Source organism: Lactuca virosa, chromosome 9 (assembly GCF_052849685.1).
Source record: "Lactuca virosa cultivar CGN04683 chromosome 9, Lactuca_virosa_CGN04683_v6, whole genome shotgun sequence".
Lineage (NCBI taxonomy): Eukaryota > Viridiplantae > Streptophyta > Magnoliopsida > Asterales > Asteraceae > Lactuca > Lactuca virosa.
Genome location: NC_136434.1, coordinates 7,900,482 through 8,044,660, shown reverse-complemented (window position 1 = coordinate 8,044,660; position 144,179 = coordinate 7,900,482). Strand labels below are relative to the sequence as shown.

At 37.6% G+C, this 144,179-nt stretch overlaps 1 long non-coding RNA gene across 2 annotated transcripts; it reads left to right on the top strand.

Moving 5' to 3' along the window:
• The first annotated feature begins 74,196 nt into the window (after nucleotides 1-74,196).
• On the top strand, nucleotides 74,197-76,057 carry LOC145135993 (uncharacterized). Of its 2 annotated transcripts, XR_013720158.1 has the most exons (3): nucleotides 74,261-74,639; nucleotides 75,307-75,517; nucleotides 75,837-76,057. It is a non-coding gene; the product is annotated as an uncharacterized LOC145135993 (long non-coding RNA). The 2 variants fall into 2 exon arrangements; XR_013720157.1 differs by lacking the exon at nucleotides 75,837-76,057 and having other exon boundaries at nucleotides 74,197-74,639; nucleotides 75,307-75,736.
• Nucleotides 76,058-144,179: the final 68,122 nt, after the last annotated feature.

Below are 144,179 nucleotides of genomic sequence, written 5' to 3'. Positions count from 1 at the left end.
TGTAAAATGGGTTGTTTACAAAACAGTGCAAAGTACACGAGTCATGTATTTGTATACGGGTATAGGGTGTTTTGAGGAGATTTAATGAGGTTGGAGTGGGTATTTGGAGGGTGTTAGGAGGTGGAATAAGGTTGTAATTTTGGTGGTGTAAGGCAGCAAAGATGGTGAAGTTGAAGGAGCTTTGGGTGGTGATGGATGTAGATTTTCGGAGTAAATCTCTCTGGATAGCCAATTCTCTCTCGCGTCTCTTTGGGGTTTCCCGTGGTCAAAATCGTCCACGAAAATTTCTAGATGTAGGTAAGGTTCTGAAGTATTGATGGTGAAAATCTCCCTAGTAGAATTTTGGCTGTGTTGTGCCCAATTTTTTGTTTTCTGACATGAAGATTCTGAACTCGAAAACAGAAATCTCTCTGGATAGGCAATTCTCTCTCGCGTCTCTCTGGGGTTTCCCGTGGTCAAAATCGTCCACGAAAATTCCTAGATGTAGGTAAGGTTCTGAAGAATTTGTGGTGAAAATCTCCCTAGTCTTTTTGTGCTTGTACTGAGCCTAGTTTGCTTCGTTTCTGACTTGAAGATTCTGATGTCGTGAAAAACAGCAAGGTGGTGATGGTTGTGGTGATTTGAAAGGGTTTTTGGAGGAGGCTTAAGGAGGGTATTTGGAGGGTGTTTGGAGAGTATTTTGAGGGTGTTTGGAAGGTATTTGGAGGTTGTTTTAGTTGTTCTTGAAGGTTGAAGTTGCAAGAGTTGTTCTTGAAGAGGGAGGTGGTCTTCTTGGTTGGGAGAGTTTTTTGTGTATGGAGATGTAGCTGGAGGTATTACAAAGAAAAAGAACACACACTCCTCACATTACATACATACGTACATATACATACATGAAACAAATATCTTCTTCTACTTGAGTTTTTGGGAAAGAGTAATGGCTGCAAGTTGTAGTAGGGGCTAGGCTAAAAACGTGGGTCTTCATTTGCTTCTCATTTCCATGCATTGTTGACTTTTCTTTTGTTTGACTATTCAACACACAACATACATATATACATATATATATACATAGTACATATATATGTACACATATATATGTGTGTGTATATATATATATATATATATATATATATATATATATATATATATATATATATATATGTATATATATATATATATATGTATATTGTTGAAACTGTTTAGTCGCACAACTAAATTTTCTCGTCTATGTATTTTCTGTCATTCACGTGTTTTCGTATTTTCCGTTTTGATCACGCATTTATGCAACCTGAAATAACTGATAATATTTGTTAGATAATACAAAAATAGTTCGTCTTATTTCAGTGATGGTCACATACAAAGTCACATACAAAAACATTTTTCAACAATTTCCCCCTATGTGATCATTGCTGAAATAAGGACAGGTATGATATAATCATATTGACAGTTTTGAACTTTTGAAGATTCGAGATAAAAGATTTGTCAATAGATAAGATATATAAAACATAGTGATTGTTTTGAAAGTTTGTGACTTTGTTTAACATATCTTATGTAAAAGATTTTCAGAAATTTGTTTTCGAATCAAAGTCTCGGGTTCGGTTATCAAAGGGTAGCCATATATGTATCTAAAGAAATTTCCTAAGATTTTATAGCATTATTAATGACGACAATTGGTCTAACAGGTCGATTCAGATGAACGCTCATAGGTATAGCTCACACTTCACTTGGGTGTTTGGTTGTTCTGGCAGCAGAACAAGTTAATGATCACTAAAAATGAGTGATATTTCTCTCTGACGAATCACACTCATATTTGAGGTGTTCAGCTATGCTTTTCCTGAAAGGTCACTTAGTCTCATTATTAGATAATCAATCACATAAGACTGGTTTCGACATTACTCAGCGGGTTTCTTCATTTATGCCATTAACTTTCACTCTCTCTCCGTCGGGAAATACATGTAGAGGGGTTTAGCAATTTTCACAGTGCAGTTTGCAACTAAGAATCTTCAGTGATGAAGGCTACAATATCCCGGGAAATTCAATGTTGTTGTAGCTTCTTCTTCGACGGTATTTTGTTTATTGATCAATATCGATTTTTGTAAAAAGATATTTTGTTTTAGCATCGAGAATTTGCTATATTTGAGAAAATTGGGTTTTTGAGAGTATCTGTCTTGCAGGATTTAGATATCTTCTTTTGTGAAAAATGGTTAAAAACAGATCACGGGATCTTATGATGTTTCTTTTGAAATAACCATTTGGTTGAAAAGTTTGTTTGAAAATACCAAATGTAGAATATTTTTGTTTTCTTTGGTATTTCTTCGGTGAATGATATGGCCTTTTTGTTGATTTGTCTTTATCTTGATTCGTTTTTGAAGATTGGATGTGGATAGATTTTTTTTCTTTGATAAGTGATTGGTGAAATCCTTTTTGTTTCGTCTTTTCTTGTTGATGGATCACGGGATCTCAAGAGTTCATTTTTGGTTGGCTTATATCTAGGTGGGGATTGGTGGCATAAAAGACAGTTTGTCTAGTATGTAAGAAATGAATGTATCGTCCCAGGTCATTTTGATATCTAAGCAAAAATGAGACCGTGACAAGGTATAATCGGATATACCTTATAAGCAATAGTGACACACCGAAGCTCACAAGAAATGAATTCCACAGTGATATAGATTGACGAGGCACAAATTCTGACATGGGTTTTTGTTTTTATCTGAACCTCCTAACCTTATGTCCCTTGATTGTTTAAAATCGTCAATAATAAAATAAAATCGAAGGAAATAAAGTTATATACATTATGAAAAGTATGAGATTTGAACCTTCACTCCAATTGAGAATCAATATGACTTAAAATCTTCATCGAGCATAAGCATCTGAAAATTAAGTCAAGAGACGATTAATCACAAGGTTCTATAAAAGCTTATTATGGTAAGTCTTTTATTTTCTTTTTGAAGATTTGTTTATCTGAATGTTTTTAGAAATATTGGTTATTTGAATGTTTTTGGTTTTTTTTTAAAGAAAGCAATTTTTAATTGTTTTTGAATTTTCTTTTTGAATGAAAGTAAACACACTTTTGTACAAACAAAAAGTAAAAGTTTAAGGATGGATGTTATCTGGATTTAACATTCCTAGACGGCCTAGGAAGTATTGAAACTTTGTTTCATCGAGACCCTTAGTGAAGACATCGGCAATTTGATCTTCGGAGTTGATGAAATGTAGTTCGATATGACCCTTTTGAATGTTGTCTTTGATAAAGTGATATCGAGTGTCGATGTGCTTTGTCATGGAATGGTGAACGGGATTGTGAGAAATGGCAATTGCACTGGTTGAGTCACAAAATATGGGAATTTGTGAGATTTTGAAGCCATAGTCACGCAGTTGAGTTTGCATCCATACGTCGTTTCTTTCAAATTCTGCTAGCTCTTCTTGCATAGCTTTTACCCAGTCTGGATCTTTTATAGCAGAATGTATGGTTTTGGGTTCAGTCATGGATAAGAAGGCTCCAAATAAACATTCATTTGTGGATGCGGCTCTAGTCTGAATGCCTGAGTTGGGATCTCCGATGATTTGGTCTGTAGGATGATTTCTGGTCCACTTTATTAAGTGATTCTCTCCCGCTATAATAATTGGAGTTTCAGTATCCCATTGTTCTTCTCCGGGTGTTTCATCTTGGAATAGGTTTGAAGGTTCCTCCATAAATGATGCATCGGGATTGTTTTGGCTATTTGGGGATTGGGTGATCAAAGGGGGATTGGGTGATCAAAGGAGGATTTGGTGTTTGTTCCAAAGAGGAAGTATGTGTTGGTGGTTCCCCCTCAAATTGATCTGCATCATTTTGGTTTGTTTGTGTAATAACTTCACTGGGTGTTCCTGTAGGGTCAATTGAAGTAGTTAGAAGTTTAGAATTGTAAGCGGTTTTTGGTTGTTCAAAAAGTAAATCAAGATCGATTTCAATGTCTATGTCAGGAGAAGGTGTTTGTTGAATTGGATTTTGAAAAATATTATCAATCATTTTAGAACCAAAATGTTCACGATCCAATTTCCTGACATAAAATTCATCGAAATGAACATCGGTACTTTCTTCAATTACTCTAGTACGTTTGTTCAGTACTCGATAAGCAGCTGAAGAAAACGAGTAACCAAGGAAAATTCCTTCGTCCGACCTTGATTCAAATTTTGAAAGGTGATCTTTATTGTTTTTTAGGAAGCATCGACAACCAAAAATATGAAAAAATTTAATGTTTGGTTTTCGGTTGTTAATGACTTCATATGGTGTTTTATGAAGATGTTTATGGATTAAGGAACGATTTTGAGTGTAGCAAGTTGTGGCTATTGCTTCTGCCCAGAAGTATTGTGGCAGATCAGCGAAGATAAGCATTGATCTTGCAGCTTCACATAAAGTTCGGTTCCTTCTTTCGACAACACCGTTCTGTTGTGGAGTGTATGGGGCTAAGAAGTTATGTTCAATTCCTTTGTCTTTGAGAAATGAATCTAGAGTCTTGTTTTTGAACTCTAAACCATTATCACTTCGGATTCTTCGAACAGGTCTTTTGAGCTTCAGTTCGATTTGTTTGATGAAGTTGATCATCTCTTCAGGTGCTTCTGATTTTAGTCTTAAGAAAAAGACCCAAGTAAAGCGCGAGAAACCATCAACGACAACAAGAATGTACTTCTTCCCTTGTATGGTTTGGGTTTTGGCAGGGCCACAAAGGTCTATGTGCAACAATTCTAGTGGTTCGGATACACTAGATTCTGAGATGCTTTTGTGAGTTGATTTGGAAAGTTTTCCTTTTTCACATGCGGCACAAAGAGTTTCGTTATCGAGCTTCAGAAGTGGTAGCCCTCGAACAAGATCATCGCCGATCAATTTGTTGATGTACCCAAAGTTTAGATGGGAAAGGCGGCGGTGCCATAACCAACTAATATCTGCTGGGGCTTTAGATAGCAGACATATATCGGGTTTACCATAGATAAGATCCATGTCAAGTGGATACATATTTCCGGCACGGTCAGAATCAACTATAACATCTTTGGTTTTGGCGTCCATGATCAAGCTTCGTTGTTTGGTGAATAGAACTTCAAGATTGTTATCACACAGTTGAGAAACACTGATGAGGTTGTGTTTCAGGTCATCGACGAAGGCAACTTTCTTTATGGTGAAATTACCATTTGTTATGTTTCCATAACCCTTGATTTTTGCTGTCATGTTGTTGCCGAAGGTAACATCTTGATTGGTTTGTATAGGTTTGAAGTCACGTAATTAGTTCCGGTTTCCTGTCATATGCTTGGATCAGCCACTATCAATATACCATGTATCATCATTGGGTTCTCCAGCATTAAGTACCTGCAATCAGACAGAAAGTTTAGGTACCCAAATCTGAATGGGTCCTGGTTTGTCAGTTGTTATTTTGGGTTCTTTTCTTAATGAATTTCTAGCATTTAACTTCGCGTTGTTGTAAGAGTTTGGTTTACGAGGATGGAATGGTTGAGGTTTGATTTGATTTATCAAGTTTACCCAAAATGTGATTTGTTTTTGAAAATCTGTGGGTTGATAAGATTTGTGATTTGGTGAAAGATATCCTAGATGTGAAGGTTTGTTTGAAAAGTTTTCTTCATATATGGGATGTGAAGGGCGGTTTTGAAAAGCTTTTTGATGATGATGGTTTGGAACTTTCTGATGTGATTGTTTTTGAAAGTTCCTTGAATGATTAAAAGTGATATCTTGAAAGCGGTTTTCAAAAGGTTTTGGTTTTTGTTTGGAAACCTGTTTTTGAGGTATGACGTAGGGTTGAACTGGTTTCTTTGGTTTGTTTTCAAAAGCTTTTGGTTTGAAAAGTGGGGGTTTGTTGACTTGAATGGATTTTTTGCTTGTTTGTTGTTTCTTGGAGTATTTTTGTCCCGAACTAGTTTTTCCAACAATTGATGAACTCATTGTAGGAAAAGTAGTTGGTACAGAAGTACTACCATCCTCATAAGAGGAATTTTCTCCATTCAAAAAGTTTTTGAGTTTGGTGGTTCCGTCGGTATGTTTGATTTGGTGAGTTAAAGAACTAGCAGAGTCTGTTTCAGAATTTACAACTCTTTTGAAAGACTTTTTGGAAACAGTGAAAGCAGTATCATCTAGGCTACAGTTGATAACTGTTTCGTCATCTGAATCTTCCTCATTAACAGATGTGAAAAGATCTGGTAGAGTGGATTAAGAGTTTTCACAATTCGTCATGTTTTCCTGTTTTGCTTGTTCAATTTCAAAGGATTCTCTTCCAATTCCTGGTCTGTAATTCGTATCAATTTTGCTAGTTCCTAAGGTGTTTGCCTTGGTGAAAATATCATCACTTAGTTTTCTAGCAACTTTGATAGAATCCATATTCCATATCAGTCTTTTATTCTCAGTTTCAAGAGAATTGATTTGTTTTAAAGAATCAGTCAGTTTTTCATTTAAAATATTGTATTTGTCAGTTGATTCTTGAAAGTCTTGTTTCAACTGAAGGATTTCCATTTCTAAAACATCTTTTATTTCAGAAGAAATGACTGACTGATTTTTTTGTTCCAAATCCCTTTTCTGAATTAGGGTCTGATTTAATTGTTCCAAGACGTGATTGTAATCTTCTGCTTTTCTTTCAACGTCTCTTTCCAATTTGCTTTTTGTTCTTGTTGATTCTCCAAATTTGAGTTGCAAGGTTTGTAACTCAGATTTGCAGATATCATAATTGACCATTGTGTCATGATATGTTTTGAGATCAGCTTCCAGACTAGTCTCAATTTTGGTTATGTGGGACTCAAAAATTGTTTTGGAAAAACCAAGTTCAGAGATCATAGACCATACCTGTTCTATGACGTTGGGAGCTCTTGAAGGTATATCAACACCAGCTACGAAGCAGAAGTTTGATTGTGCATGTTCATTGTCAGCTTCGTCATCAGAAGTTGGCCAGTATTCCACGTTTGGTTCATGGATTGCCATCAATGCTCTTTGTTTTTCTTGGTTTTCGAGTTTCTTCAGTTCATCGGCTCTTTGAGCATAGTATGCTGAGTCTTTGATTTTGGTTTTGTTTTTGGCTCGGCATTCTTTGTCATAGTGATTTGTTCCTTTGCAGTTGTGACAAATGATCACTTCTTCATCACTTTCATCCTTTTGACTCTTAACCGGAAGTCTTTCAGGTGCTTGAGTTTGGGTTTGTTGGGAAGGTTGAAAATGGTTTTGTTGGAATCCAAATTTTTGGTTGTTTTGAAAACCATTGTTTTGATTGTTGTAACCTTGATTTTGGAAACCTCTGTTTTGATTTTGAAAACTGTTGTTTGGATTGTGATTATGACCTGAGTTGGGATCGTTTTGAAATCCCTGGTTTTGAAAACTTTGGTTTGAGTTATTATGGAAAGAAGGTCTTTGAGAATTTTGTCTAAAGTAGGGTCTTGGTTGAAAACCTGAGTTGTTTTGTCCAAAGGATGGTCTTGGTTGAAAACCTGAGTTATTTTGTCCAAAAGATGGTCTGTTTTGAAAGTTTGGTCTAAAAATTGATTGACCTTGATTTGGGATAAATCTCTGGAGATTTGTGTTTGCAACCAACGCACACAATTGTTGATAATCTGCTTCATCATTCGAATCAGACTGGAAGGTTTGGTTTTGAAAAGATGTAGCCTGATTAAAATGATTAAAGTTTTGATCATTGAAAGGTGTTTGGTTTTGTGAAGTTGTGGACACAAGAGCATGTTGGGTTTTGGTATACTACAACATCCTATGGTGCACATACAACCCTAAATACCTTGGATCTATGTTTTCACTAATTATACACGCAAATGGTTTCCAAGGTATTAATCTTACAACTAGCATGCATTTAACATAAAATTATAATATACTAGTTAGCATGACATACCTTTTGATGGAGCTTGAATTCTTGGTGTATTTGGCCTTAAAGAGCTTAGCCCCAATAGTGTGGAAGCCTCAAATGGAATCACAACACACCATGGACAAAGGATGAACTTGAGAGAGAATTCCATGCACACAAAAGACACCATGAACTCTAAAAAGATACAAGTGGCGATTTTGGGCAATGAAGTATCTATTTATATGTGGGATTTCTAGGGTCATGGATATAACCCAAATCCATACCCATGGGTTTTATGATCCATGGTTCATGTGGCCCAACTCTTTATGTATCCATACATAAACTTGGTCCAACATGGATCATAAGCCCAACACATATAAATATAACTAATTATCATAATTAGTCCCCATAGATTTAATTAGTCTCTTTCGACTACTAAATTAATTCCAAATTAATTCTTGATCACTACTAATTAAAACATATGATTTCATATTAATGTATTATTACTTATAATATATTAATAAACCATAAATAACCTTCTCTCAAAAGTCCATCCTAACAAATTGTCCTGATGATATGCAACCCAAATGGACCATGCTAATCTCGGGTCGAATACATACCAATAATAGTTATGGGCTTAGACACCTAATCTACAGTCTCCCACTTGGATAAGTCTAAAACTATTATTCAAGTATGACTCCAAGATCCCGACTAGCAATCATAGCTCTTAAAACCGCTGTCAAACTCTGAACAAATCAAATGACATGTCCATTAGATAAGGGATCATATATTCCTCCATTCTAGATATCATATGGACTGAGACATGGATTATAATTATTCTCTCTGTCCATTTGTTGTTTCCCGATTTCCGATTTATCACGACTGACTAATTGAACAAATCAAATCAGTCCAGGCCCGACCGAGCACTTACGTTTGTCATCACCAAATCATCGAGGGGCCCACAGATATCGCTTTTATCCCGAAGGTAAAAGGAATGGATAAACTTCGACTCATATGGCTTGTTCTACTACTTGTTGAATCATACACAAAGGCACGTTTTATAACATCGAGTTACCAATGCGTTTTCGTGCAATCAATGTATAACCAACTCATAGTAACAACTCATATCTCTAGGTTTGAAGAATATAAGATATTATCGTCTCATGATCACTCGTGATAAAATCCATGAAGTGATTCCAATGAGCGCGGGTTGAATCCAATACTCAGAACTTATGAGCACTCATGAGTGTTGTAGCCCTTTGTCCAACATCTTAGACCTCTACAAGCCAACCCATGACAGTCTTAATTCATATCTACTTCCAACATATGACCGACTGTGGATGGTTTGAATAACTTAGTCATCCAGAACAATGACCTAGTTTATTCTGCAAGTCAAAACATGCAAAATGAAACACAAGAATAATTGAATCGAATATGGTATCAAAACCTATGAACATAAATAAAACACCTTTTATTTATCACCATATGATTACACATTATTCATTGTATACTGTTTCAGCTATCGACTTTATTCTTGAATTTAAAACAATAATTGTCCCATGCTCCAAGCATGTACACTATGTTTTCTAAACACTAGTCATGCCATACACCAAGTATGCATACTATGTTTGTCTATGATCTTTACTTTGTGGAATAGATCAATTGAACATAACTCCAATGATCCTCTTTTCATAGTCCCAAATCCTTACTGCAAATGCAAGAATTCCAAATTCATGCCCTTTACTGAAATCTGTTAGATTCTAAACTTATATGCATTGATCCTCTTGTAATGATTATGCACAAAGTCAGATAGACTTGACAACAAATATTACAGAGCATTCCAAAGGAGATCAACTCCTTGGAAACATCCTTCTTGCATTAAGTTTCCTAATCTTACACAGATTGAATAATTTCTAACTTTGAAACATTTCCATATTCCATTTTGACTATCACTTCTGAACAAGAGTTTCCTCCTTACAGATTATGTCAATATGGTCCTTCCAGAATTATCATTATACTTCCAACTGTCCTTGAGCAACCAATCTTTGGTAAACCTTAGATTGTCCTCGACAATTGTTTAATCCTTTTAGTCATATCCAATTCTAGACCTTTTCCCTTCTTAATGCCCCAGGCATTTGGAAAATTTTAGAAAGTATGAATATAGCACATGCAATCGATCCTATATCCGAAGCATATGGGACACGATTCATGATGTATCACATAAAGACTAAACCAGTCTTTTGCTATAATATTTCCATTTCAATTTGCCAAGTTCTCATAATTCAGATTATGAAAAGGGATGTCGTAATCATAATCGAATTTTAGAACGCAAATAATGGACCCTATATTAGAATTTTCTTATGGTGAGCCATTCCAACATAACATTCATATATATACTTGACTAAATACGATTAAAACCTCAATCTAAGCTTTTAGATTTGAGATGAAGTATAATTTCCTCTCCCTTAATTATAGCAAAACAACTTTTTCCCAATTGAAACCTTTTGTTTTCTATAATTAACATTGCTAACTTGCAACCTTTATCATAATTATCATGCTCCCACTAACATGATGATTATTAGCATAACACTTATGGTCCCACTAGCTTTGACATGTACTCAGAAATCAGTTGAACTTCTAGAAAAAACAATACTTTATTGACTTTCTTACCAAAGTTCAGATTTCTGATACTAGATTGCTTTGATAAAACTTTATCAATATCATACACCTTATCTTAGATAGCTCACAGGTGTGTCTAAACAATTTCAGAACTATGAAAAGGGATGCCGTAATCATAGTCTCAATTGTTTAAACCTTTGCCACTTCTCACAAGTCCATGTTAGTGTGCCGGTTAACCACACAGCTCCACTAACAACTTTGAGAATGCAAATATCACAATTGCTATCTACTTCAAATCTACTTGGTGGAAGTGTTTCCTCACCATCATTTTCATGAATCGGAGAGAAACCTTATGACCCTTAGATTTAATGGTGTATGTGTTCTTATCCATGTGAATTGTCAAAACCATAGTCACAAGACAAGGATAATGACAAATCCAAACTCATATGGACTGAACTCAATCTTAAATTCTTGCCATTTGGCAGCTCAAGGGCCTGCCATTGCTTCCAAGTAGCTGTGCAACCAATTGAGAACTCTCAGAACTCCTATGCAAAGCCAACTTGAATAGGCACAGACATGTCGACACGATAGGTTATAAACCTCAAGTCGTGTGCTAGTGAAGAACTTCAGGTTTTATTCTTGATTAGTTCTTGAGACTTTCAAGACCTTTAAGACTCCCACTGTCCTCTTGACATATAAGACTTTCTTGTCAGATATTCAAGAGATAGTGTGGATTCTAATCAAGACAAACACTTCACACAATTGGCCTTAGTTGGTCTTTGTTTTATCCAAAACATCACAACTTACCAATTTCAAATGTACAAGAGTAGAAAACTTTTACTCTTACATTTGATAAGTGTTTTAAACCTTCTTTAAGACATGTCACTCAAGTTACAATCTTAGAGTATAACTCTAAGAATTGTTTTTGGAACGAAGTATGAATCATCTTCTTGATTTAACCACTTCAATAATTCATAACTCCTCTTCGTAACTATCAGAATGCACGTAGAGGATGAATTGTGATAAGGTCTCAAAATCATTAAGATGGTCTTAAAACATGATACTAAAGTACTCTCCCATCTTTTCAGATTTGAGAAACTTTTATCTTTCTGCCTAAATTGATTCTTCTTATTCGCTCTGCCATACATTGGAACCTTTTCCAATGTCTCAGAATTACACTTAAGCTTGTAAGTATAACCATATTTACTGAGCTATAGTAAATTATGACGAATAGTCTTATCGATCTTTTGTGGTGGACTCTGACCAGTGCACAAGAATGTGTACCCGATCCCTTAGTCCTTCACTTGACTCACACACCCATGTGAACAAGTAGTTAGTCTTAATTTTTCCAATGCTCGAAAGTTCTCATTCATCATGATATACAACTTGCATGATTCCAAGTTTCTATCCAACTGAAACTTGGGTGATGAGAATCTTTCCTTATTTGGTAAATTTAGACACTACCACAAATGAAAGAATCAAATTCATATTTCCACTCTTGCTCTTAATGGAATCTTATAAGCAACACAGATTTTCACAAATGCCATTGTAAGGATATTTTAAAATAAATAAAATCAAAAGATTTACCTTTTATTTTAAAACTTTGCGGAAAAACTTATCCTTACAATCCATATGAAAACTTGTTGTTATCTATTCCTAAGCAAAATATCATAACTCCTAAGAAGTAGCTCAAGAATTCGATCTTCAAACTATGCGATAGAAATCCATCTACGCGATCAGATTCAGCATATTCTTTCTTTAAGTTTCTTCACTTTTCTTTGATTCTTAAAACATCAACATGTGACCCAGTCACATCATGTATCAAGAATCTCATAATAGAAACTTAGCAGAGTTAGATAGTGGACTTTACCTGAAGTAGAGTCAAACTTATTGACTTTAACATCCTTAGGTAAATTTGGCAGCTTCGCAACCAATGCCCCTTTCTTTGGCAATATAAACATATGGACCCTTTGGTAATGGGACTATCTCAGACTTAGATTTTCTCTTTACCATTTGGTCAACCGAGTTGACTATGGCCGATCCATTTCCATTGGGAAGAGAATGCTTTTTTGGATTCCCAGTGTCATCATTGTCAATGTCCATAAAGTTTTTAGGAAGTTGATCTTAGCAAATATATAAGATCATTAAGGGTCTTGTCATAGTCTGTTTCATAGGTGTTCCAAAAGAACTCACTATGTGACTTAGAAAGTAGTTGAGCCACCAACTTTCTCAAGACTTTGACACCCAACTCTCCCGGCTTGTCAATATGTGACTACATCTCCAAGATGTGATCACACATAGACCTTTGCTTGCCAATAGGGCTTGAGTGACCTTAAACTTTTCAGGAACTTGTGGGTTAGGGAGAATAATTGGAGGAGGTGAAAGAAGTATGATTTCCATGGGACATCATCTTCATTTAGGAAAGCTTGTTTCAAGAGATTTGGGAAGATCATAAATGTCTAAACCAGACATCTTTTGGGAGATACTCAAGATAGCTGATTTAAAGTCCTTAATACAACACCCAATATGAAATATTAAGGCTAGGACCCAACACAATACTTTTATAACTTGGAAGAGGGATGCCGTAATCCAAGCTATAAAATATTTGAAGGTAGGCGAATGACGATTCACCAATTTCCACCATGAAAACGAAATATATATTATTAGGTTTTAATTGGTTTTTGAAACTCCTGGATCTTTGAGATTCATTGAACTGTTCAATGGCATGTTTCAATCTCGAGTGTGCCCTTCAGGTTTTGTGACTGGGATGCCGAGGATCACAAAACAAGGTGTGAAGTAACCATGCAAATTACTTGGTACCCTTAAGTGTTTACCCCTCAATCGATGTGTCGGTTAACCACACACGCTCCATCGATACTATGATAAACATTAGGTTACCCTTTGCCTACCTTGTTAAATACGAGTTAGTGTGCCGGTTAACCACACACGCTCCACTAACCGACTTAAACAAAGTGCAAAGTGTAATTTCATGGATTAGCACCTTATTCACTTTTTCCTAAGTAACTAAGATTGGGTATTTATAAAAGGTTTAGTTACTTAGTATTTATCATTAATACTTTTAATGAAGGGAGAATTATAGTCCTTGTCCTACCCGTTCGGCTAACGACCCTCCACCGGTCAAGGAAGCGGTGGGTGAGAGTGGACATCCATTAAACTGCCATTTTATAGGTAGTAACCTTATACCCCCCTTATAGACTGGCTTCGTGAATGAGGCCTACTAACGGTAAGACTGACTTTGTTCTTATACATATATATATATATATATATATATATATATATATATATATATATATATATATATATATATATATATATACATATATATATATATATATATATATATATAAGTATTAACTATTAATATTATAATAGTATAAGGGTGTATTTTAAACATTTAAAATACTTGGTGGTTTAATCTATTAATTAAACTATACTCTTAATTTAATTAAACTTAAACCATGTCTTTATGGAATTATTAACTCTTTTAATTAGACACTTTAATTAATTTAATGAAGTCCATAAAGTTTGAACTTTAACTTTTAAAATTCTTGGGTTTGGAATTAAAGTGTATATGGGGTTTGACTTTACAAATTCCAAAACTTGAGGACAAGTTTTGAACAATTCAAAAAACTTATGGCTTCCATAACTTATGAATTTTAAAGTGGTTTAATGGAAAAAACCCTTCAAGTTCCATAACTTGTAGACAAGTTATGGAAGACTTTAAAAGCATTAAAAATGTGACTCTTCATTTTTTCATAACTTATGGAATTTTTATGGGTTTTAAAATTCATAAATGTGACTTTTCATGTAACTTGAGGACAAGTTACAAAAATACATATTATGAACAACTTCAAGATTAATTTGGATTGAAAACAACTATCTCATAATTTTTCCTATTAATCTAAACAAACTCATAAACATGAACATTCATAATCAACATTTTTCAAGCATCATATAAACATGTATAAAACTTGAAACTTTGATTATTATCCTTTATTTGGATGAGAATAAACATTACCATAGTATCAAAAAACAAATTTTATGAACAAAAACACTTTGCGGTAATGATTCTAATCCAAAACAGGCCAAAAAACTCGAAGATAAGCTGTCAGGGGGTCCAACTCGTCGAGTGCATGAACCAACTCGACGAGTTGGATGAATTTGTTCATGGACTCGTCGAGTCCATCCCTGGACTCGTCGAGTCTGCTGTCCCGACAGCAAAAAATTCGATTTTTTTTTAGTTTTTTTTTCAGCAACTTGCATCAAGTATAATTGAAAACAACCCATGGCTCTGATACCACTGTTGGGTTTTGGTATACTACAACATCCTATGGTGCACATACAACCCTAAATACCTTGGATCTATGTTTTCACTAATTATACATGCAAATGGTTTCCAAGGTATTAATCTTACAACTAGCATGCATTTAACATAAAATTATAATATACTAGTTAGCATGACATACCTTTTGATGGAGCTTGAATTCTTGGTGTATTTGGCCTTAAAGAGCTTAGCCCCAATAGTGTGGAAGCCTCAAATGGAATCACAACACACCATGGACAAAGGATGAACTTGAGAGAGAATTCCATGCACACAAAAGACACCATGAACTCTAAAAATATACAAGTGGCGATTTTGGGCAATGAAGTATCTATTTATATGTGGGATTTCTAGGGTCATGGATATAACCCAAATCCATACCCATGGGTTTTATGATCCATGGTTCATGTAGCCCAACTCTTTATGTATCCATACATAAACTTGGTCCAACATGGATCATAAGCCCAACACATATAAATATAACTAATTATCATAATTAGTCCCCATAGATTTAATTAGTCTTTTTCGACCACTAAATTAATTCCAAATTAATTCTTGATCACTACTAATTAAAACATATGATTTCATATTAATATATTATTACTTATAATATATTAATAAACCATAAATAACTTTCTCTCAAAAGTCCATCCTAACAAATTGTCCTGATGATATGCAACCCAAATGGACCATGCTACTCTCGGGTCGAATACATACCAATAATAGTTATGGGCTTAGACACCTAATCCAACAGAGCAAGTGGTCCTCCAAAAGTTGTAGTGGTTGGTGGGTCAATCGAGGATTCATACGATTGAAGTTCTCCATACAAATTGTACAGAGTTTCTGTATGAATGGCTGGATTTCCCTGAATAATGAGTTTAACCATTTTCCAGCTTTCGAAAAGATTGTTTAAAAACTTGAGATTTATCTCGTGTTGTGTCTTTTTGATACCCAAATTGTTCATTTTGACCATAATAAGATTGAACCTATCGTGAGCATCATGGATGGTTTCTGATGAAAGCATTTTGAAATTATCGAATTCATTCAAAACAAATGTTCTTTTGTTTCCGATAATTCTTTTATTTCCACAAAAACGATTTTTCAAATTTTCCCAAATTTGATTTGCGGTTAACAGTATAATGTCATCCATTTGACTTAGAATACTGTGAGGTATTCCAGACACAAGTTCCTTTTTGGCTTGGAGTTCCAACTTTCTTATGATTTCAGCTTGAGTGGCTTGATTTGTAGCAAGAGTAGCCATATTTTCTGGAGTAATATATGTTCCTTCTACACACTTCCAGACATCTTCATTTATAGCGTTAAGATGAAGATTCATACGGCCAACCCACGAATTATACTCTTCAGGAATAAGTATGGGTGCCCGTGAACCAGATCCTAAGCTATTTGCAATGGAGACAGAGTTCATGTTGGAGTAATTTGCCAAAGACATTTTTTTGAAAGGATTTTGAACAAGTGATATTAAAATGAAATATTTAAAGAAAAGCTTATGGAAGGTTTATAAACGCTATAACCAAAAGTTTTTCGACAAAAATTTCAAGGTAAATCACACAAGCTCTGATACCAATTGTTGTAAAATATTCTTTTATATCAGCTCAGATACCGATTGTTGGAAATATAAAAATCTGATCACCATAACAAAAGGCTCGGTTACCAGTTACTGTGTGACAGATATATGAGTTAAAGGTATAAGATATAGATATATATAAAGAATAATAATTGTGGAATAAGTATAAATATGAAAGCTATAAATGACTGAAAGCTATAATAATATAAATTACTGTATTTAAATGACGTAAAGCTATAAATAATATAAATGACTGTATTTTAATGACGTAAAGCTATAAATAATATAAATGACTATATTTAAATGACATAAAGCTATAATAAAGTATATAAGTATATAAATATATATCAAGTAGGTTCGTCAATAAATTGACTGAACTGGACTGATGGAACGACTGGTCGGTATTTGTTCTCTTGGAATGACTGGTGGATATTGGGACTCTTGGAACGACTGGTCGATATTTGTTCTTGAAATGACTGGTCGATATTGGGACTCTTGGAACGACTGGTCGATATTTGTTCTTGGAATGACTGGTCGATATTGGGACTCTTGGAACGACTGGTCGATATTTGTTCAAAGATCAATCTGGTATTTGATAAGTAATAAAAGGTTCATTTTCATGTAAAATGGGTTGTTTACAAAACAGTGCAAAGTACACGAGTCATGTATTTGTATACGGGTATAGGGTGTTTTGAGGAGATTTGATGAGGTTGGAGTGGGTATTTGGAGGGTCTTAGGAGGTGGAATAAGGTTGTAATTTTGGTGGTGTAAGGCAGCAAAGATGGTGAAGTTGAAGGAGCTTTGGGTGGTGATGGATGTAGATTTTCGGAGTAAATCTCTCTGGATAGCCAATTCTCTCTCGCGTCTCTTTGGGGTTTCCCATGGTCAAAATCGTCCACGAAAATTTCTAGATGTAGGTAAGGTTCTGAAGTATTGATGGTGAAAATCTCCCTAGTAGAATTTTGGCTGTGTTGTGCCCAGTTTTTTGTTTTCTGACATGAAGATTCTAAACTCGAAAACAGAAATCTCTCTGGATAGCCAATTCTCTCTCGCGTCTCTCTCGGGTTTCCCGTGGTCAAAATCGTCCACGAAAATTCCTATATGTAGGTAAGGTTCTGAAGAATTTGTGGTGAAAACCTCCCTAGTCTTTTTGTGCTTGTACTGAGCCTAGTTTGCTTCGTTTCTGACTTGAAGATTCTGATGTCGTGAAAAACAGCAAGGTGGTGATGGTTGTGGTGTTTTGAAAGGGTTTTTGGAGGAGGTTTAAGGAGGGTATTTGGAGGGTGTTTGGAGAGTATTTTGAGGGTGTTTGGAAGGTATTTGGAGGTTGTTTTAGTTGTTCTTGAAGGTTGAAGTTGCAAGAGTTGTTCTTGAAGAGGGGGGTGGTGTTCTTGGTTGGGAGAGTTTTTTGTGTATGGAGATATAGCTGGAGGTATTACAAAGAAAAAGAACACACACTCCTCACATTACATACATACGTACATATACATACATGAAACAAATATCTTCTTCTACTTGAGTTGTTGTGAAAGAGTAATGGCTGCAAGTTGTAGTAGGGGCTAGGATAAAAACGTGGGTCTTCATTTGCTTCTCATTTCCATGCATTGTTGACTTTTCTTTTGTTTGACTATTCAACACACAACATACATATATACATATATATATACATAGTACATATATATGTACATATATGTGTGTGTATATATATATATATATATGTATATTGTTGAAACTGTTTAGTCACACAGCTAAATTTTCTCGTCTATGCATTTTCTGTCATTCGCGTGTTTTCGTATTTTCCGTTTTGTTCACGCATTTATGCAACCTGAAATAACTGATAATATTTGTTAGATAATACAAAAATAGTTCGTCTTATTTCAGTGATGGTCACATACAAGGTCACATACAAAAACATTTTTCAACACAAAGAAATTGCATCGCAAGATGGTCGAATTAGTGCTCGTGTGTAACATACACGTTCAATTATCGTGTTTTGTTAGTTTAAAAATGAATATTATTAAATATTATATGGTTTTGAGTAATGAGTTCTAACAAGGTAGTTTTATGAGATTTGAAGTAAAACTATGCTTAGAATCACTCGGGAAGTATTGGAAGTCTTATGAGATTCCGATCAAAAGTCAAATATTGAAATTAACGAAAATATAAAGTTGGAAATAAGTAAAAATAATGTTATTGAAAGTTGTAAATTATCTCGTTAGAAACATTTAGGTGAAAACCTCACCGAAATCTGAGTTATAACGAAGAAGTTATGACTTATTGAAGTTTCGCGACAGAACCGGCACGACGCCATATGACGTAAAAAGCGAGTTTTCAATAAACTACTTTTTATCTTTAGTTATCTAAATGAAATTCGTAGTATTTGTTAAACCGAGAATTTTCATAAAAAGAACATCCAAATCTGACTTCGTATGATGAAGTTATGATTTTTCTAAGATTCGACACAGCAGTACACAGCCCGAAACTCGAAATAAAGATCGAGTGATTTTTAGGCGACACAACCTAAACGAGAATCGAAGATCTTGTCAATAGTAGTACAACGGTAAAAAGACAGACGAAAACGGACGTTGGATGAAGAAGTTATGAATTTTTAACGGACTTTTCTTGTCCCGGCCTGTTAAAAATATAACTTTAAAAATAAATTCAAAATTAGACGACGGAGTCTAAACAAAAGTTGTAGAGCATAATTTCACCTACGCGTGGATATAAAGAACGTCAAAAACGGAGTTCGTATGCGAAAGTTACGGATTTTTGAAGTTTTAGGCACAAACTTCGAGGATGGTCCGAAGGCGTACGCTCAGCGTACACGAGACTACGCCTAGCGTACTTCGGACGTACCCGATCCGGAGTCATCCACGTCGCCCTTTCCTTCGCATGAAGACACATATCACCCATTGATGACACGTCCGAGACCCGGGAACCGAGCAGGTGACACGCCTCGTACGCCCAACGTACCGAAGTACGCCCAACGTACTCCGAGGCTTCGGCCACCTATAAAAGGGGTGCGAGATCTCCGAATTTAGTTTACATTTTTAACTTCTCTTTCACTCTTTATTCTCTTTCTCGCCTATCCCAACCCCCCCCCCCCCCCAGGAAACATCCCCGACACCTGAAGCAAGTCTCGACGCACCGAAGACCCGAGAAAATAATATTTTCAAGTTGAAACTCTGCCCGCGCAAGGCCCGGTTTTCAACAAAAATCCCCGGTTTCGTCAAAGAAAGTCGTTTTTAGAGACGAAGTGCTGCCCAAATCAGCATTTTATCATTCGGTTATTTCACGGTGAGTTCAATATAGGGACAATTGTATGTTATGTGTTATATGTGCAATGTGCTTTCCCGTGTTATTATGATAATGAGCTATACCTTTGACCACGAAGTGAATGACTAAGCATCACTTGTGTATTGGTATGTAGCCTTTGACCATGAAGTGAATGATTAAGCATCACTTTGGCATTGGCAGAAGGCTAGGTAGGGCTGAAAGCCTGTAAATTGCTAGCCAAAATGTTAATTCAAAAATCGTTTATTTTCTATGCCACTTGGGCTAAAGTCTTATTGATGTATATCATGTTAAAATTGTCGTATTTCATTGATTGTAAATCTTTGAATCAGATTATTCGTTGATATGGAAAGCATGCCATATGATACTCATCTGCCTTTGTTGTTCTTTGTTCCCCATTTGCTTCTGTCATATTGATATATATATATATATATATATATATATATATATATATATATATATATATATGACATAATGTTATATTGTAACTGTTATTGAACTCACTAAGCGTCATCGCTTATCCCTCTCAGTATTTAATTATTGCAGGTGATAAGCATCCAGTATACTTATGTATTGTTAGAAGATGTAGAATAGATAATATTATAGCTTTTATATTTTGTGTATAAATTCCTGGGAAATTATGTAATATATAAAACTATGTAAAAACCTCGTTAGTCGGTTTGTATCCAGTCTTTTGTAATAAGACCATATATGTAAAATATGTTTATGAATATGCATGTAGCATGTTTTTGGAGTAATAATATTGTAAAGTTTAGAGAAAGGGGCTCTTTCATTGTGCGATGGAAACATATGACTGGGCCGAACCTCACCTGGGAAATAGAGAGTGACATGATGAGTCACTATCCACATCTGTTTGCTGATGCGTGATTCCGGGACGGAATCATCCTAAGGAGGAGAGAATTGTAACGCCCATGTTTCTAGGCTAAGCATTATCATAATGATGTAATAGTTAGGCTCGACAATTGTAACCTATTCTGAAGTAATAAAGAAGAATTATTTGAGTATTATGTGATTTATGTGATTTTATGTGCATTATACTTATTTATAACGATGTAATAAAATAGTAATAAAAATAAGCGTAAAAAATAAACTAATAGATAGACCCAATATCTATGAAGAAAGTTGAAGTAGTCATAACAAGGATTTCGGGGATATAAGGAAGGCTGAAATCCGACTTATAACGAACAAGTTATGACATGTCGAAGTTTTACGACTAAACAGGCACGGAACCACGTATCGTAAAAAGTAAATTTTTGATAAACTACTTTTTTGCCTTAGAAATCTAAACGAAAGTCGTAGCATACGTTAAATCGAGAACGTACATAAAAAGAACGTCCAAATCTGACTTCGTTTGAGGAAGTTATGATTTTTCTAAGATTTAACGTAACAGTACACAGCCCAGAAATCGAATTTTAGATTGGTCGATTTTTAGCCAAAACAATCTAAATGAGAATTATAGATCTCGTTAATAGGAGCTCAACGATAAAAAGACAGTCGAAAACGGAGATCGTATGCGAAATCTGACTACCATACATTTTTTCTTTCACCACATTATTTGAAACTCCCATGACTTTTCAATATTCTTGAACCACATTCATTTGAAACCCCAACTTTTGAACTTCTTTTTAAATTAATACATTAAACCCAATATAATTGTAATTTCAATATTAATTATCTATTCTTAATATAATATACGTAGTTTGTTAATCTAAATATGATATTAAATTTAAAACATAGTTTTTATAATATATTCAAAGCTTATTTTTTAAAATAATTAAAAAATTTTAATGGAAAATTTAAATCAAAATGTCAAATTAAAAATAATTAATTAAAAATTACTTTTTATAATATTGATATTTTCCTCAAAAATGACAGTCTAAAACAAATTAAAATATTAAAAGTTTAAATAAAATATTGAATATAAAACATATACCAAAAAATAGTTTTAAAATTCATTAAAAATAAAATATGTCTATCCAAATTGAGTTTATTTTTATTTTCATGGGTAGGGCTATTAATATGATGCGATTTTAAATAGAATAATATGAGATCTATTATTTGATACTCATAAATCCATTACAAAAGTAATTTCATACACTTATTTTTTATAATGCTTATCATTTATTAAAATACTTAGAATATTTTATAATAAATTAGTTTAAGAATTATTATTTTAAACTTACTAACAAGTCTATATTTATTTTAATAACATATATCGATTAATATTTGAATTACTACTGTAAAAAAAGTGGAATATCGTCTAATCTGTATCTATCTATCTATATCTATATCATACATACTTATAAAGCTAGCATTTTTTCTTGAAGCTCATGCATTTGAAACCCCCATAAAAATTTGTCAACACCTCATGCATTTGAAACCCCCACACCCTTTCACCTTCAAAGTAATTAATCACACATAATCACATTCCAAGAAAATCACACACTCTATAAGTTCAACATCTCATGCATTTGAAACCCCCACACCCTTTCACCTTCATTATATATGTAGTTATATTAGTACATTTTTCTTACAAAAAATCGTCATTTGGTTGAAGATATTATGATTCAAAAGTTTTCATATAGTTGAAGCATTCACGATCCAAATATGATGATTTAAAGAAATGGGTTATGTCGCATCGATGGTAATTGTAATATGATTTTTTTTCAACCAAAACAAATGAAACTTTTCTATTCTTTCTTTATATTCAATTTCTCATTTGATCTTTATATGTGATTTGTATGTATTACTCAATCTTGAATGTGACTCTCCAAACATCAATGTTTTGCTTGGAATATCTTTATCATTCTTCTTTTTCAAGAAAAAACATTCGGATTGCAGGTTAGTGAAGAATTGTCATCAAGTTTCTATTGTTGAATAGTGTTAAATAAAGAAAGAAGATTCAGAAAACGGATATAGTTTTTTTTGTTTGAGCAAAGTAGACGAATGTTAGTTTTTTCTTTTGATTTAAACGTATATTTATGTAACATTTTTATTTATATATTCAACCACCCAATGTTCTTATTTATTTTATTATAGTTTTTCTATTTTAATTATGTTTAGTTTCTATTATTTTTTTGTTGGATTATCCTACACAACATATTTACAAGACAATATTTAAAAGATAACATAATTTTTAACATTTGATATGTAATTATGATGACTTATCATGATATGTTCTTCATATGAAAGTAATTTATCCATATTACCACGACAAGAATTACATATGACATTTACGAAAATATATATTATATGTGATTTGTTTAACATATATATGCACCTATGTATGTTATAAATTTATAATTAAATATCTTTATGTTTAATAATTGAAGGGATTAAAATGATGCATCAAAACCAATTATTTAGACGAATAAAATAATAATAATAATAATAATAATAATAATAATAATAAATACACATTTCCAAGTACCGTATTCATTTGAAACTCACACTACAACTCAAGAGTTTTCTAACTTATGTATATTTATTAGTTACAACTCAAGAGTTTTTAACTTATGATTATTAATTAGTAATCACTAATAACTTTTTATTTTCCTTTCTTTTATAAGGTTGTAAAGTTTTGTTTATTAAAAACATTAATGTATTTGAAGAGATTTGTGATTTAAATATGAAAAGTTAATATAAATGTTATAATAAATGTTTTAGTATTTTTATGTTATTAAAAGTTGTAGTGTTTATTTTTCATATTTTTTATTATTCGTTGTATATATATATTTTTTAATACAAATGTTATAATAAATGTTTTTGTATTTTTATGTTACTAAAAGTTGTAGTTCATATTTTTGTTCATACATTTTGTTACCCCATTATATATAGATTATCATACGTTTGATATATAATTTACACAATTTTAAACGGTTTATAAAATTATCAAATAATTGTATATATCACAATGACTTAAAAATTAAAACTATAATCATCATATCATACTATATTATAAATGAAGCATTTTTTCTTTCACCACATTCATTTGAAACTCCCAACTTTTCATATTTACATACAATATACTTAATTTATTAACTTAAATATGCTTTTAGTTGTAAACATTATCATAAATGGAAGAATTTGTGACTTATCAATATGATATACTTAATTTGTTAACTTCAATATATAATTAAATAAATAACCTACATTAATATATCAAATAAGCTTAAAAATTTAGTGTAAAATTTAAAACCTAAAGTAAAATATCAAACAATGTTTAAAAAAAAATCAATATATATTTTTTAACATAGTTAAAATGAAAACATTAAATATAATAATAATAAAAGAACCTAAATTGATTAATCGAATTAACTAAAATGTGTCTGAAAACTATATTCAAGCAATATATTTTTAACATGCGTCGCGCAACGCACGGGAATTCGTCTAGTCATACATCATACATACTTATGAAGCTAGCATTTTTTCTTGAATCTCATGCATTTAAAACCCTCTTTTTTAACTTCCTCAAACCACATTCATTTGAAACCCCCTTTTTTTAACTAATGCAACTCAAAAGTTTTCTTAATTATGATTTAACACTCAAAAGTTTTATAACTTATATTATGTTTAATTAGCATTAAGTGAAAAGTTTACTATAAAAGGCCAATCTTTTGGGAAGACATGCATATAAATCATATACAAATTTCAGTAAGAAAACAAACTTAAAGGTTTTTGTGTTTGTTATACTAATTCGTTTTTATATTTTCTTCGTTTTTGGATTATTGTAATACAGTCGTTGTATATTGTGGTTTAATCGTTAATATATTGATCATATGTTATATAGGGTGATGTCGAAAATATTTAATTAAATATTTTAAATATGTTTTTTTTGTTTTGTAATTGTACCATTTCAAAAAGATAATTAATTAAAACTCATATATATGTTATACTTTCCATCTCTCTCTCTCTCTCTCTCTCTCTCCTTCTCTCTCACTCTTTCTCTCTCTCTCTCTCTCTATATATATATATATATATATATATATATATATATATATATATATTATAATAGATGTCAAAACACTTCAACCAAAATTCACTTAAAATATAATATTTCAAATGCTTTTTAATAATGATTGTAAAATTTTCAACATGTGTTACTTAATTGATTGATTAATAAAAATATTAATGTTTTGAAACTCCTAACTCTTAAACTTATAGTATTTAATTTGTTAGTTAATTTAAATTTTTTTTCCTACATAAAGATAACATTTTTATGTTTGGTTACTCATATTTGTTTATGTAATTAGAAAACAAGGTGTACATAGAATGACTACTTCAATTTCATATAGGAATCGATACCACTAGAGAGGTATGTTGTCTTTAACCGGTGGTAGGAGATCCACATACCCTTTTTAATTATTTATATCAATGCTTAGTAATATCTATTTTATATTTCTATTCACCTTAATTTTTTAGGTACAAATTAAGGAAGATGATTCATGGAGCACCAACATAAAGTCAAACGTACGCCTTGCAAAATGTGTAATTAAAATTAAATATCATATCTACTAATCGACTTATTTTAAAACTCTTGATGACATTTATGTATAATGATATATTTTGTATGACTTCATTCTTAATTTCAATGTTTAATATTTGAAAGTTCATATATGAAACCTTGGATGTTTTGGTGTAATATAAATAGTATAATACAAAGTTTATTAGTTCAATATTGTTTATTAATAGCTCATTCAAAACAACTTATTTCTTATTTTATCCAAAAAATATTATCGGACATAAGAAAAGTAGATTATATTAATGTTATACAAAAAACTTATAATATATATTGGATATTATAAAAGTAAAAGTAAACTTTATAAGGTATGAACTATATTAGATAGTATCAAAATATAAATTGATGGATTTTTATGTTATTTGATAATTCGGTTAATGCCGAAAACATGACTAAAAACGTAAATTTCAACATATTTATATTTTTTCCCATAATTATTTTAACCACTTAAATGCATTCTTGCGAAACGCGCGAGGTTACGCCTAGTATACTTATAAAGGAGACATTTTTACTTGCACCACACGCATTTGAAACGTCGATGACTTTTCAATTTCTTTCTAATAATTATTATAAATTGGTTAATAATGTTAAATTGATGCAAAAACTAAATTCTAATCATAAATTAACTAAACTACAATATTAAAATATTATATTTTACTTCTATTTATAAAATTATTACTTTAACTTTTTAAAATATTAAAGTTAACTTACTAGTTTAGATATGTTGCGGTATGTGAGCAATTGTCATTTTAAAATCACAACTTTTGTATAATTTATGATTTTATGCAAAATAGTTAAATTATTAAATTCAATATTATGTTAAATGGTTAATTTAAAACAAAATTTTAGTTAAACTTCAAAAAAATCGAGAGACTATTCTATAAATAGTTAAAAGTTATAAATTATAGTGTTAAACCTAAATTGTAATATTAAATTAACAAAAAAAAAACATGAAACTATTTTTTATAATCATGAAAATTTTTCAAATAAGTAGCTTAAAAATAACTTACAATAAGAATAGTAAAAGTAATAATATATAAAAAATTATAATGTTATCTTTAAAAACAAAAACAATGTGTGTTGTTTTAAATAATTACAATCAAAGAAACTAATAATATTCATCAAATAAATTTTAAAAAAGTTAAGTTTCAGAAACCAAATTAAAATAATTAAGAGATTGCAAATACTTTATTATAAATAACTTACAACAACAATAGTTAAAAGTAACATTATATACAAAAAATATATTGTTACCTTTAAAAACAAAAACAATATTTGATGTTTTAAATAATTACAATGATAGAAATCAAAATTTTAAGCAACTTTTTAAAATTAATTAATCATAACAACAACTATAATATCATTAAATCATATATTATATTTAATTTTATTCATGAGTAACCTACAGTAGAGACTATTGAGATAATTGAGATTATAGAACTTTAAAAGATGTCTACATTATCATATAATTCAAAACAAGCAATGTTTATATCAAATTATTATAAGATTTATTATATAAGAACTAACAACAATGACATCGGTATATTTAAAAAACATATATTTATAAAGATTTCAAATATGTTGTTGTATTCCGCGCAACACACGGGTATTCGCCTAGTCTATATCTATATCTATATATACTTATAAAGGAAACATTTTTCCTTTCACCACATTCATTTGAAACTCCCATGGCTTTTCAATTTATTTCTAATAATAATTATAAGTTGGTTAATAAGATTAAATCCTTGTAGCAGACTTTGACTGTGTATTTGGTTGCATCAAATCCTTTCCTAAAGGAACTTCTTGCGGGAGAGATGGCTTGAGAGCTCAACACTTACTAGATGCCCTTTGTGGAGAAGGGTCTGCTATTGCCACATATCTCATACATGCTATCACTTCAGTGGTTAATTTATGGTTAGCGGGAAGATGTCCAACCATTTTGGCATAGTTTGTTGCGTCTGCTCCTCTCACGCCTCTACTTAAACCTGACAATGGGATCCGTCCAATTGCATTAGGCACTATATGGAGATGTTTGGTTTCCAAGGTTGCCATGAAAGGTGTGGGTAAAGAAATGGCCAAGTACCTTAATGATTTTCAGTTCGGGGTTGGTGTATCCGGCGGGGCTGAGGATGTGTTACACAGTGCCAATAGGGTGTTGAGTGAACACCATGCTGATGGGTCTCTTATAATGCTGACTGTGGATTTCTCGAATGCCTTTAACCTGGTGGATCGATCAGCATTGCTCTACGAGGTTACGAAGATATGCCCTTCCATTTCTTTGTGGGTGAATTTCTTGTACGGGCAAGCAGCGAGACTTTATATCGGAGACCAACATATATGGTCTGCCACTGGGGTGCAGCAAGGTGACCCCTTGGGCCCTCTTCTTTTTACCCTCGTTTTGCACCCGCTTGTGCACAAGATTAGAGACAATTGTAAGCTCCTTCTCCATGCTTGGTATCTAGATGATGGGACTGTCATTGGGGATTCAGAGGAGGTGGCTAGAGTGTTGAACATTATTCGGTTGCATGGACCAGGGTTCGTTCTTGAGTTGAACATCAAGAAAACGGAGATTTTTTGGCCCTCCTGTGATGGTAGGAAGCTTCGTGCCGATTTATTCCCAACGTATATAGGGAGACCTTCTTTGGGGGTGAAGCTCCTTGGGGGGCTGTTAGCAGAGACGCAGGGTTTATTAGCGGACTGGCCATGAAGAGAGCGGTCAATGCTGTTGATTTGATGGGCCTTCTTCAACAAATATGTGACCCGTAGAGTGAGCTCCTTTTGCTCCGATCATGTATGGGCATTGCAAAACTTTTCTTTGGTTTAAGGACATGCCAGCCGGTACACATAGAAGAGACAGTTTTGTTCTTTGACAAAGGATTGTGCAGGTCTATTGAGGATATGGTGGTATGTGGAGGCCCCTTCTTTGGAGACATTCAGTGGCGCCTGGCTTCCTTACCTATTCGTTTCGGTGGTTTGGGTTTGTACTCGGCATACGATGTTTCCTCCTACGCATTTGTAGCCTCGAGGGCCCAATCTTGGGCATTACAAGACCACATTTTATGTGACAGTGGCATATTTGGTATGGACTCGGATTACCTATGTGCTATGACTCGTCTTCGCGATACGATTCCGGGATTTGACTGTAGCGGTTTCACTAATAAGGACACCGCCCCCCCTAAATCCCAAAAAGCTTTGGCGTGTGCCCTTTTTAGCAAAGTCGTCCAAGATATGGAAGTCGACTTCGACATGATTGTCGACAGAAAGCAATCTTTGAGTGTCTGCGGGCACCTCATGCTCAGGATTTTCTGCTAACTATCCCTATTGATGGTATTGGCCAACATATGTCTCCTGTGAAGTACCGAACTATCCTTCGCTACCGCCTCATGATTCCCCTATTCCCAATTGACGAGATATGCCCAGTTTGCCGCAAGGCATGTTTGGATACCTTCGGGGAACACGCGGTTCATTGTATAGAGCTCCCTGGTTTCAAGTACAGACATGATATGGTTCGGGATGTTCTCTTTGATGCTTGTCGGCGTGCTGGTATTTCTGTGAAGAAAGAAGCGTCAGTGAACTTTTTGACGGACCCGCAGGATGGTAGGTCCACACTTAGACCGGCTGACATTTTGGTCTTTGGATGGATATGAGGGAAGCATGCGTGCGTGGATCTTACTGGGGTCTCTCCTCTCGTTGGTTTGGGGAGCGGGGGTTTCACAGCAGGGCATGCCGCTTTGAAAGCCGCTGCGTGCAAAGTGGTAAAGCACAAGAATGCATGTATAGAAAATCAACATGTGTTTGTACCTTTTGCATTCGCTACATTTGGCTTTCTCGCACCATAGGCGGTGGAGCTCCTCAATAGAGTCCAACGGGTCATGCATTCTAATGTCATATCTCCTAGATCCACAAATGTTGTTTTCAAAAGAATTGGTTTTGCCATCCAGAAAGGGCTAGCGGCGCAGCTTGTTGCCCGTTTGCCTTCCATCGATATGTATTAAACTATCTTCATTATATTCACTATATATAATTGTACCACATATGTATTAAATAAATATCAAACCTAAAGTGTAATCATATATAAACTAAATTTCAATATTAAAAGAATATTTTTACTTCTACTTATAAAGTTATGTTTTTTAATTTTTAACATATTATACTTAATTTATTAGTTTTAATATATTGTTGAATGTAAACCATTATCATTTTAAAGTTACAACTTTTGAACAATTTGTATAAAATACTTAAATTATAAATTTAAATATAACATTAAAGGATCAACTTAAATATACATTTTAGTTTAAGTTAAACAACCCAAAGAATATTTTGTAAATAGTTAAAAGTGATAAACTGTAATGTCCTTCTAATAATGATTATAAGTTGATAATAAGGTTAAATAAATATCAAACTTAAAGTGTAATCATAAATAAACTAAATTTCACTATTAAAATAGTATATTTATTTCTACTTATAAAGTTATGTCTTTAACTTTTAACATATTATATTTAATTTATTAGATTTAATATGTTGTTGTATGTAACCATTATCAGTTTAAAGCTACAACTTTTGAACAGTTTGGACAAAATACTTAAATTATTAATTTAAATATAACATTATAGTGACAACTTAAATATAAATTTCAGTTTCACTTAAAAAATCCAATGAATATTTCGTGAATACTTGAAAAAGATAAATTGTAATGCTAAATGCAAAAACTAAATGATAATCTCAATTTAACTAAAATATTCCCTAAAAATATTTTTATACTCGTTAAAAGTTTTCAAATAAGTAGCTTAAAATAACTTACAATAACAATAGTTAAAAATAACTCTATATAAATGATTATATGGTTACCTTTAAAATCAAAAAACAATGTTTGATGTTTTAAATAATTATAATGATAGAAATTAGAACACTAAGCAAATAAGTTTTAAAAAATTAATTAAGAATAACAACAATTATAAATAATTTTAAACCATATATTATATTTAATTTTATTCATGAGTAACTCACGGGTAGAAGTCATTCAAACGGTTGACATTATGCAGTTATAATAGGTGTATATATTATCATATACTTCAAAATAAACAATATATTATATACATTTAGTATACGAATTATTATATCAAATTTAACAACAACGTTATTGTTATATTTAATAAAACATATATTTGTAAATATTTCAACTATATAGGTGTTTCTGCGCAACGCGCGGACATTCACCTATCTTCTATACTTATAAAGCTTGCATTTTCTCTTGAATGTCATGCATTTGAAACCCCCACAATAATTTGCTAAAACCTCATGCATTTGAAACCCCCACACCTTTTCACCTTCTAAATAATTAATCACACGTAATCAATGATAATTCATATGAGATAATGATAATCACATTAAAAATTTAAGCCACTCCACAATAATTTGCTAAAACCTCATGCATTTGAACCCCCTTTTTTTAACTTCCTCAAACCACATTCATTTGAAACCCCTTTTTTTAACTAATGCAACTCAAAAGTTTTCTTAATTATGATTTAACACTCAAAAGTTTTATAACTTATATTATGTTTAATTAGCATTTAGTGAAAAGTTTACTATAAAAGGCCAATATTTTGTGTCTTTTGTGTTATATAAAATCTTACATGTAAGAAGGATTTGAAGATATTGTGATTCAAAAGTTTTCATATAGTTGAAGCATTCATGATCCAAATATGATGATTTGAAGAAATGGGTTATGTCGCATCGATGGTAATTGTAACATGATTTTTTCTTTCAACCAAAACAAATGAAGCTTTTCTATTCTTTCTTTATATTCAGTTTCTCATTTAATCTTTATACGTGATTTGTGTGTATTACTCAATCTTGAATGTGACTCTCCAAACATCAATGTTTTGCTTGGAATATCTTTCTGATTCTTCTTTTTCAAGAAAAATATTTTGATTGCAGGTTAGTGAAGAATTGTCATCAAGTTTCTATGGTTGAATGGTGTTAAATGAAGAAAGAAGATTCATAAAATGGATATATGTTTTTTTGTTTGAGCAAATTTGACGAATGTTAGTTTTTTCTTTTGATTTAAATGTATGTTTATGTAACATCTTTATTTATATATTCAACCACCCAATGCTCTTATTTATTTGATTGTAGTTTTTCTATTTTTATTATGTTTATTTTCTATTATTTTTTTGTTGGGTTATCATACACAACATATTTAAAAGACAATATTTAAAAGATAACATAATTTTGAACATTTAATATGTAATTATGATATACTTATCATGATATGTTCTTTATATGAAAGTAATTTATCCATATTACTACGACAAGAATTACATATGACATTTATATATATATATATATATATATATATATATATATATATATAATATGTGATTTGTTTAACATGTATATGCACCTATGTATGGTATAAATTTATAATTAAATATTTTTATGTTTAATAATTGAAGAGATTAAAATGATGCATCAAAACCAATTATTTAGACGAATATAATAATAATAATAATAATAATAATAATAATAATAATAATAATAATAATACATTTCCAAGTACCGCATTAATTTGAAACTCACACTACAACTCAAGAGTTTTCTAATTTATGTATATTTATTAGTTACAACTCAAGAGTTTTTAACTTATGATTATTAATTAGTAATCGCTAATAACTTTTTATTTTCCTTTCTTTTATAAGGTTGTAAAGTTTTGCTCATTAAAAACATTAATGTATTTGAAGAGATTTGTGATTTAAATATGAAGAGTTAATATAAATGTTATAATAGATGTTTTAGTGTTTTTATGTTATTAAAAGTTATAGTGTTTATTTTTCATATTTTATATTATTCGTTGTATATATATCTTTTTCAATACAAATGTTATAATAGATGTTTTTCTATTTTTATGTTACTAAAAGTTGCAGTTCATATTTTTGTTTATACGTTTTGTTACCCGTTATATTATCATTCATTTGATATATAATTTACACAATTTTAAACGGTTTATAAAATTATCAAATAATTGTATATATCACAATGACTTAAAAATTAAACTATAATGTTTAATAAAACTAATATGTTAACTATATGTTTGTTTTACTACTAACATTTTGTTTCAAAGTAGAAATATTAAATAATAATTTGGTAAAAGTTATTATTTTAACTATATAATCATATTTTCGTGCAACGCGCGGGGATTCGCCTAGTATACTTATAAATGAGACATTTTTACTTGCACCACATGCATTTGAAACATGTATGACTTTTCAATTTGTTTATAATAATTATTATAAATTGGTTAATAATGTTAACTTAATGCAAACACTAAATTCTAATCCCAAATTAACTAAACTACAATATTAAAATATCATATTTTAATTCTATTTATTATATCATGAATTTACTTTTTTAACATATTATAGTTAAATTATTAGTTTAGATATGTTGTCATAGGTAATGAGTTGTCATTTTAAAGTCACAACTTTTGTATAATTTCTGATTTTCTATAAAATTGTTAAATTATTAATTTCAATATAATGTTAAACGGTTAACTTAAATTAAAATTTCAGTTAAACTTGGAAAAAATCGAAAGACTATTTTATAAATAGTAAAAAGTTATGAATTATAGTGTTAAACCGAAATTGTAATCCTAAATTAACAAACAAGCCACGAAACTATTTTTTTTATAATCATTAAGAATTTTCAAATAATTAGCTTAAATATAACTTACAATAAGAATAGTTTAAAGTAATATGATATAAAAAGTTATAATGATATCTTTAAAAACAAAAATAATATTTGTTATTTTAAATAATTACAATCAAAGAAACTAACAATATTCATCAAATAAATTTTAAAAAAAAGTTAAATTTCTGAAACAAAATTAAAGTAATTAAGAGTTTACAAATACGTTATTTTAAATAACTTACAACAACAATAGTTAAAAATAACATTTTATACAAAAATTATATTGTTATCTTTAAAAACAAAAACAATGTTTGATGTTTTAAATAATTATAATGATAGAAATTAAAATCTTAAGTAGATAAACTTTTTAAAATTAATTAATCATAACAACAACTACAAATATCATTAAACCCTATATTATATTTAATTTTATTCATGAGTAACCCGTAGCTAGAGGTCATGGAGACAATTGGGATTATCGAATTTTAAAATATATCTACATTATCATATAATTCAAAACAAACAATGTTTATACCAATTTATTTTAAGATTTAGTATATAAGAGCTAATAAGAACGACAATGAAACTCCCATGACTTTTCAAATTCTTTACAATAATATTATAAATAAGTTAAATAATGTTCTATAAACAAGAAAGGGTGTTTTATTACAATGCCTTCATCCCACATCGATGGTGAGAGTAAACAAGAGAACGTTTACTCTTCTATAAATAGGAAAGGTTGTGAAATGTTGTAAATGGACCAAACCATGTGAAGTTCTTTATGCCTACCTTTGTAGGATTTTGAGGGTATTATTTGGTGAGATTGTCTATATTGGCAAGTGTCCAGTTAAGTTTTAGAATTCCAAAAATGGTTTTGAACCGGATTTTTTCACGTTCAAACTGTGTTTCAGTAGAAAAAAAGTTATGTAGTTGGGTATATTGAGTTGAATCGAAGATGGATCAATTTGGATCGATAAAGGAATCATTTTCCTTTCACCACATACATTTGAAACTTCCATGATTTTTCAAATTATTTCTAATAATATTATAAATAAGTTACATAATGTTATATAAATATAAAAAAACATCTACGTAAACCTAAAATTATAACTGTTTGAAAAATCACTTTGATTTAAAAGCATGAAATATATACAAACTGGATTTTACTAGAAAAAAGTTATGTAGTTTGGTATATTGAGTTGAATCGGTCCGATTTTGATCAATTTGGACCGATAAATGAAGCATTTTCTTTTCACCACATACATTTGAAACTCCCATATTTTTCAAATTGTTTCCAATGATATTATAAATAAGTTACATAATGTTATATAAATATAAAAAAAAACATCTACCTAAACATAAAATTATAATTGTTTGAAAAATCGCTCTGATTCAAAAGCACGAAATATATACTCAATTATATTTTATAAATTAATTCATTTTATAATGAACTTTTGAATCATGAAAATACATATAAAAAACTTTCTATATTAAGTACCTAACTAAATTTATGATTTTAGAATTTAACAAAAAGTTATTCAATAAAAACTTACTTTTTTGGATAGCAACTTACAATATTATAGAAAAATGGAACTATTGAACAATAAAGAAATGATGTTTTATTAAATAAGTTAAATAATGTTTTATAAACAAGAAAGTGTGTTTTATTATAATGTCTTCACCCACATCGATGGTGAGAGTAAACAAGAAAACATTCCCTCTTCTATAAATAGGAAAGGTTGTGAAATGTTTCAAAGGGACCAAACCATGTGAACTTCCTTACGCCTATCTTTTTAGGATGTTGAAGGTATTATTTGGTGAGATTGTTTTTAATGGCAACTGCCCAGTTAAGTTTTAGAAGTCTAAAAATGGTTTTGAACATGATTTTTTCAGGTTCAAACCGAGTTTCAGTTGAAAAACCGTTATGTAGTTGGGTATATTGAGTTGAATCGGTCTGAGTTTGATCAATTTGGACCGATAAATGAAGCATTTTCCTTTCACCACATACATTTGAAACTCCCATGATTTTTCAAATTGTTTATAATAATATTATAAATAAGTTACCTAAACAAAAAATTATAATTGTTTGAAAAATGAATTTGAGTCAAAAACATAAAATCTTTACAAATCGGGTTTTAGTAGAAAAAACATTATGTAGTTTGGTATATTGAGTTGAATTAGTCCAAGTTTGATCAATTTGGACCGATAAAGGAAGCATTTTTCTTTCACCACATACATTTGAAGCTCCCATGATTAGTCCAAGTTCAATTTCAACTAACACATAACATGCTTATCGCCATATCAACCGATTCCAAGGCATAACCATACACAAGATGCAAAACAACATATTTTCAAACACTTATCATAAGCATTTTTAATTCTGGCATGATTCCTAATTTGCATCAACAATCCACTTATGATATGTAGTATTCGGTTATGCACTAAAGTCAAGAAAATTTTCGACTCACCTTTTGTTTTGATGCAAATTATACTTTTACTTAAAGTCTTGGACGTTTTTGAAGGGGTAACAGTTTCACCAATTATCCACACGTACCAAACAATTATCAAAATGGGTCCAAGTTTCAATATTACACTTAAATTCTTAATGAGTTATATATTTTTTAAGTTTCACAGCTTGACCGTTGTTCAATGTTTTGGGCATAAAACGGAATTTGTAACTCCGATCGAGCTGAGACTTTCGGGAAACTAGACTTGATTTCCTATAACTTTGTTCTTTTGGTCATTTTATCTAATTCGGACCAGAATCTGATTTGGACAAGAATGACCTCTACAGATCTTGCAAGACAGATGAATGAATATGTCCATATTTGCAAATCTTTACCAACATCACCATAAACTTCAAGATTAAGGAAGATGTCTTAGAATTATTCCATTTTCACCAACTAATCCTAATTGGTGGTAATAAGACATACTTTGAGTGATAATGAAAATACCAAAGAATTGGTTAATGGATGGTTGAAAGTACGATGACATTACACACCAAACACAAAATTCTAAATTCACTAATAAAGACTTCTTTTAGTCCCAAATCAAGACACATGTAGGGATGGAACTTGGGTATACTTTTGGACATGATTTGAATGACGTTAAGGATTATTATTTCAGCCCCACAACATGGTTTTGAGGTAGAAAATATAAGACATAACAACCCGTATTTCGACAATTTTTCAAACTAGATGTTGACATCATTTTGCTAAAAAAAACAGCCATACATTAAAAAAAAACATATCAAGACACTTCTTGGGGCTCTTTTGAGGGCCTTTTGAATGGTCCAAAACAAATTCTTGTATGCAGGAAATTATTACACAAGCATTCGAATTGGTAGTAAAAGAAATATGAATTATGACATCAAAGAGAAGCATTTGACATAACCACTACAACTAAATTACTAGTGATTGCAACACAAACCTAAGAGTATGGACACTCAAGAATTAATCAAGTAGGTTGATCAATATTTCAGGCGTGATTAAACTTACATGAATCATAAGAAATTACAAGGATTGAAGGTGGAGTGAAAGAGGTTAACGGAACAAAGATACAAAACCTAAGCTTCATATTTTCAACCAATTGAACCACGAATACGTGAGGAAGGAAATTAAAATCTTACCGAAGGGATTAACCAACTCCTAACTCGATTGGAAGCCAAAATCAGAGCCCATAGCCCTTCTCCCGCCGATTGACACACCACACACACAAAAAACCGACCCGAGCTTGCTTGCTTGTCGTTCGTTTCTTTCTCCTTCCTTCATCACTTATCTTTTTTTTTCTATCGACGATTGCATCCCAAGAGGAAAGGGTGTGCGATCGTTTTAAGCCTCAAAAAGTTGACCGCCACAATCTTTTCCCGTCTCTCTCGTTCGTATCCCTCCTTGACGTCTCACTGATGCTAGTTTCATTCTTTTTTTCCTTTTGATCGACGTTGTGACAAACATAAACAATTGAAATGGCAATTTGATCGCACTTATACCCCGAGAAGGAAAAATACGATCGGACGTAGCCTCTTCAATCCATCGATCCAGTTCCTTGAGATTTAATTGTGATTTTCTTCCAATTATCCGAAACACTTTTAGCCTTAGCCCCTATAAACCCCAACCCTAGGTAACATAACATTTTACGTTTTTCTCAATTACATTTTAACACCTCTACATCATTTATGAATTTTAATGAATTATATAAATACCCTTTTTTTCCAAAAGCATTTAACTAAATTATATACCTGCTGAATTCGTCGATCAATTATTTTAGGTGTTCATCGACATCATTTTTATTTAATTTGTCTCAGTTTATAAACATAAAAAAATAATTTACAAGAATAATTATTCAATAAACGGAAGATAACATCGTTAATAGACGAATTTTCTGGTCGTTACACGCGTTTTGGCCAAGTTCGGACAAATCATTTGAGTTGCAGTACACCACCACGTCGTGTACTTCCTTTGACACGTCGTGGTTTCTGCCGAAACTATCTTTTCTTCATTAAGAGATTAATCCATTAAAACAACTCCTAATACTTTCTAGAAGGATTTTTGCATCACACATGACCATAAAAATCATAACTTTATGGACATGCATGTCCAATGCATGTCCTTCTGTAAACCTAGGTTAAAATGGTAAGAATGGAGTCAAAACTCCATGCATGGCATCAATCAAATGAACCACTTTAGATCTGAAATATATGATGTACTAGGGACCTCAAAGAGTGATATATGTAACACCCCGTTTATTATATAAATAAATAGACAAATTAATGAATGAATAGTAGCTCTAAAATCAATAATTATATAGCAAGGTGTTGGTTTCGAGGAGTTAACTGTCATAATTTAGAAGTTGGGGGTTAAAAATGTAAGTTCCGGATTGGTTTTGTAAATATTTATGAAGGCAGGGACTACTTGGTAAATTATTGGGACTTAATTTGAAGAGATTTTGGAGGCTAAGGTGTTGTTTGGTAACTGTTGGACTTAATATGAAAGGAATTATGGGAGCAGGGGTAGGAAGAGTAAATTATGGACCTTGTTTGAAAAGATCCATATGGGGAGGGACCATTCCTGTCATTATGGAGTGAAGTTTCAAGTGTCGGGTATATAACCCTACGTAACCCTAACCCTAAAGGATACCTTAGTCGCCACCTTCACCTCTCACTCCCACAGGCCGCAGCCACCATGCCACCTTTAGTTTGCCGTCGAAACACCACCGTCACTGTCTTCGCCGGACGTCGTGTGTAGCCGGGGAAAAACCACCGAGACCGGTCAAATGAAGCTGCACCGGTTGGAGATCGGCGAAGCTGTCGTCGTAGTTGCCACCATCTCCGGCGCCACAACTGTTGGAGTCGGAAAACCACCGCCATGTCTCCCGTGGTTGTTGAAGATGAAGACTGAAGTGGACGGTCGTTGTTCAGACGGAAATGAAGGGGAACAAATCGACACGCCACTGCCGTTGCTATCTCCGGCCGATGGCGTCGCCGCTGCCCGTCTCCGTTGAAGACAATGTGTCGCCGGTTTCTCGTGGATAGCTCAATCGGAGGTGCTGTCGTGTTCCTGTGTGGCTGTCCCACCGTGAGCTGCTGCCAAATGCCATGACCGCTGGTGGTGCCGCTGCTGTTGCCGCCAATCATGCTGCTGCTGCCGCCGTACGCTACCAGGTGGGTGGCTGTGTTCCTGGTCCGGGCAAGCGTGTATGTGTGTGTTTACTTTAATGTAGTGGTGTTTGGGTGCCTTGTTAGGCCGAAATTCCCAGAAAAGCCACCACCACCATCGTGAGGTGGTGGTTGCCACCTTGTACCACCGCCGGCCACCACAAGGATGGTTGTGTGTGTGTGTGTTTATCTTTGTGTGTGTGTGTGTGTGTGTGTTATTTGGGATTTTGTGTTGTATGATTGTAATGGGTGACAAAATATTCAAAGAAAACTCATAACCACCATCGTAAGGTGGTGGCTGCTGCCTTCCGCCGCCACCAGCCGCCGTGTTGGGTGGCGGTGTGCTTTTGCTTGTGATTAGGTTGCTTTTGGGATGCTTGGACATAATTGGACTAGAACCATAACCACCACCGTGAGGTGGTGGCCTCCGTCGTGAGCCGTCGTTGACCACCATTACCCGAGGTGGTAGTGGGTGGTGCCCGACTTGTTTTACCCTAGTTTACCTAATGAAACCCTAGTTGACCTAATGAAACCCTAATTGATCTAAAGACTTAGCTTTTGGGCCTAATTGGGTTGTGATTGGGTTGGAAATCCTAATTAGGGTTTAGAAAACCCTAATTTTGGATATATGGGTTTTGGAGTGTCGGGACTCCCATTTTGGATGACCGGATTGGGATTATGTATTAAGCCGACCACACTACATGATTGACCCAATAAATTGATGGATTTAATGGATTAAGTCCTTAATGGGTTAAGTAGGAAACACTTAACCCTAATCCTCATTTTTGAAAAACCTAATCTTACTTGGGCCTTAAGTTGGGCCTTTCTATTGGGCTTTGGTGATTGAGCTATTGATGGTCCATCCAGGAACAATCATATGGACTAAGAATATATGGATGGGCCTTAGGGTAAGGCCCATGTGAGGGTTTGGGCCCAATTTGGAAACTTGGGTCATAACTGGGCCTTGAGGATTATGAGAGGTTGGACCATTGGAATGCCAAATGTTTTGAGTGGACTAAATGGTTGGGGCTTAGGGTAAGACCATGTAGAGGTTTGGGCCCAATTTGGAAAATTGGGTCATATGTTGGGTTTTGATTCATAGTTTGACTTTTGGGCCTTGGATTGGGCTTTGAGCTTGAATCAAGCTAAGATGGGGGGGGGGGGGGTAAAGTAGCCTTTTACCCCAAGCATGGACTTATGGATATATGTTGGAACGCAATTACTGATTGGGTGTTATTTTGATGTTGACAGTTCGGGAATCTCTCATCCAGCAGCTTGAGTTTTGTCCGCGGGACTTCAGCAGTGCGATGTGAGTTACCTTCCAGTAGAGGTGGGTCTAAGGCACCAATACCGGCCCACCAGTAGGTGATTATGTTTGAGATGATTGTCTTTGTGATAATTGTCTGGTTTGCCACTATCTGTTATGCTTTATGTGCTAGTATGCTATGTTATTATGTGGTAGTGGTAGGGGTGAAATAGTCCCCGGTTACCGGTTCAAAGAGACCAAATGGGTAGGCCAGCACCCAGATATGCTAGGCAGTATGTGATTTATGTGTATATGCTAGGATACTATGTGGTAGTGGTAGGGGTGAAATAGTCCCCGGTTACCGGTTGAAAGAGACCGAAGGGGTAGGCCAGCACCCAAATATGTTAGGCGGTTACCGGTTGAAAGAGACCGAAGGGGTAGGCCAATACCCAAATATGCTAGGCAGTTACCGGTTGAAAGAGACCGAAGGGGTAGGTCGGGCACCCAGATATGTCTGACAGTATGTTATTTGTATGGTATGTGGTGGGATGGGGGAACTCGCTAAGCTTCGTGCTTATGGTTTTCAGTTTTGGTTTCAGGTTCCTCGTTTTCAAAGGAAAGGAGTTGGCTGGATCGCAACGCATCACATTATGTTTTCCGCACATGAGATCTTTGGGATTACACTTTGATATTGTTTTATGATAACATGTATTGATTATTGACACTTTGGTTTTGACATGGGATGTTTTTATGGATGTTTTTATACTGTTGGTTTTATGAATTATTAAACTAAAAATGAAATTTTTGGTCTTGAATTTTGGGATGTTACAATATAGTTGCAAATTTTATCACTTCCAACCTCTCAAAAGTCACATAACATTTGGGAACTTTATCATCTTCTAGATCCAAAAGAAAGGAAACATAGAGATAGAGTCTTGGATACTCACATAGGTCCAAAACCAAGAGAAAGTTGCAAAATCACTGGATCTAGCTTGCTTTCATCACCACACCTTGATCCTTCCTCCAAAATGCATCAAAATCGTAAGATTCTCACACAACACCCAAAGAAAGGCTAGGGTTTCGAATAAAAATGGGGAGGCTGAAAAGAATGACTCTACACTTGAGTTTATGCCTTTATACTACAGAAACCCTAATCTCCATAGGCTTGGGTTGTATGGATCACCTTGCTGTGGTGAAGGTCTTACCACGTCGTGGTGCCCAATCAGGCGTAACCTGAATTAAGTGACATGGCCACGTCGTGGTGAATACCTTACCACGCTGTGGCATAGTGTTTTCCCTTAAAATCTTATATTTGAAATCCTTAAGTCTTCAAATGGTCAAATTAGGAAAGCGAGTGTTACGTAATTGAATGAGTTAAGTTATAGATGTAGAACACATGAATCAAAGAAGCTAAAAGGGAAGAGGGCTTTGTATGTGATGTGAGTGTGTGTCTGAGTGAGTGTGTTTTATTGTCCCACATGTTTAAGTGGACAACCACATTTCAGTCACATCATGATGACTGGACATCCGCATCTTCTCCGATGATTGTGTAGCATAGTAGACATGTTATTATAGGTTATAGGGACGAAATAAGCAGGCGGACATCAACATTATGTCCATATAAAGCACACAAATAAGTTAAATGATCGAATGAGTAAATTTGAAATACATTGTTAGCCTAATGTGTCATTTTCCCTTTAAAATATTCCAAACCTACCCCTTAATTAATTATTATTGACGTACCCTACCGGGAATCCATCAAATACAACGGAGCCGTCAGTCTGACAGACGAATCCAAGCGACGAACAACTAACACCGGGTCCTCGCGCTCGCTCCTGCCCTCACGCTCCTGTGCTTATTCCTTAGCGCCCAAGCATCAAGGCCAAAGTCGAGACAAAAAGTACCAACCCACTCGCAGGGTGCAAAGCGTGGTTCCTAGAGCATCACACCTAGAAAACCTACGCCAATGGCAGGCAATCGCTTGCGGAACACGATTCACCAATCAGAGTTCACCTAGCTCTGACAGAACCTGAAAAAGTAGAAAGTAGTGTCAGGGATCTGTTCCCCCTTACCAAAGGTATAAAAGGCACCCTTCTCTCCCAAGAGAAGGGACCAAGATCTAAAACCATTTAACAATCTCTTTATGCTTTCAACCATTTCTCTCTCTCTCTCTCTCTCTCAGACTCTCACTAACTTGATTGTCGGAGCCTCGTTCCAGGACAACCTCCCGGACGACGACTGACGGTCTTATCTTCTTTGTTATGATCAACAGGCTCTTCATTCCCACCCTCGGAGAGACAGAGTTAATCCGGTGACATATCACAACAGTTGGCGTCATCCGGACCTGCACCCAGTGCGGCACAACCCGATAAACAACAAAACATGCCTACAATGCTGAGCACACACTACGCCGACGCAACATGACAACATCGGGACATACGGCGTTGTCACACGCAGTACGACGACCATCATGTGGCCATCGATTACTTCCCTAGAAAACGAAGAGCTAACTCTAGACACACAACTAAAGCAAGACAGAGTGTTCATGGTTAACAGGTCATGCAAGAAAAGAGAACGAACCCGAGAAAACCACGACATCCAAGCGCTAACCTGACGGGTCAACAGTATTAACTTTTCGCCAGACGGCCCGAGACCGCCAGAGTGGGATCCCAAAGATCCAATCCTCATAAGTGCATGCATAAGACACAAACAAATCCACCAAGTCTACATAGATAATGGCAGTAGCACGGACATATTATACGAACATTGCTTCCGGCAATTACCAGAGTCATGGATGAAAGAGTTTAAGCCCCCAGCAGGTGGACCCCTGGCCGGATTCACAGGGAGCAGTCTATGGCCTCTCGGCACAATACACCTCCCACTGACGTTAGTTAGCCACGACAAAAGAGAGAATAAAACACGAACAATCGAAGTCTCTATAATCTGTTACCCAGCGGAACAAAATATATTGTTAGGGCGTCCAACACTCTACGAGCTACAGGCCGTGCCGTCAACAATTCACGACACAGTCAAATTCGGCACAAGGATCAGATCAGCAACCATCGTCGCCGATGCCTCGTACAGATGGACGTGTCACCAGATCATGGCGGCGGCGGACCTGGTCAGCACCCCCAAGAAAAACAAAGAAAACCACCCACTAGAAAAGCATGTCATACATAGTGAACACCCCAAACAAGAAATGAAGATCGGAGCTAACCTATCGGCGGGAACCAAAGCCCAAATAATCGCGCTACTAGCACGGTTCGATGGGGTTTCGCACGGCAACCCGCATATATGACAGGTGTAGACCGAGGGATCATCAAACACAACCTTAACATCTTACCGGGCTGCACTCCGATTAAAGAAAAAAAGGAGGGGCAGACAAGTGATAGAAACAAAGCGATCAATGAAGAAGTTTCAAAACTCGTGGCTGCGGGCATTCTCCGGGAAGCAATGTTCCCCACATGGATTGCAAACCCGGTAATGGTAAAGAAGCATGATGGCTCATGGCGGATGTGCATCGACTACTCCGAATTGAACAACGCATGCCCAAAAGACCACTACCCCCTCCCCGAAATCGACCAAAAGGTCGAATCCCTGGAAGGTTTCCAACTCAAATACTTTCTTGACGCCTACAAAGGCTACCATCAAGTCCAGATGCGGGGAGAAAGAGGAAAAGACAACTTTCCACACTGATCGAGGCACGTTCTGCTACCAAAAGATGCCATTCGGCCTTAAGAACGTCACGACTGTCAGATTAATGTCTAAGTCCATAACTATAATTGGTAAGACTTGACCCGACCCGGCATGGTCCATTTGGGTTGCATGGCATCATGCATTTGGATAGACTATAATGAGAGAAATAACACTTAAGGTTGGTTAATATATTATAAGTTCTAATATATTAATAAGGTTATTTAATTAGTATTGATCAAGAATTAATTTGGAATTAATTAAGTGATCAAAAGGAGACTAATTAAATATATGGGTTGATTGTGTAAATCATTCATTCTTATATATGTGGGCTTGTGATCATTCATTCATTCTTATGTTGGACTAAGTCCATGGGGTGACCCATGGATACTCCATGGAGGTTAAAATCCATGGAGCATAAGGAATGGGTAAAGTTATGAGTTACATGGTGTAACCCTAATAGCCACCATATAAAAGAATCCCATGGCTCAAGAAATCGTGCACTAATGTGTGAGTGTGAGGGCTAGACGATTTCAAGGAGTGTTCAAGTTTCTCTCAAGTTATTCCAAGTGTATTTGGTGTTGTGTGAACCATTTGAGGTGTCACACTTGGGGCACTAGGCACTCAAGCTTCATGAAGACATTCTACATCAAAGAGGTATGTATTTTATCTTGTTATATTTATTATTTTGTATGCTAGATTAGGATAATACCTTGGATGTTCATAATTGTATGTATAATAGAGAAAACATTGATCCAAGGTATTTAGGGTTGCATGTACACTTAGGAGTGTTAGAATGCTCATAACCTAACAGTGGTATCAGAGACTAGGCTTGTTTTCTTGTTATACTTGCAAAAGTAGCTGAAAAATCGAGTTGGATGCATATATTCGATTGTTTTGGCTGGAATTGGACTAGGAACATTACCCTAAGATGTTTTTGGACTTATAAACTTGTTTTTGATGTGGTAATGTTCATGCTAATCCAATTTCTAAGATAATTGTCATAATTTCAAGATTTGTATTAGTTTGTATGTTCATGCTAATTTCTTGAAGATTGATGATTTGAATTATCTTGTTCTTATGAGGTTCTTAGATTAATAGAAAAGTTGTGTGAAATAGTTGTTTTCAATCCATTTTAATCTAAGAGTTGATTCAAAAGTGTGTTTTTGTAACTTGTCCTCAAGTTATATGAAAAGTCACATTTAAGAATCATAAAACTCATAAAAGTTGGCAAAGGTTACAAAATGAAGAGTCTAGTTCTAATTAAATGGTTTTATGACTCCATAACTTGTCCTCAAGTTATGGAGGTTCAAGAGTCTCTTCATTAAATTAAAAAAAAAAGTGTAACCTTAATTAGTTCCATAAGTTACAATAAAAAAAAGTTATTTTTTTATTAATTAGTTTAAAGTCTTCCATAACTTGTCCTCAAGTTATGGAACTTGAAGAGTTTTTTTTTTTTTAATTAAAACTACTTTAAACTCATAAGTTATGGAATTAATTAGTTTTGAATAGTTTCAAAACGTGCCCTCAAGTTTTGGAATTTGAAAAGTTTTCACTTATGAATACTTTAATTCCAAGTTAGCCCTTAGAATTTTAAAAGTTAAAATTCAACCCTTATACTTTATAATATTATAAGTTAATAATATTTATATATATATGTATAAGAGTAAAGTCAGTCTTACCGTTAGTAGGCCTCATTCACGAAGCCGGTCTATAAGGGGGGTATAAGGTTACTGCCTATAAAATGGCAGTTTAATGGGTGTCCACTCTCACCCACCGCTTCCTTGACTGGTGGAGGGTCATTAGCCGAACGGGTAGGACAAGGACTATAATTCTCCTTTCATTAAAAGTATTAATGATAAATACTAAGTAACTAAACTCTTATTAATACCCAATCTTAGTTACTTAGGAAAATATGAATTTGGTGCTAACCCATGAAATTACACTTTGCACTTTGCTTAAGTTGTTAGTGGAGCGTGTGTGGTTAACCGGCACACTAACCTGGACTTAACAAGGTAGGCAAAGGGTAACTTAATATTTATCATAGTATCGGTGGAGCGTGTGTGGTTAACCGGCACACTGATTAAGGGGTAAATATTAAGGGTACCAAGTATATTTGCATGGTTATTCACACCTTGTTTTGTGATCCTCGGCATCCTAGTCACAAAACCTGAAGGGCACACTCGAGATTGAAACATGCCTTTGAACAGTTCAATGAATCTCAAAGATCTAGGACTTTCAAATCCAATTAAAACCTAATAAATTATTTCGTTTTTCATGGTGGAAATTGGTGAATCGTCATTCACCTACCGTCAAATATTTTATAGCTTGGATTACGGCATCCCTCTTCTAAGTTATAAAATAGTTTGTTGGGTCCTAGCCTTAATATTTCATATTGGGTGTCATATTAAGGACTTTAAATCAACTATCTTGAATATCTCCCAAAAAGATGTCTGGTCTAGACATTTATGATCTTCCCAAATCTCTTGAAACAAGCTTTCCTAAATGAAGATGATGTCCCATGGATATCATACTTCCTCCACCTCCTCCAATTATTCTCCCTAACCCACAAGTTCTTGAAAAGTTTAAGGTCACTCAAGCCCTATTGGCAAGCAAAGGTCTATGTGTGATCACATCTTGGAGATGTAGTCACATATTGACAAGCCGGGAGAGTTGGGTGTCAAAGTCTTGAGAAAGTTGGTGGCTCAACTACTTTCTAAGTCACATAGTGAGTTCCTTTGGGACTCCTATGAAACAGACTATGACAAGACCCTTAATGATCTTATCTATTTGCTAAAATACACTTCCTAAAACTTTATGGACATTGACAATGATGACATTGGATATCCAGTAAAGCTCTCTCTTCCCAATGGAAAGGGATCGGCCATAGTCAACTCGGTTGACCAAATGGTAAAGAGAGAGGCTAAGTCTTAGATAGTCCCATTATCAAGGGTCCATTGCCAAAGGAAGGGGCATTGGTTGCGAAGCTGCCAAATTTACCTAAGGATGTTAAAGTCAATACGTTTGACTCTACTTCAGGTAAAGTCCATTATCTAACTCTATTAAGTTCCTACTTGGAGATTCTTATTACATGATGTGACTGGGTCACATGTTGATGTTTGAAGAATCAAAGAAAAGTGAAGAAACTTAAAGAAAGAATATGATGAATCTGATCGCGTAGATGGATTTCTATCGCATAGTTTGAAGATCGGAGTCTTGAGCTACTTCTTAGGAGTTATGATATATTGCTTAGGAATAGATAACAACAAAGTTTTCATGTGCTTTTGCACTGTAAGGATAGTTTTTTCCGCAAAGTTTTTAAAATAAAAGGAAAATTTTTGATTTTATTTATTTTAAAATATCCTTACAATGGCATTTGTGAAAATCTTTGTTGCTTATAAGATTCCATTAAGAGCAAGAGTGAAAATATGAATTTGATTCTTTCATTTGTGGTAGTGTCCAAATTTACCAAATAAGGAAAGATTCTCATCACCCAAGTTTTAGTTGGATAGAAACTTGGAATCATGCAAGTTGTATAGTATGATGAATGAGAATTTTCAACTTTGGAAAATTAAGACTAGTTCCTTGTTCACATGTATATGTGAGTCAAGTGAAGGACTAAGGGATCAAGTACACATTCTTGTGCACTGATCAAGTCCACCATAAAAGATCGATAAGACTATTCGTCATGATTTACTAAGGCTTAGTAAATATGATTATACTTACAAGCTTAAGTATAATTCTGAGACATTGGAAAAGTTTCAATGTATGACAGAACGAATGAGAAGAATCAAATTAGGCAGAAGGATAAAAGTTTCTCAAATCTGAAAAGATGGGAGAGTACTTTAGTATCATGTTTTAAGATCATCTTAATGATTTTGAGACCTTATCACAATTCATCCTCTAAGTGCATTCTGATAGTTAAGAAGAGGAGTTATGAATTGTTGAAGTGGTTAAATCAAGAAGATGATTCATACATCGTTCCAAAAACAATTCTTAGAGTTATACTCTAAGATTGTAACTTGAGTGACATGTCTTAAAAGATGTTTAAAACCACTTGTCAAATGTAAGAGTAAAAGTTTTCTACTCTTGTACATTTGAAATTGGTAATTTGTGATGTTTTGGATAAAACAAAGATCAACTAAGGCCAATTGTGTTAAGTGTCTGTCTTGATTAGAATCCACACTATCTCTTGAATATTTGGCAAGAAAGTCTTATAGGTCAAGGAGACAGTGGGAGTCTAAAAGATCCTGAAAGAATTTCAAGAACTAATCAAGAATAAAACCTGAGGTTCTTCACTAGCACACGACTTGAGGTTTATAACCTATCATGTTGACATATTCTGTGCCCATTCCAGTTAAAGTTGGCTTTGCATAGGAGTTCTGAAAGTTCTCAATTGGTTGCATAACAACTTGGAAGCAATGGCAGGCCCTGTACTGCCAGGTGGCAAGAAGTTACGATTGCATAAGTTCAGTCCATATGAGTTTGGATTTGTCATTATCCTTGTCTTGTGACTATGGTTTTGACGATTCACATGGATAAGAACACATACACCATAAAATCTAAGGGTCATAAGGTTTCTCTCCGATTCATGAAAATGATGGTGAGGAAACACTTCCACCAAGTAGATTTGAAGCAGATGGCAAAATGTCTAAACAATTGAGACTATGATTACGACATCCCTTTTCATAGTTCTAAAATTGTTTAGACACACATGCATGCTATCTAAGGAAAGGTGTATGATTTTGATAAAGTTTTATCAAAGCATCTCGTATCAGAAATCTGAACTTTGGTAAGAAAGTCAATAAAGTATTGATTTCTAGAAGTCCAGCTGATTTCTGAGTACATGTCAAAGTTAGTGGGAGCATAAGTGTTATGCTAATAATCATCATGTTAGTGGGAGCATGATAATTATTGTTAGTGTTGCAAGTTAGCAATCTTAATTATAGAAAAACAAAAGTTTCAATTCGTGTGGCTGCAGGGATTGAAAAAGTTGTTTTGCTATAATTAGGGGAGAGGAAATTATACTTCATTTCAATTCTAAAAGCTTAGATTGAGATTTTAATCGTATTTAATCAAGGATATATATATGAATTTCATGTTGGAATGGCTCAACATAAGGAAATTCTATATATGGGTCCATTATTTGCGTTCTAAAATTCGATTATGATTACGGCATCCCTTTTCATAATCTGAATTTTGAGAACTTGGCAAATTGAAATGGAAATATTATAGCAAAAGACTGGTTTAGTCTTTATGTGAGACATCATGAATCGTGTCCCATATGCTTCAGATATAGGATCGATTACATGTGCTATATTCATCCTTTCTAAAATTTTCCAAATGCCTGGGGCATTATGAAGGGAAAAGGTCTAGAATTGGATATGACTAAAATGATTAAGCAATTGTCGAGGACAATCTAAGGTTTACCAAAGATTGGTTGCTCAAGGACAGTTGGAAGTATAATGTTAATTCTGGAAGGACCATATTGACATAATCTGTAAGGAGGCAACTCTTGTTCAGAAGTGATAGTCAAAATGGAATATGGAAATGTTTCAAAGTTATAAATTATTCAATCTGTGTAAGATTAGGAAACTTAATGAAAGAAAGATGTTTCCAAGGAGCTGATCTCCTTTGGAATGCTCTGTAATGATTGTTGTCAAGTCTTTCTGACTTCGTGCATAATCATTAAGAGGATCAATGCATATAAGTTTAGAATCTAACAGATTTCAGTAAATGGCATGAATTTGGAATTCTTGCATTTGCAGTAAGGATTTGGGACTGTGAAAAGAGGATCATTGGAGTGATGTTCAATTGATCTATTTTACAAAGTAAAGATCATAGACAAACATAGTATGCATACTTGGTGTATGGCATGACTAGTGTTTAGAAAACATAGTGTACATGCTTGGAGCATGGGACAACTATTGTTTTAAATTCAAGTATAAAGTTGATAAAACCGAAACAATGAATAATGAGTAATCAGTATGGTGATAAATAAAAGTGTTTATTTATATTCATAGGGTTTGATACCATATTTGATTCATTTATTCTTGTGTTTCACTTTGCATGTTTTGACTTCCAGAATAACTAAGTCGCTCTTCCTGAATGATTAAGTTATTCAAACCATCCACAGTCGGTCATATGTTGGAAGTAGATATGAATCAAGACTGTCATGGGTTGGTTTGTAGAGGTCCAAGTTGGTGGACAAAAGTGGCGCTACAACACTCATGAGTGCTCATAAGTTCTGAGTATTGGATTCAACCCGCGCTCATTTGAATCACTTCATGGATTTTATCACGAGTGATCATGAGACGATAATATCTTATATTCTTCAACCCTAGAGATATGAGTTGTTACTATGAGTTGGTTATACATTGATTGCACGAAAACGCATTGGTAACTCGATGTTATAAAACGTGCCTTTGTGTATGATTCAACAAGTAGTAGAACAAGCCATATGAGTCGAAGTTTATCCATTCCTTTTACCTTCGGGATAAAAGCGATATCTGTGGGCCCCTCGATGATTTAAAGATGATACATGTGAGTGCTTGGCCAAGCCAGGACTGATTTGATTTGTTCAATCAGTCGGTCATCATGAATCGGAAATCGGGAAACAACAAATGGACAGAGAGAATGATTGATAATCCATGTCTCAGTCCATATGATATCTAGAATGGAGGAATATATGATCCCTTATCTAATGGACAAGTCATTGACAAAGGTCAGAGTTCATCGACAAGGTCAGAGTTCGACAGAAGCTTTTGAGAGCTACGGTTGCTGATCGGTTCCTGAAGTCATACGCAATAATAGTTTTAGACTTATCCAAGTGGGAGACTGTTGGATTAATGTCTAAGTCCATAACTATAATTGGTAAGACTTGACCCGACCCGGCATGGTCCATTTGGGTTGCATGGCATCATGCATTTGGATAGACTATAATGAGAGAAATAACACTTAAGGGTTGTTAATATATTATAAGTTCTAATATATTAATAAGGTTATTTAATTAGTATTGATCAAGAATTAATTTGGAATTAATTAAGTGATCAAAAGGAGACTAATTAAATATATGGGTTGATTGTGTAAATCATTCATTCTTATATATGTGGGCTTGTGATCCAAGATTCCTTATGTTGGACTAAGTCCATGGGGTGACCCATGGATATGTTGGATTAATGTCTAAGTCTATAACTATAATTGGTAAGACTTGACCCGACCCGGCATGGTCCATTTGGGTTGCATGGCATCATGCATTTGGATAGACTATAATGAGAGAAATAACACTTAAGGTTGGTTAATATATTATAAGTTCTAATATATTAATAAGGTTATTTAATTAGTATTGATCAAGAATTAATTTGGAATTAATTAAGTGATCAAAAGGAGACTAATTAAATATATGGGTTGATTGTGTAAATCATTCATTCTTATATATGTGGGCTTGTGATCATTCATTCATTCTTATGTTGGACTAAGTCCATGGGGTGACCCATGGATACTCCATGGAGGTTAAAATCCATGGAGCATAAGGAATGGGTAAAGTTATGAGTTACATGGTGTAACCCTAATAGCCACCATATAAAAGAATCCCATGGCTCAAGAAATCGTGCACTAATGTGTGAGTGTGAGGGCTAGACGATTTCAAGGAGTGTTCAAGTTTCTCTCAAGTTATTCCAAGTGTATTTGGTGTTGTGTGAACCATTTGAGGTGTCACACTTGGGGCACTAGGCACTCAAGCTTCATGAAGACATTCTACATCAAAGAGGTATGTATTTTATCTTGTTATATTTATTATTTTGTATGCTAGATTAGGATAATACCTTGGATGTTCATAATTGTATGTATAATAGAGAAAACATTGATCCAAGGTATTTAGGGTTGCATGTACACTTAGGAGTGTTAGAATGCTCATAACCTAACAGTGGTATCAGAGACTAGGCTTGTTTTCTTGTTATACTTGCAAAAGTAGCTGAAAAATCGAGTTGGATGCATATATTCGATTGTTTTGGCTGGAATTGGACTAGGAACATTACCCTAAGATGTTTTTGGACTTATAAACTTGTTTTTGATGTGGTAATGTTCATGCTAATCCAATTTCTAAGATAATTGTCATAATTTCAAGATTTGTATTAGTTTGTATGTTCATGCTAATTTCTTGAAGATTGATGATTTGAATTATCTTGTTCTTATGAGGTTCTTAGATTAATAGAAAAGTTGTGTGAAATAGTTGTTTTCAATCCATTTTAATCTAAGAGTTGATTCCAAAGTGTGTTTTTGTAACTTGTCCTCAAGTTATATGAAAAGTCACATTTAAGAATCATAAAACTCATAAAAGTTGGCAAAGGTTACAAAATGAAGAGTCTAGTTCTAATTAAATGGTTTTATGACTCCATAACTTGTCCTCAAGTTATGGAGGTTCAAGAGTCTCTTCATTAAATTAAAAAAAAAATGTAACCTTAATTAGTTCCATAAGTTACAATAAAAAAAAGTTATTTTTTTTATTAATTAGTTTAAAGTCTTCCATAACTTGTCCTCAAGTTATGGAACTTGAAGAGTTTTTTTTTTTTAATTAAAACTACTTTAAACTCATAAGTTATGGAATTAATTAGTTTTGAATAGTTTCAAAACTTGCCCTAAAGTTTTGGAATTTGAAAAGTTTTCATTTATGAATACTTTAATTCCAAGTTAGCCCTTAGAATTTTAAAAGTTAAAATTCAACCCTTATACTTTATAATATTATAAGTTAATAATATTTATATATATGTATAAGAGTAAAGTCAGTCTTACCGTTAGTAGGCCTCATTCACGAAGCCGGTCTATAAGGGGGGTATAAGGTTACTGCCTATAAAATGGCAGTTTAATGGGTGTCCACTCTCACCCACCGCTTCCTTGACTGGTGGAGGGTCGTTAGCCGAACGGGTAGGACAAGGACTATAATTCTCCTTTCATTAAAAGTATTAATGATAAATACTAAGTAACTAAACTCTTATTAATACCCAATCTTAGTTACTTAGGAAAATGTGAATTTGGTGCTAACCCATGAAATTACACTTTGCACTTTGCTTAAGTCGTTAGTGGAGCGTGTGTGGTTAACCGGCACACTAACCTGGACTTAACAAGGTAGGCAAAGGGTAACTTAATATTTATCATAGTATCGGTGGAGCGTGTGTGGTTAACCGGCACACTGATTAAGGGGTAAATATTAAGGGTACCAAGTATATTTGCATGGTTATTCACACCTTGTTTTGTGATCCTCGGCATCCCAGTCACAAAACCTGAAGGGCACACTCGAGATTGAAACATGCTTTGAACAGTTCAATGAATCTCAAAGATCTAGGACTTTCAAATCCAATTAAAACCTAATAAATTATTTCGTTTTTCATGGTGGAAATTGGTGAATCGTCATTCACCTACCTTCAAATATTTTATAGCTTGGATTACGACATCCCTCTTCTAAGTTATAAAATAGTTTGTTGGGTCCTAGCCTTAATATTTCATATTGGGTGTCATATTAAGGACTTTAAATCAACTATCTTGAATATCTCCCAAAAAGATGTCTGGTCTAGACATTTATGATCTTCCCAAATCTCTTGAAACAAGCTTTCCTAAATGAAGATGATGTCCCATGGATATCATACTTCTTTCACCTCCTCCAATTATTCTCCCTAACCCACAAGTTCCTAAAAAGTTTAAGGTCACTCAAGCCCTATTGGCAAGGCAAGGTCTAGGTGTGATCACATCTTGGAGATGTAGTCACATATTGATAAGCCGGGAGAGTTGGGTGTCAAAGTCTTGAGAAAGTTGGTGGCTCAACTACTTTCTAAGTCACATAGTGTGTTCTTTTGGGAATCCTGTGAAACAGACTAAGACAAGACCCTTAATGATCTTATCTATTTGCTAAAATCAACTTCCTAAAACGCTATGGACATTGACAATGATGACATTGGATATCCAGTAAAGCTCTCTCTTCCCAATGGAAAGGGATCGGCCATAGTCAACTCTGTTGACCCAATGGTAAAGAGAGAGGCGAAGTCTGAGATAGTCCCATTATCAAGGATCCATAGGTAACTATTGCCAAAGGAAGGGCATTGGTTACGAAGCTGCCAAATTTACCTAAGGATGTTAAAGTCAATAAGTTTGGCTCTACTTCAGGTAAAGTCCATTGTCTAACTCTATTAAGTACATGCTGATTGTGATCGCGAAGATGGATTTCAATCGCATGGTTCGGTGATCAGAATTTTGGGCTATTACTTAAGAGTTATGATATTTATATTGCTTAGGAATAGATAACAACAAGGTTTTCATATGGATTGTAAGGATAAGTTTTTCCGCAAAGTTTTAAAATAAAAGAAAAAGGTTTTGATTTTATTTATTTTAAGTATCCTTACAATGGCATTTGTGAAAAGTTGTTGCTTATAAGATTCCATTGATAGCAATATTGGAAAAATGGATTTGATTCTTTCGGTTGTGGTAGTGTCTAATATTACCAAATAAGGAAAGATTCTCATCACCCAAGGTTCAATTGGACCGAAACTTGGAATCATGCAAGTTGTATAGTATGATGAATGAGAACTTTCAGCTTGGAAAATTAAGACTAATTCCTTATGTGAATAAGGAAAGGACTAAGGGATCGAGTACACATTCTTGTGCACTGGTCAAGTCCACCACAAAATATCAAGAAGACTATTCGTCATGATTTACTTAAGTTCAGTAAATATGGTTATACTTATAAGTTTAAGTATAAGTCTGTAGCATTGGAGAAGTTTCAATGTGAGACAGAACGAATAAGAAGAATCAAAGTATGGCAGAAAGATAAAAGTTTCTCAAATCTGAAAAGATGGGAGAGTACTTTAGTATCATGTTTATGATCATCTTAATGATTAAGATACCATATCACAATTGGTCCTCTAAAGTCAAGAAGAGGAGTCATGAATTGTTGAAATGGTTAAATCAAAAAGATGAGTCATACTTCGTTCCAAAACAATTCTTAGAGTCATACTCCAAGATTGTAACTTGAGTGACATATCTTAAAGAGGGTTTGTTAACACTAGTCAAATGTAAGAGTAAAAGGTTATCTACTCTTGTACATTTGAAATTGGTAAGTTGTGATGTTTTGGATAAAACAGAGACCAACTTAGGCCAATTGTGTAAAGTGTTAGTCTTGATAAAGAATCCGCACTATCTCTTGAATATTTGACAAGGGAGTCTTATATGTCAAGAGGGCAGTGGGAGTCTTAAAGCTCTTGAAAGTTTCAAGACTTAATCAAGAATAAAACCTAAAGTCCTTCACTAGCACACGACTTGAGGTTTATAACCTATCGTGTTGAAATTTTTGTGCCTATTCAAGTTGGCTTTGCATAGGAGTTCTGAGAGTTCTCAATTGGTTGCACAACTACTTGGAAGCAATAGCAGATACCTGAGCTGCCAAATGGCAAGAATTTAAGATTGCACAAGTTTAATCAATATGAGTTTGGATTTGTCACTAACCTTGTCTTGTGATTATGGTTTTGACAAATTCACATGGATAAGAACACATACACTATTAAATCTAAGTGTCATAAGGTTTCTCTCCGATTCATGAAAATGATGGTGAGGAAACACTTTCACTAAGTAGATTTTAGCTAGATAACAATTGTGATATTTGCATTCTCAAAGTCGTTAGTGGAGCGTGTGTGGTTTACCGGCACACTAACATGGACTTGTGAGAAGTGGCAAAGGTCTAAACAATTGAAACTATGATTACGGCATCCCTTTTCATAGTTCTAAAATTGTTTAGACACACATGTGAGCTATCTAAGAGAGGTGTATGATTTTGATAAAGTTTTATCAAATCAATCTAGTATCAGAAATCTGAACTTTGGTAAGAAAGTCAGCTGATTTTTGAGTACATGTCAAAGCTAGTGGGAGCATAAGTGTTATGCTAATAATCATCATGTTAGTGGGAGCATGATAATTATGACAAAGGTTGCAAGTTAGCAATGTTAATTATAGAAAACAAAAGTTTCAATTCGTGAGGTTGCAGGGGTTGAAAAAGTTGTTTTGCTAAAATTAAGGGAGAGGAAATTATACTTCATTTCAATTCTAAAAAGCTTAGATTGAGATTTTAATCGTATTTAATCAAGGATATATATATATATATATATATGAATTTCATGTTGGAATGGCTCAACATAAGGAAATTCTATATATGGGTCCATTATTTGCGTTCTAAAATTCGATTATGATTACGGCATCCCTTTTCATAATCTGAATTTTGAGAACTTGGCAAATTGAAATGGAAATATTATAGCAAAAGACTGGTTTAGTCTTTATGTGAGACATCATGAATCGTGTCCCATATGCTTCGGATATAGGATCGATTACATGTGCTATATTCATCCTTTCTAAAATTTTCCAAATGCCTGGGGCATTATGAAGGGAAAAGGTCTAGAATTGGATATGACTAAAATGATTAAGCAATTGTCGAGGACAATCTAAGGTTTACCAAAGATTGGTTGCTCAAGGACAGTTGGAAGTATACTGTAAATTCTGGAAGGACCATATTGACATAATCTGTAAGGAGGCAACTCTTGTTCAGAAGTGATAGTCAAAATGGAATATGGAAATGTTTCAAAGTTATAAATTATTCAATCTGTGTAAGATTAGGAAACTTAATGAAAGAAGGATGTTTCCTAGGAGCTGATCTCCTTTGGAATGCTCTGTAATGATTGTTGTCAAGTCTTTCTGACTTCGTGCATAATGAAAGAAGGATGTTTCCATGGAGCATAAGGAATGGGTAAAGTTATGAGTTACATGGTGTAACCCTAATAGCCACCATATAAAAGAATCCCATGGCTCAAGAAATCGTGCACTAATGTGTGAGTGTGAGGGCTAGACGATTTCAAGGAGTGTTCAAGTTTCTCTCAAGTTATTCCAAGTGTATTTGGTGTTGTGTGAACCATTTGAGGTGTCACACTTGGGGCACTAGGCACTCAAGCTTCATGAAGACATTCTACATCAAAGAGGTATGTATTCTATCTTGTTATATTTATTATTTTGTATGCTAGATTAGGATAATACCTTGGATGTTCATAATTGTATGTATAATAGAGAAAACATAGATCCAAGGTATTTAGGGTTGCATGTACACTTAGGAGTGTTACAATGGTCATAACCCAACATGATACTCCATGGAGGTTAAAATCCATGGAGCATAAGGAATGGGTAAAGTTATGAGTTACATGGTGTAACCCTAATAGCCACCATATAAAAGAATCCCATGGCTCAAGAAATCGTGCACTAATGTGTGAGTGTGAGGGCTAGACGATTTCAAGGAGTGTTCAAGTTTCTCTCAAGTTATTCCAAGTGTATTTGGTGTTGTGTGAACCATTTGAGGTGTCACACTTGGGGCACTAGGCACTCAAGCTTCATGAAGACATTCTACATCAAAGAGGTATGTATTTTATCTTGTTATATTTATTATTTTGTATGCCAGATTAGGATAATACCTTGGATGTTCATAATTGTATGTATAATAGAGAAAACATAGATCCAAGGTATTTAGGGTTGCATGTACACTTAGGAGTGTTAGAATGCTCATAACCCAACAAGGACAACATATCAGCGCCTAATGGATAAAGTCTTCGCAGATCAGATCAGAAAGAATGTAGAGGTCTATGTCGACGACATTGTCATTAAAAGTCACAGTGAAGCAACATTGCTCCGTGACGTGGAAGAGACCCTCCAAACACTAACACAAGCCCAGATGAAGCTTAACCCGGGAAAATGCACTTTCAGAGTATAAGAGGGCCAGTTCTTAGGATACCGGATAACCAAAGAAGGAATCAGGCCAAATCAGGTCAAAATCCAGGAATTCCTCGATTCCAAGATCCCGCATAGTATAAAAGGAGTCCAAGAAATCAACAGGAGGCTAACCGCGCTAGGCAGGTTCGTCACCAAGTCAGCAGAAAAAGCCCTACCGCTCTTCCAAACTTTGAAAGGGTGTGTCGACAAGATACACTTCAAATGGACGAAGGAGGCCGACGCAACCCTCCAATGCTTAAAGGGTGCCCTATGTCAGTTTCCAAAAATGGAAAGCCCCCTCCCAGGAAAAACCCTACAAGTATACCTCGTGGCCGCTGATGAAGCCATCTTGTCGGTTCTTGCAGTAGAGAGAAACAAGAAGTAGTCGCCGATACATTTTGTGAGCAAGGCACTACGAGGTCCCAAAACCAATTACTCAATCTTGGAAAAACTAGTACCGACACTAATCTACACGGCCAGACGCTTAAGGCGCTACTTTCAGGTGCACAAAATCTAAGTGCTGACCAGCCACCCGATAAAACAGGTCCTCCTGTGACCCGAAAATTTGGGAAGACTGGTGAAATGGGCAATAAAGCTAGGGGAACACGACATAGAATACCGAACGCGAACCAATATCAAGGCCCGGGCTTTAGCAGACTTCCTGGTAGAAATACCAGACACGTTTAGGGGAATACCAAAGGCCTTACCTACAGACCCGCTGGAGCCCAAAGCAAGCAAAGACGTGTGGGAACTACACACCGATGGTGCTGCGAGTAAGGAGGGTTTAGATGCAGGCCTGCACTGAACACCCCAGGGGGACAAAATAAAATACGCCCTAAGATTCGATTTTCAAGTTTCAAACAATAAGGCCGAATACGAAGCGCTCCTTGCGGGCCTTCGCTTGGTGCAGGAAGTTGGGGAGAAACACCTCCTTGCAGGCCTTCGCTTGGTGCAGTTCGCTGCTAATAACAAAATAGATAAATGGCACTTACGAAACTAAGGAACGAATAATGCAAAGATACCTGGAAAAGACGCAGCAGCTAGCACACTCGTTCAACAGCTTTGAAATCAAACAAATACTCAGGGGGAACAATACAAGAGCCGACACTCTTAGTAAATTGGCCTCAACGTCCTTCGACCATTTAACCATGAAGGTGATGGTAGAAGTACTCAGAGAAAGGAACATCAACAACAAGCAAGTCGATGTCGTGACAGAACTGCCATACTGGACTAAACCATACCTAGATTACTTGCATCATGGGATCCTCCCAGATGATCCGGAAGAGGCCAGACAGATAAAAATCAAAGCCCCCCAGTTCGCAGTGAAAGGCGCACAACTGTACAAAAGGGGGTATCTAGCACCGTGGCTCAGATGCATCTCGCGCAACGAAGGTGAAGCTCTCCTGGAAGAAAGCCACTCAGGTGAGACGGGAGCGCATGAGGGGGCGCGAGCGCTCACAGGTAAAATACTACGCCTAGGGGTATACTGGCCCAACGTGTACAAGGACGCGACATGAGTCACGAAGAAATGCACGGAGTGCCAAGCATTCACCCCGTTCCAGAACCTACCAGCGACAACCATGACCAACATCAGCAGTCCATGGCCTTTCCACCAATGGGGCATCGATATCGTGGGACCATTCCCTACGGCCTCGGGGGGATAAAAGTTCCTATTATTCGCAGTCGACTACTTTATGAAGTGGATTGAAGCGGAGCCTTTGGCCACAATCACGGGCAAACAGATGATCAGATTCATGTGGAAGAACATCCTGACTCGGTTTGGAACTCCCAGGGTCCTGATAGACAACCACACCCAGTTTGAGGGTAGCCCTTCAAAGAATGGTGCGAGGAGAAGCAAATCCACTGTTGCTTTACCTTAGTCCCGCACCCCTAGGCGAACGGACAAACCGAAATATCAAATAAGACTATCGTGAACGGACTTAAAAAACAACTAATGAAAACAAAGGGGGCCTGGACCGAAGAGCTGCCAACAGTGTTGTGGTCATACCGCACCACCGAGAGGCCTGGAACTGGAGAAACACCCTTCATCCTAACATACGGCACAGAAGCAGTGCTCCAGCACGAGATTCTGAACGAATCCCTGTGGGTGATGGACTTTGACACAAACTCGAACGAGGAAGAGCGACAGCAATGCTAGACGAGAAGCGTCAAGCAGCACAATTGCGACAAGCAACCTACAAAGCCCACATGGAAAACGTCTACAATAAACGGGTGCGAGTAAAAAACTTTAAAATAAAAGAATGGGTGCTGCGAAAGAACGAGCCCAGCCACTTAGAGCCACATGAAAAGTTGAGCACGACCTGGGAAGGCCCGTACAAAGTAGTGGAGACGCACCGGGTTGGAGTGTACACACTAGAAGCACAAGACGGAAGACCAATACCCCGAACATGGAAAGCACGCAACCGACGCCACTTTTACTTATAAAACAACTGGCGAATAGCGTACCCCAAAAAAAAAGGGGGGGGGGACAGTGTCGCCCGAACTTTTACCCTCAGGGCTGCACCCAAGTCAAAGTGACAACATGTAAACCTTCGATATGTTCTCCAAGCACTTTCCAATTAGTAAAGTCTTGCAAGAAAATAGGACCAATTTTACTCATCAAAATATACGCATACGCACACAAATGAAAATATAAAAACCAAAAACAAAAAAGAAGGGTTGTGCGAATTCGCCGAACGAAATTACAGGCCGAACACCCACACCGTTTAGGCAGACCAAATCTCCAACAAGCAACTACAAATATCGAAAGGAGATGATCCCTCAGGGGACACATCAGTTCGGCCAAACAACAAGGCCTCTAAGCTCTTGAATCAAGTGTATTCAAAGTGTATGAAGGATTGTAACCTTCCCCTAAAAATAAAAATCTAACAGACGCGGGTCCAGGGAGCCTCGAGGTGACGAACTCGGCTCACCTTAAGCGGCTACAAAAGGAAGGGAGTAGGTCACCCGGCTCAGGGCCGAAGTACAAGCCTACAAAATACTCTCCGGGGAAACGCTTCCCCGAAACAAAGGCAAACATGTGATATTTCAAAAACATACAAACATTAAACACTGAAAGCATCTTGTGATGTCAAACAAACAACAAGTAACAACAACAAGAGTACAAAAAACATCCAGTAAAACATCAGCCCTAAAAAAACTGCGTTCACATGCCGCCCTCAACGTTGTCGACTAGAACAGCGTCCTCCTCCTCAGAACACAATTAGCGGAGATCAGCAAGACCAAGCTCGCCCAGTCTGAGATAAGATGCGAAGTCCGTCTCAGTGAAATCCCTAATGGCAGTGTGCATGGCGTCAGTAGACCGAGCCACAACGTCTGGTTCAGATGGGACGAAGCCGCTACCAGAGGACAACACCAATGTCACCTGTTTCCCCTCTCCACACACGTAGCCTTCACGTTGTGAATCCCGAGCGCAAACTCACTGCTCTCGATAACATGGTCCTCTACGCTGACCAACCCTTTTTGAAGAACCCAAGACAAATCGGTCTCCAGGACTTTCCTCCTCGAGACCTCGGCTGCGAGCTCACTGCCTCGCAGCACCAAACGTTCCACTAATGCCGCTTTCTCCGTAGCCAAATCTTGGACCTGCTGAGATAGGTGGTTGACCTCCCCATCCAGAGTCGTCACCTGAGCCTCAACATCGGTTTTCTCCCAAGATAGCACAAGTTAGCATTCATCGAACTTACATCACTCCTCCTCGAGGAGGCATACCTTCTCCACGAGCTCGTCGCGCTCTGATTTAATGAGAGCCAACTCCACCCGGTCAACCCCGATGTAATGGAGACGACTGATAGCCGCCACCAAATAAGGAGCCACTTGAGCAGCGGCGTACTGAAGATCATCCACCATATGAGAATAAGAAAGGGCATCAAGGGCCTCCAGGGTAGCAGAAGGTAACGCATGATCGCACCATTCACTAGCAGGACCCTGTTCTGATAGAAGAGAACTGGGTGTAAGATTCCATCCTGGGAGATACACACCAGGGGAACTCGAAAAGGAAGGCCCCACCTTCGAAGGGACGTCATCCGAAGCCGAGGGTGAGGTGGAGGATCCTCCCACAACACTTGTTTTCCCTTGACGGTGCGAGCAAACCGCCTCTGCCACTGACAACTCGTCACCATCAGCAATCTCGATAACAACATGTGATTTAGCGAGAAAAGGTTCGATGTTGCATTTCTGGTGTAAGCGTCGGCCAATAGTATCACCACTAACATCCTCCCCAAGGGCAGAATCCGCAACAACGGACCGATGACAGGAGACGACTTGGAAGCTAGGCACACTCGAACCCTTAAACGAAGAGGCAACCTCGACTCTCGCTACCACAGGAGGGGCCTCGCATTTGGGAGCAGGCCCGACAGTAGCCTGAGCAAGTAGCGCCTCCACCAGGGGAACCTCGTGATATTGGAGATCACCCCCAAAATTCCCCCATAATACTTGTTCGAGAGACAAAAGATTCTCGTCACTTACAACAACCACAACGCAAGACCCGCTTCGAAATGAAAAATAAAGAAAAAAGAGGGAGAAACATGACGAAAAGCAAAGTGGGGGGGGGGGGGGAAGGTAACACTTACCATCGTTACTCACAAAATACTGAGGCATATTCCTACGCGAACACAAAGCAACGCTCATCTCGGTTGCCACCAATATGCAGTCCGGCCAGTCCTCGTCGTCAAAACAAATTCCCCTCAGTGCGCGGGCCACAGATAAACCGATACCCGACAGATGGGGCGCCCGGTCCGAAGCCATGCCTACACGAGGATAGCTTGCACCAACCAAATCATTGTTGACCCACAACCATCGATCCTGCCAGCTTTTCTGTGGTGCTTTCTGGTTAAATATAAAGGAATGTGTGTTGCGGCGCTGAGAAAAAATGTGAACGCCGGAATGAGTCGACTAATTAAAGAAATACTGGAATGCTTGAAAATAAGGAACTGCACCCAACGCCCGACACCCCAACTCGAACCCAGCTATTTTGTTCACGGCCTTCGGGGTCAAATCGTGAACAGAAAAACCATACTCCCACATGACTTAATTGAATAAGTCGGAAACGGGAAGACGGAACCCGGCCTCGAAAATCGCCACCAGAATACCGACCTTCCCGGCCGGCGGTTGATAAATAGTAGATCCCTCCGACGGGAACTGGACCCCGGCCGGCGGTTGATAAATAATAGATCCCTCCGATGGAAACACCTCGTGAATCGCTCCCATCCGACGTGTGTCCAGACCTAAGCTAGAACTACTCAGCTACCCTAAGCAAACGCTGATGTCTACTAGCCTGGGGGACTTGTTGACGTACCCTACCTGGAATCCGTCAAATAGAACGGAGCCGTCAGTCTGACAGAAGAATCTGAGCGACGAACAACTAACGCCGGGTCCTCGTGCTCGCTCCTCCCTCGTGCTCCAGTGCTTATTCCTTAGCGCCCAAGCATCAAGGCCAGAGTCGAGACAAAACAATACCAACCACTCAATGGGCGACAGGTATGGTCCCTAGAGCATCACACCTGGCAAACCCATGCCAATGGCAGACAATCGCTTGCAGAACACAATTCACCAATCAGAGTTCACCTGACTCTGACAGAACCTGAAAAAGTAGAAAGTACTGTTGGGGATATGTGTTGGATTAGGTGTCTAAGCCCATAACTATTTTGGTATGTTCTTGACCCGATTGTGAGCATGATCCTTTTGGGTTGCCTTCACCATAGAAACTGATAGGATGAATTAAGGAGAAAGAGGATTAATTATGATTTATTAATATATTATATGAATAATATATTAAAAGAGAAATCATATTGTTTAATTAATATTAGTCAAGAATTAATTTTGTGGCCAAAAGAGATTAATTAAACTTAGGGGACTGGAATTGTAATTATAATATAATTGCAATTGGGCTATGGATCACCTTGGAACATAGGTTAGACGAATTCTATGGGAAGCCCATAAGGAATTCGTCCAATGGGTATTCTAGAAGGAGTCAATGGGCTGCTTAGGGCCTAAGCAGTCAAATTAGGGTTTCCTAGTTGAAAACCCTAATAGCCTACGCATATAAGGAGCCCCTAAGGCCCCCAAAACGTGGCTAAATCTTGGAGAGAACCCTAGAAAGTTTTTTGAGCCTCCTCCTCCTTCTCCTAAGTCATCTTGTTGCTCATGGTGTTTGTGGCTCCATTACAGGTGCAACATTTGAGGCACTAAGCTTTCAAAAGCAAGGATCTTCAAGTTTGAGTTGTTATTACCATATAGCAACAAAGGCATGTATTCTAATCTTTAATTTGTGTATTTCAAAATTATTAGATACATATTAGGGTTTTCTTTTGTGTTCATAAGTTGTATGTCTAATAGTGAAAACCTAGATCCAAATTAGGGTTGCATGCACACATAGGATTGTTTGTATAAATCCCATCAGTGGTATCAGAGCCTTTGATTGTTGTTTTCAATTAGAATTGGTACAAAAGTATGAATGTGACAAATTAGGGTTTATGGCAAATAAACCCTAGGGCTTGGATTTTCGAAATTAGGGTTTCAAAACTCTAGTTTTCGAAATTCATGTAGGGTTTTTGAACCCGTTCCTTTGGCCTTCTAATTTCGAAATTTTAGGGTTTCCTAACCCTAGGGATTTTCAAAATTATGATAAGGATTGAAATCCTTGCCTTCCTCCCCAAGAATAGGCAATTTTCGAAATTTTAGGTTTCATGATAGGGTTTCTTATTTTTGGTAATTATCTATTTATAGATAAATTGGATAATTATAAAAATTGAATTATCCCTTCCATGTTTTTTCGAAAATTAGGGGATAGGGATTAGGTTAAATTATTTTGATTAATTTAGTGGATAATCCTTAGTTGGTTTAATAAATTAATTAATGATTTAATTAATAGATAATTATTAAATCAATTTCTTTTAAATTTAAATTAAAATGTTTTAATTTTCGAAATTTAAAAGATTATTCAAAACCCTAGTATTTTGAAAGGTTTAAAATACATCCTTGGATTTTATTAATAATTTAATTAAGTGATTAATTAAAAGATAATTAATAAATCCATAAAAGGTTTAAATTTAATTAAATTAAATGTTTAATTTATTAAATGATTAAACCCTTATTATTTTAAAATGTTTTAAAATACACCCTTATACTATTATAGAATTAAAAGTTTAATTTATATATATGTATAAGTAAAAGGTCAGTCTTACCGTTAGTAGGCCTTATTCACGAAGTTGGTCTATAAGGGGTGTTTAAGGAAGCGGCCTATAAAATGACCGCCATTGGGTATCCACTCTTACCCACCGCACCCTTGACCAGTGGAGGGTCGTTAGCCGAACGGGTTTGATCGGACACTTAATCCTCATTATAAGTATAATGAATATATAAAGTAACTAAATGCTTTTATAAATTCCCAAATCTTAGTTACTTTAGAAAAAATGTGGAGTTGGTGCTATTCCATGAAATTACACTTTGTACCCTTGCTAAGACGTTAGTGGAGCGCGTGTGGTTAACCGACACACTAATTGGGCTCTAAGCAAAGGTGGCAAAGGGTGACTCGATGTTTGTCATAGATCGATGGAGCGTGTGTGGTTAACCGGCACGTCGATTAGGTTACTGTAACATTGGGGGCACCATGTATATTTTCATGGTTATCCACAACTTGTTTGTGATCCTCGGCATCCCAGTCACAAAAGAAGGGCACACTCGAGATTTAAACATGCCATTGAAAAGTTCAATGAATCTCAAAAGATCTAGGAGTTTCAATTCATTTAAAACTTAATTTTCAATTTTTTGTTTTTCATGGTGGAAATTGGTAAATCGTCATTTACCTACATTCAAATGTTCTGCAATTTGGATTATGGCATCCCTCTTCCATATTGTAGGATATTGTGTTGGGTCCTAGCCTTAATATCTCTTTTGGGTGTTTTATTAAGGACTCAATCAACTAACTTGAATTTCTCCCGTTTTGAAGATGTTAAAGTCTGACAACTATGGTCTTCCTGAATTCGTTGGAAAATAGTTTTCCTCATGAAGATGATGTTCCACGATTGGATTGTGGAAATGGAAATCATGCTTCACTTCCTCCACATCCTCCGATAATTCTCCCTGACTCACATGTTCGAAGACTTGAAAAGTTCAAGGCGACTCAAGCCCTATTGGCGAAAAGACACGAAGATGGAAAGTCGGTATGCGCTCATGTCTTGGATATGAAGTTGCATATTGATAGATTGGGAATGTTGGGCGTCGATGTCTCGGAGAAGTTAGGTGTTGACTTGGTTCTTCACTCACTTCCCGATTCATATGGTAAGTTCGTTAGAGAGTACTATATGATGGAACACGATGTGACCCTTATTGATTTGACTTATTTGCTTATTGTTGCTGAATCAGCAATGATTTGGCGCACTGGTCGAGCAAATTTGTCTGGTAAATCAATGTCCCAACCTTCTATGGGAAATGGCAACATTGGAAGTCCAGGAAAGTTTTCTCTACGCAAGAGAGAGGCTGAATCTGAGATAGTCCCATGTACCATCCCAGAAGAATCCATATGTTTCTACTGCCAAAAGAAGGGACATTGGTTATGAAGCTGCCTTGACTACCTGAGAGATCTAAGAGATGTGAGAGTCAAGATGAAAAATACATCTATTTACACCTTTCAGGAGCAAATAGATGTATTTTTTTCCACTATCTAACTCTAATTAAGTTCCTTTTTTTAGATTCTTAATACATGATGTGATAAGATTACATTTGGTGTTTTGTAGGATCGAAGAAAAGAAAGGAAGCTTAAAAGAAAGAAGTGAGCTGAATCTGGTCATGAAGAAATGGATTTTGATCGCATGATTCAAAGATCGGATTTTTAGCTGCTACTTTAGAGTTAGGATAGATTGCTAAATAATATTTACATAGTTTTCATTTGAAATCGCATTGTAAGGACAAGAGTTTTCCGCAATAAAATAAATTTTGATTTTGTCTTATTCATGTTTCCTTGCGATGGATTTTATGAAAATTGGTGTTTGAATGTTTCTATTTTTAGCAATGTTGAAATGGATGTGATTCTTAGTTATGTTATTTGTGGTAATGTCGAGAATTTACCAAATTAGGAAAGATTCTTGTCGCCCGAGTTTCAATTGGACAGAAACTTGGAATCATACAACTTGATGAATGAGAACCTTCATATTTGGAAAATTGAGACTAATCCTTGACAAAGAGTCAAGTGAAGAACTAGGAGAGCTGGTACACAATGTTGTGCACTGGTGAAGCCCACCACAAAGAACGATAAAATATTCATCATGATTTACTAAAAGTCTAGTAAATATGGTTATGCTTACAAGATTAAGTGTAATTCTGAATCATTGAAAAGTTTCAATAATAGCAGAACGAAAAGAAGAATCAATTAGGCAGAAAAATAAAAGTTTCTCCAATCTGGAAAGAAGGGAGAGTACTTTTGTATCATGTTTTATGAATGTCTCATTGATTGTGAAACCATATCACAATTGATCCTCTAAGTAAATCTTAGTGCGCTAGTATGGCTAAGAAGAGGAATCGGAAATTGTTGAAATGGTTAAATCAAAAAAGGATGAGTCATACTTTGTTCCAAAATCAAGTCTTAGAGTCATACTCCAAGATTGTGACTTGAGTGACACATCTTAAGAAGTTTTTTAACACACTCATCAAATGTGGAGTAGAAGAAAATGTTTTTCTTAATCTTGCACGTTTGAAATTGGTAAGTTGTGATGTCTTGGATAAGGCAAAGACCAACTAAGACCAATTGTGTGTAGTGTTTACCTTCATAAGAACCTACACTAACTCTTGAATATTTGTTTTGTCAAGAAATGTTTCTTGACAAGAGAATCTTATATGTCAAGAGGCCAGTGGGAGTCTAAATGATCTTGAAAAGTTTCAAGAACTAATCAAGGGTAAACCTATTGTTAGACACTAGCACACGACTTGAGGTTTGTAACCTATCGTGTTGACACAATTTTTTTTGTTTCTGTGCCATTCCAGTTTAAGTTAACTATGCATTTGAGTTCTATGAGTTCTCAAATGATTGCATAGAGGCAAGACGCCTTGATCAATGGAAAGTACATTGATAGGTAGGGGCGAACTACTAAAAGACTTGGAAGCAATGGTGGGACCCTTAATGGGAAGAAATAAAGAATGAACAAGTTCTGTCCATAAGAGTTTGGATTTGTCACAAACATTATCTTATGATTATGGTTATGACAAACTCACATGGGTAGGAACACATACACCATAACATCTAAGTGTCATAAGGTTTCTCTCCTTCATGAAAATGATTGTGAGGAAACGATTTCACTAGGAATATTTTAATGAGATAGCGATTATGTAAATTGCATTCTCAAATTCGATTATGACTACGACATCCCTCTTCATAGTTCGAATAGTGAGATTTGGCAATTAGTGTGAACATTCGAGACTTATTGATATAAGTTCTAGAAATTGTTTAGACACACATGTGAGCTATCTAAGGAAAGGTGTATGAGTTGTTTTCTAGAAGCTTAGATAAAGGCTTATCGAAGCATATTGTATTAGAAATATGGACCTTGGAAGTCAATAAGTATTGCCTTCTAGAAGTCCAATGGTTTTCTGAATACGTGTCAAAGCTAGTGGGAGCATAAATGTTATGCTGGTATGGATATAATCATCATGTTAGTGGGAGCATGATTATTATTTTAAGTGTTGCAAGTTAGCAATGTTAATTATAGAAAACAAAAGGTTCACATTGCAAAGTTGCAGGGGTTGAAAAGTTGTTTTGCTATAATTAAGGGCGATAATATTATACTTCGTTTCAAAAATCTAAAAGCTTGGATCGAGAAATTTTAATCAAATTTAGTCAAAGGACATATATGGATGTTGTGTTGAAAATATTCAACTTAAAAGGATTCTATATATGGCAATATTATAGCAAGGAACTGGTAAAGTATCACGTTTTTCATTATGAATCGTGTCCCATACGCTTCGGGTATAGGATCGATTGCATATGATGTAATATTCGACCGTTCTAAAGTTTTCCAAATGCCTAGGGCATCAAGAGGGAAAAAGGACTAGAACCGGATTTGACTAAAGTAATTAAACAACTGTCAAGGACAATCTAAGGTTCGCTGAGGATTGGTCGCTTGTGAGCAGTTGGAAGTATAGTAATGAATGGACCATAATGACATTATTATGAATAGATATGATTATATTAATAATGAGTTGTCATATGGAAAATATGGAAATGTTTCCATATTGGGAGTTGGATATTGAGAATCTATGTCTAGATTAGAAACTTTTATGCAAGAAGGATGTTCAAAGGAATATACTTTGAATGTGAGACTTCGTATCTATGGAATTGTCTTGTAACAATCTCCAATAGAACACTTTGTAATTTCGTTGGCAAATTCTTGGTGACTTTTGTGCAATAAGATTACAAAATGATCATTGCATAAAATGGTAGAATCTAACATATTCTAATAGTGGCGAGAATTTTGTGTTCTTACACTAACGATAAGGATTAGGGATTGTGAAATGAGCATCATTAGAAATGTTTTCAATTGATCTGTTTCACAAAGTAAGGACCATAGGTAAACATAGTGTGCATGCTTGGAGCATGGGACAACTGTTGTTATAATTCAAGTAATAAGTTGATTATCCGAAACATTATACAATGAATAATGTGTAATCAATATGGTGACTAAATAAAAGGAGTTTTATTTATACTCAAAAGTTTGGGGCCATATTGGATTCGATTATTCTTGTGTTTCACTTTGCATGTTTTGACTTCCTGAATAATAAGATTATTCAAACGTTCCACAGTCGCTCATACTTTGGGAGTAGGTATGAAAGAAGATTGTCATGAATTGGTTTGTAGATTGTCTAAAGTGTATTAGCCATAACAAAAGTTTGCTGCAATGTTCATGAGTGCTTATGAATATGATTTGAGCATTGGATTAAACCCATGCTCACTTGGATCGCTTCATGGATTTTATCACGAGTGATTGGTGAGACGATAATATCTTATATTCTTGAAACCGTAACGTGTGAGTTGTAATTTACAAGTTGGTTGCACATTGATAATATGTAAATGCACCAGTAACTTGGTGTTATAAAACATATTGTTGTGTGTGATTTGATGAGTAGGAACAAACGAGCATTGAGTCGAAGTTTATCCGTTCCTTTTACCCAATGTGGGATAAAAGCGATATCTGTGGGCCCCTCGATGATTTAGTGATGACACGTACCTTAAGCGCTTGGCCAAGCCGTGACTAAGTTGATGTGTTCAATTGTAGTCTGATGTCAGTCGTCATAAATCGGAAGTCGGGAAACAACACATAGACTGAGAGAATGATTATAATCCATGTCTCATGTCTATACGATATCTAGAATGGAGGAATATATGATCCCTTATCTAAAGGACGCATTACTGATAAGATCAGAGTTCGACAGCGGCTTTTGAAAGCTACGATTGCTGATCAGGTTCCGAAGTCATACGCAATATAGTTATTAGACTTATCCAAGTGGGAGGCTGTTGGATTAGGTGTCTAAGCCCATAACTATTTTGGTATGTACTTGACCCGATTGTGAGCATGGTCCTTTTGGGTTGCCTTCACCATAGCAACTGATAGGATGAATTAAGGAGAAAGAGGATTAATTATGATTTATTAATATATTATATGAATAATATATTAAAAGAGAAATCATATTGTTTAATTAATATTAGTCAAAAATTAATTTTGTGGCTAAAAGAGATTAATTAAACTTAGGTGACTGGAATTGTAATTATAAGATAATTGCAATTGGGCTATGGATCACCTTGGAACATAGGTTAGACGAATTCTATGGGAAGCCCATAAGGAATTCGTCCAAGGGGTGTTCTAGAAGGAGTCTATGGGCTGCTTAGGGCCTAAGCAGTCAAATCAGGGTTTCCTAGTTGAAAACCCTAATAGCCTACCTATATAAGGAACCCCTAAGGCCCCAAAAACGCGGCTAACTCTTGGATAAAACCCTAGAATGTTTTTTGAGCCTCCTCCTCCTTCTCCTAAGTCATCTTGTTGCTCATGGTGTTTGTGACTCCATTAGAGGTGCAACATTTGAGGCACTAAGCTTTCAAAAGCAAGGATCTTCAAGTTTGAGTTGTTATTACCATATAGCAACAAAGGTATGTATTCTAATCTTTAATTTGTGTATTTCAAAATTATTAGATACATATTAGGGTTTTCTTTTGTGTTCATAAGTTGTATGTCTAATAGTGAAAACATAGATCCAAATTAGGGTTGCATGCACACATAGGATTGTTTGTATAAATCCCATCAATATTTTCCCGCTTACCACAGGTATAAAAGGCACCTTTCTACCCCATGAGAAATGACCAAGATCTAAAACCCTTTAACACTCTCCTTACGCTTTCAACCCCCTCTCTCTCTCTCTCTCTATCTATCTCTCGGACTCTCATTGACTTGATTGTCAGAGCCTCATTCTAAGACAATCTCCGGACGACGACTGACGATCTTATCTTCTTTGTTGTGATCCACAGGCTCTTCATTCCCACCATCGGAGAGACGGAGTAAAGGCGGTGACATATCACAACAATTATAGAAACCACATTCTTTTAAATGTCATTTTATATCTTTCCGTTAGCTTATCAACTAGTTTTACCAAATGTTATTTTTTATTAGCTGGCTTTTCAACTATCAACTAGCTTTTCATATGATAGTTAGCTTTTCGTCTATCAGGCATCAGCTAACTTTTCAGCCAACAACTGGCTTTCATGATACGCTAAACATAGCCTAATTATCCGAATCACAATTGATGGTTTATTTTAGTTTAACTTATTAAAACGATATAAATGATATAAGTATAATAACATAGATATCTATAATATCTATAAGATTGATAAAAACTTTTGTATATGTATCTAATTGAAAATAAAAATCATAATAATTGGACTTTTTATTTACCTTTTATTTTTTGTTTAACTTTGCAATACAATGTAGCAATTCACATTCATGGTGAATATTTTTCTTTCAATCAAATCTATTATAATTATAAAAAATTAAAAAAATTATTCGGGTTCGTTTAAATATAACATATGTTAAAGATGATTTTTGTCGGGGATCAATAGTTGAATACAAAACATAAAAAAGATAAAATCAAATAAAACGATGTATTTTGTACTAACAAATAAAGTACCATTGAATAATGTATCATATTCTTTTTCTTATAGTAAACATTTTATCGGACCATAAATTCTTTTTCTTATAGTAAACATTTTATCAGACCATAAATTAAATATATTAGTGAAAATAACATCGTTATTCCAAGGGATAATAATAATAATAATAATAATAATAATAATAATAATAATAAATCTATGTATTGGATTATTTCGGGATTGAACTTAGATTTTTTTTTAAAAACCCTTATATTTTTTCTATTTTTTCTGATTGAGCCCTTAACATTTTTTTTTTCAGTTTACCCATTGTATTTTCATTTTTTCGATTTAGCCCCTATATATTTTTTTCATTTTTCCAAATTAGCCTCAACTTTATTTATTTTTTCTAAAAAAAACTTATATATTTGTTATCTTGAAAGTTTTATTACATTCGTTTCCATAATTTCATGGCATATGTAAGGATGGCAACAAACTCCATATCCGATGGGGAATTCAAAACCTGCACCCGTTTTGACTGAAGAATCTCCGAGTTGACCGGGGATGGGGAATCCCCAAATAAAAAAGTGGGGATGGGATGGGGATGGGGATATCCCTAATCCCCGACCTGGACCCGCCCCAGATATATATATATATATATATATATATATATATATATATATATATATAATAAAATACATATATTTACAGTACAATTTACAATACATAAAATTTGATCAAAGTAATATAACTCATTAGCAATTACTTTGTTGAAATTATACTTTTTCTTTTTCTTTTATCTAATTTAAACTCATGTATAATTTTTTTCTATTTGGTTTATCTATTTTACCTCAAATATCACTATGATAATTTTTTTTCACGTTATTTTTCATGTATTTATTTAAATCTGGTAGAAAATTAGTTTATATTTTTTATGCAATCTATGAATATTTTTATATTTTTGTAAATTCTGTAAACTTATGCTGGTAAAATTGAAATTTAGAGTTTTTATTTATGTAATATTTTTCATATTAAAAGAGGAAAAGAAATCTCTGATTCCCCGCTAGGGATCCCCAGTCTCCGTTAGAGGTGGGGATATGGGTTTATTTATATTCCCCGATGGGGACGAGGATGAGGATGGGGATTGCAATGAGAATTCAGGGATGGGGATTGGGGTCCCTTGTATTCCCCGCCCCCGTTGCCATCTCTAGGCATATGCTCTCAGCTTCAAGATGTTTTAGAGTAAATCTAGAAAGATTGTGTTGTAACTCCATTGTTTGACGATTGTATACATTTCTCTTCTATGTGGCATCATCAATGTGGTGAAGAACGTTTTAGGGCATGTAACCATTTAGAAAAGTTCAACCCAAGAGATGTAACAATCATTTGTGTGATCAATAGTTATTCTCATTAGGAGCAATAAGGGTTAAATGATGGAAGAAGAACAAGCCATCCCCTCTTCCTCTTCTCGCCAACGGATGTTATCCTTCATCTCTTTTTGTCTTTCTCATCTTCCGTCATAAAACCATATAACTCCTTAATGAGAATAAAAAAGTAAACAATAACAACTTTTATCATTCATTTGCCATAACCAACATAAAAAAAAACTCAATATAGATAACCATTGATTAAACTGATAATTTGTGCATCTTGGGTTAAACATTTTCATATCATTACAACAACTTACAATGTTCTTGACCAATCGTCAACCAATTGACTTACAAGACCACCTCTTTTGAATTATGTAAATGGATGCAAGAAATATTCCAAGATAACAAAGACGAAAGAGTTTTTTTTCGGAAAAAAAAAAGTTGAGGTTTAATCCGAAAAAAATGAAAAAATGTAAGGGATAAATCGACAAAAAAATGAAAATGTAAGGGGAAATCGAAAAAATATAAATTGTATAGGCTAAATCCGAGAAAAAAATAAAAGAGTTTTCAGTAAAAAAATTTGAACTTTAATCCGAAAAAAACCTAATGCATATGGGTTTTATTATTTATTTATTTATTTATTTATTTGTGATTAACTCTATTTTGAGCTTCAAACTTCAAATTAGTCATAAAGATCAAATATTCATATGAGCATCATTATAGGTCATCATCCCACATGACTAGAAAATGAAAGTATATATCGCAATCAAAACACCCCGATACCATTTAAAATTGTACACCTGTTTTGTAAAACGAATTGTCATTTCATCGATAAACACGGCATCTTTTCTTTTGCGAACATTAACCCGAAATAGAACATCATTTGTTCTGTGAACATTAACCCGAAATAGAACTATATATTGAAAGTTGAAACCTGACATGTGAAGGCATAAAGATGGATGGATACATGTGGTGCGTCGGCCGATAAATATAACACAAATTCTACAATCTATATACTTGCACACGTACCTTGAACGTTTTCTCATTGTATACTTAGCTAATCATTATTATTTTTTGAATGCTTTACAATTACGTATATTTGAATTGAGTTGCATGTCCTACCATTCATGCATCTTGTACGTACGGCTCCAAAGGTTTTACTATGCAAAATTAATTAGGATACTCACCATTTGTCTCAAGCTAAGCCAAATAAGAAACAAATTATAAACCCATAACAACGAATCTCATTATTAAAGATATCTAAAACAAAAGTCTCAAGTTATTTATCATTTATGAAAATTTGGTGTGGCAATGATTTTATTTTTGTTTTATGTACATGTTTTAAAAATAACTTTAAATTAGGCAGATACATATGTTTGTAATTATTAGCGTTTATTGAAAACCAAAATCAAGAATATATATATATATTATTATATAAAGCGTTTCTTAAAAATTAAGAGGTACAACTATTATAATTCCATGTATAATCTTATTAAGCTTGTATACACTACGCATCTCATTTGTAACTTATTACGGTCTTAGATTTCGGAGAACCCTAAAATCCTCTAAAGCTCTTCAGCCTCCGTTTCTCCCAAATCTCCTACGTCTCATTCCTTACTCTCTTCGATCTCCGGCAGGCCTCCGTAACCACCAGCCTCCTGACGCCGTCGCTACGTCCACCCTCCTGATGTCGTCGTTACCTCCTAGACCTTCTATCGGTAAGTTGATGTCCCTCCCCACCTATTTTCTTGTATCTGCGTGGGTTTCCTTTGCTCGATTTGAGTTTTGGGAACCTCTATTTCCTATTTGTGAGGTTGTATGTGTTGCGGGTTTCCATTCACTTTTTGACGGAAGAGCTGACTGGTGGTGCAGAAACACCATACCGCTGGTGAGTTCATGAAACGTCATCCCTTTATTTCTGCTTCTTCATTGGATTTTATTCAGATGCATCGAATCTGTAACTTAAGTGATGTAAATTGGTGCAGGCCCTGTTTTGTGGGTTTTATTTTATCTACTTTATTTGGGAGCTGGTCGTTTTTTCCTCTCTCGTTTGTAAAGATTGGGGCTTCTTCTAGTTGATTCGTACACAACCATTGAGATAGATGTGCTCAATTCTTCATTTATGTTATAGATTCATGAGTTTTCGGGAAGTGACTCTAATATTCATTTTGTTTCTTCCTGAGAATATTGCACTCCACCTGTTTGTTGTTATGCCTATGAGATCATTCAACTTTTTCGTATAATAGTTTCATGTGGCAAACTTATTTCCTGTTAATGATTCTGTATATGAGCTCCGTAGCTATATGTATGCAACTATAGGTCTATCTCTGATAGAACTCAAGAACGATCCATGATAATATGATTACTATATGTGGTAGCTGCTAAATTTTAATTTAAGTATCTAATTCCTATCAGAGTCTAAGGCAAACAGCATTGCTAATCTCCTCATCGTAGCTGATATCTCTATTATATTGCTTTATAAGTGAAGCTTCTTACAACTATATGTGTTCCGTATGTGTTATTTGTATTTTTAAAGGAATGAAATATATTTACAGGGAAATGCTCAAAAACTGGTTTGGAAATTAATTATTGTAGAGTAATGGGAATGTGGTGATATCTTCAACTTTATGTGTGTCTACGTAAGGTTGTAACCCAAGGGAAGGCAAAGGAAGGGATCTGCCACTCAGGTGGTAGAAGGAACGAAGTGGAAAAGAGGAAGAGAGGGGTGGGTGGTGTTGTTTTGTACTGGTCTTCAAGTTCTAATAGGTTTGAATTTCCTTTTTTTGGCTTTTATGATCAACATGTTCACGTATATATATATTTTTGTATTTGAGTTCTCACAGGTTTGGGTTTTATTTATGCTTGTATTTTATGGGGTGGAATACATGGCCTTGATTGGCTTGGCCTTGATTCACGTATATATATATTTTTGTATTTTAATTACTTTACAGTAGCATGTGGTATTAAGAATAATTCAAAGTAGAATGTTAATGATAAAAAAATCCATGAAAGTATGTTACTATTAGTTGCAGTTAACACTGATCTCTTTTTTGTGATGTTGAATAATCGTTATTTCTTTTGTTAGGTGTGCTGGTACAGAAAAAGATTACACAGAAAAAGGGTATTTTGTTTTGAGTCTGACTTGGTACTACTACTCCAAGACAAACTAGGAGGGTTCATAATTTACATGTGTATTGTTTGTAAACGTTTCAATTGTTTCCTGCTTTTACCTTTTTAATGCCCACTATTTTTTAAAATGTTCTACCGTTTAAATTATAAATATTTTAAATTAATATTTACCTTTAATTCGTAAAGTAGGTAAATTTCGTAAATTTATTATTTTTGTTTGGTATGCATTTCGATTGCCCCTATTTTTGACATTAGGAATTTGTGAATTTTCATATTTAGCAATATTAAAACATATTTGACACTTTTAAATAAATGTTTTTCATAACTCTGAATGTTTATTTAAACCCGGCAACATATTAACATTTATGGAGGCTACTTTTAACAATTTAAATTAACTAGATGTCTAAAATGTAAACTGATTTTTCATTTGAATTAAACTTTGTTTTCGAAAAGAACAACGTTATTAACGTTTATGGAGGCTACTTTTAACAATTTATTGCAATATGTCCGAAAATGTTCAAGATTTTTATTTATTAATTTTATCTAAATTGCTGATAATACTAAGACGTCAAGAAGTATGATGTTTTCACTTTAATATATTGATTAGTAAACGTTAGAAATGTAAGAATAACTAAGTCTTACAGAACAACAAAATACAATTTTATTTTCATAGATTTCTTAATAATTCACATTCAAATGTAAACGTATATTTATTAAACAAACAATATGTATGTTTATTTTTAATTAAAAACAACAATGTTGGATATAAATATATTTTCATACTAATTAATATTTATCAATACATTACATATTTTCATACTAATTAATATTTACTAATACATTACATGTTCTTTGTAATACGGATGTAACCGGTTCAAAAAACGGATCGAAATTGATATAACCGAAAACTGATAAAAGAATGAACGAGAAACCGAGAACCAGACCGAATACAACTAACCGGTTTCGGTTCGATTCAACTATAACATATGCAATCTATTAAATGTGTTTGGTATTGAAAGAAGAACCGACCCGAACTTGATAGAAACCAAAAGAATTGATAAACCAAAAACCTACAGCCAACTAGAAACTATTTGCCGAAAAAAACTATTCGCCGCCGCCGCATCGCGCGGATCCACGACTAGTATATATATATATATATATATATATATATATATATATATATATATATATATATATATATATATATATATATATATATATATATATGAGAGCGTTCAATCGATAACATTTTTTATCGCGAGAACATTTGAGAACAAATTTGGACCAAACAATTTTTTTAATTAAAATTATAAAATAATATTCATATAAATCAAAAAATAGTTACAAACAATTAAAAAAACCCACTAACTAACACCACACACCACCCAACTAACACCACCCACCACCACCACCCACCACCCATCACTACCCACCACCCCCACCCCCCACCACAACCACCACCCCCCACCACCATCACCACCCAACCACGACCACCTGCCACCACCACCCACCTCCACCGCTTGCCACCACTACCTACCACCATCACCACCACATGCCACCACCACCCATTACTACCCACTATCCGCCACCACCACCCATCACTAACCACAACCACCACCACCAACCACCACCCATCACTACCTACCCACCACCACTACCACCAACCACCACCCGCCACCACCATCACCACCCAACCACCACAGCCCGCCACCACCACCCACCTCCACCACTACCCGCCACCACCATCACCACCAACCACCACCCATCACTACCCACCACCCACCACCACCACCACCCGCCACCACCATCACCACCCAACCACCAACACCCGCCACCCACCCCCACCACCCATCACCACCGCCTTCCACCACCACCCACCACCACCACCCATCACTACCCACCACTACCAACCACTACCCACCCCCCACCACCACCCGCCACCCGCCACCACAACCACCACCCGCCACCACCACCACCCACCACCTACCCACCACAACCACCACCACCACCAACCACCACCTGCCACCACCATCACCATCCACCATCACCACCACCCGCCACCACCACCTACACCCACCCACCACCCACCAAAACCACAACCCATCACTATCACCACCACCCATCATTATTACCACCACTTGCAACCACCCATCGTGTATTAGATATAGAGAGAGAGAGAGAGGTGGATTCAACACATAACCAAAAAATACCACCTAACCACATAACCACTTGTATTACTGTTTGATTAAAATCATGACAAAAGGATATGATGGTCTAAAAATTTAATGTCCATTTATGAATATATGTTCATAAATGAAAATAAGGTCGATGTTTACAATAAGCTAATCTTTACAATAAGCTAGTTAAAAAACTTGTATGCGTAAGATATGCAAATCACTGAAAATTGATTATAATCTACAATATATCAAAAATTGATAATCCACAAAAATCTCAAAAATCAATTTTAATCTACAAAAAACCTAAATGTTTATATAACCCCTTCAAGCAAACCCATAACTTGATGCACATGTTCATCTATGGACATATGTTCAAAAATGAACATGTGTAATATTTATCATCTTCTCAAGTTTGTGAAATGGTTTAAATCATAATCCCTTGTGCTGAATCATAATCCGTTCATATAAGGGAGGGAAGGTAGGGCAATAATTTCATATATGAATATATGTTCATAAATGAACATAAATTCATATAGGTTCATATCAAATGTAATATCCTTGATCACCATTGCCATGTCCATTCTGCACACATATATTGTTCATTGCCACCGTCATTTTTAATATACATTGACACCCCAACACCCAACTGCTCTTCTTCGCACAATAAAATTTCACATCAACAAAACTTGTTTTTCTATCTGAAATTCAGGAAATAAGATATGCAAATCAGGAAAAGTTGATTCTAATCCATGAAAATTTCAAACAACTAAAACAAAAATAAGAGGAAATAATCGAACTAGAATCAACCAAATGCACTTTATGTTCACATATGAACATATGTTCATAAATGAACATATATTCATAATTGAATATATGTTTATATAAGAGTTGTAATTCCAGTAATTAAGAAGAAATGAGGGAAAGTTGATTATAATCCATAAAATTTCAAACAATTATAACACAATCGAGAGGAAATGATCGAACTAGAATCAATCAAATGCACTTTATGTTCATATATGAACATATGTTCATATATGGACATATACACTCAAAGAGGGTGTAACATTCCGTTTAAATATGAAATAAATAAAATAAAATAAGTTAAAATAAGTAAATAAATAAATAAGGATAATAATAAATAAATATAAATAAATAAATAAATAATAAGCCCTAAAACCCCGATATGTATTTTATATTTTATTTTATTTTAACCCTAAATTCGTAGTAATTTATCAGAGTGTTAGCCGTACGGAGTTAAATGTTGAAATTTAATTATGGAATTTGGAGTCTATTTTGTAACAATTGGACCTGAATTCTAAATAATTGTGTGAAGCAGGGGCTATTTGGTAACTAGTGGATTTGATTTGAAATGAATAGGGAAGGAGGGACTTAAAAAGGAAAATGGACATAAGTTGAAAGGACAGGCGGGACTCAAACCCGTCATCCGTCCCTTGCCTCTCATTTAAACCCCACGCTCCAAAACCCTAACCCTAACAATCTCTCAGCCGTCACCCTTATTCCTTCCAGCCGCCACCACTCCCTTGACGACATCATCAACCACCGAAGCCAACCACCGTAACTATCCTACTGCCGGCAACGACTAGCGTAGTTAGGGGGGAGCTTTCGAGACCAAAGATGACTGTGAACGACTGCCGCCACCATTCCTCCGCCACTTCTTCTTTTCTGTCGCCATCCGCATCCGCCACCGCTGCTCGACGACTCTCCTTTCGCTGCTCCGGTCAACGTCACTACTCCGAGGGAGGCTATTGGGTGCGTTTTGGCGTGTGTGTCGCATGTGTGTGTTGCTTGATCGTGAATCAAAAGAGAAGCCACCACCACCGTGAGGTGGTGGCTATCATCTCTGACCACCGCCGCATGCCACTGTGAAATGGTGGTTGTGTTCGTGTTTCCTAAAGTGTGTGTGTGTGTGTGTGTGTTGCGACTGTAACGTGATGGATACGTGTTTATTGGAGTTTTATTGGCCGGATTCATAAGGAGGACCACCATGGCAGCCAACCATGGTGGTTGTCGCCCTTAATGCTTTTCTGCCACCACCAGCCACCGTGTGTGGGGGGCTATGTGTGTGTATATTGGTATGTGTGCGTGTTTTCAATGATGAGATGTTGTATGAATGTGCTTGGCCGGAAAATAATCAAAGAAAACCCGTCACCACCACCATGAGGTGGTGGCTGCCACCTTCTAACGCCGTAGACCGCCGCCGACCACCACTGCCCGAGGTGGCAGTGGGTGGTGCCTGATTTATTAATATATATATATATATATATATATATATATATATATATATATATATATATATATATATATATATTTAATTAATTAACAATCTAATTTTAAGAGTGGGAAACCCTAATTAGGGTTTAGAAAACCCTAACATCAAGAAACCCTAATTTTGGAGTTGGTCGGGACCCACATTAAAACTATTAATTAAACTTAAAATAATAATTAATAATCATTTACAATTAACTTAATGCAATATTGGAATTAATGGATTAAGTCCTTAAGGGGGTTAAGTGTGGAACACTAACCCTAGTTATCATTTTATGTGAAACCCTAATCGTCATTTTATGTGAGGAGGTCACTGTGCAAGTGACTATGACCTGTGATCGGGTATTGAATCAAGTATCTTCTCGTAGGTGATTGGAAGTGAGTTGACTCTGGTAGTGTCGTTCATTTCTACAGTGGTTATCAGCACGCACATTGAGGTGAGTTTCGTCTCACTGTACCCGTGGGTCGAAGACGCCAATGCCGCCCACTAGTTTTGGTTATCTGTTAGTAGAGGGATGCCCTAGGGACTGTATATAATAATGTAGGATAGACTGAGGACTCTTGATCTAACCTCTCTTACATGTTCCTTGTTTAGTAGTGGTTCTAGAGTAGGATCACCTGTTCGGGTGACTATCTTACCTCTGGGTTGATGGGTTTTGAGCATAACAACAAATTCTATGTGTTCATGCAACCCTAATGCTTTGGATCTAGGTTTTCACTAGTTGAACACGCAAACTTGAATACAAAAGAGAAACCCTAGGAAGCTAATACAAATTTCGAAATCTATATAAAACTATGGTTTAAATGCATACCTTTATTATTATGTAGTAATAACATGAAACCTTGATGATCTTGAACTCTTGAGAGCAAGTGCCTCAAATGTGACACCTCTAATGGCTTACAAACACTCTTTGCAAGAGGATGAGAGGAGAGAGGAGGAGATAACACCAGAATTTCGGCTCTACTGGGGTTAGGAAGCATGTAGCCGAAATCCTAAGGGGTTGGGGGTCTTTATATAGATGTTGGTTGCTTAGAGCCAAAGCTAGGGTTTGCTGGAGGAAAACCCTAATTTCCAGCTTAAGGCCTAAGCAACCCATGCACTCCCATTCATAAGGCCTTGGACGAAAACTTATAAGGCCTCCCTATAATTTTTGTCCGCTCCTTCCATGGAGTCCATTAGTCCAATTTCACAACTATCAATAAATTGCAAAACAGGCCCTTATATTCCTTTAATCCTAAAATTAATTCCAAATTAATTCCTGATTAAATATTAATTAAACAACATGATTTCTAATTAATATATCATTCTCATAATATATTAACAAATCATTTATATCAACTTATTATTCCAAATAATAAATTCAACTTCTCTCCAAAAAGTCATCCGGTCAAGTTGCTAGAGTGAAGGCAACCCAAAAGGACTAGGCTACTATCAATTCAAGTATATACCAGTTATAGTTATGAGCTTAGACACCTAATCCAACAGTCAACCACTTGGATAAGTGTAATAACTATAATTGCAAGTGCAACTTAAAAATTAACCAGCACATTATAGCTCTCAAAAGCCGTTGTCGAACTCTGACCTAGTCAGTTACGTGTCTTAAGATAAGGGATCATATAATCCTCCATTCTACAAGATATCATGTGGACAAATGACATGGAACAAAATCATTCTCATTGTCCAACAGTTCGTTTTCCCGATTTCTGATTTGTAATGACAAAGAACTTAATTGAACGCATCAATTTAGTCCTGACCGGGCCTGACACATAAGTCAACACCAAATCATCGAGGGGCCCAAGATATCGCCTTTTCCCCTTAGGGTAAATGGAACAGATAAACTTTGACTTATATGCTTGTACTATTTACTCATCAAATCGTACACAACAATATGTTTTATAACATCAAGTTACTGATGCATTTACACATTATCAATGCATAATCAATTTGTAAACAACAACTCATATATCTCGGTTTAAAGATTATATGATATTATCATCTCAGAATTACTCGTGATAAATTCCATGAAGTAATTCTATGAGAGTGGGTTAATCTAATACTCAAATCTCCATTTCAGAAGTACTCATGAATGTTGCAGCAAACCATTGCTATGTCTAAACACTTAGACAGTCTACAATCCAATTCATGACAGTCTTAATTCACTACTTACTTCTAAAGTATGATCGACTGTGGATGTTTTGAATGATCCAATTACTCGGGAAGTAAAACATGCAAAGTTGAAACAGAATGATAAAAATTTGACAAAAGATAATAAACAATACTCATAAATAAATCTCCATTACTTAATCATCAAATGTCAATTACATTTATTTGTTACAAGTTTCTGAATATTTATCTAATCACTAAAACTTATATCATCCTTCAGATCAATGCTCCTCGCATGTTGAACGTGCTTAATCCTACTTAGACCCTTTGTGAGGGGATCGATATGATTCTCTTCTGATGATACCCTCTTAACGACGAGGTATCCTTCTTCTACTCGATGTCTGATAAAATGATATTTTCTGTCGATATGTCTAGATCTTCCATGATCTCTTGGTTCCTTGGTCAAGGCAACCGCTCCTTCATTATCGTAGAAAATTTCCATAGGCTCCTTTATGGCTGGCACTACTCGAAGATCTCTGATGAAGTTTTTCAACCATATAGCCTCCTTTGACGCTTCGCTCGCAGCTATGTACTCTGATTCACAGGTTGAGTCAGACACCGTTTCCTGCTTGGAACTTTTCCAAGTCACCGCTCCTCCGTTAAGGGTAAACACCCAACCAGAGTGAGAACGAAAGTTGTCTCTGTCTGTGTGAAAACGGGCATCGCTATAACCAGTAAATCTTAAGTCATCATTGCCACCAAGCACAAGGACCCAGTCCTTTGTCCTTCGCAGATACTTAAGAATGTTCTTGACCGCTATCTAATGAGCTTTACCCGGATTTCCCTGATATCGACTAACCATGCTCAAAGAAAAAGCCACGTCAGGGCGAGTACATGTCATTGCATAAATGATCGATCCAACGGCATAAGTATATCGAACTCGACTCATTTCCGCTATCTCTGCATCGATACTCGGACTCTAAGTCTTACTCAGCTTGGTATTTCTTTGGATGGGTAACTCTCCCTTCTTGGAATTCTCCATGCTAAAACGCTTTAGCACCTTATACAAATACATGATTTAACTAAGTCCAATTAGTCTTCTACTCCTATTTCTCAAAATCCTTATTCCCAGAATATAGGCAGCCTCTCCCAGATCCTGATGGGTTTTATGCAAAAGAACAATCCTATGTGCTCATACAAACCCTAGTGCTTGGATCTAGGTTTCTCTATTGTACATGCAATGAATCCAAGACTTGCAAACCCTAATCTAGCATACATAATTTCGAAATTAACATAAAACATCAGATCTAGATGTTTACCTCTTCAATGGAAGCTTGAATCTTCTTTCTTGGAGCTTAGAGTCGCAATTGTAACTCCTCTAATGGCTTACAAACACCACAAGCAAGAAGGCAACTATGAGAGAGGAGGGGGGATGCTTAATTTCGGCCTAGGGTTTCTCTTGGGAAGCAAGTGGCCGAAAATTAAAGGCTAGGGGTCTTATTTATACTGTAGGCTGCTAGGGTTTCAGTCTAAACCCTAATGGACAGCTTAGTCACCAAGCAGCCCAAGGAACCTTCTGGAATAGGGCCTTGGACGAAAATATGATGATCCTTCATCATAATTTCGTTCCCCCTTAGTCCATTAGGTTTCCCATCCCAAAACTCAACTATCATACATTTGACAGTTTATGCCCCTTTATTTAATTAATCTCTTTTAGTCACTAAATTAATTCCTAATTAATTTATGAGTAATACTAACTAAATAAATATGATTTCTCCTTTAATATATTATTCTTATAATATATTAATAAATCATATTATCCTTTCTCTCTCTCACATCAAATTACCTTGTCAAGTTGCTTTGGTGAAGGCAACCCAAAAGGACCATGCACAACCGGGTCAAGTACATACCAAATATAGTTACGGGCTTAGACACTAATCCAATAGTCTCCCACTTGGATAAGTCTAGTAACTATATCTCACATATGTCTTTAGGATCCGATTAGCAATCGTAGCTCTTATACGTTGTTGTCAACTCTGATCAAAATCTTGTCCTTCAGATAAGGGATCGTATAATCCTCTGTTCTAGATATCATGCTTACAATACTTATTGTTCAGCACTTTTTTTCTCGATCAATGATTCGTTCGACATAGAACTTAGTTGAACACATCAACTTTGTTTTGACCGGGCCCGGCACATAAGTCAAACCAAATCATCAAGTGGCCAGATATCGCTTTTATCCTCTTAGAATAAAAGGAACAGAAAAACTTCGACTTATATGCTTTTATCATTCAATAGTTAAGTCACACACAATAATGCGTTTTATAACATCAAGTTACTGATGCGTTTTCGCATTATCAATGTATAATCAACTAGCAAACAATAACCATATCTCTAGGTTTAAAGATTATATGATTTTATCATCTTGCGATCATTCGTGATACCTTTCATGAAGTGATACCAGCAAGCGCGGGTTTATTCCAATGCTCAAATCATATTCCATAAGCACTCATGAACTTTGCAGCAATCCTTTGCTATGTCTAAAACCTTTTAGACATTCTACAAACAAATTCATGACAATCTTCCTTCATATCTACTTCCAACATATGAGCGATTGTGGACTGTTTGAATAATCTTATTATTCAGGAAGTCAAAACATTCAACATAGAAACAATAGATAAACAATCAACACAAGATAGTAACCTTTCTTATAAATAACACACATTTATTTAATCATCAAATGTTGAATACAAAATTATCTAGTACAATTTTCCTATCTATCTAATCTAAACTAATATCGTCCTTTAGCCCAACTCTCCTAGCGTGCTGCAAATGCTTGACCCTACTCAGTCCCTTCGCAAGGGGATCTGCTGGGTTATCTTCTGACGACACCCTCTTCACAACGAGGAGTCCCTCTTCTACCTGATGTCTAATAAAATGGTATTTTCTGTCGATATGTCGAGATCTGCCATGATCCCTTAGTTCCTTGGTTAAGGCAACCGCTCCTTCATTGTCACAGAAAATTTCCATGGGCTCCTTTATGGATGGCACAACTTCAAGGTCTCCAATGAAGTTCTTCAACCATATAGCCTCTTTCGACACTTCGCTTGCTGCAATGTACTCTGATTCGCACGTTGAATCAGCCACAGTCTCCTGCTTGGAACTTTTCCAAGTCACTGCTCCTCCGTTAAGGGTAAAGACCTAGCCTGACTGCGAATGGTAATTATCCCGATCCGTCTGAAAACTAGCGTCACTTTACCCTCGTACCCTTAAGTCATCACTCCCACCGAGGACTAGAAACCATTCCTTGGTCCTTCGTAGGTACTTAAGAATATTCTTGACAGCAATCCAATGTGTTCTACCAGGGTTCCATTAATATCTGCTGACCATGCTCAAAGCGAAGGCCACATCAGGACGAGTACAAGTCATAGCGTACATGATAGAGCCAACTGCGGAAGCGTAAGGTACTCGGCTCATATCAGCTATTTCTGCCTCTGTACTCGGGCATTGAGTCTTACTCAACTTGGTATTGCTTTGGATTGGCAACTCCCCTTTCTTGGAATTTTCCATACTAAAACGCTTTAGTACCTTATCGAAGTATGTATCCTGACTAAGTCCTATCAGTCTCTTACTTCTGTTTCTTATTATCCTTATTCCCAGAATATACGCAGCCTCTCCGAGGTCCTTCATAGCGAAACACTTCCCAAGCCAGGACTTGACCTCCTGCAAGGTTGGGACGTCGTTTCCTATGAGTAGTATGTCATCCACATACAATACGAGGAAGCTCACTATACTCCCACTGGCCTTGACATATACACATGACTCATCTTCGCTTCGCAGAAAGCCAAACTCTCTGACCTTCTCGTCAAAACAAAGATTCCATCTGCGAGATGCTTGCTTCAATCTATAAATGGATTTCTCAAGCTTACACACTCTATTTGGATGCTTCGCATTGACAAAACCCTCTGGCTGATTCATGTAAACATCCTCAGCCAACTTTCCATTAAGAAAAGCAGTTTTCACGTCCATCTGCCATATTTCATAATCATGAAACGCAGCTATTGCGAGCATCACTCTAATAGACTTTATCTTGGCAACTGGCGAGAAGGTCTCATCATAGTCAACTCCAGGAGTTTGAGTAAAGCCCTTCGCAACCAATCGCGTTTTATAAGTGTGCACATTCCCATCCATGTCTGTCTTCTTCTTGAAGATCCACTTGCACCTGACTGTCTTACGACCTGGCACATTATCAACCAAATTCCAAACTTGGTTGTCGTACATGGACTGAATCTCGCTGTCCATTGCTTCTTTCCACTTAGCAGACTCCGGGCCTGCCATGGCTTCCTTGTAGCTACTAGGTCCGTCCAAATTTACTAGTGTACTATCACTAATAAATGTATCCCCTTTAGTAGTAATATGGAATCCATACAACTGGGGTGGAACACTAGCCCTACTGGAACGTCTAAGAGGTAAGGACTCGTCAACAGGTTCAACAGGAGTTTCCTCCTCAGGTTGAGTGCCAGTGTTAGAAGTTCCTTCATCGCTTTGCTCTTGAATCTCTTCAAGATCAATTTGCCTCCCACTTTCCTCTTGGCTTATGAGTTCTCTTTCTCGGAAAACCCCTCTCCTCGCAACGAAGACAACATTGTCACTCGGTCTGTAAAAGAGATAGCCAAAGGACTTCTGTAGATAGCCGATGGAATAACACTTCTCACTACGAGGTTTGAGCTTGTCGTGAATATCTCGTCTTACGAAAGCCTCGCAACCCCAAACCTTGATATGCGCCAACGAGGGAGCTTTCCCTGTCCACATCTCGTGAGGTGTTTTGTCAACCTTCTTGGTGGGAACTAAATTAAGGATATGGGCGGCCGTCTCTAAGGCGTACCCCCAGAAAGCTATTGGTAACGAAGCCCGACTCATCATAGAACAAACCATGTCCAACAAGGTCCGATTACGTCTCTCAGCCACACCATTCAATTGTGGCGTTCTCGGAGGCGTCAATTGCGAAACGATTCCGCATTCCTTTAGATTGTCGTGAAACTCAAGACTTAGGTACTCTCCTCCTCGGTCTGACCGAAGCATCTTGATTTTCCTGCCCAGCTGATTCTCCACTTCATTCTTAAACTCTTTGAACTTTTCAAAGGTTTCTGACTTTTGCTTGATCAAGTAGATATATCCATATCTGCTATAATCATCCGTAAAAGTCACGTAGAATCGGCAAGCATCCCTTGTGGTGGATCTAAAGGGTCCACACACATCGGTGTGTATGAGATCCAATAGACCTTCACCCCTTTCACAAGTGCCAGTAAAGGGTGATTTGGTCATCTTCCCAAGTAAACAAGATTCACACACGTCATCGTCCCTAAGGTCGAATGACTCCAAGACTCCATACTTTTGGAGTTGGGCTATGCGTTTCTTGTTTACATGGCCAAGGCGCCAATGCCACAAGCATGCTTTGTCCAAACTATTGGACGAATCAATATTCAACACATCATTACCCAAATTATCAACAATTAACACAGATTCATAAATCCCATTACAAGGTAATGCATTGAAATAAAAAACACCATTCAAATAAACATTAATAGAACCATTACTATTATCAAATGAATATCTGAAACCTTGTTTATATAATCCATGAAAATAAATGATGTTTCTTGCCATATCTGGCGAATAGCAACAATTATTTAAATCTAATCCTAACCCATTACTCAACACTAAAGAATAAACTCCGACTCTGGTCACAGGCGACTATCTTCTGTTTTCCATAATCAAGTTTCTCTTCCCATGTTCCACCTCCCTACTTCTTAGGCCCTGCAAATAAGAACAAATGTGGAAACCACATCCTGTATCAAGAACCCATAAAGTAGCAAGTGATGAGTTGTTAGATTTAATATAATACATACCTGCATAGGTGGGCTTTATCTTCCCATCTCTAATGTCCTGCAGGTATTTGGGGCAGCTTCGTTTCCAGTGGCCCTTCTCATGGCAATAGAAGCACTCTGCTTCCTTAGGGTCAGAGGAGGGTTTAGCAGAACCTGCTTTGGTCCCACTAGAGGATGAACCATCACGAGACTTTCCCTTTTGGTGGCTCTTTGAAGGAGCCTTCCTCTTCTTTCCCTTCCCTTGGCCAATTGCCAATACGGGAGCAGCCACAGCAGGGGATGATGCAACAGATTTGTCCTTGAGGTTGCTCTCAGCAGTCCTCAGCAGTCCTTGAAGCTTACTCAAAGAGACCTCTTCCTTATTCATGTGGTAGGTCATTCTGAACTGGTTGTAGCAGGAAGGAAAAGAGTGGAGGATGATGTCGATAGCCAAATCCTCATCAAACTTAACATTAAGTTTGAGAAGACGATCAACATACCTCTGCATTTTCTGCAAATGAGAGGTTAGGGATTCTCCACTCCCCATCTTAGCGGTGATCATGTTAGTAATGATCTCATAGCGCTCTTGCCTCGCGCTTTGGTGGTATCTGTCCAGAAAATCTTGATGCATTTCATATGGATACATGTCCTCATAGGACTTTTGGAGTTCGAGGTTCATGGTGGCCAGCATGATGCAATGAACTTTCGTAGCATCACGCTCGTGGGCCTCAAAGGCGGCCAACTCTTCAAGAGTAGCAACATCTGGGATGACCTTTTCAAGCTTCTCATCGAGGACATATTCTTTGTCCTCGTAGCGAGTGATCATACGAATGCATCTCATCCACTCGTTGAAATTCGACCCATCAAATGTCACCTTTTGACATAGGTTCATCAGCGAGAATGACCCAGAAGTGTTGTTGTTGTTGTTAGCAGACATCTGAAAAAGAAAGGAACAAAGTTTGATTAGAAATGAATCCCCAATTAAACACCCAAACGAAAAATTGGGGCTAGGATCCAACAACATTATTCACAACTTAGAAAAGGGATGTCGTAATCTAAATGCAAATAATTTGAAGGTAAGTGAATGACGATTCACTAATTTCCACCATGAAAAACGAAAGGAATTTAAGTTTTAAATGTATTTGAAAACTCCTAGATTCTTTTGAGATTCATTGAACTTTTCAATGGCATGTTTAAATCTCGATATGCACTTCAAATTTGCGACTGGGATACCGAGGATCGCAAACAAGTTGTGAATAACCATGCGAACCAACATGGTGCACTCAATGTCTCTATCACCCAATCAATGTGCCGGTTAGCCACGCACGCTCCATTGATCTATGATAAACATCGAGCCACCCTTCTCCACCAATGTCAATCCCAAATTAGTGTGTCAGTTAACCACGCACGCTCCACTAACGTTTGACAAGGGTGCAAAGTGTAATTCCATGGAATAGCATCATTTTTCACATTTTACCCTAAAGTAACTAAGATTGGGAATTTGTAAAACATTATAGTTACTTTGTAAATTCATTATACTTGTAATGAGGAATTAAGTGCCCTATCATATCCGTTCGGCTAACGACCCTCCACCAGTCAAGCAAGCGGTGGGTGTGAGTGTACACCCATTAAGCGCCATTTTATAAGCAGCAACCTTATACCCACCTTATAGACTGGCTTCGTGAATGAGACCTACTAGCGATAAGACTAGCTTATTCTTATACATATATATTAATTAATCTTGTAATAATATAATAGTATAGGGTTGAATTTTAAACTTGTAAAATTCTAAGGGTTTGAAATTTAAATCATTCAAAATTAAACTTTTAATCACAAAATTTAAATTTCAAAACTTGAGGACAAGTTTTGAACTTTTTCAAAAAACACAAGGGATCAAATAACAAATAATATAAATTAATCAATTAATTTTATGATTATCTATATTTGACCTAATCCAATTTTAGTCACAAGATAATTACCAAATAATTTAAATAATCCATATTTATCATATAAAGAAACTATTATTCAAAAGATTTGAAATTATCTTTTGTTTTGGTAAGGATAATCATTTAAATACAATAAAATTCGGATTTTATTATTAAAAAACGATTTTGGCATTTATCCTATAGCAAAACAGCAAGAAAATCCCGAGATATGCTCTGTCTGACTCCCGAACTCGCCGAGTTAGTCCTGGACTCGCCGAGTTGGGCCAACTCGCCGAGTCCAGATACTGACTCGCCGAGTTGAGTCGGGCAGAAGAAAAACGATTTTCAGCAGAAACACAACAATTACATCACATACAACAGAAACCAATCAAGGCTCTGATACCACTGATGGGTTGTATGCAAAAGTACAATCCTATGTGCTCATCCAAACCCTAATGCTTGGATCTAGGTTTCTCTATTGTACATGCAATGAATCCAAGACTTGCAAACCCTAATCTAGCATACATAATTTCGAAATTAACATATAACATCAGATCTAGATGTTTACCTCTACAATGGAAGCTTGAATCTTCTTTCTTGGATCTTAGAGTCACAATTGTAACTCCTCTAATGGCTTACAAACACCACAAGCAAGAAGGCAACTATGAGAGAGGAGGGGGATGCTTAATTTCGGCCTAGGGTTTCTCTTGGGAAGCAAGTGGCCGAAAATTAAAGGCTAGGGGTCTTATTTATACTGTAGGCTGCTAGGGTTTCAGTCTAAACCCTAATGGACAGCTTAGTCACCAAGCAGCCCAAGGAACCTTCTGGAATAGGGCCTTGGACGAAAATATGATGATCCTTCATCATAATTTCGTTCCCCCTTAGTCCATTAGGTTTCCCATCCCAAAACTCAACTATCATACATTTGACAGTTTATGCCCCTTTATTTAATTAATCTCTTTTAGTCACTAAATTAATTCCTAATTAATTTATGAGTAATACTAACTAAATAAATATGATTTCTCCTTTAATATATTATTCTTATAATATATTAATAAATCATATTATCCTTTCTCTCTCTCACATCAAATTACCTTGTCAAGTTGCTTTGGTGAAGGCAACCCAAAAGGACCATGCACAACCGGGTCAAGTACATACCAAATATAGTTACGGGCTTAGACACTAATCCAATAGTCTCCCACTTGGATAAGTCTAGTAACTATATCTCACATATGTCTTTAGGATCCGATTAGCAATCGTAGCTCTTATACGTTGTTGTCAACTCTGATCAAAATCTTGTCCTTCAGATAAGGGATCGTATAATCCTCTGTTCTAGATATCATGCTTACAATACTTATTGTTCAGCACTTTTTTTCTCGATCTATGATTCGTTCGACATAGAACTTAGTTGAACACATCAACTTTGTTCTGACCGGGCCCGGCACATAAGTCAAACCAAATCATCAAGTGGCCAGATATCGCTTTTATCCTCTTAGAATAAAAGGAACAGAAAAACTTCGACTTATATGCTTTTATCATTCAATAGTTAAGTCACACACAATAATGCGTTTTATAACATCAAGTTACTGATGCGTTTTCGCATTATCAATGTATAATCAACTAGCAAACAATAACCATATCTCTAGGTTTAAAGATTATATGATTTTATCATCTTGCGATCATTCGTGATACCTTTCATGAAGTGATACCAGCAAGCGCGGGTTTATTCCAATGCTCAAATCATATTCCATAAGCACTCATGAACTTTGCAACAATCCTTTGCTATGTCTAAAACCTTTTAGACATTCTACAAACAAATTCATGACAATCTTCCTTCATATCTACTTCCAACATATGAGCGATTGTGGACTGTTTGAATAATCTTATTATTCAGGAAGTCAAAACATTCAAAATAGAAACAGTAGATAAACAATCAACACAAGATAGTAACCTTTCTTATAAATAACACACATTTATTTAATCATCAAATGTTGAATACAAAATTATCTAGTACAATTTTCCTATCTATCTAATCTAAACTAATATCGTCCTTTAGCCCAACTCTCCTAGCGTGCTGCAAATGCTTGACCCTACTCAGTCCCTTCGTACGGGGATCTGCTGGGTTATCTTCTGACGATACCCTCTTCACAACGAGGAGTCCCTCTTCTACCTGATGTCTAATAAAATGGTATTTTCTGTCGATATGTCGAGATCTGCCATGATCCCTTGGTTCCTTGGTTAAGGCAACCGCTCCTTCATTGTCACAGAAAATTTCCATGGGCTCCTTTATGGATGGCACAACTTCAAGGTCTCCAATGAAGTTCTTCAACCATATAGCCTCTTTCGACACTTCGCTTGCTGCAATGTACTCTGATTCGCACGTTGAATCAGTCACAGTCTCCTGCTTGGAACTTTTCCAAGTCACTGCTCCTCCGTTAAGGGTAAAGACCTAGCCTGACTGCGAATGGTAATTATCCCGATCCGTCTGAAAACTAGCGTCACTTTACCCTCGTACCCTTAAGTCATCACTCCCACCGAGGACTAGAAACCATTCCTTGGTCCTTCGTAGGTACTTAAGAATATTCTTGACAGCAATCCAATGTGTACTCCCACTGTCCACTTTGCATATGAGCTCTCTCTCGCGAAAGACTGCTCTTCGTGCTACAAAGACCACGTTCTTACTAGGTCTGTAGAACAAGTATCTAAAGGATTTTTGTAGGTAGCCGATGAAAATACATCGCTCACTTCAAGGTTCAAGCTTGTCGTGAGTCTCTCGTCTAACGAAAGCTTCAAAACCCCAAACCTTGATATGTGCCAACGAGGGAACCTTCCCTGTCCACATCTCGCGAGGTGTTTTGGCAAACTTCTTTGTTGGGACGAAAGCTTCAAAACCCCAAACCTTGATATGTGCCAACGAAGGTGTTAATTATGAAACAATTCCCCATTCCTTGAGGTTGTCGTGGAACTCGATACTAAGATACTGACCACCCCTATCAGATCTGAGCATCTTGATCTTCCTGCCCAATTGATTTTCGACTTCATGTTTGAATTCTTTGAACTTTTCAAAGGTTTCTAACTTATGCTTGATTAAGTAGATATATCCATATCTGCTATAATCATCGGTAAAAATCACATAAAATCGATTTGCATCCCTTGTGGTGGATCTAAAGGGCTCACACACGTCTGTGTGTATGATATCCAACAATCATCTACCTCTTTCACAAGAACCAGTGAAAGGTGATTTAGTCATCTTTCCAAGCGAACAAGATTCGTTTGTATCATCTTACCTTAAGTCAAATGATTCCAATACTCCATCCTTTTGGAGTTGGGCAATGCGTTTCTTGTTGACATGTCCAAGACGATAATGCCACAAGCATGCCTTGTCTAAACCATTAGACGCATCAATTTACAACACACTATTTCCTAAATTGTCTACAACCATCACAGTTTCATATACACCATCACAAGCTAATGCTTCAAAATAAAATACACCATTATCATAAGCATTAATAGAACCATTCTCATTATTGAAAGAATATCTAAAACCTTGTCTGTATGAACCATGAAAAGAAATAATATTCCTCGTCATCTCTGACGAGTAGCAACAATTGTTTAAATCTAAACTTAACCCACTACTAAGAACTAAAGAGTAAACCCCAATCTTGGTAACAGGTGACGATCTCCTCTTGCCCATAATCAGGTTCATATTTCCATGTTCCACATCCTCACTTCTTCTTAGCCCCTGCAAGTCAGAACAAATGTGAAAACCACATCCTGTATCAAGGACCCAAGAATTAGGATGCGATTAGTTTTTAGATTGAATAGTGTAAATATTTGCCAAGGTTGGCTTAACCTTGCCATCCTTTATGTCTTGCAAGTACTTGGGGCAGCTTCTCTTGAAATGCCCCTTGTCATGGCAATAAAAGCAAGTAGCCTCTTTGGGGTTAGAGGCAGGGGGAGCTTCAGAACTAGATTTTCCTTTAGGTCCATTGCTTGACGACCCGACTTGAGACTTTCCCTTCCATTTCTGTTTTGAGGGAGCTTTCCTCTTCTTCCCCTTCCCTTGCCCAATGGCCAAGACGGGAGCAGCAGCAGTAACAGGAGGAGTGGAGGAAATACTCTTTCCCTTCATTCCACTCTCAACGATTCTCAGCAAGCTGTGGAGTTGACTCAATGTGATTTCCTCCTTGTTCAGATGATAAGTCATAACAAACTGATCATAACAAGAAGGCAATGCATGCAAGACTATGTTAATAGCCAATTCCTCATCAAAGTTCACATTGAGCTTCAAGAGACGATCCACATATCGTTGCATGCGTTGCAGGTGGCTCGTGACAGACTCTCCGTCCTTCATCTTGTTGGTTATGAGGGACTTCACAATTTCATACCTCTCTTGACGAGCTCATTCATGGTACTTTTCCATCAAGTCCTTGTTCATCTCATATGGCCAATAGTCCTCATAGTACCTCTAAAGCTCGGGAGTCATAGTGGCAACCATGATGCATGACACTTTGGTCGCATCGTTGCAATGTCTCATATACTCAACAATTTCTTAAGGAGTAGCTTTAGTTTCATCAATCTCGTTCAGCTCTTTCTCGAGAACATATTCCTTGTCCTCGAATCTCAAATACATCTTGATGTTGTGAATCCAATCATTATAATTTGATCCATCAAAGGTGAGCTTTGAGCAGATGCTCAAGAGAGAGAAGTGGTTGGAGTTGTTGTTGTTGGAGGACCCATAAGCGTTGTTGGAAGTTGACATCTACAAAATAAGAAAGACAAGTTTTGATTAGATAAGGAAATCCTTAATATAACACCCAAATAAAATATTAAGGCTAGGAACCAACTAAATAATTCACAATTCAGAAGAAGGATGTCGTAATCCAATTGCAAATTATTTAAAGGTAGGTAAATGACGATTTACCAATTTCACCATGAAAAAAAACCAAATTTAAACGAATTAGGTTTTAAATGAAATTCCTAGATCTTTTGAGATTCATTGAACTATTAAATGACATGTTAAATCTCGATTATGCCCTTTACATTTGTGACTGGGATACCGAGGATCACAAACAAGGTGTGAATAACCATGCAAATTAGCTTGGTACTCTCGATGTCATTTATCACCTAACTATTGTGTCGGTTAACCACACACACTCCATTAATCAATGATAATTTACGAGCTACCCATTCCCACGCTTTATTAGTCCATATTAGTGTGTCGGTTAACCATACACGCTCCACTAACGACTTTTATAAAGTACAATGTGCAATTTCATGGATTAGTTACTTTATTTTTTCCATTATACTTATTAATGAGAATTAAGTGTCCTATCAAACCCGTTCGGCTAACGACCCTCCACCAATCAAGGAAGCGGTGGGTGAGAGTGGACACCCATTTAACTGCCATTTTATAAGCCATTTCCTTATACCCCCATTATAGATCGTCTTCGTGAATGAGGCCTACTAACGGTAAGACTGACCTTTTTCTTATACATATATATAAATATTAACTTTTAATTTTACAATATATATAAGGTTCTAAAATTTAAAATTTCCAATTTAAATTAAAACTATTCAAGGTTCTAAAATTTAAAATTTCCAAAATTAAACTATTCAATTTAAATTTTAAATTTCGAAACAAGGGATGTATTTTTAAAACCTTTCAAAAATACAAGGTTACATTTTTTAATAATTAAATTAACAAATTAGTTTTATCTTTATCAAAAATTTAACCCAATCATGAATTCATGATAAGGATATAAGATTACTGATTAAAATTTTCCACTTTTAAACCATTAGAATGAATTTAAGGTAATTATCCTAATCAGTCCTTGAAAGATTTGTGAAAGACGAAAATCTGGGATCTGACAGCTCAACTCGTCGAGTCTAGGCAATGTACTCATCGAGTTCCAAGATGAACTCGTCGAGTTCGATGAATAAAATGACGATTATGTTCCCTTCTCCTTTGGACAATTCACAATTGCATCATATTCAATAGAAAACTAAACCTGGCTCTGATACCATTGATGGGTTTTGAGCATAACAACAAATCCTATGTGTCCATGCAACTCGAATGCTTTGGATCTAGGTTTTCACTAGTTGAACATGCAAACTTGAATACAAAATAGAAACCCTAGAAAGCTAATACAAATTTCAAAATCTATATAAAACTAGGGTTTAGATGAATACCTTTATTGCTATGTAGTAATAATAATGAAACCTTGATGATCTTGAACTCTTGAGAACAAGTGCCTCAAATGTGACACCTCTAATGGCTTACAGACACTCTTTGCAAGAGGATGAGAGGAGAGAGGAGGAGATAGCACTAGAATTTCGGCTCTACTAGGGTTAGGAAGCATGTAGCCGAAATCCTAAGGGGTTGGGGTCTTTATATAGGTGTTGGTTGCTTAGAGCCAAAGCTGGGGTTTGCTGGAGGAAACCCTAATTTCCAGCTTAAGGCCTAAGCAACCCATGCACCCCCATTCATAAGGCCTTGGACGAAAACTTATAGGGCCTCCCTATAATTTTCATCCACTCCTTCCATGGAGTCCATTAGTCCAATTTCACAACTATCAATAAATTGCAAAACAACCCCTTATACTTTAATTAATTCCTTTAATCCCAAAATTAATTCCAAATTAATTTCTGATTAAATATTAATCAAACAACATGATTTCTAATTAATATATCATTCTCATAATATATTAATAAATAATTTATATCAATTAATTATTCCAAATAATAAATTTAACTTCTCTCCAAAAAGTCATCCTGTCAAGTTGCTAGAGTGAACGCAATCCAAAAGGACTATGCTACTATCAGTTCAAGTATATACCAGTTATAGTTATGGGATTAGACATCTAATCCAACATGGGTATATACGGCCATGCATTCCTTGGATTGTTGATATTTAGTATAATGATATGTTGTAGTGATTTGTTAGATCTGTGTCCTGGTATTGAGTATGCTGCTATGCTGTAGTGATCTGTTAGATCTGTGTTATGATATCGAGTATGCTGCTATGCTGTAGTGATCAGTCAGATCTATGTCCTGGTATTGAGTACGTTGCTTTATGGTAATAACTTGTAGAACCGTATGTTATTTCTATTGCTGGTTATCATTTATGGAGTGCCCTTAGGGACTGTCGGTGGTCATGTAAGATAGCCTGAGAACTCTTGGTCTAGGCTCTCTTGCCTATTCCTTGTTTGGTTGTGGCTCTAGAGTAGGACCATCTGTTCGGGTGGCTATCTCACCTCTGGTTACTTATGGTTACCCATTCTATGGGGGTTAGCTGGTAATGGGATTGTATGTTGTAAGAGGATTAGTAGGCAGTAGTGAGATGATTGTTGTTTTCCTGTATTATGTGCCTACTTGATCCTGATTGTTTATATGTCGACATATTTTGTTTGGTTTGTGTTGAGGTGGTCCTGCTTTGTGCGGTAGGCCAAGATGCCCAATGCGGGCCGGTTGTAAGCCGTAGGCACAGAGGTTCGGAAAGAACGGTGGGGTTGAGGCGGTAGGCCAACAAACCCTGGGTATTCCAGCCCGATGGCAGATTGGACCTGTTGTATATTGGCATTCCAACCCGGGGTATTCCATCCTGATGATGACTGGACCCGATGGTTGACTGGACCGACATGCTCGATTGTATTTGTGATCTATTTATATGGGGGTATATTGGGGAAAACTCACTAAGCTTTATGCTTACTGTTTCAGGTATCATTGGTTATTGATAGATGGCGAAGGCGGGATTGTACACACTCATCAACAACATTAGAGATTCTTTGTTTCTACAATACTCTGATTTTTAATAAATGTAACTCGAAATAAATGGTTTTCTTAATTAATGGACTAATAAATTGGGAAGTTTTATCTTAATAAAAATGAAAATTTTTGGTTGTGAAAATGGGCCGTTATAAGTTGGTATCAGAGCCCCGGTTTGAGTGAATTGGAGGAACACTTGTGTGAATCCAATCTCAAACTTGGATCCGAGAGTTTTTGAAAAATGTTTTTGAAAAAAAAATTATAATAAAAAGAGTTGGGTTAAGGACATGGGCTCGGTCCCTTGCCATGTTCTTGTTTGATTGTTGACTTGGGATCGAGATTGTGGACCTTGACTTAACCTTGACTTTCAGGAGGATGCGGTGTGTACAGTCAGCCAGAGCCCGGACAGGAGAGTGGTTCCCAAAATACCTATACTTTTTATGTTTGCTGAGTTTTGATCTTGCTGATACATGATTTGTTAGAAAAGCATGCTAGTGATAGGCTATGGATTTACAGGAATTGCATGATAGAATTGCCTGATTATATGATGCCTAATAGCCTAGGGTTCTTCTTGTATGAAATTGACACCATTACTGTAGTTGCTTAGTATATGCATCATAATTGTACATAACCAAGATTCTATAGCCTGAGAATGTTTGGTTTAGCCTTATTTCCCATTCTTGTTTGATGAAGGGCTTGGGATAGAATCAGGTTTTCGACTGTCTATAGGGTTCAACATTATATATGATTAGCATACACGAGTGCTGCAGGGTTGGTGGAAATTTCATGGACGAGTTGTGTGGGGTTTGCCAACCAGTTGTGTAATGTCTAGCCTTCCTCTAGGATGAGAGGATAGAGGGTATGTGTATTTTACGGGTATTGTTAGGGTTGTTGTGATGATCTTCTGAGACAAATATGGGTAAGTGTAGAAGGTAGTATGGGCCCGTACTACTGGAAGCACAAGACCCATATGCGTAACAGAAAAGTCACAACCCCTAGCGTTTTGTTGGGAATTGGTTCCCCTGGTGTTATATGCGTTTTCTAATATATCCCTGGTTTATTTTTAGTATGGTGATTACGAGACGATTTGAGGCTGGATCTGGATCAGCAGGAGCAGATGGCCAGGATGGGCCAACTATGACCGAGGACCATGTCAGGGAGATCATTCGTGAGGAGGTTGTTTCCTTTGTCCGGGGGCAGATACCGGAGCTGGTTGAATCTGCCAAGGCCGCTATGATGGAGTACTTTGATGACCGATATGCTACACTTTCTGAGGTTGTTGTTGCTGCAGCAACCGCGACTGTTGCTGCCGTTGGGGCTCGAGAAGAGAGAGATTTCCAGTATCGGGACTTTGATCATACGAAGCCCCCAGAGTTTGATGGGGTCTCGGACCCGATTGTGGCGATGAGATGGCTGTCTGACGTGGATGGTTGTTTCTTCACGTGTTCTTATCCGGATGACCAGAAGGTCAAGTGCGCCTTGAACTTTCTCAGGTTGGGGGCAAGGGATTGATGGAAGCTGGTGACTAGTTCTTATACTCCTGAGCAGAGGGCCACGATGACTTCGGAGCAGTTCTCGTAGATGTTCTATGCAAGGTATGTTCCCCTGGTAGAGAGGTAGAGATTGGCCTAGGAGTACCTAGATCTGAGACAGACGACCGAGTCGGTGACAAAGATTACCAAGATATTCATTGAGAGGGCCTTGTTCAGTCATGAGTTTGCTGCTTCAGAGCAGGCTCAGATGACTCGATATCTGAGCATGCTCAAGACGGATATTCGACAGTTCGTGTCCATACAACGCTATGGTTCTCTTGCTGAGCTTCAGGATGCTGCGAGGAGGCGAGAGATTGAGATAGAGACCCAGGTGAGGGAGCAGTGTCAGGCTCCGGATCAGTCCTAGACTGTAGTGAAGCGATTCAAGTCCGCCGACCAGAGTTCGGGATCAGTTGGAGGGATGCGCAGATCTGTTGCATGTCGCCGGTGTGGCGAGGAGGGTCATTTTGGAAGAGACTATGGGCGGAGTGTGTGATTTTGTTTTCATTGCGGTCAAGAAGGCTACATTAAAGCTCATTATCCTTTTCTCAGTGAGGTGTTGGATCCTACACACTTAACTTGGCAGTTACCCGATGGTTGTCAAGGGACCGTCGGGGTCCCGAGGACCGAGATTTGAGTTGGCAACTCTTCTATTTATCAATTGTGGTAGTATTGGTATTTATCTGTAAAATTTGTTTGTGTTTCAAGGTTCGGTTGTAATTTTGGATGATCAGTTAAATGGAATTATCTTATTTAGCTTGTTTGAGTTGATCTCTTGTAATGTATGGATTAATTATCTTTGGCCTCAATTTGTATGCGAGTTGGAATGTATGAATGTTGTGTGAAACTAGATTCTCCTATGTATGCAGGTCCGACCCAATACATGGGCGGCTTGGGCTAAGGACCAAGGCAGCAAGAAAAAAAGGGCATAATTTTAGCCCAATCTTTTATTGTATAGGTGTTTAATTTGGCTCAATTAAACTTAGTTTCCAATCAGCGATTCTTTAATCGAGGCAGGAAAGCAAACGAGTGAAAATTGAATTCACCAAATCGATGCATTAAAAAACGCGAAAACTAAAATCACCAATGCATTGAAAAATGAAGATGCAATAATCACGATGTAGAAGAAGATGAGTTTCCTATCGATTAACGTCCTGATTCTAAAATACGACTATAAGCCCAAGTCTCCCACATTATAATCATATTTGGTATTTTTGGAGACCAAGCATTCTCTCTCTCTCTCTCTCTCTCTCTCTCTTAATTTGGCGATTTTTGTATGAAATTTGTATACCACCATCAACAATAGTTGATGCCCTCCCCTATTTAATCTGTTTTGTTATCCATTCAATACCTTAATTGTTGATATTTTCTCCCATTTAATCGATTTCTAGATACATATTGGAATATGTCCCGATTTTTAAGTTCTGCTACATGCTACCGCTGACTTTTTAGCTTGAAGAGTGAAAAGTGAAGACGATAGTTCAAGACTTCAGAATTAGAGTTCAAAGTTTGCTCCAGCTTGCTCTAATTTCTCGATACATATAGAAGTTGTATTTTAATTTTATGATATTCTCTCTAATGAGTCTGAGTTATTTTTATTAGTTTTGATTTCTGGTTTTATAAAGTTCGGATTTTGTTTGAAGGATGGAGTTCTTTTTATGTGTTTTAATTTCAGAGTTTTAGAGTTCTGGAGTTCATATGTTCCTGCCTTTAACTTTATATTTGTTTTCTCATGCAGATTTACTTTTCTATCTGAGTATACTCTGATTCAGATTTTTTCTGGAGGCTGGGGACATCATTTTTGTGTGCTGATTCAGGAAGTTTAACTTTGAAATATTGATATTAGTTTTTGAAAATTCGATTCTGATTCATTTGATTAGATAAATTTTATCCCCATAATCAAAACATAAACACACATCCAAAATTAATACAGAGGTCTTGATGTAAGAAGTTCAAGAACAAGACATAGTGGGCTTCTTTGGATCTGATAATCACACACCTAAAACCAAGAACACATTAATACCAATTGGTTATCTATCACCAAAAAACAACATGAGCCACATTTGAACTTCTTACATCACAAACCAAGAACGCATTAATACCAGTTGGTTATCTATCACCAAAAAACAACATGAGCCATATTTGAACTTCTTACATCACAAACCAAGAACACATTAATACCAATTGGTTATCTATCACCAAAAAAACAACATGATCCACATTTGAACTTCTTACATCATGACCTCTGTTTTGTATCAGATTTTTGTGTTTAGGGAAGTTGCTTTTAAAAAAGCATTATGTTATGGTCACTTCCTCATAAATTATAACTTTAATTTTGGATCAAATAATTTGATTTTTATCACTTACTTTAATTTTGGGTCAAAGTGAGTTCTGTTATAAAAATAAAAATGATGAAAACTTGGAAGAAAAAAATGATCAAAATCAAAATGTTGAAGATAAAAAACCCCAAAACTTGGTGAGGATTTATCACCTTTGTCTTACGATACAATATAGGGGCATAAATTGTTTATCTTGCCTGGGGCATTAAAAACTAATGGACCGGCTCTGTATGTATGTAGATATCAGTGGTTGAGATTAAGTAATAGATTTCGGGTTAGTCGGAGTGTCGAAGGACAACGAAGTTCTCAGTTTCTAGAATATCTCAAGTGGGGGACAGTGGAGCCTCGTAGCAGGAAGAATTGGTGCCAAGATTCGGTTTTTAGTCAGATTCTCTGAGTGCCAGACTTCTGCGCAACTACTAAATCTTCGGGTTTCGCGACAAGATCATTGTCAACTATTGGATTTTCCCTTTCGGTTCGTATTTGTCTTAGCTGTGATATCATCTCTAGGGCGTACTTGTGCTTAGGCCTTCAGGTCCCAGGAACTCTGATTGAGGGTTTATTTGTCTGTTGTCGTCTGATCGAGGGTGAGCCCGAGTGTTGATAGTGGGCAGCTCAGCTGGGCTGTCGGAGCAAAGTAAGAATGTGGTTCAGTTCAACATGAGAACAGTTAGTTTTCATTGCGGTAATGCCCTTTTGGTGCGGGATTAGAGTGTCGGCGTTGGGCCGAGAAGCTCGGAGACCGTCTCAATCTGCGGATTGTCGTTCATCTTGGTTTTTGTGGGGGAGTACATCATGAAGTAGAAGCGAGAGCTGATTTCGAGGACGAAATCTAATTTAAGTTGGGGAGAATTGTAACATTCGGTTTAAAAATGAAATAAATAAAATAAAACAAATAAATAAATAAGGATAATAATGAATAAATAAATAAATAATCAATAATCCCTAAAACCTCGAGATGTATTTTGTATTTTATTTTATTTTAACCCTAAATCCATAGTAATTTATCAGAGTGTTAGCCATAAGGAGTTAAATGTTGAAATTTCTAGAATTTGGAGTCTATTTTGTAACAATTGGACCTGAATTGTAAATAATTGTGTGAAGTAGGGGCTATTTGGTAACTAGTGGATTTGATTTGAAATGAATGGGGACGGAGGGACTTAAAATGGAAAGTGGACATAAGTTGAAAGGAGAGGCGGGACTAAAACCCGTCATCCGACCCTTGCCTCTCATTCAACAGCCACACTCCAAAACCCTAACCCTAACAATATCTCAGCCGCCACCCTTATACCTTCCAGCCGCCACCACTCCCTTGATGACATCGTCAACCACCAAAGCCAACCACCGCAACTATCCTACTGCCGGCAACGACTAGCGTCGTTAGGGGGAGCTTTCGAGACTGAAGACGACTGTGAACGACTGCCGCCACCATTCCTCCGCCACTTCTTCTTCTCTGTCGCCATCTGCATCCGCCGCCACCGCCGCTCGACGAATCTCATTCCACTGCTCCGGTCAACGTCACCACTCCGAGGGAGGCTATTGGATGCGTTTTAACGTGTGTGTCGCATGTCTGTGTGTGCTGGTGTGTGACATCCCCTAATTTCTCGGCCAGAAAAGACCGATTTCGTTTATGCTTTTTAAAATAAAATCAGAGTAATCATTTTAAAAGGTGTTGCGGAATTTGTTCCCATAAAAACATGATAATTATATTATCAAATCATTTATGAAGAAATGTATTTTATTCACTTAAACTATTGAGATGTCATTGTCAATATAGAAACATAAGCATAAACAGAACTTACACTCACTTACACTAGTGATCTACATCTCTTTTAATCTCTCAGTGTAAAGTAACTTCGTATCGATACCTGTGATACAAACAAACTGAGTGGGTCAGGCTTGGGAGCCTGGTGAGCATATAGGGTTTTCAACCCACAATAAATAATTTATTATGCTTAAACATCAAACAATCAACCCAATTACCCAATCCCCATTATCTTATTTATTTCTTAAGGATTTACCCTAAGAATCAAATCTCACTCATTCCTAAGGATTCATTCGAAGGAATAGGCACGAAGTCCGTCGCTGCCCAAGGTTCATACAACAGGCACTACGTCACATAGTCGCCGGGTTTATACAATAGGAACTACGTCTCATAGTCGCTAAGGTTTATACAATAGGCACTACGTCTCATAGTCGCCAGGGTTTATACAATAGGCACTACATCACATAGTCGCCAAGGTTTATACAATAGGCACTACGTCTCATAGTCGCCAGGGTTTATACAATAGGCACTACGTCTCATAGTCGCCAGGGTTTATACAATAGGCACTACGTCTCATAGTCGCCAGGGTTTATACAATAGGCACTACGTCTCATAGTCACCAGGGTTTATACAATAGGCACGAAGTCACATCGTCACCATAGTTTATCTAATAGGCACGAAGTCACATCGTCGCCAAGATTTATACAACAAGCACTAAGTCCATAGCTGCCAACATACTAAATCCGTAGCTACCAACGTACATCTATACTGTACAAAATTCATAGCTACCAACGTACATCTATACTGTACTTCTATCCCTCATACTTTATCTACCCATGTTTTACCCAACATATTCGAAGATAAAATATATATACATTTTAAATCATTTTAAACATGTATAAAACATTCATTCAACACGCATCTCGAATAAACAAACAACATATATACACATAGCACGTATTTTATATAAAATACTTCATATCTATGTGTAAGATGAAAGTGACTACACACTCACCTGATTTAATGAAAATCGGACAGCAATTCGTTTCCTAAAACGATCGTTTCTAATAAAACCGGGCTCTGCGAAAGGTCGGGCTTCAAAACCGAAAAGATAAATTTTTCGGGCTTCTCGGGAATCTCGGGGCGTGTTTCGGGCTTTGGAATAAGTACCGGGGCTTCGGGGGATGTCGGGATAGTAAAAATATGGAAAAAGGGGTCAAAAATGGCAAAATCTCATTTTTACCCGGGAGGGTTCGCAAGGCTCCTATTTATAAGAGAGGAGATCCGGAGCTTCGGCCGAGAAGGGACACGCGGCAGCGAGGGGGCGAAGCGCGTGGCAGCAGCGAGGGCAGGTGGCACGCATGCGAGGGAGGCCAGGTGCGAGGCTCGGATTGGTCCATCACTTCGGACACGGGGCGAGTCAGCAGCCACGCGTCAGAAGGAGAAGCGAGAAGGGTGGCTCCTCGGATACGTGTCGGACCAGGAGAGGACCGGACTTCGGTCCAATCAGGAGGCGCCTACGACGACTTCGGACCAATCAGCGGGTGACACGCGTACTGCGGTCCAATCAGCAGCAAACACGTGTCCGACACGTGGAAGCCTCGCATGCGAGGGTGACGTGTCCAGCTCCAATCCATGCGAAATTTCTCGAAAAATGTGTCAAATCTTGTAAAATCCATAACTTTCTCATACGGGCTTCGTTTTTGACGTTCTTTATATGCACGCGTAGAGAAAATTATGCTCTACAACTTTCGTTTAGACTTCGTCGGAAAATTTTGACTTTATTTTTATATTATTTTTTTTTAACAGACCGGGACAGGAAATCTGTTAAAAATTCATAACTTCTTCATCCGACGTCCGTTTTCGTCAGACTTTTTACCGTTGTGCTACTATTTACGAGACCTTCGATTCTCGTTTAGGTTGTGTCGGCTAAAAATCACTCGATCTAAAATTGGAGTTTTTAGCTGTCTACTGCTAAGCTGAAACTTCGAAAAATCATAACTTCCTCATACGAAGTCATATTTGGGCATTCTTTTTATCGAACTTCTCGGTTTAACAAATACTACGAGTTTTGTTTAGATTACTAAGGCTAAAAAGTAGTTTATCAAAAACTCACTTTTTACGACATTCGGCACCGTGCCGGTTTGTCGCGAAACTCCGACAGGTCATAACTTCTTCGTTATAACTCGGATTTCGGCATTCTTTATATATCCGTAATCATTGTCACGACCACTACATCTTTCTTAATAAATATAAGCTTTATCTAATATTTATTTTCGACGCTCATTTTTAGTCTTAATTAATTAAACCCTAATAATTAAGCATAAAACACATAAAACACATAATATTCACATAATTCCTTTTCATTTCTCCAAAATGAGTCACAAAGGTTAACCTAGACTATTATGTCAATATTAATGCCTAGCCTAGAAACACGGGCATTACAATTCTCTCCCCCTTAGAATGATTCCGTCCCCGGAATCACACATCAGCAAACAAATACGGGTAGCGACTCATCATGTCACTCTCTGTTTTTCCCCAGGTGAGATTTGGCCCATTCGTATGTTTCCAACGCACAAGCACTAAATCGACCATCTGGCGTCACAACTTCTTAGTCTTACAGTCAACGATTGCCTCAGGTTCTTCAATTAACCTCTTGTTTTCATCCAACCTTAATTCAGAAATGGGAATTATGTCGGGCACATCTCACGCGAACTTCCTCAAATAACACACATAAAAGGTGTTATGAATACCCGCCAGTTCTTCCGGAAATTCTAGCTTGTAAGCTTGATTCCCGATCCTCTGAAGAACTTTAAATGGTCCAATAAATCATGGACTCAACTTTCCCCTTCTACCAAATCTTATAAGTCCCTTCCATGGCGAGACTTTAAGTAAAACCGTATCTCCAACTTCGAATGATATCGGTTATCTTTTCTTGTCGGCATAGCTCTTTTGACGATCTTGAGCTGCTAACATCCTTTACTTCAATTCAGCTTAAGTCAACTACTACATCGAACTTGGTTCTCTGAACCACGTAACAAACTCATCGTAGTCGGACTCAATTTGATATGACCTCTAGGGTCGGAATAACAATCATCTTCTTAGTCATTACCGAAACGAAGGTAATGAAGTACTCGAATAATAACGGAATCAATTTCTAGCTTCTTGGTAACCTTGTGACTTTCCTTGATCCAAGTACGAGTCCTGTGCTTCCGGTAGTATAGGCCTCTGTTACCATTCACACCTACTCATACTCGTCCCAAGTATTGTCTCGCAGTTCTCCAAGTCACCATACAAGAATTTTCACATAGTCATTCAATTCATCAGATGACAAAACCAGGGTTTATATTATTTCTTAAAATAATTACACAGAGGTTCGAGTTTACCCTATACTATGCCTCTAATAGGCTACACCACGAGTTATTAACTGCATTACTACTTTATGTCTTAGTTTTGGGAATATAAGGTCCTTACTCCTGATCCCTTATATTTCCATCTGCTTCATTAAGGATCATTTGGAATGCCTTTGGTTTTGGCGGTGTGTTTTTCTTTGGGCAGTCTCTAGAAATATGCCCTTCTTCATTACATTCGTAGCACACCTTTTTGTTAGATGCGCATTTGTTGGCGTAATGCCCTGTCTTCCCACATTTGTAGCAAGTCATCTCCTCGCTACACTTACCGAGGTGTTTCTTTTTACACTTCTCACACCACTTAGCTTCATCTCTTCCTCCAGATTTTGAGAATTTGCTTTCTTTGATGATCTTTGAAGATCCCTCATGCTTCCTTTTCTCTCCAACTTCAGCTCTCTCCAAACCTTTCTCTCTTATCTGAGTCTCGACATTCTTAGCAGCCCAAATGACGGCTTTCAGAGTGGCTGCTTGTTTGACTATCGGATCAAAGTCCGCTGGTAAACCGTGGGCAAACTTGTTGACCTTGGAGAGTTCAGTTGGAATTAGATAGGGAATAAGCTTCATCTTTTCTGTAAAACTAGTAGCGTACTCGATGACGCTCATTCTTCCCTTCTTCAGATTCTGGAACTCATTGTTGATTTCCAGAAGGTCCTGCTCAGAGCAGTATTGCATTTTCAGTTGCACCACGAACTCTTCCCACGAAATCTTTCTAGCTTCCCCCTTGGGTATCGAATCAGCTGGTAACTTCCACCAGCTCAACACACCAGATTTCAACAGAGGAATTGCAAGTGCGGTCTTTTGTTTGTTGCTGCACTCACAGCTTTCAAACATCATCTCCATTTCGGAGATCCAATTCATGACTTCCACCGGTGTCGGACTCCCAGATAGACACAGTGGTTTAGATGCCATGAAATCTTTGTATTTGCACCCGCGTCCATCAACTCCTCCATCCTGGTTGTTTTGTCTAACTATTGGTAGGTTGGCTTGACCAAGAGTCCCACTGTAGTTCCCTCCTACTGATTGCCCTTCATTCAATACGGGCGGTTCAACAGGTATCGTAGTTTCTTCCCTATTCTGTTGTAGTAGTCGCCTGGTCTCCTCCATTTGGCGATCTAACATCATCTGCATCATTGCTTGTACCCCAGCCATCGTCATTGGCTCAGGTGCAGCTCCTACAACAGGTACTTGCTCAACTACTTGAGGTTGAGGCTGTTGATCCCTGTTTCCGTTTGCATTTGCAACTCCACTACGAGTTCTTACCATTACAATCTATATACCGAATATGGTGAATTTAGGTCTTTACCCTCGATAGGTATTTAAATTCCCTTATCACTCTGAAACGTTTACATGTTAGTTCTAATATCGTAATCGTACGCTTAGAATCCTACACACATAAGGTTTCCACATCCGGTCGGCAACAGACCATAGATCCGAACAAATAATGGCATATATGGCAAACATATAGCATTTAGCACATAAAAACATTTTAGGCATCTTTCCTAAAATAAACTAGTGCTCGTGTCTAAAATATGGTAGACACTCATCACACAATCATCACTTAGCATTCTAAGTTTAAGTCTAGAAATCCTACAATTTCTTAGTTCGCTTAAACTAATGCTCTGATACCAACTGTGACATCCCCTAATTTCTCGGCCAGAAAAGACCGATTTCGTTTATGCTTTTTAAAATAAAATCAGAGTAATCTTTTTAAAAGGTGTTGCAGAATTTGTTCCCATAAAAACATGATAATTATATTATCAAATCATTTCTGAAGAAATGTATTTTATTCACTTAAACCATTGGGATGTCATTGTCAATATATAAACATAAACATAAACAGAACTTACACTCACTTACACTAGTGATCTACATCTCTTTTAATCTCTCAGTGTAAAGTAACTTCGTATCGATACCTGTGATACAAACAAACTGAGTGGGTCAGGCTTGGGAGCCTGGTGAGCATATAGGGTTTTCAACCCACAATAAATAATTTATTATGCTTAAACATCAAACAATCAACCCAATTACCCAATCCCCATTATCTTATTTATTTCTTAAGGATTTACCCTAAGAATCAAATCTCACTCATTCCTAAGGATTCATCCGAAGGAATAGGCACGAAGTCCGTCGCTGCCCAAGGTTCATACAACAGGCACTACGTCACATAGTCGCCGGGTTTATACAATAGGAACTACGTCTCATAGTCGCTAAGGTTTATACAATAGGCACTACGTCTCATAGTCGCCAGGGTTTATACAATAGGCACTGCGTCTCATAGTCGCCAGGGTTTATACAATAGGCACTACGTCTCATAGTCGCCAGGGTTTATACAATAGGCACGAAGTCACATCGTCACCATAGTTTATCTAATAGGCACGAAGTCACATCGTCGCCAAGATTTATACAACAAGCACTAAGTCCATAGCTGCCAACATACTAAATCCGTAGCTACCAACGTACATCTATACTGTACAAAATTCATAGCTACCAACGTACATCTATACTGTACTTCTATCCCTCATACTTTATCTACCCATGTTTTACTCAACATATTCGAAGATAAAATATATATACATTTTAAATCATTTTAAACATGTATAAAACATTCATTCAACACGCATCTCGAATAAACAAACAACATATATACACATAGCACGTATTTTATATAAAATACTTCATATCTATGTGTAAGATGAAAGTGACTACACACTCACTTGATTTAATGAAAATCGGGCAGCAATTCGTTTCCTAAAACGATCGTTTCGAATAAAACCGGGAGTTTTATTGAGAAAACGGGCTCTACGAAAGGTCGGGCTTCAAAACCGAAAAGATAAATTTTTCGGGCTTCTCGGGAATCTCGGGGCGTGTTTCGGGCTTTGGAATAAGTACCGGGGCTTCGGGGGATGTCGGGATAGTAAAAATATGGAAAAAGGGGTCAAAAATGGCAAAATCTCATTTTTACCCGGGAGGTTTCGCAAGGCTCCTATTTATAGGAGAGGAGATCCGGAGCTTCGGCCGAGAAGGGACACGCGGCAGCGAGGGGGCGAAGCGCGTGGCAGCAGCGAGGGCAGGTGGCGCGCATGAGAGGGAGGCCAGGTGCGAGGCTCGGATTGGTCCACCACTTCGGACACGGGGCGAGTCAGCAGCCACACGTCAGAAGGAGAAGCGAGAAGGGTGGCTCCTCGGATACGTGTTGGACCAGGAGAGGACCGGACTTCGGTCCAATCAGGAGGCGCCTATGACGACTTCGGACCAATCAGCGGGTGACACGCGTACTGCGGTCGAATCAGCAGCGAACACGTGTCCGACACGTGGAAGCCTCGCATGCGAGAGTGACGTGTCCAGCTCCAATCCATGCGAAATTTCTCGAAAAATGTGCCAAATCTTGTAAAATCCATAACTTTCTCATACGGGCTCCGTTTTTGACGTTCTTTATATGCACGCGTAGAGAAAATTATGCTCTACAAATTTCGTTTAGACTTCGTCGGAAGATTTTGACTTTATTTTTATATTATTATTTTTTTTAACAGACCGGGACAGGAAATCCGTTAAAAATTCATAACTTCTTCATCCGACGTCCGTTTTCGTCAGACTTTTTACCGTTGTGCTACTATTTACGAGACCTTCGATTCTCGTTTAGGTTGTGTCGGCTAAAAATCATTCGATCTAAAATTCGAGTTTTTAGCTGTCTACTGCTAAGCTGAAACTTCGAAAAATCATAACTTCCTCATACGAAGTCAGATTTGGGCGTTCTTTTTATCGAACTTCTCGGTTTAACAAATACTACGAGTTTCGTTTAGATTACTAAGGCTAAAAAGTAGTTTATCAAAAACTCACTTTTTACGACATTCGGCACCGTGCCGGTTTGTCGCGAAACTTCGACAGGTCATAACTTCTTCGTTATAACTCGGATTTCGGCATTCTTTATATATCCGTAATCCTTGTCACGACCACTACATCTTTCTTAATAAATATAAGCTTTATCTAATATTTATTTTCGACGCTCATTTTTAGTCTTAATTAATTAAACCCTAATAATTAAGCATAAAACACATAAAACACATAATATTCACATAATTCCTTTTCATTTCTCCAAAATGAGTCACAAAGGTTAACCTAGACTATTAGGTCAATATTAATGCCTATCCTAGAAACACGGGCATTACATGGTGTGTATTTCTTGACCGTGAATCAAAAGAGAAGCCACCACCACCACCGTGAGCTGGTGGCTATCATCTCTGACCACCGCTGCATGCCACCGTGAAAAGGTGGCTGTGTTCGTGTTTCGCAAAGTGTATGTGTGTGTTGCTGATTTAACGTGATGGATGCGTGTGTATGGGAGTTATATTGGTCGGATTTGTAAGGAGGACCACCATGGCAGCCAACCATGGTGGCTGCCGCCCTTAATGCTTTTCTGCCACCACCAGCCACTGTGTGTGGGTGGCTGTGTGTATATATATTGGTGTGTGTGTGTGTGTGTGCGTGTTTTCAATGATGAGATGTTATATGAATGTGCTTGGCAGGAAAATAATCAAAAAAACCTGTCACCACCACCATGAGGTGGTGGCTGCCAACTTCTGCAGCCGTGGACCGCCGCCGACCACCACTGCCCGATGTGGCAGTGGGTGGTGCCTAATTTATTAAAATATATATTTATTTAAATAACTAATAATATAGTTTTAGGAGTGGGAAACCCTAATTAGGGTTTAGAAAACCCTAACACCAAGAAACCCTAATTTTGGAGTTGGTCGGGACCCACATTAAAACTATTAATTAAACTTAAAATAATAATTAATAATCCTCTACAATTAACTTAATGCAATATTGGAATTAATGGATTAAGTCCTTAAGGGGGTTAAGGCCCCGTTTGATAGTTGCTGACTGAGAAAGTGCTGATTGGGAAAGGTCTGTCTGGGTAAGAAATTCTGACTGAGTAAGAAATCCTGTTGTTTGATTGTACATCTGACTGAATGTGTTGAGTGATGAAAAATGACCATTTTACCCTAATAATAATCACAAATAATCAAAATCAAAATAATAATCACAAGTAATCAAAATCAAAATGTAGATGCAACAAATAATGATAAAACTTTATTCCAAAATGTCATGGGCATCTTTAGCTTTCCTTTACCTTTCTTCGGTTTCACGGGTTTGCTTTAACAACTCATCTTGATTCACATCTTCTTTTTCTCCACTTTCACCAACAATTTTCTTTCCTTTATCTTGAACAGTTGAACCCGAAGCTTCATTATCCTTCGGTTCTGTGGTGACACTTGGTTTAACAGGAGGAGGTGGAGGATTTTCGGTTGTTGGAGTTTGGCTTTTGGTGTTTTGTTTTGGTGGATCTTGAATTGCTTCTCCCCCTTGTTTTGGAGGGACGTCCGCCTCCGAAACACCCTCAATTCTGCAGAGAAGTGCAAGAGCTGGACGCAATTTTTCAGCCAAACGTCTCATTATGGTGATGGTGAGAACCGTATCATGGGCATCCAGGAGATCGACCAAAAGAGCATGAACATAACCAATACAGGTTTTCACCACTGCACGTTCGGTCTTGAGATCATCAATCTCCTGCTTTGCTTGGGAAAGCTTGACAGATTGAGTTTTGATCAGAGTAGTTTGTCGAGCTAGCTCATCCATTACTTTATTTTCGAAAGCTAACACAGCCTGGAGTGTGTCAAGACGAGAGTTGATAGACTGTTGGAGCGCCGAGTGATCAGTTTGGATGTCAAAGCGAACAGTTTCAAATTTGACTTGTTCGGCTTGTAGAGAAGAAACAAGCTTGTCGATAGTGGAATTAACTGTGCTTGCATTTTGCTGGGACTCAGCTTGTAGAGACTTCAAAACTTCTTTAGCATCAGAAATTAGTTTTTTGACTTTTTCGGTCGCTGTCTTAGTGGATTCATCGACGGCTTTGGTTGCTTTCTCGATTGAAGATTCATGCTGCTGGACCAAAGTGGCTACTAAAGCTTTGATAGCAGCATCAGAATATGCCGAAGTAGAGGATTGAGATGAAGAGGCGAGCAAAGTATCAAGCTTCTTATTTAACTCCTTGACATGCCTCTTGGTGACTGGAGCATCGTCATCATCATCACTTTGAACAGTGTAGGGACTGTAGTGAAAAGTATCAAACTCCATATCAGCGCCACCGAGAACAGTATCGGATTCGTCTGAGTGGATTGGTGATAAAGGTTTTGAGATAATGGGGGTTACAACACCTGAAGTTTGTGCCCCCGCATCAGATGCGTTGACAGGAGGTGTAGGTACAGCAGAAGTGGTGGTGGTGGTTGATTCGGTGAATAATGGTGGTGGTAGAGGTGTAGAAGTAGGAATTTGAGTGGAAGTTAGAGGAGGGCAAGGAGCGATTGAAATCGGAACAGTAGTGTGCTGAGGAGAAGGAGGTGGAGATGGAAAAGTGTTAGTAAGGATTACCACTGGAGAGATTTCTCGGACCGAATCATAAGACTTATCTTGCTCCGGATCTTGTTCAACTTCAACATCTTGATCTGAAGGAACGTAGTCACTGTCACCAGATGATGGAGCTCTCGCCTTGTTTTCCATCTTTTTCAGCTTTCACTTTTTAGGAGCCGAAGGGTCCGCAGTGGAACCCTTCGCTTCTTTGGTGTGACAGGTTTAGAAGAAGGCCCTTCTTGAATTTCCTTCCTTGAATCCCCTTTCTTGCCCCTTTTGGCTAGTTTATCAGCCATATCAAGCGATTGTTGCATTTATGGGGTTAACGGTCTCGGTCCTGAGGCTGGAAGCTTTTTGTACTCATTGATTAGCTTGCTGGCCTTGGAAACTGTCACACCCCCAGACCAGACGGCGGAAACGTCCGGAGGCGGGTGACTTCATTGTGCAGTATCATAACAATTGAATATAAATGAAACAGAGCAATCCAAACATCATACATTGAGATAACAAACTTACATTGTTTACATATTGAACTTTTCCTTCGAATTACACAAAAGAGACATAAGCAGAAAAATTCCAAACTACAGCAAAATAGTCCTATATCCGCACCCCTTTTTACCTACTTACTAGATCACTGAGAATACAAGTCGTTTTGAAAAGCGTCAACTAAAAAGTTGGTGAGTTCATAAGCATTTTTGTATAAAATAGTTTCACACATGTTTAAAATCGTTCTCATTGCACTTTCAGAAAATTCGATATTTTCTATGAAATCATTTGAAGTCTTGCTTAGAAATTTATGGATATATGTGTGCATGTCGTTACTTTTATTCATAAGCATTTTTGAAAAGTGGTGTAATTTGTAAAGGCGAGCTGTGTTCGAGAATAGTTCTTTTGAGTAGTAATAACCAACCGTTTCCAGAAAATCCCCTATTTTTAAAAAGAATATAGTTGTAAATCTTGTATTTTTTCTCATCGGGTATAATTGAGTGTGCGTTCTAGTTTATCGTTATCGAAATCGTATAAAATCGTTTTCTCCAGAAAATCCTATATTTTTTGCTATAAGATATTCGTAAGTTCTGTTTCCAACTGTGTATACTTGCATATGTGTGTGTTAGTATATCGTTTTCAAAATCGTTCACAAACGTTTTCCCCAGAAAATCCTATGTTTTTATGATTTGTAAGATAGCAGTATTAAGACTCTAATGCTTGTTAGGTGGAAGAAATCAACATGGCGATTGTGGACATTCTGCACAATGAAAAAGGACAGTCAACACAACAAATGCGGACCATCACTACCATGCGTAGGGCAGTCAACACAACGTGCCAAAGTTTATTTATGAGGTTTTCCTTGCATAAATTTCTAGATAACATAACGTATTCTAGTGAGTCGTTATAACCATACTAATATGACCGAGACCTGTTTTGGCGTTTCTCAGGCGCCCTCGTTTTGTTTAAAGACATTTGTCACCCTAGACTGGCCGGTCTAGCTGTAGCGAACAACGAAGGTGCGGGGTGTCAACCCCGTATAGATCTATACAAAAATTCCCGCTCTCCCTCCAGGAAACTCTGGCTATAACTCCTTACAGGACTTTAGACGTACACTAATATTTTTATATTTAGGTATTTTTGAGATTCGTCTGACTAGAATATTAACAACTTTTGAGCAAATCTTTGAGATCCATTATTTATTAAATAAACAATGGTACTTGTACTCGTTGACTAGATCTATGGTTTTCGTTTATTGGAATTAATCCACTTTGAATTACAATTATAAAAAATGACCCAATATTAATTAAAGGTGTCATGAATAATTCAAAACTAGGTGCATCGTTGAGAATGACCCAAATTCTTATAAAATGTTTATTATGGATTTATATTTATGAAACATTTAAAAATGCCCTCGTTTATCCAAAAATTTCATTTTTGGTCCTTTAGAAATTTAGATGTTCAATGATTCTTCAAATCCATTTCATGTTCCAAAGAAATGATATATATATATATATATATATATATATATATATATATATATATATATATATATATATATATATATATATATATATATATGGACGAAAAATAGCCCAAGATATCAATATTTTCGTAACTTAATATCTTCAAAATATTAGTTCCAATCTTTTGTTTAAAACAATTCCCTTGAACAATCCTTGTGACTTTTGGTGTAAGATTTTATGAATGATAATTCATATAAATACTAATTTTTACTTCAAATCAATAGTAGTTTGTGAAATATAGTTTAAGTTCTTGGGACTTAACTAAAATCTCGAAATTTGGGCTTCTACAAGGAGTTTCATGAGTTTTAAACACATATATCACAACATGCAAAATATGGACAAGTAAATAGTTGATGATTTCACAAGACCTTTGACTTGTATCCTCCCCCAAAAACAATAAAAAACTTGAAAAAATAGGGGTATGAAGCTCACCTTGGTTTGATTTGGTGGGTGATTTGGCTAGATGATGAAGAGTTTCCAAGTTCTAATCCTTGAAGAGTTTGATTACTCTTTGAACCTTAGAATATCTTAAGAATATGTACCCATAGTTTTTATGTGTAAATATAATGAAGTTTTAGGAATAATGTGGAGAATCTCTAGTCAAAGAAGATGAAATACTTACAAAGATTTAGGAAATTGCTTGAAGAACATGAGACTTGGAGCTTGCATATGTCAAAAGGGTAGTTTGAGACTTCCCAGAATGTGAACTGGATTTTGGTGGAAACAAAGAATGGGTTTACTCCCAAAGAGGATAAGGGAGTGATAATGTGTGCTTGGTTACCTGGAGGATGTTGTGTGTTTACCCGTGAACACCTTGGAACTTGTTGAAATGTCGCGTCATAAAGTCAAAGGCATTTGTCCTATTCACATCATATGGTTTAAAATAATATATTTTGAAATCTTTAAATATTATTTTAAATGATCAAATTTGGCTTAAAATGGGGGTTTAAGGGGTCTAAGTTATGAAAAATACGAGTTTGAGGGAATTCCCGACGTCAAAATACCTTAAAATGATGAAATGGTCCGAAATGGGTCGAAATCCGGAGCCAAAGGGCGAATTCCGGAGTCACTTGGTGAGTTCCAAAGTCAGCTCCCAAATTCCGGAGTGGATTCAAAGGTTCCGGTGTTGGTTAAGGAATTTCGGAGTCAACCAGAAGTTCCGAAGTCTCCTCAGATTCCGGAGTCAGATGTGGAGTCAACATGTCCGGACCGAGGTGCGAAGCCGACTAGCAATTCCGAGCGAGGCGAGGTCTTCCGAAGCAGAACCGAAGGATCCGAACGAGGGTGGTTCCGGAGCGAAACCTTCCGGAGTGAAGGTGTTCCGAAGTGAGCAAGGGTATTCTGGAATCCATTAGAAGCTCCGAAGCAGGGAGGGGTTCCGGCCCAAGAGTGTTTCGGACCAAGAGGGGTTCCAGACCAAGAGGGTCCTTTTGGGCTTTCTCCTTCGGTTTTGAGCTGTTTTCGACTAAGGAAGATACATAGAGAGATTTGAGATACGTGGAGAGATTTGGGAGAGATTTGATATTCATGGAGAGATTTGGGAGAGATCTGAGATTTATGGAGAGATTTGGGAGAGATTTGATATTCATGGAGAGATTTGGGAGAGATTTGAGATACATGGAGAGATTTGGGAGAGATTTGAGATACATAGAGAGATTTGCATTCTAACTTTATATGGCTCATTAGGAATCATATTGTACACTTAAATGTGTTAGCACAAGTCTCACAATAGTCATTGCTCACCTGAGGACATAATTTCCTGGCCAACAATGTTAGTTGTGACATCATTCCCCCGTTAGAGGGAATTTCGTCCCGAAATTTTTTCGAAAGGTAAGGTCATGAGTGCGGAAATAGGTGAAGGTAATTTTGCTTTATCTGGTCTTTGCTTTCCCACGTGAATTTCGGTCTATGCTTAGCGTTCCATCGGACCTTCACTATCGGGATGCGGCTTTGTTTCGTGCGCTTAACTTCCCTTTCCATTATCTCGATAGGCTGCTCAACGATTAGAAGGTTCTAGCTCACTTCATTCTCGTCTAGTGGAACTGGGAGGGTTTTGTCCGATAGACACTTATTTAGGCTCGACGCATGAATTACAAGGTGTACTGTAACAACGTAATTTCCAAAACAATTTTTCATTTTTAAAACATACTTTTATTCATAAGGTAATATCAAAACGTAATGTATCCAATGTTATCATATCAAAACATATCCCAGAATCTCAAGACATAATCTCCATGAGTGTGTACGGATCATGCTGGCGCCTTCCCGCGATCCTCGCTAGTACCTGAAACACATAACACAACAACTGTAAGCATAAATGCTTAGTGAGTTCCCCAAAATACCACATACGCACATACACCACTCAAGGCTATAAGACCTTCCGGTCACTGTGTCTCAGAGGACTTCCGTCCCACAACCCTGGTAGACCTTCCGACCCTACCCGTAATGACCTTCCGGTCCACATCATGATGACCTTCCGGACCTTATCATTCATAACATACATAACACATACATATCATATAACAGCATACAACACGTACATCTCATCGCATATAAGACCTTCCGGTCACACATAGGTATTACTCCAGGTACAATATAGTGAGAAGACTCACCTCGTACGAAGTCTGATAAACTCTCGTGCTTGACGTCCCGACCTAGCCTCCTCCTATCATACGAATAACATTCCTGATCAATACTCTCTCATAGCCTCATCTCTAAAGATTGGGTAGAAGGCCATCCTACCCTTTCCTGAACTCTCCTGAATCAGCTTGACCAAAACCCTAAGGTCAATTGAAGTCAACGGTCAAACTTTGACCCGACTCGTCGAGTGCACATGGGCGACTCGGCGAGTCCATGCGGGTCCTCAGAATCCTTCTAGCCTCACTTGGCACGTCGATTCATACCTTCACTCGACGGGTTACACCTGTCACGAATCGCGGGGCAACCCCGACTCGACTCGTCGAGTCCACTTATGAACTTGGCGAGTAGCATCCATGGCAACACTCAAATGACGTTCTGAGGTCAGATCCGCTTCTCTAACCTATAGATCTGCCTTCCCCATTCACAATAATCACGTAAAGGTCCGACCTTTACACTCATGCAACACACATAGGGCTCTCTTTGGTGAAATCATCTCTAAAAAGGCAACCTAAGATCATTTCTTCCATGGAACAACATAAAGCAGGTTGGATAAGGCTCTTTGGACCTCTAAAGGTCCAGATCCAGAGTCTAACACTCAAAGGGACAATATACTCATCATTTCAAGCCAATAAAAGGGTATAGAAAACCCTAAATTCAAGGATCTCATACTAAACAGAAGAAGGGATCGATTTACTACCTCAAAGTTGCAGATCCAAGCTGGAAATCCACATAATAGCAACCCCCTTGACCTCCTCTTGCTGGAAACACCTTCTTCTTTGCAAAATCACACTAATAAGGATCAAAAAGGCTCTCTCTCTTATACCACTCGTTCAAGCTTTCTAGGGTTTCTCTCTCTGGACTGGTAGCCGCAATTGAGGGCGATAAGGACCCTTAAATAGGGCACATGCCCAAAGATTTAGGGTTTTTGTCCACAGCGCAGACTCGTTGAGTCCACCCATCGACTCGTCGAGTCCCTTCATTAATCCAGTCAGCAAATCGCGATCCTACTCGACGAGTCTAGGCGTCAACTCGTCGAGTCCCTCCTCAAAACTCAAAATAAATGAATAACATAAAATACCTGGGAATTTGGATGTTACAATTCTCCCCCACTAGAATCAGACTTCGCCCTCGAAGTCTCGCTAGGCAAACAACTCTGGATGCTGCTCCCGCATCTCTAACTCCGGATCTCAAGTCAGCTCGGGCCCTCTTCGATGTTGCCACTGGACCTGAACCTGGGGCACCTCCTTGTTCCTCAGAACCTTGATCTTCCGATCCAGGATCGCGATCGGTCTCTCAACATAATTCAGGCTCGCATCCACCTAAATATCCTCCAGCGGCACCACCGCTGACTCGTCGGCTATACACTTCCTCAACTGAGACACGTGGAAGGTATCATGAATCTGGCTCAACTCCGCAGGTAGCTCCAAACGTTACGCTACCCTGCCCACCCTCGCGGTCACCCTGAACGGACCAATGTACCGGGGCCCTAGCTTGCCCCTCTTCCTGAATCGGATCACTCCTTTCCAAGGAGATACCTTCAGGAGTACGAAGTCTCCCACCTGAAACTCAAGCTCGGATCGTCGCTTATCCGCATAACTCTTCTGGCGACTCTGAGTTGTCAACAACCTCTGCCTGACCTGCTGTATCTGCTCAGTCGTCTGAAGCACTATCTCAGTGCTACCCATCACGCGCTGCCCTACCTCTCCCCAGCAAATGGGAGTCCGACATCTCCTCCCGTACAACAACTCGAAGGGAGGCATACCAATACTCGAATGGTGGCTGTTGTTATAGGAAAACTCAACCAACGGGAAGTACGTGTCCCAACTTCCTCTGAAGTCCAACACACATGCTCGAAGCATGTCCTCGAGCGTCTGAATCGTCCGTTCACTCTGTCCGTCCGTCTGTGGGTGGTAGGCGGTACTGAAATGCAACCTCGTACCCAACTCCTCATGGAAATTCTTCCAGAACTTGGAAGTGAAACGTACATCTCGATCTGACACAATCGAGATCGGTACTCCATGACGCGATACCACCTCTCTCACATACAACTCGGCCAGCCTCTCTGCGGAAGAGCTCTCACTGATAGCAAGGAAGTGAGCGCTCTTTGTCAGCCGGTCAACAATCACCCAAATTGCATCGACACCCCTCGCGGTCCTTGGCAATTTGGTGATAAAATCCATGGAAACCTTTTCCCACTTCCACTGGGGAACCTCAAGTGGCTGCAACTTGCCATGCGGAAGCTGGTGCTCGGCCTTAACCCGGCGACAGATCAAGCACCTCTCAACGAACAACGCAACATCCCTCTTCATACAGGGCCATCAATAGTCTTTCTTCAAATGCAAATACATCTTAGTGACTCCGGGATGGATCGAGAACCTCAATCTATGCGCCTCCTCCATCAGAATGGTACGTGCCCCGCCTGTATACGACACCCAAATCCGACCTTGAAAGGTCATCAGCCCTCGACTATCGGTAACGAACTCAGACACCTGCCCGATCACCCGCTCCCTCTTGCGGTTCTCTGGTATTACGGCCTCTGCCTAGGCCTCCCGAATGGTGTCCAACACTAGAGTCATCACCGTCAATCGCATACAAGTGCCTTGAATCGGGGCACTCTCTGCCCTACGGCTCAGACCATCAGCTACGACATTAGCTTTGCCCGGGTGGTACAGGATCTCACAATCGTAATCCTTTACCACATCCAACCATCTCCTCTGGCGCATATTCAGGTTGGGCTGATCCATCAAATACTTCAAACTCTTGTGGTCCGTGTATATGGTACACCGAACCCCATACAGATAGTGACGCCAGATCTTGGGGGTGAACACCACTGCCCCCAACTCCAGATCGTGGGTGGGATACCTCGTCTCATGAGGCTTTAGCTGCCTCGATGCATACGCTATCACATGCCCTCTCTGCATAAGCACCGCCCCAACCCCGATATCGATGCGTCGCAGTACACCACAAAATCCTCCATTCCCTCTGGAAGGGATAACACCGGGGCTTCGCACAACCTCTAGCGAAGAGTCTCAAACGAGGTTTGCTGATCCGGACCCCACGAAAACGCAACGCCCTTCCGGGTCAACTTGGTGAGAGGCACGACAATCTTGGAGAAATCCCTGATAAATCTCCGATAGTAGCCGGCCAACCCCAGAAAACTCCTGATCTCGGTGGGTGACCTCGGCACCTCCCAACTCATCACTGCCTCAATCTTGGCTGGATCGACCAATATCCCATTCTGGTTAACGAGATGCCCCAAGAACTGGACCTCCCGTAACCAGAACTCGCACTTGGAGAATTTGGCATAGAGCCTTTCCGATCTCAAAACTCCGAGAATCTCTCTCAGATGCGCCTCATGCTGCTTTCTAGATCTCGAATACACTAGAATATCGTCGATGAATACAATTACCGATCTGTCCAACATCGGTCTGCATACCCTGTTCATGAGATCCATGAACGCTTCTGGTGCATTGGTGAGCCCAAAAGGCATCACCACAAACTCGTAGTGCCCATAACGAGTCCTAAACGCCGTCTTTTGGATATCCTCATCTCGCACCCTCATCTGGTGATATCCAGACCTCAAGTCTATCTTGGAGAACCAAGATGCTCCCTGCAACTGATCGAATAGATCATCAATCCTCGGTAGTGGATAACGGTTCTTGACCGTCAACTTGTTCAACTCCCGGTAATCAATGCACATCCGGTGTGAACCATCCTTTTTATTGACAAAAAGGATCGGCGCTCCCCAAGGTGAGCTACTCGGTCAGATAAATCCTTTCCCCAACAGCTCCTGAAGCTGTGAGGATAACTCCTGTATCTCTGGTGGCGTAAGGCGATAGGGCGCCTTGGTGATAGGTGCCGCTCCCGGAACCAAATCGATGTGAAACTCCACTTGTCTCTCGGGAGGCACACCCGACAACTCCTCGGGGAAAACATCCGGGAACTCACGCACTATCGGCACATCACTAACCGAACCCGACCCTTCTGTGGCCACGCGTGAATCCATCACATAAGCCACAAACCCGCTACAACCCTGCTGTAGGCTCCACCTCGCTCTAGCAGCCGAACAAAATGCTGACCCAGAACGGGTACCCTCGCCGTACACCGTAAGTACTGCCCCACTAGGGTCTCATATCGTCACCAACTGTCGCTCGCAGTCTATAACAGCCCCAAATCGGCTCAACCAATCCATGCCCACTATGACACACACGTCCCCCATCGCAATCGGGACTAGATCTATCGGGAACTCAACACTGAAGATCTCAAGTACACATCCTCAAATCACATCCGTAGCATACACCGCTCGCTCTTCTGCTATGGAATTCGTAGGGGTCGACTCAACGCCTCCCGCTGAATACTGATGTGCTGACTAAACGCTAACGACACAAATGACCGACTCACACCCGAGTCAAATAACACCAAAGCAGGTACTGAACTCACAAGAAAAGTACCTACGCATATCATAATATAAGCACAATATCTCAAACTCAGCATAAATAAATGAAAGAATACATACCAGCCACGACATCGGGCGCTGCACGGACCTCCTCCGCCGTCAATTGGAAGGCTCTCCCGCGGGCCTTCGGTGCCTCGGCCTTTACTGGCCGACCCTGAATAGCTCGTGCAGTAGCAGGGGCAGATCCCTGCGCTGATCCCTGTAACAGTTGCGGGCACTCGGCCTTCCGATGGCCCGTCTGGTTGCAACGAAAGCAAACCATAAATCCCTTGGGGCAGTCCTTGGCTATATGCCCCTCCTTGCCACATTTATAGCAAGCACCTGATCGACAAACCCCATCATGTCCCTTGCCGCACTTCCCACAAGTGCGGCCCTTCTCGCCTCCAGATCTCAAATCGGCGGGCTTTGCCCGCTTGGCTGCCGGCTGAGACTGTGCCGGCCGCCGATCCCTCCCCTAAGACTCGGTCTCCTCCCGGGCCTGAGTCTCCAGCTCAATCTCCCTCTTCCGGGCATTTTCCTGGAGCTCAGCAAATGTCCGGTATGATGAGTTCGCCATGAACTCCCTGATATCCCTCCTCAAAATGCTCAAGTACCGACTCATGCGTGTCTGCTCAGACGACAAGTGCTCAGGACAAAACAACGCCCTCTCATGGAACATCCGTGTGATCACGGTCACTGACTCCGTCCCCTGCTTGAGGGACAAAAACTCATGTGCCAACCGTTCCCTCTCCACCGGGGGAACGTACTCGTCTCTGAACATGATGGTGAACCGCTCCCAGGTCACCTCCGAAATCTCTGCAAGAGTGAAGTTCGCCGTCACAAACTTCCACCAGTCCTTCGCTCCCAAGCGAAGCTGGTTTAATGCAAACCGAACCCTCAAATGCTCCGGACACGAACAGGTGTAGAAGCATCCCTCGATATCAGAAATCCATCTCATCGCAGCAATCGGATCCTGTGTCCCATCAAACTCTGGTGGCTTCGTGTTGCTGAACTCCCGGAACAACATCGAGTCACCCCCCTGAGGTCTAGCAGCAGCAACAGCTGCAGTAGCTGCAGCAGCCGCAACCTCAGTAACCGCTACGTACCGCTCATCAAAGGTCTCAATCAATGTGGTCTTGATAGACCCAAACATCTCCGGAATCTCGGCTCGGATCACCGCAGCCACCTCATCGCGGATCATCTGACGAAGCTCCTCGTCACTCACGCCGCTCGTCTCCGGTCTGTGGTGTGTCCCAACCATGATGTCTCTGAAATACAACATAAAAATATCAGAGACTCGCTCGAGCATACTCGCACTCGATCACTCAACCCTACTTGATCCCTAGTACCCTAAGGATTCTTACTTGGACTGCGCACTGATCCGATGTCTTCAGTAGTACGGGCCCTATACTACCGTCCACACCGCATCAGTATTCACCCCAAGTCCTCCTCCTAGGATCCCAGATCACAAGTACTCTACATCTCGCTGGCATAGGCTACCCTTCGGTAAACATCTCATAAGCTCCTCAGTGCTACCTACTCACTTTCATGCATCACATAGCAGCAGAAATCTTCCTAGGCTAAGGCATCACAAATCAGGCCACTCTAGTCCTAATATGAACACCTAGCCTACTCTAGCATGCATAACATATCATAACATATCTCATAACACATAATGTAAGGGTATTTTGGGAAATCACCGTTCGGGCGCTGGCTGATCGTACACACTGCTTCCTTCTGCTTTTATCAAATCCTTTTACTTTTTAGAAAAATTGTTTAGTTTACGAAAAACTTTCTCAAATCCTCAGTTTGAGTTCAAATACACCCGAAGGTGCATCCGAATCCCTCAAACTAAGGCTCTGATACCAACTTGTAACAACGTAATTTCTAAAACAATTTTTCATTTTTAAAACATACTTTTATTCATAAGGTAATATCAAAACATAATGTATCCAATGTTATCATAACAAAACATATCCCAGAATCTCAAGACATAATCTCCATGAGTGTGTACGGATCATGTCGGCGCCTTCCCGCGATCCTCGCTAGTATCTGAAACACATAACACAACAACTGTAAGCATAAATGCTTAGTGAGTTCCCCAAAATACCACATACGCACATACGCCACTCAAGGCTATAAGACCTTCCGGTCACTGTGTCTCAGAGGACTTCCGTCCCACAACCCTGGTAGACCTTCCGACCCTACCCGTAATGACCTTCCGGTCCACATCATGATGACCTTCCGGACCTTATCATTCATAACATACATAACACATACATATCATATAACATCATACAACACGTACATCTCATCGCATATAAGACCTTCCGGTCACACATAGGTATTACTCCAGGTACAGTATAGTGAGAAGACTCACCTCGTACGAAGTCTGATAAACTCTCGTGCTTGACGTCCCGACCTAGCCTCCTCCTATCATACGAATAACATTCCTGATCAATACTCTCTCATAGCCTCATCTCTAAAGATTGGGTAGAAGGCCATCCTACCCTTTCCTGAACTCTCCTGAATCAGCTTGACCAAAACCCTAAGGTCAATTGAAGTCAACGGTCAAACTTTGACCCGACTCGTCGAGTGCACATGGGCGACTCGGCGAGTCCATGCGGGTCCTCAGAATCCTTCTAGCCTCACTTGGCACGTCGAGTCATACCTTCACTCGACGGGTTACACCTGTCACGAATCGCGGGGCAACCCCGACTCGACTCGTCGAGTCCACTTATGAACTTGGCGAGTAGCATCCATGGCAACACTCAAATGACGTTCTGAGGTCAGATCCGCTTCTCTAACCTATAGATCTGCCTTCCCCATTCACAATAATCACGTAAAGGTCCGACCTTTACACTCATGCAACACACATAGGGCTCTCTTTGGTGAAATCATCTCTAAAAAGGCAACCTAAGATCATTTCTTCCATGGAACAACATAAAGCAGGTTGGATAAGGCTCTTTGGACCTCTAAAGGTCCAGATCCAGAGTCTAACACTCAAAGGGACAATATACTCATCATTTCAAGCCAATAAAAGGGTATAGAAAACCCTAAATTCAAGGATCTCATACTAAACAGAAGAAGGGATCGATTTACTACCTCAAAGTTGCAGATCCAAGCTGGAAATCCACAGAATAGCAACCCCCTTGACCTCCTCTTGCTGGAAACACCTTCTTCTTTGCAAAATCACACTAATAAGGATCAAAAAGGCTCTCTCTCTTATACCACTCGTTCAAGCTTTCTAGGGTTTCTCTCTCTGGACTGGTAGCCGCAATTGAGGGCGATAAGGACCCTTAAATAGGGCACATGCCCAAAGATTTAGGGTTTTTGTCCACAGCGCGGACTCGTTGAGTCCACCCATCGACTCGTCGAGTCCCTTCATTAATCCAATCAGCAAATCGCGATCCTACTCGACGAGTCTAGGCGTCAACTCGTCGAGTCCCTCCTCAAAACTCAAAATAAATGAATAACATAGAATACCTGGGAATCCGGATGTTACATGTACATTACTTTGTTCTGAGGGTAGTTGTTGTTTCTAGGTCACCGATCTGATCCGGGCAAAGATCTCGAATATTCCGATGCATCGGGGATTTAGTTTACCTTTCCTTTCAAATCGTGTCATCCTTCCCCGAGGGAAGATCTTTAATAATACCCTGATCCCCTACTTGGGATTCCAAGGCTTTAATCTGCTATCTGCATAGCTCTTTTGTCGGTGTTACGATGTTTGGAGTCGTGTTCGGGTTTGGACTATCCCTTCCGTGGTTTCTCGAGTAATCTCGGGTCTAGTGAGTGTGTTATTGGGCGTTTGTCCTCTTTCCAACCGGGTGTCTCCCACCTCAGCCCAACAGAGGATGATCTGCACTTCCGGCCACGCAGGGCCTCGAAGGATGCAACTCCTATGCTCGAGTGGTAGTTGTTGTTATATGAGTACTCGATTAGAGGCGGGTGGGTATCCGAAACTTTGTCAATTTCTATTACACATGATTCTCTTTGGGGTGTGGGTTCTTGTTTACCTCGATCTCGTCAAGTGGGATTTCTAGAGCTTCGGTGGTCTGACACTTATGAGTGTTGAATACATGGAAGGTGAAATGTCCGAACCTGGGTTCTTAGGTTAATCAGAGACTATGAGTTATCGGGCCTATCTTGGCGAGGACTTTTGAATGGTCTTCTAGGGATCGGAATCCTGGTGTCCTAGAAGTAGAGTTTTTCGAGCCCTAAGAGTTGGTACTATGGTTACCAAGGTTGAGTTTGCGTGTGATGTAGTTGACCTTATGAGTCTTAGATTATCTTGGGAGTTTTCTTCCTATGGTTTTACGAGCTAATGGTAGGTCGGCCTCTGCCAGTTCCTTGCTGTTGGTTGAACATGTCTCCGATTCGGGGTAGGGAGTATCGATCCTTGAGGATGGGTTTGCTTGGCTTATTCGTAGTCGGTGGTGCCTATGGTAATTTCGTCTTTCTTCCTTATGAGTTAGATAGGTGCTTCTTGTGGTTAGGGGTTGGGTTTGATGTTTCCTTTATCTATTATGTCTATCTTGTGATTAGACACTATCTGTTCTTGTGACAGTGCTAAATGGTATCAGGTGTTTTGTTATTGGGGTGGTTCCAGGAGTCGAGGTGATTCTATCTTCGCTTAGCACATGGTTGAGGTTTCCAAAGGGATCTTGGGAATCTCTGGAGGAAGGTTGGAAGCCTTTCGGATTCCCTTGATGCCTTCTGCTTCTTGATTTTCAATCTTTATTGGGGCTAGGGAAGGGCGTGGTATTTCTTACATAAGGACTTAGGTGTCTGGTTGCTAGGGATTTGTCGTTACTGGCTGAAAGAGTTTTGTTATCTGGTTGAGTAAAACAAAAGTCTATTTGCAGTGCTCGGAGTTTGTAAGGTGAGAATCAAGCCTCTCCGTGCCAATTGATGACATTGGACTCCTTGTTATAACAGTTGTTACGTCGATTGGGGAGTATTAGTTGCTAGGAATGACAGGGTGTTCTATGTTCATGTTCTTATCACCACTAGTTTCGTTTTTGTTGTTACCACTGGGTCTATTTTGTTCCTGCTTGTTAGGTGTTTTAGTAACACAAGAGCGTTGCCATAAGGCAAGGGAATTCGTAATCCGAATTTTGTCTAGTTTTTCTACTATAGATGGATGTGACCTAACCGTACATACTTAGGGTTTTTAAAAGATAATTGACTGCGGGGTTCTGTCCTAATTAATATTCATCCCAGGGACAGGAAAATAAGGCGGAATCGCACGCTCTTAGTTTGTGGGATCCTAACTATATACTAACGTTCATATGGAACCATCATGGTCCGTTTGTAAGGATCTCTAGCTTCTCCGTGATTTACAGGATTTGCTCTAATGAGGAATTAGTTTTTGGATTATGTTTTCAATTGACAAAAATTTTTGTGATAATTTGATGCCTAAAGTTTATCATGGGAACGTACCAAAAACTGCGGTAGGGTTCCTTGTCGCCTCTTCATGTCTAGTTGTCAACTCCTCCGCCAGTCATCTCTGTTGGACAATTTCTCTTGAAATGTCCTGTTGCACCGCATTTGTGACATACTGGACTTACTTCTGGGTTGGGGGTCGGAGTGACGCAAGGGGCCGGGGGCCTACAGTAGCAGGAGGTGTGCCCCATCTTGTTGCACCTTTTGCAGCGACATTTCCGGTAGGATCCCCGATGATGGTATTTGCACTTGTTGAAGCGTGGAATGCTCCCAAGATACGATTGTCTCGTTGTGGGAGTAGTTGGGTTTGTGGGGGTAGGGACTGCTCCCGCTTGTTGCCTTTTAGTAAGCCTCTGAGTCGAACTGCCTCCTTTTTCGTTTCCGATCTTTCGTTTCTTGTTCTTAGGTTTAGGTTTTAAAGTGCATTGGTGAGTTGCCCTTCGTTGGTTTCCTTGGTTGTTGTTACGGTTGAAATTATCGCACTGCTTCTAATTTCGTTTGCGTTGTTGGCATTGAAGTATGCCACGACGGCTGCCACAGCAGCTGTTACAGTGGCTTGGAAAGTGGCGGAGTCTATTCGTAGGACTGGTATATCGTCGGAGTACTGGTTATCTTCACGAGAAGACATGACTCTGTTGCACATGAAAAGTGAGCTTGTAAGTACTCGTAGTTAATTCCAAGTGAGTCTACTCGTATAATCTTAACGCACTGGTGCTAATTGCGTCAACCTACATCCCCATGATGTAGTTATGGTAGAGAGTGGAAACATATATTGGATGACGTTAAGTCCGTCAAAATAGCACATAGTTAGCAATATAGTTAGTGGAGTTAGCGGATTTGGTTGTATGGATTCTTGGAGGGTGTACTCCTCTTGGTTTACTACTACTGGTTGCGATTAAAGGCATTATGAACCTAAGGCGAGTAGTGAGGTGATCCTCTTTTATCGACATGGCGCACAAAGTGCTTGGCCATTTCACTTATACTATGAGTGCCCTTTTTGTGTTCCTTATACTGCTAAGGCTGTCCTAGCCTTGATTGCTATGAGTTGTGGTCTCCAGATGAACACTTCCTCGTTCAAAGAGTGTAGATGGTATGCATAGTTTTCTGGTCCTACTTGTGGGTTTCGTAAAGCATTTGGAATGGTGTTCTTGTTACTTGTGGGGGATCGGATTTACATTGCTGTACACCAGGCTTTGTTTATGGTCTCCATTACTCCATGACAGAGGGTTGGAAACCGGGATTCAATTCGGGTTACTTGTGGCCCAAATGGAGGCGATGCTTGATTTTGTGAAGGTGTTGGCTATCGGGGTTCGGTGCACGTCGATTATTGATCGGATTGTCTTTTGTGGAGATGTGCCCTGAACCGGGTAGGAGTTAATCGCTAAGCTTGTCTTTACGTGGGTATTGTTTTGTTTCTAGGTATGTCCATTCCATGGGCACTTATATTGGGTGTTTACGTATCTGGGAAGAGAAGGGTGAAAGGGTCTCTAGTCTACTCCCAATTGGGTAAAGCTTGTTAAGGGTTTCCTTGGCGCTTTTATCCTTGCTGGGCTCTTAGTCGGAATCCTCCCTTTCACAATTCATCTCTTGGTATCCCTTAGGATCCACCTCTGGGTTTTCCTCATGGACTTCTTTTAGTCTCTCCTTGCCCCATCCGCAAATCACCGTGACAGGGTAGTAGAAGTCTTGGTGAGGAATTTCAACTATGTTGTTTGTGCAAGAATCGAGGTACGATATATACGGGGAAGGTTTAGGTGTGGGAGGGGTTTATAGTATCCTAAAATACTCCTATAGTATTTTAAACTTGATGTTCGATGCTGATGTTCTCTTGTACGTATAGTTTATAGGTTTAAGGTTTGTTGCAACACCACCATCACTCCCAAGCACATGTTGGTCATATCTCAAATAAATATAGTTGACCAGGCTATATTTATCCCAAATATGATTACATAACTGCCCAAATTTGACTGTAGTGTTCAACCTGTAGTTACTTTCGGTTTCTCCTCGTTATGATACTGTGTTAGTAAATATGTATACTTTTATAAAATACTTATCTTTTTAAAGTATACTTTTAGGCAGAGTGTGTTTTAGTCCCATTGTATTTATAGTTGTATATCTTGTATGGCTAGATATAACAATTCACTATAAACAATGCTCTGATACCAATCTGTCACACCCCCTGACCAGACGGCGGAAACGTCCGGAGGCGGGTGACTTCATTGTGCAGTATCACAACAATTGAATATAAATGAAACGGAGCAATCCTAACATCATACATTGAGATAACAAACTTACATTGTTTACATATTGTATTTGTCCTTCGAATTACACAAAAGAGACATAAGCAGAAAAATTCCAAACTACAGCAAAATAGTCCTGCATCCGCGCCCCTTTTACCTGCTTACTAGATCCCTGAGAATACAAGTCGTTTTGAAAAGCGTCAACTAAAAAGTTGGTGAGTTCATAAGTATTTTTGTATAAAATAGTTTCACACATGTTTAGAATCGTTCTCATTGTACTTTCAGAAAATCCGATATTTTCTATGAAATCGTTTGAAGTCTTGCTTTGAAATTTATGGATATATGCGTGCATGTCGTTACTTTTGTTCATAAGCATTTTTGAAAAGTGGTGTAATTTGTAAATGCGAGCTGTGTTCAAGAATAATTCTTTTGAGTAGTAATAACCAACCGTTTCCAGAAAATCCCCTATTTTCAAAAAGAATATAGTTGTAAATCTTGTTTTTTTCTCATCGGGTATAATTGAGTGTGCGTTCTAGTTTATCGTTATCGAAATCGTATAAAATCGTTTTCTCCAGAAAATCCTATATTCTATAAGATATTCGTAAGTTCTGTTTCCAACTGTGTATACTTGCATATGTGTGTGTTAGTTTATCGTTTTCAAAATCGTTTACAAACGTTTTCCCTAGAAAATCCTATGTTTTTCTGATTTGTAAGATAGCAATATTAAGACTCTAATGCTTGTTAGGTGGAAGAAATCAACATGGCGATTGTGGACATTCTGCGCAATGAAAAAGGACAATCAACACAACAAATGCTGACCATTACTACCATGCGTAGGGCAGTCAACACAACGTGCCAAAGTTTATTTATGAGGTTTTCCTTGCATAAATTTCTAGATAACATAACATATTCTAGTGAGTCGTTATAACCATACTAATATGACCGAGACCTGTTTTGGCGTTTCTCAGGCGCCCTCGTTTTGTTTAAAGACATTTGTCACCCTAGACTGGCCGGTCTAGCTGTAGCGAATAGCGAATGTGCGGGGTGTCAATCCCGTATAGATCTATACACAAATTTCCGCTCTCCCTCCAGGAGACTCTGGATATAACTCCTTACATGAATTTAGACGTACACTAATATTTTTATATTTAGGTACTTTTGAGATTCGTCTGACTAGAATATTAACAACCTTTGAGCAAATCGTTGAGATCCATTATTTATTAAATAAACAATGGTACTTGTACTCGTTGACTAGATCTATCGTTTTCGTTTATCGGAATAAATCCACTTTGAATTACAATTATTAAAAATGACTCAATATTAATTAAAGGTGTCAAGAGTAATTCAAAACTAGGTGCATCGTTGAGAATAGCCCAAATTCTTATAAAATGTTCATTATGGATTTATATTTATGAAACATTTAAAAAGACCCTCGTTTATCCAAAAATTCCATTTTTGGTCCTTTAGAAATTTAGATGTTCAATGATTCTTCAAATCCATTTCATGTTCCAAAAAAATGATATATATATATATATATATATATATATATATATATATATATATATATATATATATATATATATATATATATATATATATGGACGAAAAATAGCCCAAGATATCAATATTTTCGTAACTAAATATCTTCAAAATATTAGTTCCAATCTTTTGTTTAAAACAATTTCCTTGAACAATCCTTGTGACTTTTGGTGTATGATTTTATGAATGATAATTCATATAAATACTAATTTTTACTTCAATTCAATAGTAGTTTGTGAAATATAGTTTAAGTTCTTGGGACTTAACCAAAATCTCGAAATTTGGGCTTCTACAAGGAGTTTCATGAGTTTTAAACACATATATCACAACATGCAAAATATGGACAAGTAAATAGTTGATGATTTCACAAGACCTTTGACTTGTATCCTCCCCCAAAAACAATAGAAATCTCGAAAAGGTAGGGGTATGAAGCTCACCTTGGTTTGATTTGGTGGGTGATTTGGCTAGATGATGAGGAGTTTCCTAAGAATATCCTAAGAATATGTACCCATAATTTTTATGTGTAAATATAATGACGTTTTAGGAATAATGTGGAGAATCTCTAGTCAAAGAAGATGAAATACTTACAAAGATTTAGGAAATTGCTTGAAGAACATGAGACTTGGAGCTTGCATATGTCAAAAGGGTAGTTTGAGACTTCCCAGAATGTGAACTGAATTTTGGTGGAAACAAAGAATGGGTTTACTCCCAAAGAGGATAAGGGAGTGATAATGTGTGCTTGGTTACCTGGAGGATATTGTGTGTTTACCCGTGAACACCTTGGAACTTGTTGAAATGTCGCGTCATAAAGTCAAAGGCATTTGTCCTATTCACATCATATGGTTTAAAATAATATCTTTTGAAATCTTTAAATATTATTTTAAATGATCAAATTTGGCTTAAAATGGGGGTTTAAGGGGTCTAAGTTATGAAAAATACGAGTTTGAGGGAATTCCCGACGTCAAAATACCTCAAAATGATGAAATGGTCCGAAATGGGTCGAAATCCGGAGCCAAAGGGCGAATTCCGGAGTCACTTGGTGAGTTCCAAAGTCAGCTCCCAAATTCCGGAGTGGATTCAAAGGTTCCGGAGTTGGTTAAGGATTTCCGGAGTCAACCAGAAGTTCCGAAGTCTCCTCAGATTCCGGAGTCAGATGCGGAGTCAACATGTCCGGACCGAGGTGCGAAGCCGGCTAGCAATTCCGAGCGAGGTGAGGTCTTTCGAAGCAGAACCGAAGGATCTGAACGAGGGTGGTTCCGGAGCGAAACCTTCCGGAGTGAAGGTGTTCTGAAGTGAGCAAGGGTATTCCGGAATCCAACAGAAGCTCCGAAGCAGGGAGGGGTTCCGGCCCAAGAGGGTTCCGGACCAAGAGGGATTCCGGACCAAGAGGATCCTTTTGGGTTTTCTCCTTCGGTTTTGAGCTGTTTTCGACTAAGGAAGATACATAGAGAGATTTGAGATACGTGGAGAGATTTGGGAGAGATTTGATATTCATGGAGAGATTTGGGAGAGATTTGATATTCATGGAGAGATTTGGGAGTGATTTGATATTTATGGAGAGATTTAGGAGAGATTTGATATTCATGGAGAGATTTGGGAGAGATTTGAGATACATGGAGATATTTGGGAGAGATTTGAGATATATAGAGAGATTTGCATTCTAACTTTATATGGCTCATTAGGAATCATATTGTACACTTAAATGTGTTAGCACAAGTCTCATAATAGTCATTGCTTACCTGAGGACGGAATTTCCTAGCCAACAATGCTAGTTGTGACAGAAACACACTGATACATGGACTCCGGAATTGAACCGATAAAAGAAAATTTGGTGAAATCAGCCACAATGATTTTTGTGGTGTGAAACGTAGCAATTGCAGACTTCAAGGAATCTTCCATAACTGGAATTTAGAACTTCTCCATTGCTCGTTGTGTGATAATCATCCAGAATCTCCCACAAGAAATCTCAGTGTGACGAGATGAAGAATTCATACTTTGAATCAACTGAGCCCAGAGAACCGACCCATAGTCAAGGTTGATTCAATGATACAGACCATAGAGAATGGTCATGAAACCCTTGCTAGCACCATCAGAACCTGCAACACGTTCAGAAAAACTCTTCGATAGAAGAGTGAACAATCCATTCCATTGAGGAGGAAGGCAGGACTTCTTAACCTTTGTAATTGTAGTGAGAATGTCGTTTTACCCCATGTTATAGAACATCTCGAAGAGTTGTACAGTGGAAATCGAGTCGGGGTTCACCCGTGAGTCTGTAGAGGGTAGCCCTAAAAGTGAAGAGAATCGAGCCCTCGAGACTGAAGTCTTCTTATAAAAAATCTCAAATAAAATTATTCCATCGGCCTTGATGTATTTTGCAGAAGAATAAACCTGAGAAAGAAGAGACATTGGAACAACGTCGACTTTGGTAAGGGCATTCACCAATGGTGAGTATTTCAGACATTCGACAATCTGCAGCATGTAGGGATCATAGGAGTACGACACCAAGTTGATAATCAAATTCTGGTTGGGCTTGATTATAAGGTGAGAGGATTGAGCGGTGTTGTCTTGAATGGAAGAAGAGTTTGCCATTGCTGAAGCTTGATGAGGAAGATGAACAGTAGAAGAGAAGAAATCGCCTTGTGAAGGTTGTAAAGATGAGAACAGAATGGAGGAAAATCCTTTATACGATTTACAGGAGAGAGAAAGTTCCCTTAATGATGATGGTGTGACGTACTGAAACGACGCCTAAAAAGTAGCGATTTCACAACTGTCGTTCCCCAAAAGGCGTGCCAGGCGGCGTGATGATAGGGTTAACGATTCAAATTCACGCGCCCTTTTCAAAATCTTATCCATTCATCTTCTCTTTAGAGTAACGAATCGTTTCAAATTCCCTTTCGAAACCAATTCTCCCATTCCGCCTTATATGCCAAAAATATTGATTGAGCATCTATCACTTCTTTAACAGTAAGACCACCGTTGTGTTATAGAAGCGAAACAACAATTTAGAAAATTGCCATTTGAAACAACGAACCAGACTGTGGAAGATCATAAAGAACTTCGTGCAAGATTGTGCCAAAGAAAAAGAAATAAAGCAAGTTATTTATGTGGGATATTAGTGATGTCCTTTAAAGACACAAAACTGTGGATCACGGGCACGAATCTCTTCCTTCAAAGTCAAGAGAGACTAAGAAGTGTCTGTGTGGTTTCCCGTTGAAGTACGATCAAATGCTTGTTAAGAAGCAATGAAAGGCATATTTTCAAGATTCGGTTATAAGGGTGGCTTTTGCTTCAACTGAACTATGGACCTTGATATAAGACCGAAAGTCGAGTGAAATACTTGTGTGGCCAGTGTAGCCAAAAACATCAAGTAGGTGGGTTCATTTTTCAGTGACTTGGTGATAGTTTAGAAATCTCAAAACAAAATTAAAACTGGATCTTTTGGGTAGAAATGTCCTTGTGTTGGAGCATTTCATAAAGATCTCATAAAGTAAAATAAAAGAGATTTCATGGTACCGACCACAAATGTGGTTTCGTTAATACATGGGTGAAAACTAGAACATTTGATTGTTCATCGTCAATTCAGTTAAGGTATTGGATTGTGGGTTTCACTTAGTACATGGTGAAACGAAACTAAGATCATTAACACAGATTTTGTGTAACCATAAACCTCAGTGGTAAATGCTGAGAGTCTCAAGGGTTACGATCATGAAGCGTAATGAGATGGAGAAAAGTATAAAGGTGGTTAAGGAAGCGAAAGTACCTTTGCTATACAATAAGGACTGAGTAGATAACTCTTAACTCAGTGTGAGAAGAGTAAGGTAGCTCATTACTTAAGTGATTTTGCAGTCTTATTGGGAAAAACGATTTGTATGTATTGAATCAGTAATACTTCACTTAGAGTTTGTGAGGCTTTGGACAACATGCAGCAGCATTCTTCTAGGGATACTTAGCTAGTATACAGAGGAAGAATATATACCTTCCCCATAATTCATGATTGAGACAAGCAGCAAGACTGGTAGAAAAATAAAAGAAAATATTTTTGTGTTTTTGACATATCTGAAAAATAAATAAAAGCAGAAAGGAAAAATATTTTTGTATTTTTGAATATTTCTGAAAAAGACATAAAAACAGAAAGGAAAAATATTTTTGTATTTTTAGATATTTCTGAAAAAAGAAAGAAAAAAAAACAGAAAGTAAAAAGAAAATGTACAAAAGTATACAGAAAGTATCAACCGAACGTTCGCCTTTTGGATAGATGAGGCGAAATATACCGAGCGTTCGGTTCCATTCGGTTACCGAAAAAATCGGAACCGAAATAGACCGAGCGTTCGCTCTATTTCGCTTGTTAGTTTTTAAAGAGGCGAAAGCGAAGGTGAAACTTAATGAAGCGAAGATGGTTTCGGTACATATTCAGCTTCCATCATTCCTAAGCCTTGGAGTATTCTATTGAAGGTTGCTTCAGGCAAAGCTTTTGTGAAAATGTCAGCCAATTGATCAGCAGATCGAACAAAGTGAACTTCGACATTACCATCTTCTACGTGATCCTTGATGAAGTGATATCGCAGTGCAATATGTTTCATCTTGGAATGCTGCACTGGGTTGTGACAAATACAGATTGCACTTTCTGAGTCACAATACAGGGGAATTTTCTTCATATTCAGGCCATAATCCCCGAGTTGGCTTTGGATCCAGACGACCTGTGAGGTACACGATGCTGCTGAAATATATTCAGCTTCGGCAGTGGATAGGGATACACAAGTTTGTTTCTTGGACTGCCAGCTGACTAGTTTACCATTAAGAAATTGACAACCTCCAGTTGTGCTCTTTCGGTATAGACCACATCCTCCAAGATCGGCATCGGAGAATGCTTGAACAAAGAAGCCTGATTTGGCTGGATACCATATTCTGAGAGACGAGGTTTGCTTCAAATATCTGAGGATGTTCTTAACAGCCACCATGTGAGGTTCGCGTGGATTGTCTTGGAACCTAGCACAATAGCAAACAGAAAACATGATATCCGGTCTACTAGCTGTAAGATACATTAGTGACCCTATCATTTGATGATAGAGGGTCATATCAGCAGCCGGTTTTTCCAAGGATGGTGTCAGCTTCGTCCCGAAAGCCACTGGAACTTTCACTCTTGAGTCTCCCATCGTGCCGAACTTTGCCAGTAAAGTCTTTGTGTAAGCCTCCTGATTGATAAAAATGCCTTCCCGTCCCTGTCTTATGTTCAGGCCAAGGAAAAAGTTAAATGGACCCATTTAGCTCATCTCAAATTTAGTCTCCATCAATTTTCGGAATTCAGCTGTTAAGCTAGGATTTATGGAACCGAAGATGATGTCATCGACGTAAATTTGGACTATCATTAGGTGGTCACCCTCTTTCTTGCGAAAGAAGGTTGGGTCAACCGAACCTTGTTTGAATTTAGACATTTTCAGAAAACGAGTTAAAGTTTCATACCAGGATCTAGGGGCTTGCTTTAGACCGTAAACTTCTTTGTTAAGAATGTAGCAATGATCAGGATATTTCTCATTCATGAAACTCGGTGGTTGTTCAACATATACAGTTTCTTCCAATTCCCCATTCAGGAAAGCACACTTAACGTCCATTTAAAAAACTTCAAAATTCTTGTGTGCTGCGTATGCCAGAAAGATACGCACAGATTCTAACCATGCAATCGGAGCGAAGGTTTCTTCATAATCGATCCCTTCTTCCTTACAATATCCTTTCACCACAAGTCTCGCTTTGTTCCGTATCACATTCCCTTCTTTATCCATCTTATTACGAAATACCTATTTTAAACCAACTACGGATGCATCCTTTGGAGTAGGAATCAGTCTCCAGACTCGGTTTCTCTCAAACTCGTTGAGTTCGTCTTGCATAGCCTATACCCAATCAGAATGATCGAGTGCAGTGTAGACGGTTTTCGGTTCTATCTTGGAGACAAACGAATTAAACATGCAATATTCCACTTGTGAGAATAAAGCAGTTTGTTTTGCTTTAACTTGAGAGCGTGTGAGGACTCCCTCAGATGATTCACCAATCACTTGTGTTTTCGGATGATCTCTTGTCCATTTAGTGAGTGGAGGGTAATCTGGATCATAGGCATGATCTTGTTCAACATTTACTTCCTCTTTAAATTCTGAGTGAACGTCCGAATTATCATTTGTATTCTGATTCTCCCCCTCGAATGATGAGACGGTTTCAACATCAGGTTCACAATTCTCCCCCTCAATTGGACTTTCATGGGTCTTGGTTGGAGATGAGTTCTCCCCCTGGAGAGGCAAAGCTTGTTCACTTGATGAAGGCGAATCCTCCCTCTGCAGTGGCGTGCTGTCTTTGGGAGTGCTATCATTTGGCGTGCTTGAAGCATGAGGTTCGCTTGGACTCTGGGGTTCACTTTCCATGTCTTTTGCAGCGTCATTGATTATCTTCTTTAGGTTATCGATTTTGTTATCGGCTGCATTCGCTTCAGAGTGGATGGCCTTTTCTGGTTCGTCAAAAAACAACATGTACTCTTCAAACAGGTTGGATATCGGTGCAGTGACTTTACCAGTAACAGGAAAGATTTCCTCCGTGGAACCTTCGCTTGATTGGAATTTCTTCATGTAATTGTCATCAAACGTGACATAATAGGTTTCTTCTAACTTCTTTGATCTTTTTTTGAGAACCCTATATGCCTTGGAGGTTAGAGAGTACCCCAAGAAAATCCCTTCATCAGCTTTCAACCACTCCACTCTGCTGAGGAGTGTAAGGAGCAGAGAAATTGTGTGTGACTCCCTTTTCGGTTAGAAATTCTTCTAACTCTTTGTTCTTGAATTCCAATCCGTTGTCGCTTATGATGTTATGACCTAGCTTTCGCAACTGAACTTCCACTTGCTTTATAAAGTTCTTCAGGTTTGGAGTAGCTTCTGATTTCTGTTTAAGAAAATATACCCAAGTGAAACGGGAAAAATCTTCAACAATAACAAGTATAAACTTACTACCGCCGATACTCTCAATTGCAGATGGTCCACATAGATCAATATGAAGAAGCTCAAGAGGCTTGATGATCTTTGTATTTACAAGAGTTGGATGACTCTTTCTACTTTGCTTTCCCATTTCACATGCAACGCATAGATGCTCCTTATCAAACTTCAAGAGGGGAAGACCTCTCACATGATCACCAAGCACGAGCTTGTTGATATCTTTAAAGTTGAGGTGCGAGAGTCTTCGGTGTCATAACCAGCTTTCATCAGAGTGAGCCTTAGTTAGTAGACATATAGCAGGCTTCCCTCGTATCAGATTTAGATTAAGTGGATACATCTCGCCTTTTCGCTGCGACTTCAGTAGAACCATTTTCGTTTTCTTCTCTATGATTTCTGATCCTTCATCATCGAACGAAACCTTCAGACCAGTTCCCACAACCAATTGTGAAACACTGATTAGGTTGTGTTGCAATCCTTCTACATAGGCAACTTTACGGTTTGAGAAATCTCCATTTGTAATCATCCCGTAGCCTTTTATCATGCCATAAGAGTTGTTTCCGTATTTGACACATCCACCATCTTTGAGAGCATGAAACTCCCTCAGCTCTTCCTTCCTTCCTGTCATGTGACACGAGTAGCCACTATCAATATACCATTCATCGTCGAACAGCTCGCCACGTATAATCTGCAAAAATTAAGCAGATTTAGGAACCCAAAGTTTCTTGGGTCCTGGTGAGCCTTTTACAAAACAATGAAAAGCAACAGAAAGATCAAGCATATACATTTGATTTATTAAAGTTGCTTCGTCTTTCCTTTTGATGGTGAAGACTTTGATTTTGTTGCTTGTTTTGTTAGAATCAGTTTGTTTTTCTTTAGGTTGATTCTTAACAAATTCTTTCTTTTCCTTCCTAGGGTTAGTGGTTGTCTTCTTTATTTGCTCTTCTGAATTGGAGACGAGCTTTCCCTTTCCTTTAACATCCTTGAGAGAAGTTTGATTCGGTTGAGAGCGAGGATGGTTGTTTTTCGCGGTGAACTTTCTTGGTGATAATGACCTGTGAGCAAGTTGTCCCTTTTGTTTCTGTGAAGCACAAGAATGACAGTGAGAACACTGCTTGTGTTTCGCCTGCGAATTTACTTTCGCTCTTTGAGAGGAAGACTTTTCTTTATGCACATAGTTAGAGTTCTGGGATTGCCAAAACTGCTTCCTTTCATTGAGATTCTTCTGATATCTCCTGTTTATTTGACGCTTTTGCTCTGCAAGTTGCTTGGAGGATTTGTGAATATTCACATTCGGTTTCGGTTTCCTTGCATGAGTTTCGCTCCTTACTAACTGTGATTCGCTTGTCCTTTTGGTCTCGCTTTGAGCTTCTTTTGTACCACTTGTACTTGCTTTAGCGAATTTAGATGGCTTATTGATTGGTTCAGCCACATATCCTCCTTTCACCCTCTAAGAGGTTCGTTCCGATAATCCTTTCGTTTCATCTGCGTTATCAATCGGGGATGACCATAAGTACTCATCACAACCATCAGCATTATCCTCATCTACCAAGGAAGTTAGCTCAACAGTTTGCTTCTTGGGAACTCCAGTGGTGGTGTACACTTGATTCGGTACAGTTTGTACCTTTCGGTATACCATAGCCTTTTCCTTCAGGACTTTGTTCTGGTCTTTAGACGATCGAGCGAACTCAACAGAGTTTTCAGATATAAGGACTTTTGCTGGTTCGGGTTCGGTTTTAACAAATTCAGAACAGTCAACCACGTCTTCTACAGAAATTTCACTCATATCATCGTCCTCGTCAAATTCAGAAGTATTGTTGACATCAATCTTGTTTTCTGAACTTAACTTGGTATTCAATGAATCAAAAATCTGTACGGTTTCGGTTTTAATTTTCAACTTATCATTTTCGTCCAATAAGTTTTTAATCATGTCCTTGTGGTCTTTTGTCTTAATAAAGGATTCAATTTTGTCCAGACCAATCCTATAGGCATCAGTGGTTTCTTCTGATGAGACAATTGGTTCACAATTATAACAATCAACATCTATTTCGTCTTCCTTTAGTTCAAGAAAAGGTAAAATCATTTTTTAAATCTTTTTGCTGATATCGCAATCTAGATGCAACTGAGTAATATTTGTATAAAGACGCTTAGCAATTAAACAAAAAATATTCCTTTGTTTCAATAATTTCAAATTGTCTCTTTGCAAATATATCAATTCATCTCTTGCCCTAACCAACTCTAACTCCTTCTGCTCTATCCACATCCTTCGCTTCTCACTCTTAGACGACACCCTGCTAATTTGATCAGTTAGGTTAGCATTTGTGAGGCGAGTTTGTTTTAGGCTACCACTTAGATTAGAAAATTTAGATTTTAAACCATTTAATTCCTTTTCATAGTTAGAAACGGGTATTTTGAGTGTTATGAGAATATAATTTACCTTCTTGATCAACTGATTACATTCGTTGATATGTTCTCCAACTGGTTTCGATGTGAAGCATCTATCGTCCCTCTCTTTTGCTTCATCATCCCAGCCATCTGTAGTGTAACCTCTCATTTGTGACACCCCAGCCGTCACCGTCAGACACTTTCCTGCCAAACCAGAACCTTCTTCTTTCGCTACGAATGCCTTTCCATGAGTGGGCTTGCGTACTTCCTCATCTTCAGAATCAGTAGACCAGATCTCTACTCCACCGAACTCGTTTTCTTCAACATTTTCCTGCACAAGTAACACAGGCATGGATTTATCGTTAGACTTCTTTTTCTTGGCTTCTTCAAGCTTACGAGTGTGGTAAGCTTCATCGTCTTCATTCTCTTTCTTCTCATTCATTCTTCTTAACATGCACTCTTTTGCTAGATGGTTTTTGCCATGACAATAATTGCAGTCATAGCCGAATCACCCACAAGTTTGCTCTCTTTCTCTTTCTCTTCTTTCTGAGGAGCACTTTTAATCTCCTCTTTTGCCTTCTCCGAACTATAGCTTCCCTGCCAGTTTCGGTTCTTGGCTGGGAACTTCTTTCTTGCAAACCGCTTGGGATTAGATACCATCAGTGCATATTCTTCATCTGTCAGATCACAATTAGAAAGGTTAGATTTTGTTTCTTCTTCAATCAAATTCTTACCCTTTGAGATAAGAGCCAATGATCCCATTCCGGAAACCACTTTCGTTTCCTTGGTCACAACACTTTCATGAGATTTGAGAATTCCCACGAGCTTCGCCAATGAATAGGATTTAAACTGTTCATGAGCTTTAACAGTTGAAACCACAACCATCCATTCTGGCCTTAGACCATTCATAAAGGTGACTTTCTGCTTGATCACCTCTCGGCCAATTCCATGCTTGATCATCTTGCTAAGAAGATGGTTGTAACGATTGAATGTTTGATTGAGACTTTCATCTTGCTTTTGCTTGAAGTCACCGAACTCTGAAAGCAGAAGAGTTTGAGTAGAATGTTCGAGATCCGCATCGGTGGAATACAACTCCTTAAGCCGATCCTAAATCTCCTTTGCAGTGGTACATACAATCACCAGACGAAAGGTGTCAGATTGTAAAGCGAATCTGATCAACCTCATTGCTCTTATGTTGCTAAGCAGCTTGTCCTTCTCGTCTTGAGTAACATATTTCACGTCAATCATCAGCTGATTATACTCTTTTTGGGTTTTGATGGTTCTTTCGGTTCTAGTATGAGAAAAAGGACCCACGGTAATTGCTTCCCAGATTAAATATTCGTTGTCCTCTGAACCCAGGACATAATCTTCAAAGTGAAGAGCCCAAACTTCATACTCTTGAGTATACAAGATTGGAATCCTTATAGTCGATCCAATGCTGTTGGAGATGTTAATGGGATTGGTTTGAGATTCGTCGTGAGACATAATGACGTGATCTGTTTACCTGTCAAGAATCAGACTTGTAAAACGGTATTAGGGCAATATCGAGATCTATGAACAACGTCAATGAAGAGATGACGGCTCAACAGATTCAATAAAAGCGGAAACCCTAAAAATATTTTTCAAACAGAAGAGATGTGTATGATTTACACAGTCTCCTTCTCTGATACCAATTGATGAGATTAAAAGGTTTAGATCGATAAGATTCTTAAACAGATAAATCAAGAACACAATGAAAATAATAACACCAGATGAATAAATTCTTGTGTCGAATGATTAATCAGTCACGACCTTAGAAGAACTCTATGAAGAATTGCTACTGTAGAGGTGTGCTAGGGTTACAATACGATCAAAAGAATAAAACTATCAAAAGCATACATACTAAGGTGAATGCATGCACTATATGTAGTAAACCCTAATAAATGAAACACGGCTGGACAGGCCCATAACTGAGAACACAATAGACCTAGACAAGAGGCCCGATGACGCAACACTTCATAACTCAACATACATTATTATTGATATTTAACACGTAACTAGTATAATTCCAAAGCTAACGAACCTTATACAAAATACAATATAAAATCTAATTCAAAACACATTACAACGTAATAATTTTCCAAAAATCAAAAGAGAAGTTACGAATACAATGACTATTACAAGAAATAAATCTAACATTTGGTGCATATTTGCTTTCACTCCATCCATTTCATTTTCTTTTACTTTTACTTCTACAAGCTTAGGCCTCAAAATAATCTTTAATATATTATTATTTTAAGGTTGATCTTATTTTTTTAGGATTACAATCCTTCAATTTCTTGTGCATTTTAAACATACAAACTTTTTACTATGGAGACGGTAGTTCAAGGTCCAACCATTCAAAGAATTCACAATGACCTTTTTATCCAAAAAGTTCGATGCACATACATCAAAATCATCTCTCATTATTCCATTTAATGGTGGATCTCTCGATTATTTTGTTCCTTACTACCTTACACAACTCAATATCCATAATACTCTGGTTAAATTTGAATATCTAGGTTACAATTTTGATTAAATAACTCATATCTTGATTTTATTTACAAGCTACACTCATAAGTCAAAACAAAGCATCAACAAAAACTAGTCGATACTAAACTAATAGAAAACTGTGGCTGTACCCACAAACATCTTTTGATGTGAATGGAGCACTACCATAACTACACTCACCAATGTTCTAAATGTATATAAAAATGAATAATAGTAGAAAATGTATATATAATTATTAATTATATACAAAATTATCGCCTTAAGTCACACTTTACAAACGACGTGGCTCGCCACGACTCAATAGAGCTTGAGGCTTGACATTACTGTCAAGTTATGCCTTACGTTATTTAGAACCTTGACACTCACTCACTCACTCACTATACCATCTATCAAACATCCAAACGATCCATTTTAGCAAAACGACCTTGGATCCTTGTCTTGCTTACAGATCTTACCTTTCATGATTCGTACCTCATATAATAAACCTAACATATTGGCTTAATAGTTAATTAACATCAATATAGGTTTA